Here is a 144,179-nt window from a genome sequence, read left to right as displayed (position 1 = left end):
TGTAGGGAGAGAAACAGTTGTTTCCTTCCTACCCCCGCCAACCAAAGGTATTCCAATACAAGACCCTCCTAGTAACACCCAAGTGTCAGGGGCTATCAGGAAGTTGCTTGGCTTGGCTGCTTGGACATTGTTCCAGGGAGATCAGCTCACCTTGGTCTGACTTCATAGGAGTTTCTTATTTAAGAGAGAGGCAGAGAGAGAGGAGAGAGAGAATCCAAGAATCCCAAGCACACTCTACAGTGAGCACTGAACCCAAAGAGGGGCTTGATTTCAAGACCCTGAGATCATCACCTGAGCTGAAATCAAGAGTTGGATGCTTGAAACAAAAATCTCAGTGGATGAATTCAAAGGCAGAACAGAGCCAACAGAGGCATATGTGAACCAGAAGATAGAAAAATAGAAATTATGCAATCTGAGCAACACTGATAAAAAAATAAACCTTAAGAAATGAAAAAGAACAGAACCTTTGAGATCTATGGAATTATAACAAAAGATCAAACATTTGTGCTATGGAAACCCTGGAGGGAGAAGTGAAAGAAGGTGGGGCTGAAATGGTACTGTAAGAAATATTGCCTGAATCAGGGAAATACAAATCAAAAGCACAATGAGATACCACCTCACACCAGTCAGAATGGCTAAAATTAGCAAGTCAGAAAGCAACAAATGTTGTCAAGGATATGGAAAAAAGGGGAACCCTCTTACGCCGTTGGTGGGAATGAAATCTGGTACAGCCATTCTGGAAAACAGTAAGGTGTTTCCTCAAGAAGTTAAAAATAGAGCTACCCTACAAGCCAGTAATTGCACTACTAGGTATTCACCTCATAGATACAGATGTAGTGATCCGAAGGGGCACCTGCACCCCAATGTTTATAGCAGCAATTTCTACAATAGCCAAACTATGAAAAGAACCCAGATGTCCATCAATACAAAAATAGATAAAGAAATGTCACACACACACACACACACACACACATACACACACAGGGATATTATTCAGCCATCAAAAAGGATGAAATATTATCATTTACATCAGTGTGGATGGAACTGAAGGATATTGTACTGAGTGAAATAAGTCAGTCAGAGAAAGGAAATTATCATTTGGTTTCACTCATATGTGGAATATAAGAAACAGCACAGAGGATCATAGGGGAAGGGAGGGAAAACGGAATGGGAAGAAATCAGAGAGGGAGAGTAGCCATGAAAAGATTCCTAACTATAGGAAGCAAACTGAGGGGTGCTGGAGGGAAGGTGGGTGGTGGGTAACAGGGTGATGGGCATTAAGGAGGACAGGTGATGAGATGAGCACTGGATGTTATATGCAAATTATAAATTACTAAACTCTACATTTGAAACTAATGATGTAATATGTGTTGGCTAATTGAATTTAAAGAAAAAAAGTAAAAAAAAAAAAAAAAAGGAAAGAAATATTGCCTGAAAACTCTCCAACTTTGTTGAGAGACATAAACTTACAAATCTAAGAAGCTGAAAAGAAACCCCAGAATAGGAAAAGCCCAAATTAATCCACACTAAGACACATAATTAGACATTTGAAAGCTGAAAGTAAAGAAATGTCTTGAAAGAAGCCATAGAAAAATAACACATTGTTTATAAGGGGAAGATAATTGAAATGACAGTGGATTTCTCACTAGAAAATATGGAGGCCAAAAAGAAGTGGCACAATATAGGACTGAAAGAAAAGAGTTGTCAGCCCATACATTGGCTGAAATATCCTTTAGGACTGAAGAAAAACCAGAAGAAAAATATTTGTCACCAATTGGTCACCAGCAGACCTACTCTAAAGGAAAGGCTGAATTTATTTGGACAGAATAGAAATGATAAAAGAAGGAAACTTGGAACATCAAGAATGAATAAAGAACACAATAAACAAAAATATAAATACCATAAACTTTCCTTTTTCTCTTGAGTATTCTAAATTAAACTTGATAATTGAAACAAAAATTATACAATGAAATTGTTCTAATTTTTTGTTAAAAAAAAATACCTAAGGTGATTATGTTATAAATTGAGGAGATTAAAAAAAAACATAAAGGGATGTAAGTTTTCTATGCTTCCATGAAACTGATAAAATGACTTTGATAATCCATATGTAAATAATACCTAAAACAACCATTTAAAAACTGTACAAAGAAACACAGTAAAACAAACAAACAAACAAACAAACAAACCGTACAGATACGTTGAAGTTGAATTCTAAAAAAATGTTGGTTCAAGTAAATCACGTCAATTCAGAGTATAGAAAAAAAGCATGAGGGGCACCTGGGTGGCTCACTGAGTTAAGCTGCTGCCTTAGGCTCAGGTCATGATCCCAGGGTCCTAGGATCGAGTCCTGCATCCGGCTCTCTGCTCAGCGGGGAGCCTGCTTCTCCCCACCCCCCCACCACTTGCCTCTCTGCCTACTTGTGATCTCTGTCTGTCAAATAAGAAAGAAAAACAAAACATGAAAAACTGAGAGAACATGCAGAAAACAAAATAAATAAATAAATAAATAAACTGGCTGATGTAATCAGTAATTACATTTACTATAAATGGTGTAAATGTATCAACTAAAAGACAGAGATTGGAGGAATGAATTTGTAACTGGCCTAACTGCATGCTGTTTATAAGAAATTCATTTCAAATATGATGACAGAGGTAGCTTGAAAGTAAAAGGATGACAAAGGATATACCATGCAAACATTAATACAACAACAAGAAGAAATAGTAGAAGAAGAAGATGGAGGGGTCTAGAGGAAGGGAGGGAAGGGGGAGGGGTAAGAGGCAGAGGAGGAGAAGGAAAACTGACTGTATTAATATCAGATAAAGTCAAGCTCAAAGGAAAGAAATTTACCAAAAATAGAGAAATACACTGTAGAATGACAGATGGGTCAGTCTGCTAAGAAGACATAGCAGTCTTAAATGTGTTTATATGTGCACCAGACAACAGAACTGCAAAGTATGTAAGCAAAAGCTGATGGAGGACCCAACACATTATATTCAGGACCCCTCACAACATGTTCCAAGTTTGACCATATCCTGGGCTATAAAACAAACTTACAACAAATTTAAAAGAACTGGAATCATACAAAGTTTGTTCTCTGAGCACAATGGAAACGAAATAGGAAAATGCCAAACAATTAGATACTATTAGAAGAATGTTCTTCTAAATAGCCCATGGGGCAAAGAGAAAGTCTCAAGGGAGATAAAAACAATACTATTGGATAGAAGGAAAATGAAAATACAACAAAACAAAATTTGTAAGATACAAATAAAGCATTGCTAAAAGGAAAATCTATAACAGTGCATAAATGAGAAAAGAGGAAATTTTCAAATCAATAATCTCTCACCTCAAGAATTTAGAAAAAGAAGCAATAAAAAGGGACAAACCTTGATACATAAATGAGTAAATCTCCAAAGAATTATGCTGAGTGATAAAAGTGGATCTCCCAAATTTGCATACTCCGTGATTCCATTTATGTAACATTTTACATAACAAAATTATAGAAATGGAGATCAATGAGTGGAGGAGGAGTTGGGAGCTGGAAAAAAAATGTGTGATTATAAAAGGGCAACAGGAGGGATCCTGGCATAATGGAACTGTTCATGTCTTGACTGTAGTATTAATGTCAATACACTGGTTGTGACACTGGACTATAGTTTTAGTTTTATAAGAGGTGAGCATTGGGGGACTTTATGTAAATAGAATAAGAGATTTCTTTGTATTATTATTTTTTTACAAGTGTTTGTAAATCTACAATTATCTCAAGATTTTTTAAAAAAAAGGTTAATTAAATTTTAAAAAGAATATGAGGCACAATAATCAGTGTTTACAGAACTAGTGAGTTTTGAAGTTGTGTGTGCCTTGACATAAGGATCCCTGAAGGGCCCACTAGAGATGACTTCATCTCTGTAGCCTCACCTGGCACCCATTCTCCCTTTTCCCTGCCTTTATATCCACTAGAGTTGCACTGGGTTCCTTCTGTCCCTGCTATACACCTTACTTTCTTCTGCTAAGGCCCTTTGTACATACTGTTCTGGCTGCCTTCCCTCCCCTCTTCACATTTGTTCCATTCCTACTCATCCTTTAGAACACTTCCTTAGGGATAACCTCTCTGACTCGGTAAAATCACCCTCCCATGGCCCCCTGTGTCTTTCCTACATAGGACCAGTCATGTTGGTCACATTTGATTTCTGGTTTTTCTTAAGATCTTCCTTCCTTGTTGGTCTGTAAACTCAGTGTGGGGTCAGGGTCTGCTTTGATGCTCTAGGGTATCTCCAGCATCTAGAGCTGTGCCAGGCACATAGTAGGCAGTCACCACATACTTGTAGAATGGCTGAAAGGATGCGTGGAGTATTATTCACTAATTTCTCTCTCAAACTAGCAATATCTTCAACACTATTCAAAACTCAGGCTAAATAACCTCCATCCTCGGGGTGACCTGCCATCCCAGAAAAAAGTCAGTGTTGCTTTTCATGGAGGAACATGGAAGTGCCCATCCCAGCATGACCATAGTAGAGCTCCAGAAAGGGGCATGATTTTGGAGAGATGTGCTCAAGGAAGGACCATCTGATATCTGGGCAAGCTAGAGTTCTGTAGAGAGGGGTCCTTGCCACAAGAAGCTGATCATCTCAGCGACTCTATAGAAGTGAGTATGGACGGATTCATTATAGCTGTGCACTTCTGTGATGATTGGCTCTCCCTTTGAGGAAAGGTGCATCTTTTCCTAAATATTGGAATTAAGACTGAATAAAATATATAGTATGTTTACTCCATTCGGTGCCATTCTGCTGCCTCCCAGTGCAGCTAGACCTTCCTGTGTTCCAAGGTGGCTTTACACAATGTGAGTAGAGTCACTCTTGTTGGAAAGCAGGCAGGCTGTTTCAGGGCTATCCTAGAGTGCGGAAAATGAGGCATCTCCCTGTATCACCACAGATACCAGATCGCCCCACTCCGCAGCCTTTATGATACTGTTGTCCCCAGTAGAGTGTAAGTGCTTTGAAGAAAGGGGGAGCTTATCTTACTCCCCACTGTATCCTCTACATCAAAGTCTGTGTCTGTAGTATAGTAGATGCTCAGTAAATGTTATGTGAATGCATAGAACTAAGCTGTATGGTCTCTTCATTGGACTTTCTCTCCAGGTTTTTGTGCTTTGCCTGAATCCCCACTGAGTCAACCTCTCTCCTTCTACTATTCCCATGCCCACCCAATCCCCCAGTCTATATCACTTTCCACATCTAGGCTGATGGCAGCTTAACTATTATTACCTGGAGGCGGGGGTGAAAAATGTCCAGTTAGTTTACACATTGAATCTTGGTCCTCTCAATATGGCAAGGTTTTCCAGTAAGTGTGGAAGGAAGATTTCAGTAAATGAAAATGTACTGTATCCTTGCTGTGTGTTGGACATTAATTTCATGTGTGTTGTCTTGTCCATTCCCATGTTTTCCATTTTCACATGGAAGGAAACTTAGATTCACAGAGATAAGCTCTTTCCCTAAAGCCACACAGCAAAGGAGCAGGCACCAAGTATTCAAGTTCAGATCTGTCTAATACCACGAAGATAATCCTAGAATACCTTTTAGAATTTTTTTCTGGCAATAATTTTAGCTTTAGGAGAAAGACTAGACACTGTTTTGTGACCTTTCCAATTATCTGACAAGCCCAGTGCTAATCAGCCAAGTCAGAATGATGACCTCAGGACTGCTTATGCCCCAAACCATCTTCTGATGAAATGATAAAATGAGACTGCCAGGCTAATTAACAAATCTGAAAACATTATGTGAGTTCCAACGATGCCTTTGCTTCTGGCCCATCCCACCTTCCCCCCAAATAAGAAAGCAACTAATTTGCAAAACTCTTTCTTCTGTGAAGCAGCTGTGAAAGTCACTGACATATATGATTAGCATGGAATTAATTCCTGTTGGTAAAGCATTATAACCATCCCTAATGAGATTTAGGAAGTGACTCATAGTCTATATGAAGGAAGGTGGATACTATTCCTTTAACTCCAGATGAAATGTGGGGGATGCCATTTTCAATACAAAGATTTATGTTTGGGGATAGGGTGTTTATGGCAGCTTGTGCAAGGTAGATTTTTCTCAGTGATTTGAGAGTTGGAACAATTTATGACAGTGTAAATGGGTCTCTTTTGTATATTTCTATGTTTTCCTTTCATGGGAAATTCTGTGTATGGAAGACAGTTAAAATAATTTTAACCCCTTAAATTAAATGTCCTCTAACAGAGCTATAAATTTTATTGTTTGTTTTATTTATAAATTTAAATAACAGAAGAAAAGAAGAATTAAGGCTACTCTAGTCACATATGGAAATCATTTATTTCAATTACAGAAAAATAGCCACCATAACCCTTCTACTCATAGATAAAGAGGGATAATTGAGTTGTGTATTTCCTTATACGCTTTTACTATGCACATAGTGTTGCTACTTAACTAAAATCACACAACCTACTGAAATTTGCATTTTGATTTCCCCACATTTCATAATAAGATAACTCTTCTTTTCTCACAAAAATACTTTATAGGCATAATTTTAATGTTTTCAGAATATTGTATGGATTTGCCATAATTTACTAAACTGTTGCCTTATTGTTGGATTTTACACTTGTTTCCAACTTTTCACATTTATAAATAATGATACAATTTGTATTTTTTACACAATTGCTTTATTTTCACTTTAACTTATTTCTGTTGATTTCCTAAAAGGGCAATTACAGGGTCAAAGCAAGTTTGAGATAAATTTCAGGTCCCAAATAAATGTTGCTGAATAGATTTTCTGAATATAGCTATTAAAATGAATTCAATCCAGAATTCTTTTTAATGAAGGAAAAATAAAAACACCTTTAGAAAAACAAAACTAAACAATTTGTCATCTTTGAGCACACACTAAAAGAAGTACTAAAGCATTTCCTAAGAGAGAAGGAGAGCTATCTCAGATGGAAACATGAAAATGTAGGAAGATATAAAGAGAAATGGAAACTATGCAGGTAAGTCTAAATGAATATTGACTATATAGAATGACAGTGATTTGAAATTAATGAGAACAAATACATAAAACAACACACAAAAATGGGAGCGAGGTAATGGAATTGAAATTGGCAAAGTTATGGCATTCCCTGGGAAGTGATCTAAGTACCTATCTCTATAAGACTCTAATAAGTCAAAGATATTTGTTGTAATCACTGTGTAACTGTTAGAAGAAAATAAAAGATATTAAAACTACCAAAGTTTTAATTTCCAGAAGGAACTGGAGAATAATCTTAAAAGCTTTATTCAAAAAATTGCAAGAAAGTCATATAAAGGATGTAGAACTGGTATGACAAGTAGTAGATAATAAAAGCCCCAAACATACCAGGAATTATATTAAGTGTAAATGGACAAATATATCAATTATAAAACAAAATCTCTCAATCTGAACAAATAAACACCTTCACATGAGAACACAACTGAAAGTCTAAACATTAATAAAAAGTAACATGGCTTAATTATATAATATAAAACAGACTTTAAGGCAAAAGGCATTCTTGGAGATAAAGGGACCTTTCATAATGATTAAGATCAACCAGCAGAAAGATTTAATAATTTTCAATTTGTATGCACCGAATAGTATAGCATCAAAATAGCCAATGCAAAGATTGCAGATTTAAAGGAATAAATTCACAACCATATTGGCTGATTCTAACACATTCTCTGTAACAAACAAACAAAAACAAATCATAAAAGGTAATATAAGATTTGAACGTGATTTACCACCTGTACACCCAATTTCAGAATTCATATTATTTTTAGGAGTACATCAAATATTTATCAAAATTGACCATATGAGCCATAAATCAAATCTTAACAGAATTCCATTTATTAAAATTACATAGTGAAATAAAGGTAGAAATCAATGATTAAGTTTACTAGAAAGCCACCAAATGTTTGGGAATTAAACAGTATATGTCTAAGTAATCCATGGGCAAAATTAAATCATAATGGAAATTTAAAATTATTTTATTAAATGAAATGAAAATATGATACACTACAATGTGCAGGAGGTAGTTAAAACCATGCTTAAAGGAATATGTTCATATGTCAGAAAGAAGATAAACTGAAAATTTATCATCTATTGATTTTTTTGATAGAACCTATAATAGAAAGTTAAAAATATTAAGTTAGAAAGAAAGAGGAAAGCAGGTAATAATTACAATAGTAGCAATTAGTTAAATATGGAACAAATGTACAACACAAAAAATTACAAATCTGCAAGTAAATTCTTTGAAAAACTATACTCTTACTAAGTATGATTAAGAGAAAGAGAGAAGACATATATCGCCAATTGCAGGAATGCAGAAGAGGAATTACCACATATCCTACATACGGTTACAAAAAATAATGAAAGGATATCGTGAACAACTTTATTTCAGTAAATTTTGAAATTTAGGTAAACTGAGGAATTTTCTAGAAAAATACAACTTACCAAAATGGAAACAGGGAGAAATTTTCTAAAATCTAAATAGTTCTCCGTAGAGTAAATAAATTGAATTTGTAATTACAAATATCCCCACAAAGCAATCTCCAGGCATGCTGGTCATTTCTTCCAGACATTTAAAGAATAAATAACACCAAATTTGTACAAACTTCTCCAGAAAATGGCAAAATAAAATAGAGAACATGTGTCATCTTTTTTTATGAGGCCAGTATTAACTTGAAAACAAATCATGACACAAACATTTATAAGAAGGGAAAATTATAGGCCAGTTCCAAGGATAGACATACAAAAATTATAAATACATTTTAGCAAAATGAACCCAACACTTTCTAAAAAGATGTACACCCTTTTGAATTTGGGTCCATCCATCCCAGAAATGTAGCATTTAACCTTAGAAAACTAATCTTTATTTTACCACATTAACAGAATAATAGGAAAAAATGGTATGATGCTTTAATTAGATGCAGAACCAACAGCGATAAAATCCATTACCCATTTCTGATAAGGTTCAGTGAACAAGAAATAGAAACAAAACAAAAACCTCCCTAAGCTGATAATGAACAAAAAAATCCAAGTACAAAAAATTGTACCTGATAGTATAATATACTAGGCATCTCCCCAGATATTAGAAATAGCACAAAACTTGTTATTATCATTCCTATTCATTATTGTACTGGTTGTCCTAGCCACTGCAATAAAGCAAGAAAAATAAATGAAAAGTACAAAGACTAAAAGGGAACAAATAATTTCCAGATTATGTTGATTGTGAAGTAGAAAAATCTAAAGGAATTTGCAAATAACCTATTGCATTGATAAAATCTAACAAGGTCACTGGATAAAGGTTAATGTATAAAATCAATGTGATTTCAATATATGAACAATAAATAAATAAATAATGACATTTTTAAAAAGATACCAATTATAAGTGTCCAAAATGTCAAATATCTCAGAATAAATCTAACAAAAAATGGGCATGACCTCAACATTAACCCCATAAACACTATTGAGATAAAGAAAGCATGAATAGAGGGATATTTCATTGTCACAGGCTGAATTGTGGTACCCTCCAAAATTTATATGTTGAAGTCCTAACCCCCACTCTACCTCAGAATGTGACTCTATTTGGAGATAGAGATTGTAAAGAGAAGTTTAAGTTAAAATGAGGTCCTTAGGGTGGACCCTAATCCAATATGACTAATGTCCTTTTAAGAGAGTAAATTTGAACACAGCAGGGCACAGATGAAAGGTGATGGTAAGACACAGAGAGAACACTACCTTCTACAACCCAGGAAAGTTGTCTGGGAATAAATCAACCCTGCTGAATCCGTGACCTTGAATTTTTAACCTTTGGACAATGAGAAAATCATTTTTCTGTTGTTTATGCCTTCCACCTGTGAAACTTTGTTATGGTAGCCTTAACAAGCCAATACATCCATATTTGTAGATTGGAACACTCAGTATTGCAAAGACGTCATTTATTCCCTATTTAATTTGTAGATTTGATGAATCTGGTATTTCAGTCTAAATATATTTCTCCGCTATTCTACCCAAGCTATCCTTGTCAAAATATCTTTTTATCAAAGTAGCAGGGGATGCCACACACGGACTCAAACATCAAACGCTTATTTCTTGCAGTTCTAGAGGCTCAGAAAGCCATTTGGCTCTTGGTGAGAGCTCTTTTCCTGGCTTGTGGATGACTGCCTACTCACTATGTCCTCACTTAGCAGAGAGACGGAGCTGCTCTGAGGTTTCTTCTTATAAGGGCACTAATTCTACTGGAGTAGGACTCCACCCATATGACCTCATTTAACTTTACTTCTTTACTCCAAATTCGGTCACATTGAGGGTTAGGCTTCAACATATGCATTTTGGACACACACAGTTCAGTCCATAGCAGTACTTTTCTCCAATCCAGCTTATGCCTTTAACCCACATCTTTGTGAAGGGGTCAAGCCCTCTGCCAAGTCCATGCCTGTAGCTCTTCCTATAAAAAGCTGAGAAAGCCAATGCAAGTTCCTTCAAATCATCCAACCTCATGGTTTTGGTTACATTTGTTGTTTCTGAGATATAAGTAACGTGAATATGTTCACCTAGGGATTCGACAGTTCCAGGGGGAATGAGGGGTTGGCCCCTTGAGGGTTCAATTATGTGAAGAGCCAGGGAGCTTCTGGGGAAGAACCCGTAACATGGGAAACAAGAGTGTAGATGCGTAAGGCTGACTGACTCAAGGACACAGTTCAGGGAGGGTGGGCAGGGGGAAGGGGATTCTGGCTGGGCAGCATTCCTCTGTATTTGGAGTTGGGTCTGTACAAAGAGAGAACTAAACCTGAAGGAGGGGATTTAGCCAGTTTTTTTTTTTTTAAGATTTTATTTATTTATTTGACAGAGAGAGATCACAAGTAGGCAGAGAGGCAGGCAGAGAGAGAGAGAGGGAAGCAGGCCGATATGGGACTCGATCCCAGGACCCTGAGATCATGACCTGAGCGGAAGGCAGCGGCTTAACCCACTGAGCCACCCAGGTGCCCCTACCCAGTTTCTAAAACACCAGGAGCAAAGGGGAACTTGGCTTGTGGTACGTGTCTTGAGAGAGAGGAGGACGGACATGGAGTGGCGCCAGTTCCTAGTTTGTACTCAGTGTCTACTGGGGAACACCGTGGGCCACAGAACCAACCAGCTGGATCTGCTCCCTGAGAGATAATTTCACATCTGTCCTGGTACTCTCAGCAGGGGCCAGCACAGGACCTGCCCCAGCAAGGACCCTGAGGAAATCAGGGGCCCAGTTCATGTGAGCTGAGATGCCTCCTGGGCACCCAGGAGCAGCTAGGGCAGAGGCTAGAAACCTCTCCCATCTGCCTGTGACCCCATTTATGTCCCTAGGCTGCTGTGGGGACCCAGGGTAGGGGGAGGGGGAGGGCAAGTGTACCACAGCCATTCTCTTTTCTGCACTATTTTGGCCTAGATAGATAGCCCCTGTGATAACAGTGTTGCCATAGTGATTAAATAAGGAATAGCTCTTTCTGGAACATTTTCCTCTTTTTATTTTCTTTTAGCAGAGTTGGTGAGATTAAGCTGCTCACAGAAGGACATCAATTAGTGCAAAATAAATGTGGGATTCTGGAGCTCCTCTGTGATGGTGGCAGTGACAGAGGACAACACTCCGAGAGGGACTGGTATAATCCAGTTTATGTAAGCAAGCACTTCCTCCCCATTTCCCAGGGACTGCCAGCCAGGCCCCCAGGGAAGCCAGGATGGTGATGGGCTCTTCTTGTTGTCTTAAGGGATTATGTTGAACAGATTCAGAGACACTATTCTCTGGACCATTACTGCACTCCATCCTCTCACCCCTTCCCCTCCAGCAACCCTCACCTTTTTTCCTATAATTAAGAGTCTCTTATGGTTTGTCTCCCTCTCTGGTTTCATCTTGTTTCATTTCTTCCCCTATAATCCTCTGCCTTGTTTCTTAACTCCACATATCAATGGTATCATGTGATAATTGTCTTTCTCTGACTGATTTATTTCACTTAGGATAATACCCTCTAGTTCCATCCATGTCATTGCAAATGGCAAGAGTTCATTCTTTTTGATGGCTGAGTAATATTCCTGTGTGTGTGTGTGTGTGTGTGTGTGTGTGTGTAACACACCATCTTTATCCATTCATCTGTCAATGGACATCTGGGCTCCTTCCATAGTTTGGCTATTGTGGACTATTGTGAACTTGCTATTGGCAAGTTCAAATTTAGAAATTCAGTTTTATTAAAGGCCTCACATGGGCTAACTTTGTCTTAAGAATGGGATGTGGGTATTATGGAGGGCACGTATTTCATGGAGCACTGGGTGTGGTGCATAAACAATGAATCTTGTAACACTGAAAAAATAAAATTAAATTTAAAAACAAGAATGGGGGACTCCTGGGTGGCTCAGTTGGTTAAGCAGCTGCCTTCGGGCTCAGGTCATGATCCCAGCGTCCTGGGATCGAGTCCCACATCAGGCTCCTTGCTCGGCGGGGAGTCTGCTTCTCCCTCTGCCTCTGCTGCCACTCTGCCTGCCTGTGCTCTCTCTCTCTCTCTCTGGCAAATAAATAAATAAAATCTTTAAAAATAAAAAGAATGGGATATAGCTATGAAGGGTGTTGGGGGACATATTTTCAAAGTGTGGCCACAAGAAGGCTATGTATGATTATGGGGACGGGGTGCAGTGATGGTAAGAGAAGGAAGCTGGTATGTGATAACTATAGAGGAGGGGCCCCTTCCAACCCTGGCCTTCCGGAAGACGGTGCAGAAATCCTGAACATACAGGAGTGATAGTGGGAGATAGACACCATAAAACCACTGAGTGTGGACAGCTGGAGAGAAACTCCACATGCATTTTAATTTCTTGTGAAATCCACACACTGGACTCAGTGTTGGCTCCAGAAGTGGTCCATTTGGGTCAACAGGGGTGAGCAGCAAGCCGGCCAACAGACTGGTTATTTGTAGGGAGTCTGCGGAGACGGGGAGTCAAAAACCAAAGACAGTTCTGAGTTTTAGGGCTCTGTGGTCAGCGAACAGTGGGTCGCTTCACAGAGGTGAGGAGGTCCAGAGGATGGACAAATGCGGGTCAGAGGGTGTGTCAGTTGTGAACACACATGTTTGCCGTGGCCACAGGACTGCATGAAAGGGGTATGTGTCAGGCAGGTGAAGGAGCATCAGGCCTGGGTTTGGATTGGAAACCTCCTCAGGGCTGAAGCAGGGCAGGAAATCAAAAGGACAGTTCATTGAAGAAAACGGTGAGAGCAGAAAAGGCATTTTGGAGGAGCTCAGAGTATAAAGACTCAGAACGCACTTGGGATCCAGGCAGGTCTGGGTAGGACTGTGGCTCTGTCATTAGCTCAGTGTCCTGGGACAAGTACTTCAGCACAGAGATCCTCCGTTTCCACACGAAATCAAGCAAGGCAGGAAAATCACTTAGAATTTGGTGCAGAGTAACACAACAGTGTTAGCTATCATTATTAGGGGCCAAAGAGGGAAGAGGAGAAACTATGGAGACCGATAGATCAGGAAAGCATAGTGTCAGTTACATTGACAGAATAACTTCTGTGATTTAAAAAAAGAAAAGGAAAGGAAAAGGCAGTAACCTTCAGAGTTTTCACAGGAATGCGTTGTGACCTACAGCTCCATCCTGGAAAGGGCCGTGAACTTGAACCAGACCTCTCTAAAGGCTTGTTTCCCTCCTTGTAATAACGGAAGTGCTGGGCTGTTACTATGGCACTGGTAATCAGCAGAAGAGGGAATAATCCAGAATTTCCAGCCAACACAGTTTCATCGAGTACCTGGAGACGGACAGTCTCAGTGCCCCTTGGAGCTTCAGAGGGTCCCACCGATTCTTCAGTCCCCTGGTCTGCAGTGGTGGCCGTGGAGAGCTGGATCCCCGCCACCCAGCTCGGCTTCTGGTGCCTGCAGGAGTGTCTGGATGTCATACCAGTGGCTGGGCACAGCCACGAATTTAAGAATCCCGTGGATCTTCATTCCACTTTAAATACGTTATTCAAATTAAGAAGGGAAAAAAAACCCCTCATCTCTTCATAGCAGCCTTATACCCATTGGGTATTAGTTTTACGATTTGTGCAGCTGTTGGGTTCAAATCTCCCAAATGTTTTGGCTCCTATTCCAAGGTCTGTACCAGGGCAGCGGTGTCCTGTCCTATCAAGTTCAAGCCAAAGATTCCACTGGGGAATGGACTGGGCAACTTCTGGGACTCTTTCAATCCGTGTTAGGGACAGTTTTCAGAGCCAGAGGCCGGGAAGATAACCCCGGAAGCACAGAATGAAATCAGATTTTAATTGGATGGCAGCAATGTACTAGTAAGGCTAGTTAAGCATATAATTAATTGTTGTAACTATAGCAACAGGATGAGCTGGAACGATTAAGGCGGCACCAGGGGTTCAATGAGAGACTCTTAAAAAGACAAGTGGTGGAGATTGCAGAAAATAATTCATTCTCCTCCAGTGGTTCTCCAGAGGGCCTCACACTCTTTAGCAACCCAAAATAAATCTGTTTAATAATATTTTCTTAGATTCACGCAGCTTTTCATATCCCAAAGGGCCCCGAGGTGCTTCATAAGCCATGAACATAAATATAGATTTGGAATAATGTATGGAGCCAGATTTTCTTAGCGCTTAAACAACTCTCCGGTGGTTTGTTCTGCCCCTTTGGAAGCCCCATTATCTTCAGGATACGTGGGAGCAGTAAGTTACTAAGTGGCATCCCCATAGGCCCCGGGCCTGAAGCTTCAGCAGAGCGTAAACTCAGGTAGGCGGAAGGGCGGCGGGAAGGGGAGGTTCCAGAAACAATACTCCTATTTATTCATACCCTACCTCATTCCAAAAAGGCTTAGGGGGGGCTTACAAAATACACAGAGCACATCAGGGTAAAATAAACACACAAAGCCATCCGAAGCAGGGGCAGATAATAGAAAGAAACAAGCAGATCTTTGGAAATGTTTGTACAGGAAACGCTTCCAACAGTCTCCTATGGAAGTGGGCAAAATTGCCTCCATTCCTCTTACTGGCCAAAACAAGTAGGAATACAGAATCCAGGGCAGGAAATAGACACTGGGGATAAGGCCTCATGGAGATGTTCACCTCATCCTTTGGACCCTACTCTTTGGAGTAGAGACTCTCTATGCTGGAAGGAAGTGCAAGGGGGGCCTGGAAAGGTGTACTTCTCTCAAAGGAACTTCTTCCCCCACCCCACTGACAACTCTTGACTGGCGATCTAACTTTGTTCCAGGCATCCATCCTTAGAGGGAAGAATAATTCAGCTTTTGATGCTTCCTGGCATTCTGGCTTGATCCGTAGTGAAAATTTAGTTATCAAAGCAGAGGTGGCAAGTTGGTGGCCCATAGAGTAGATATAACCCACGTTGTCTTGCCTGTTCAGGAGCTTGGCTTTCAAATCTGGACTTCGAACTTCTCCTGAGGAATTGGAAGGTCTGCACTGTAGGTTCTCCATTGCACTGCTGCTGACCTTCTTGCAGGGGACAGAATTCCTCAGTGCACAGCAGTCCCCACCATGCACCATGACATACAGCTTATGTCATAAGCTTACGTCATAGAAGCATCTCTATTGTATGTTACCTGCCTGGTTTCTATAGGCAATTAAGTGTTAAATCTCTGATCTAGAGTCTTGTCCCTTAAATGCTCCTACTGTTTATCATTGTGGAATCTAGCAGAAGAATGAGACAGCCAAAGGGTTTAGCCTTGGCTATTTCCTGCCACTGCTCTTGCAGTGTTTTCCATTGGGACATCTCAGTGAGGGCTATCGATTCACCTGTGCCTCTCAGGTAGGTTGGATAACCCCCATGCCTTCTGTGGTTATCTAAACCTCACTCACCCTCTGGGCTTAGCTCAGAACTCTTCCCTGAAGCTTTCTCCATGTCTTCTAGTTCATTGATTCTCCTGTGCAGACTTTTCATGGGGGTGGGAATTGTTTTCTAAAGCATCAAGCTTCCTAGTATACTTTCTTCGAAGTGATCTGCTGCTGAATGTGTCTCTGTCTTGCAGCTTCGCCTCCCTCCCTGTCCGCAGTTGCCTTCTCCCACTTTATAGGAGAAAGGCCACCCTCTACCCATCTTCAATCCTGTAGTGCTGCATGGATTCAGGATGTGCAAGGAGGTGCTCTGAGGCATGGAGCCAGGTGAACTTTGAACCCTGGTAATGGGAAAACAAATGTCTAGGTAACACATTCTTGCTTTCAGACTTACAGAAGATCTCACTCGTCAGAGAGCTGATAGATCATTCAAATAGTTTTTGAGGATGGATTAGGAGGAGATCTTTGGCATCTGTCTCAGACGGCATTCTTAAAAATAAGCTACATTGCTATTATAGTATTCCTTTTGTTCCTGTCCATTTATGTAAATGATGTTTATTCAGTATATACATATAACAAAGTAAAAAACAGAAATATGACTGATGTCATATCCCATCTTATTGTAGGAATATGTAATGATCACCCACGGATACATGAACAAATTGAAAAAACCTCATGTATCTCATTAAATATACATATCCAATAAAATTTTATGAGGAATATTGTTCTATCAATTATATACTTTCAATAACTGTATATATGAACCAACCCAGAAGAAATAAAATGCTGTCAGGTTAGTGGAAAACAAATACATGTCAAGGAGAAAAAATGATATAAAATTTCCATCTGTTAAAGATATTTGTATTTTTTGGGGGGGGGAACTTATTTGTATTTTGAAAATGGCTATTAGAAGTAGTCAGTCAGGGCGCCTGGGTGGCTCAGTGGGTTAAGCTGCTGTCTTCGGCTCAGGTCATGATCTCAGAGTCCTGAGATCGAGTCCCGCATCGGGCTCTCTGCTCAGCAGAGAGCCTGCTTCCCTCTCTCTCTCTCTCTGGCTGCCTCTCCGTCTACTTGTGATTTCTCTCTGTCAAATTAATAAATAAAATCTTTAAAAAAAAAAAAAAGAAGAAGTAGTCAGTCACCATGGTACTTAGATTCCATTGGATACACTTAAAATGAAGATACAGTTTTATTTTGTAAAGTCAATATTTATAATATAGTAAAATAAATATTCTTTGTAACTCTTTAGGCTTTTAATGACACATCCCAGAAGTCAAATTAGCAATGTGCCATTGAATATGTAGTTTTCCAGAGTTCTTTGCAGAGAGTTTCCTAACAAAAATATTAAAAGACCATCATTTTAGTAATTATTGTTTCTTCCAGTAATTGGATTTTTCATCCTAGTGTTATGCACTTTGTGTCTTTGATCTATTAATTTATGGTTTTATCTCTGGCCTCCACAGTTATTAGGAGCCATAGAATTCTGTGAATCATCAGTTAACCATTGTTTATCAAGCATTTGCTCTGTTTTAAAATAGTAGAATATACAAAAATACAGCACATAATTTTTCCCACTGAAGAACATACATTTTACTTATAAGTAAAGATGACAAGAACAAAGTGTCAGTAAAAACAATATTTAAAAGATAGGTTGATATCATGTTGGGAGGCCATTTCTCCAATATTTCAATAAGTCAGAGCATAACCAAAAATGCAAACCAACAAAAGACCCTTAGTAAATTAAAAAGAAAAAAATATTCTGACCAGATCAGGCGGAAAATGTATAGATGAAAACCCATAGGAGTAAACCAACAGCAAAAGTCAAGACTTTACTCAGAGCTTGTTTACTCATACTTTTAGAAACGATACTAATGAGTTGATCCTTGTGGTCAGAATCAAAGACAGTATCAGGAGTGGAGAATCCTAAAGGCAACAAGAAATTAACTCTGACTCTCTGTAGGGAGTGTGAAGTGTCTTCTGAACCATTGTGGAGGAGATGAAGAGAGAAAGAAGTTGAAAGGCATAGCATTTGGGGCTGCATGATGTAAGGTTATCTGCCACATTAGCATTGCTTAGAGCAGAGCAAAATAATTAGAGTTAGCATTCATCAAAATACATTCACAAGATTTTGTGTGCTCTGCTTACTAAGGCAGAAAAGCATGAGATAATTCTAGAAAGACTTCCCTCATAATGTCTTACAAATTGAAATTAGAAATGAGATTAAAGATATAGATTCCAACTAGAAAATTCTAGTAAAGGAACTCTTCATTCTCACAGGATCAGAAGGCTCATTTCCTCTGTAATTTTAAGGTAAACAATGTGGTTTGGGGTAATGGTTTTCCAGAACCACGAACTACATGGCCTAGGTCAACAGAGCATTCAGCTCTCAAGTGAGCAGAAATGAATTGGTTCCATGGTGTCTTGCAAGGTGGCTGGAAAGTCTGCTTTGAAAGCACCTGATTCATAATACACAAGGGCTAAATAAACAAACTGGGCTTGTTCTTGGCTGAACGTGTCGGCTGTGTAGACCGAATCCTCATCGAGTGGCCCACGTGTAAATTTTTAAACTCAAGAGCACATCTGCGGGAAGACTGTGGTTTGATTTTTCTGAGAGATGAGTTCACTGCCCTTCTTGAGCAATCGTCTAGGGGCAGTCAGGTCATTTAGTGGAAGTGTCAAGGCTGAAGGGATTTTCCAGAGAGGCTAGCAAGTAGGGAGATAAGCCTCTCTGCAATTAAAAGGAAAGTGACGTGGGCTTGGAAAAATGCAAGGTACAAATAAAGCCAGGAAAAATCACAGGGGATCGTAAACACTTGGACATCTTGATGTGTAGCCTTTATTAGATCTGTATAGTATCTACATGTTATTTTGTGTGTGCATGTTCCGGGGGCGGGGGAGGGAAAGGGTGTAGAATGGGTATCATAACTTTCTTTTATCTATTTAGCAATGCATTGTGGACATTCTTGCTATTCAATATTCTTCTGTATCAAGGTTGTGAATGGTTATATAGCATCCCAATGTAATTATGTATCAGAACTTGTTTAACCAATCCCCTTTCATTAAACACTTTGTTGTTGGTTTTTTGTTGTTGTTTGTTTAGAGAGAGCGCCTGGGTGGGAGGTGCAGAGGGAGTGAGAGAGAGAATCCCAAGCAGACTCCCCACTGAGCAAAGGGCTGGAGGCTGGCTCCTATCAGGACCCTGAGGTGATGATAATGGTCTGAGCCAGAATCCAGAGTCCACTGTTTAACCGACTGAGCCACTCAGGTGCCCCTTGGTTGGTTTCTTTTTAATTGTTTTCATGTTATTGCTGTGACAAACAACTCAGAGGTAAAGGATTTGTGGTAATGAATGTGGGAGTTTGATTCTCGCTCCTGTTTAGGTTTTTCCAGACACTTGCAGTGGAAAGGCTGCCTTTAATCATCTGTGGCTTGAAGTTTCTTATTCTGGTGATCCCCGAAGGATGGCCGGCCCCACCCCATCTCTTTCGTTAGGGTTAGAGGAAAATAGAACTTGCGGGGATTTAAGAAATGAGACTGGGCTAGGAGAGCACAATGGAGACCAAGCAGATGAATGTTGCTGAAATGTGGTGAGGGCACACAGTTTATGGAATGAAGCCATGAAGGGAGCTCTGAGGAAGGTGCTGTCAAAAGGAGAATTTGCCCAGTGAAAGATGTATTTAAAAGCCATTTTTAAAATTCTAAAAAACCATAAAAATAAAAGCTACCATCATTATAGTTCAAAAATAATGGAAAGAAAGAAAGAAACTAGACTGGCGAGAGCCCCAGTTCTTTCTAAGGAACTGAACTGGTAGCTGCTTTGTGTGATTTCAAAAGTCACATCATCTAGGAGGTCAAGACCTTTAACGGGGTGGTTTGACAATCCTAGACATAAAGGCTGAAATAAGAAAAAAGAATTATGAATTTGGAAACAAGAGATAAAGAAATTGGATGCTAGGCTTCCAGTGGGGTTTCATCACTCTGTGCTGGAAAAGGATGCCCAAGAGGCTCCCCGAATAAATGCCAAAAGAGGACTGCCTTCATGTTTTTGAGTGGGAACATCCCAGGACCAATGGCAAGTGTTAGGGGAGGAGGCTACAGTAGAAGAAGGTGGGGAAGACTTGCGATGCTGTGACATTGGTCACAGGGGGGTTCCTTTGATTTCTAATCACCAGAGACACTTCCCCAGTGTTAAGTATGAATAATTCTCAGAGGCAGGGCAGAAGGGTGACTGGTGAATCTTCAGTGGTACCATCAAATCTTTGCAACAGATACAACACATTATGCTACTATTCTTGGGAAGAGATGGTTGGTTTCCAACTTCGATTTTTTTTTTTTTTGAAGATTTTATTTATTGAATTTTCAGAGAGCACAAATGGGCAGTGGTAGGCAGAGGGGAGAGGTAGAAGCAGGCTCCCTGCTGAGCAGGAACCACCACCACCACCACCCTGCACCCAGGGGAACCCCCGGGCCCAGTGTGGGACTTGATCCTGGGAACCTGGGATCATGACCTGAGCTGAAAGCAGAAGCTTAACCGACTGAGCCACCCAGGTTCCCCTCCAATTCATTTATATACATGCTGCAAGAACACGCCCCACCCTCTGGAAAAGGAACTGTGGCAGATTCGTGAGTGGAAGGCCAGACTTTTTGGGAAAATGTGTGCCCCACGCTAGTCCAAGCAGGAGTAGCATGCTGCTAAGTGTTTAACACTGACCCCCAAACACAAATAGGGATTTGAAGCATTTGTTCCTTTCCATGGTGTGAATACTTTCACTGTGGTCAGTTTCCCGCAACCAACCTGATGTGTTGTTGTGGATATGGAATTGGGGAAATTTGCATGTAATTGACTTTCAGTCTCTGGTGTGAGTTCTTGCTAGTTCACATTAAGGAGTGGGTGAGGAGAAACATGCCTTTGCCACCAGAGCCTGACCACATCTCCCTGCTGCCACTTCAGCACCCCACCAGCCACACCTGACCATTCTTGTTCCAGACCCTTTTCCAGAGATGTCCACTATTACCTCATTTCTCCAGCTCGGCATTAGCAGAAAGCTCTAACTTGAGTTCTGCATTGCTTCCAGAATGCAAGCAATGCATTCTAGGAGGCTTTCCTAGCCTCCAGGGAACCTGGCCAGCACAGAAAGCTGTGTTGTAACACCCTCTGGCTCCTCCTCATCATCTCCCCTTATCTAAAAGGGAAATTGAAACTTTGTGTCCCTTCAAACCGGCATCTCCTTTCTGCAAGACCATTTGCAGCTGAACCCTCCTGCTTCTATTGCCAAGTTATTTTAAGGTCATGCACCCCTAGCTTCTGCTCTTTTGATGCCTTTATTCTGTCTCCATGATTAATTATCTCCCTGATTATTCTCCAAGGGCCAGCTGTCTTTTGGGATATCTCCTCTATCTCTTCCAGGATAAAATTAAAACACCACCTCCCCTGGAGCTCTCCTAGCACTGTGGAGCTACCTTGCCCCTTGAATGTGGAACCTGAGATTTTGATTATTTGCCCATAAGCCACTTGCTATTCCAAAGCTGTGAGTTCCTAGAAGACAGAGCACAATCACCTCTATCTTTAGCCCTTAACCAGAGTCTGGCATGTGGTCAGCCACCCATAGTCGTCAAAGTCTTGAGTAAATCAATGGTTCAAAATGGTTTAAATAATCATAGCACCCATTATTGACAACAAAACAAAACAAAACAACAACAATAACAACAAAAACCCACAAAAAACAGAAGAAGTCAGAAGTGGAGCAGTTCTAGGGATAGGTTCATTCAGCATCTCAACAGTATTCTCAGGGAGACAGGTTTGTTCTGTCTTCCTTCTCTGCCGTCTTCTACCTGTTGATTTTTGTGAAAAGGTAGCAAAAGAGCACCTGTGTGGCTTAGCGGGTTAAAGTCTCTGCCCTGGGCTCAGGTCATGGTTTCAGGGTCCTGATCCAGTCTCAGATCTGGCTCTCTGCCCAGCAGGGAGCCTGCTTCCCCCTCCTCTCTCTCTGCCTGCCTCTCTGCCTACTTGTGATCTCTCTCTCTGTCAAATAAATAAAATCTTAAAAAAAAGAGAGAGAGAGATAAAGAGCTATGTAAGGAAGCACAAAGTTTGCAGCAACTCCACATATCACATCCATACATCTATCAATGTCCAAATGTTAGAAGAGACTCTCTGTCTTGTATTTCAAAGGAAATTTCCCCAGAAACCTTTTCCTCTGCCCCTTGAGCAAATTTCCCTCCATGTGGTAAGGGAATGGAAATATAATGGTTGACTTAGACTAATTAAAAAGTTCTCCTGAACTTCCTGGCCCTCTAGTGGACAATATCAGGGTTCTAGAATTGGGATGGGGACAGCCATCTGATACACAACCAACAGTTGCCACACACACAGTCAACAGAGATAGGTATTAGGCTACTATTGTTCACGTGACCAAGCTGTGTGCGTCTCACTATATGAAGATGGTTCAACAGTAGAAACTCCTTTGTTGGGGCGCCTGGGTGCCTCAGTGGCTTAAAGCCTCTGCCTTCAGCTCAGGTCATGATCCCCAGGTCCTGGGATCAAGCCCCGCATCAGGCTTTCAGCTCAGCAGGGAGCCTGCTTTCCCCTCTCTCTCTGCCTGCCTCTCTGCCTACTTGTGATCTCTGTCAAGTAAATAAATAAAATCTTAAAAAAAAAAAAGAAACCTCCTTGTTGTAATTCATGACACCAATTAATTATAAGAGGAAAAAATAAATAACCATCTTAACAGATTCAGAAAAGGCTGTGATAAAATGTAACACTTATTCATAATTTTTTAAAAGGATTTAGTAGATTTGATAAGAGGAACATGCAAAAACCTAGAGCAAACATGTTTAGGTGCGCCTGGGTGGCTCAGTGGGTAAAGCCTCTGCCTTTGGCTCAGGTCATGACGTCAGAGTCCTGGAATCGAGCCCCACATTGGGTTCTCTGCTCAGCAGGGAGCCGGCTTCTCCTTCATTCTGCTGGCCTCTCTGCCTACTTGGGATCTCTCTTTCTCTCTGTCAAATAAATAAATAAAATCTTAAAAACAAACAAAAAAACCCACGTGTTTAATAATGAAACCTATGGATATCAGTAAATCATTGTTTCTATGCAAAATTGTTCTATAGAGCCTAGCTGAGTATAAGAAAAGAAATAAGTTGTGTGAATTTGAAAGAAAAAACTCCCAAAGATATTATAACTTATTATTATCAAAATAGCACATTATATGAAAATTGACAAGCTGATTCTAAAACATAGAAGAGAAAAAAGGCCAGCAGATAATAGCTATTTTTGAAGGCAGTTTTGAAGAGAACTAGGGCAGAGAGGTCATGTTTGACCAGAAATTAAGATTTATGTTGAAACTACAGTAATTTGGCCTGTGTGATATTGGCACAGGGCCAGATACACAGACCCACTGAAACAATGCAATTACCCCCAAAATAATGAAGGCTCATGCAGAAAGTTACTATATAAGAAGGTTGACATGCAGATCACTATCAGAAGAATGGTGTCCTTAGCAAGTGGTTTTTAATAATTTATTAAGGAAAAGAAATAAAATGCACCTTTAGCTCAAATCCTATACAAAAATGAACCCTAAGGAAAATAAAGACATAAGATAGGAAAATAAAAACTTCTATTCTTTTGTAAAAACATTTACAAAAATGTCTTTGTGGTGTCTGGTAGGGAAAGAATTTTTTTCCCCCAAAGATACAAAGAGAACAGATAGATGATGGGTAAATTCAAGTTTTGACTGAAATTTTTAAGAAGTTTAAAATGTGTGTCTCAAACACAGTAGGGAAAAAAGTGGGGGGGTCGAGAAAACCATAGGGACAAGACATAAAGACATTTGCAATATGCAGATGCACGTTATATAAAGAACATTTAAAATGGATGATAAGGGGCACTTGGGTGGCTCAGTGGGTTAGGCCTCTGCCTTCGGCTCAGGTCATGATCTCAGGGTCCTGGGATGGAGCCCCGAGTCAGGTTCTCTGCTTAGCAGGGAGCCTGCTCACATACCCCACCCACTGCCACCAACTCTGCCTGCCTCTCTGCCTACTTGTAATCTTTGTCAAATAAATAAATACAATCTTAAAAATAAAATAAAATAAAATGGATGTTAAGAAGACAAGTAATTCCAGAGTGCCTGGGTGGCACAGTTTGTTAAGCCTCCAACTCTTGGCTTTAGTTCAGGTCATGATCTCATGGTTGTGAGATTGAGCCCCCATATTGAGATCCATGCTCAGCGTGAGTCTGCTCGAGATTCTCTTTCCATCTCTTGCTGCCCCTCCTGCTTGTGCTCTCTCTCTAAAATAAATAAATAAATAAATCTTTAAAAGAAAGAAAGAAAAGAAAAGACAAATCATTCCATAAGGAAACAGGTGAATGATATAAATGGCGATTTGTAGAAGAAGATACCCGAATAGCCCACAAAGACATAAAAAACACTCAACAACACAAGAGGATGGTAAATTAAACCATAGGATACTTGTGCGGCAGAAGCCTATATCCAACGGTGACAATAAATGAACAGGAGTGCTCTACATCAACATGGGTAATTTTTGTAAGCTGTGGACTGAAAAGAGTTTCAGGAGAATACACTGTGAACAAAGTCATCGATATAGATTTTATGTAATGTGTAGAGGTGCAACAATGATACTTCTATCGCTTAGGTACACAGACCAAAGTTTAAGGACGTGCATAGATGTGGAAAATATGATGGGCATGCCCAAGGGGAATGGGATGGGGAGAATAGACTGCTTCAAGTTCAACTTTTAGAGATGGGAGATGGATACCCTTGCATTTGTTACATTATTTTCTCCATACTTTTATATGTCAGAAATGTTTCCCAGTAGATTTTTCCAAAATCAAAAGAAAGAGGCAGCTCTCTCTTAAGGGGCACTGGCAAGTTGATGGCTACCCTTTCTGTCTTGTGTACCATCTGGAAGCACAGAACGTGTCTTCCCAAGACCTGAGAAGAAAGTACTGTTCTAATGTTCTGTGTTACATGCCGTATCACTGACAGATCTGAAGGAAGGTTGATCTCAACATTTAGAGATTAATTTGATCCACGTGCTTTAGAGCGCATTTTTTAAAAAAATTACAAGTTAATCAAATGCTTCTGGAAAAATCTGAAATCCTTCAGAGAAGGATTCTCTCTGTGTGTCACAAGTCACTGTGTTCTGCCCCAATATATTAGGGAATGCAGACTTGCTCACAGATCATTGCCAATTGTTACCCAGTAAGTGTGGTTCCTCCCTTTATTTCTTAAGTCTTTAGGATCATCTGATGGTACTTGATTGAGGAGCATGGGTTTGCTTGTTTTAATCTACCTGGTCTTTGCAATCCAACTCAAATTAGTGGTCTTGGATGAAGAGCGGTATTTAGCTGGAGAGAACTAGGAGCTGCCCTTGGAAGCCAGACCCCAGCAAGTCGCTCAACCTCTCCATGCTATTTGTGGTTGGTTGTGAAAGGGAGGCTTTGGGATTAGCCTGGGGCTGTGTGCAGTGAGCTCTAGATTTATCCTTTCTGATAAGAGCTGCTCAGCCATCTTGGTGGGGAGACAGCCCCCAGAGGTGTGGGCTTAAAGACGGACTGCCATTTATTATTGGCGAGATTTGGGCTGAGTCATGTAATCTCCCCAAACCTCTGATTCCTCATCTGAAAAATAATGTGTTTTGAAACATAAATTGTATATGACCAGGGCGCCTGGGTGCCTTAGTCAGTTAAGCACCTGCCTTCTGCTCAGGTCATGATCCCAGCTCAGTGGGGAGTCTGCTTCTCTCTCTCCTCCCCGCTTGTGCTAGCTCTCTGTCTCTCAAATAAATAAATAAAATAAATAACGAGATAGATAGATAGTTATCCATTGTTGTGTTCTCACCCGCTTACCCAGGTGTGCCAAATAGCCTCAGGCCCTGCACTGTGTTTGCTTGTATGGGTTACGTTCCTAAGGGTACTGGTTGCCTTCACTTCACCCAGAGTCACAACCTCCTGGTGGATGATTTCATCACTGTGCACGACACACTTGCAGCACAGAAGGCTCCTGCTCTCTTTTTATTTCCTGGACCCTGCGAAAGATGACTCAGGCAGAAAGAAATTTCACTTTGCACATCATTTGGCTGTGCTCCTGGGCTTTACCCAACAGAAGAGAACAATGAGTTCTTGGCTCCTCAACACTGGCATTTACCTGCACCATTCCCTATAAAAGGAGGCTGGGCTGTGTGAAATAATTGGTCTGATGTCATCATACCTGTAGGAGCAGCTTCTCCGCTGTGAGTCTACGTAGTGCCTTGTAGGCAGAGGAAGGGAACTTGATTTCAATAACCAACCCATCAAACTTTCATTCTAATTATTTTTGTCTGGTGGTAGATTTCTGAGATCAAGAAATCCACTGTGTATGTACTTTCTTCTTTGAGAAAGGTAAGAACTTACATTGATGTAAAAAAGTGAATGATGTCTTTCTTCCCCATTTATATTTATATTGCAAAATTTATCATCTGGTACACAAAAATATATTTGGGGAACTAAGGGCAAAATTCTTTATTATATTTTAGCAAGATGATCTAAGATGATGGGACTTTTTTAAGTCCCTTTTAGTGGAGGAGCTCCAATCTTATTCAAAGGAGGTCCTACTTGTCTTAAAATGTCTACAGAGTAAGGAACTAGCTCAACAGGAAATGAGGAAATAAGAAGCAGAAAGGTTGTATTAGTGATTTCTGGGTACTGGGTGGACCTAAGTGCTGTAGTCTGCTGACCCATGGGAGGGTCTGAATCCAAATGTCAATCTTTTTGTCCAACTGTGGCCCAGCTGCATGAGAATGAGGACCAAGGGGCGCCTGGGTGGCTCAGTTGATTGAGCATCTGCCTTCGGCTCAAGTCATGATCCCGGAGTCCTGGGATTAAGCGCCATATGGGGTTCCCTGCTCAGTGCTTCTCCCTCTTCCTCTGCCCCTCCCCCCTGCTCGAGCTCTTTCTCTCTTTCTCTCAAGTAAATAAATAAAAAATCTTTAAAAAGTCTTTAAAATCTTTAAATCTTAAAAAAAAAAGAGTAAGAATGAGGACTAAAATTTGTTATATGACCAATGCTCTTCTCCAAAGACTGTACGATTTTCATTTTGTCTCTCATAGATTTGCTGAAAGAAAATCCCTTAAAAATCTTAACTGAAGCAAAGTTTTGTTATAATGGGAATGCTCCCTGAGTCAGCCAAGTCTGGGGTCTGATTAGAGGCTTCATTAGGCTCCCAGGGACTCCCCAACCCACCTCTTTCTGTTCCTTCACATCTACCTCTGTCTGACTCCAGATGTGGAATGTACCCTTGGACAGGGAGCTCAGCTCAGGAGGTAAGGTCATATGCCAGTCCAGAACCTGCGACCTCAGTAATCCTCTGCTCCCCTGCACCTGCCCCACCCCCCCACCTCTGGGCAGGTTTCTGAGTTTCTATAGAGCTAGAAAGCTACCACTCAAAATGACTCTGGTGATGTCATCCATCTCCCATTCATTCCGTGTTATGAAGCAATGAAGAATGTTGGCGTCAGTTCTTGGCCAAACCCAAGGTAGCAGGAAAAGTCACTGCGTGGCCTCCATCATCAAAAGCTTGAGTATGGTATCCCATGTGCTTGGGAAAGAGGGAAAGAGTCAGTGGAACAGAAGATCCCATTATTTCACCTTTGATGAAGTTTCTGTAGCAAGCACAACATTGAGTGTGTGGGATGACAGGGGGCAGCCTCTGAGCGGGTGTGTATGTGTTTTAAATGTTGATCTGATTTCCTGTGCTTTTACTTTATGAATAATTTCCTGCTAAGCATGTAGGATGAAGAAAACAGTTTCTCAAAAAGTTAAATATGGAATTGCCATGTGATTCAGTACCTCTTCTCTTTGGGTCTCTTTGGTAAGACCCAGAAAAAAATTGAAAGCAAGGTCTCACACCAATATTTATATCCCCATGTTCATAGTAACATTATCCATAATAGCCAATTGTAGAAACAACCCAGATGCCCATCAGTGGATGAATGGATAAACCAAATGTGGTTTATACGTATAATGGAATATTATTTGGCCATAATGTGGAACAAAGTACGGATATGTGCTATTGCATGGATGAAACTGAAAATATGCTAAGGCAAGGATATCAGACATAAAAGGTCATATATTACACGATTCCCTTTTTATGAATTAGCCAGAATAGGACAATTTATAAAGACAGAAATTACTATTAATGGCTGCCTGCGGCTAGGAGGAAGGAGAAATTGGGAATGGCTGCTTAAGGGGTATAGTATTTCCTTCTGAGGTGATGAAAATGTTTTGGAACTAAATAGAGGTGATTGTTGCACAACTCTGCGAGTATCTGAAATGCCACTGAATTTTGTATTTTAAAATAATTTATTTTATAGTATATGAATTTGACCTCAACTAAAAAAAAAAAAAATGTCTGTGGGGTTATTTCAAGAGTCCCAAGAACAGAGCTTTAAGAACAGGTCAGAAGAATGCATTTCTTAAATGCTATAAAATATACATGTTACAAATATACAGATGGAGACACAAAAGTCCCAGTATGGGGAATTTTAACACGTATTGGCTGGGTGTGGTGGTAAATTTTATGTGTCAAATTGACATGAACCATAGGGTGTCCAGATGTTTGGTCAAACGTTACTCTGGCTATTTCTGTGAGAGTATTTTGGATGAGACTAAATTTTAAATCAGTAGATTGAGTAAAGCATATTTCCTTCCTACTGTGGGTGGGCCTCATCCAATTAGTTGAAAGTCTGAATATAACAAAAGGGCTGATTGTCCTCAGAGTTAGAGAAAATACCTTCTGGCTGGAGGGTGGCCTTGGCTTCCCTTCAGACTAGAAGGGATCTACTTTCCTGGATCTCTGTCTTGGGGACTCACTACAGATCTTGGAACTTGTTAGCCTCTGTAACTGCAGAAGTCAAATCCTTATAATAAATTTCTTTATATCTGTCTATCTGTGATCTATCTATCTATCTATCTATCCATCCATCCATCCTGTTGGTTCTCTTTCTCTGGAGAACCTTAATGCCCCAGTTTACTAGGTTTCTGATACCATTATTTCTTCTCATATTTTCTTTCTGAGCTTTCTTTCTGTTTACCTTTTTGTCCTTTTCACATAATGCCCTGTTGTCTACCTGACTTGACTTTGAATAGTCTTACACTTCATGGCAAACAAAATTGCCAATTGTGATTCTGATTGAATCTGATTCTGACTGAAAATGAAAATTTTATCAGAAAAATAAAGGTAATAATTCCGTTGGGTTTTTTTTTTTTTTTGACTGAAAGTTAATTTTACCATGTGTGAAAATTTTACTAAAGTGTGTATTTCATTGTCTTTTTTTCTTCATAAGAAGAAAGGTTTATTTAGTTCTGCCTTTTCTGGCATGCTGGTTTTGTAATGAGATGTCCAAGTTCACCTACAATAATACTGCCCATTGGTGTATTATGGAACAGTTTATGACCCTCATTAACTTTGATAGTTATAATTAAATGAGGCTATGAAATACATCCAGGGCCAGCCCTCTGGAGGGTTCCTGATTTCAGTTTCCATAGACACTCAGGAGATGATGAATGTAGCTAAGCCAAGGTCCAGGATACTGTACCTTAAATATCTATTATCTGAAAATAAATGTCTTTCTCCAAATAAATAAATAAATAAAAGGCCAGAAGCCAATGAAAGTCAATATGAAGAGACAACTGGGGATTAGCCCAGTGACTGCCATGGCCAACGCTTCAGAGAAGAGGTGATGTTTCATCAAGGTGTGGGCCTCATTTAGTGGGGAAGGAAGGGTAAGAGGCATCTATTTATCTCCTACAATGGGCTGTCATTGCTTCTCACAAAAGTCCTATAAAGAATGTAGCATTACCCCATTGTGGAGATGAGTAAGGCGATGCTTTTGTCCTTGTAAACTCTGTGACCTAAAGCAGATGTCTCATCCACGAGGACCAAGGCTGTACGTATGCCTGAGTCCTAGCTATTGGTGCATGATGTGGAGTGTAAGCCCACCAGGGGTGCTGTCTGTTGGACAGTGAGCAAGCGTTGCAGAAGTGTCTCATTGAATCTGTGCCTCGCAGAGTCTTGCATCAGCATCCTATCATCTGATGTCTGATTCTAAGAAAAACAGTTCTGTTAAGTGAGAAACAAAGCCAGAAAGAGCTAAGTCATGATCCCTCCAGAAGTCATCTGGTGAGTCAGGAAACCTTCTCAGAAGGGGCAACTGCGTGGCACCAGGGTGGTGCTGAGGGATGGAGAAGTGGGTGCCTTGTGTTGGCTTCATGGAAGCACCACCAGGCATCCCCCAGGGTTGCTCAAGAAGGAGTGGAAAGCAGCAAGTGTTTTTATTAGCTAAGGAAGTCTCTCTGGAGCATGGGAGAGGTGCTTTCCAGAGATGCTTTCCAGAGATGCTGAGGGTTCTGAGCACAGAGGTCAAGGGAAGAGCAAGTTCAGGGCCTGACTTAGTGGGTGGGGGCTGAGTCAGATACCTGGTGCTACCACCTTCATGACCCTGATTTTACCTGGCACAGCCTGAAAAAGCCACAATAATGGGTAGAGTGTTCTTTGTGAGTTGTTCTCAACTCCATGGAAAGGAAGCACATTTGGGTCTCCATAAGTATGCTCACTAAGAACAGACAAATGGATCAATCATGTAGAACGCAATCCAGAAAGGAACCAGCAAGTACTTGCAACTTTAATATATAGCAGAGGTGGCCTTTCAAACTAGGGTGTAATGAAAGATTACATGGTGAGTAGTATTGAAATAATTTGTTATTCCAACCAAAGTAATCAAATTAATTTGGGAAAAAGTAGTCAGTTTACTGTCTGACACTGTGAAAACAAAATCAAATGTACAAACAATTAAAATATCACAGATGTATTAGAAGAAAAGTAGAATATATTTCTAACCTTGAGAAGTGGGAAAGAGATTATATAAGAAAGAAAATGCAAAAACAAAACAGAAAAATATGGCTACACATAATCTTGTTGAGGGCACATATCAAACCCCCAGAATCATCCCATTAAAGCCTTTTCCTGCACTTGAAATGAGCAAAGATGTCACCTCTCTCTCACGGACAAGATATCACCTCTCTATGCTCATGGACATGGGAGCTGAAAGACAGCTTTCATCCAAAACCACCTCTCACCATCTCAACTCAAAATCCTTTTGTGCCCTGGTTGTGGTTCATGGACAGCCACCACTGATATCCTCCATAGTGATCTTGTAACTCATTTTGGAATAGACTATTATTTTGGGGCCTCAGCCAATAGCTTCACATTTTAATATCTCCGTGTGTGTGCACACCCACACATGTGCATGTCTGATGATACACTTCGAATTGATAGTAGCAGTAACTCCTGGAGAGGGGAAATGAATATAATGGTGAGGTCAAGAGGGACTTCAACTTTATCTGTGCTATTTCAATTTTTATAGTGACAATATATTCATGTATTTCTTGTGTAATTAAAATTAAGTGAAATTAAATGCACCCTAGCCTGTACCTTTTGAGTTTCTGTAACTTAATTTCCATCTGCCAATGAAATAAATCTAAAACCTTTCACTTGGGTTAAGAGCCCAACTTAATGTGTTGCTCTGTTGGAAGAAAACCAAATTGGGAGGCACTTTTCAGGGCTCTATGCTGTGGAAGGCTTAGCATCTGTCTCTTGGTTTTTGCCCTTTCCAGATATGTACTCAGTGTGTTTTGTACATTTGCCCCAGTACTTTGACTTCCTGGTCACTGGCCAACCTGAAGGGATGAATGGCAAAGCTGGCAATTTCCTCTCTTGCAAACATGAGAGAATACATAGATACCTGGTCCATTTCCAGCTGGAATCAAAGCCCAGTAGGTAGGGTATTTATTCCAACAGTGAAATTGAAATGAGTCTCTGTTTGGCTTCCCCAAAATAAGCTGAATAACCATTCTTCTGGTGTTCAGACAGCATCCTGGGGATATTTTAGTAAAGTGGCAGTCATAAAATGAACAAGGTGATCAATCTTAATGTGTAAGGTGACTTTGGCTGGAAGCACACAAGGCAAAGCATGGCAATAAACACAAAGGCCCCAACGTTTCCCAGCTACCTTTCCCCCTGGACAGTTGCTTCACACTGCATTAATAATACCTGAAGAATACATATTTTACATTTTATAAACATTTCATTGCCACTGGCCCTTTTCAGTCTATCTAGTGCCCATTTTGGTTGGTCCTAGGGCCAGGAACAGAAGGAACCATTTCTTCTCCCACAGAAAGCTCAGTCTAGTTCAGGGAGGCAGACACTTAAGCCAACATAACAGCACAGAAGGTGCCTTGAGAGAAAGAAACACAGGAGCTGTGGGAGAGCAGAGAAGAGCATCAGAGAGAGGTGGGTGAGTGCTGGGCTGCTGTAGGAAGAGGAAATGGCACGCGAGGAGGTTCCAAGGCATGGAATTACACATAGGTTTTGAGGAACATAAGTTATTAAGAGCAGGACATGAGCCTAGTAAAAGGTATGGCCACATGGAAGGTCTTGTGTGCTCATCCAAGGAGACCGAACCCAACCTGAGGGGAAGGATATCCTTTGATGGTTTCTTAGCAAAAGTGTGTGTCGGAGGATGCGGGGTGGACTCGAACATAATTGCATTGCAGGGCAAGGGATCAATGGGATGTAAGCAACTTTGGAGGCTGAGAATGAGTAGCCTACAGAACTGAGGCTTTCTTAGACAAAGATCCCAGGAAAAGGGACAGGTGAATGGAATTGTGATAAGCTCAGGAAGCAGCCTCTGTACAGTTTGGTGACTTACAGAACGTTAGAAAGTTGGGTAGAAAGGTATATAAAATGCTGGCTTTGGTGCCTAGCTAAGTGGGGGCCATTCATAAGACGGTGCAGCCAGAAGGGGGATTAGGATCAGGGAGAACTGGTAAGTATACTTTTATAACAGACATTCTCTCCCATGTTCTAACAAAATTCTGGTGACTAGATGTGATGGTATGATGAAGTGGATCTTTTGGCAGGGAATCTTAGACACTCAAGATAACTGGACCCATCCAGGGCCTGTACCTGCTTAGTGCCAACTATGGGCCCAAAAGCAAGTTTTATTTTCTCTGGCTCAGAGCTCCTTTAACTGAACTGTGAAAGTTAGGTCCTGCTAACTCTACATCTACTTGCTGTTCTGCAGAAGGCAGGAAGCATACCAGACACACTTAGGGCAGAAGAGAAACTGTCTTCCAAATTCCTTCCTTCGATTATTTGATATATAATATGAGCACTTCCTCTGTGCCAGGCACTCTTCTAGGTATTAGGAATTCAGCTGTAAACATTTTGCTCTTGTGGAGCTTACTTCTAAGATCTGGAATCAGATAATTACAGACACATGTAATTATGCAGAGGGAAACAGTTGCTCTGGAGAGAAGAGGGGTTGGGAGCATTGGGGACAGGAGGCTCTCCTTCCTAGAGACTAGTCAGTGAGCAGAGATCAGTAGAAGTGAGAGCATGAGACATGCAGATACTAGAGAGAATATTCCAGGACATAAGACTGCACATGCACTTTTTTGAGGGGAGAGACAACAGATTTGCTAGTTGATGGGCTGTGAGATATCAGACAAAGACAAATCAAGGATGGCTTCCAGGCTTTCTCTTGAACAATAGCAACAGTGAAGTTGGCATTTCTTTAGGTGGGGAAGAATGAAAGGAGCAGGTTTGGTAACTGGAGGGAGACATTTATTTTTGGACATGTGAATTTGAGATGTTTGTTAGACAGCAATGCGGGGATGTTGAATAGATGATTAATAGATTATATGTGTGTGTGGCCTTGAGTGTTGAGGTCTGGGATGGGGACAGAACCTTGGAAGGGTTCATTTAAATACTGCTTAAGACCATGAGACTAGCCCAGATCACCAAGGGATTGAGTAGAGACAGAAGAGGAAAGAGGTCTGAGGACTCAGCCTGAGAATGTGGGCACTTCACCTGGGAGTTGAGGAGCAAGTGGGAGAGGAGATGAAGAAGGGACAGCAGGTGAGAGAAGGAGATCTAAGAAGGAAATGCGCCCTGGGATCTGGTAAAGGCCTACTTTTACAAAAGAGGGATTTGTGCTACTGTTTGATAGGTGAAGAAACCTAGAGACCAAGACCTGCCCGTTGGAGACTGTTAGCTGGTGGAGGTGACTGGTGACATGGATGGAGCGGTGAGGGAGGGAGCAGAGAGAAGAGAGGAATTGAAGACAGGGAGTACAGCCACGTCTTTCAAGGAGTCAGGTTGTGCAGATGAAGTACTTGGGTGGGGTGGGGCAGGAGAGAGTTCCTTCAAATTGACTCTTTTTTAAAAAAATAATTGACTTATTTATTTGAGAGAGAGAGAGAGAGAGAGAGAGAGCAGGGGGAGGGACAGGGGAGAAAAACCCAGGTAGAGTCTGTGATGAACGCACAGCCTGAGGGGCTTGATGCCTCGACACTGAGATATGACCTGAGCCAAAATCAAAAGTCAGAGGCTCAACAGACTGAGCCATCCAGGCACCCCTGATGTTGCCTCTTTTTAATGGGCAGTATGACCATGTGTTTAATACCAGTAGGCTCCATCTTAGAGGAAAATACACACTGATGATGTACGAGTGAGACCTAGACCAGGCATGCATTGAGCTAACTAGCAGGCTCCACGTTTAATCAGAATGAGCATATGTGGTGGTCTAAATAGAGAGAACCTAGTCTCCGAGATGAGGTAGGGGCTAGAATAGCTTGGAAGCTAATAAAGTAGTGTATCAAGGCAGCTGAGTATCCCTCTGAGGATGGGTTTGGGGCACCTGGGTGGCTCAGTCATTTAAGCATCTGACTCTTGATTTCAGCTCAGGTCATGAGATTGAGCCCCTTGGGCTCCACACTCAGCAGGGCATCTGCTTGAGATTCTTTCCCTCTGTCTCTCCACCCTCCCCATCTTTAAAATAAGTAAATAAGTAAATTTTTAAAAATGTTGAATTCATGCTTTGTAGCTTACATTAGAAAAAAATTTCCAGATGTATTAAAATGAAATGCTAAAGAGTAAAATTTTAACAGTATTAAAAGAATCAAGGAAGGAAATTTTCAGTGTAAACACAGGGTGGAGAAAGCTTTTGGAGTAGGACACAAAAGTGAGAATCTCAAGATGGAAATGTTGATAATTTCAGCCTCACATAAATATGAAATTCCTCATAGCTAAAAATAGTTAAAACCTTTAAAAATACACGAGGGCATGTATATAATTCAAAGATTGAAAAGCAGCCAATTTCCAAAACATATGGAGATTTATAAACAATAAGACAAAGATGAACAACCAAAGGGGAAAATGAGGGGTCATGGACAGGTATGACTTTTAGGGAAGACAGCCTGGCAATATCTTTCAAAATTAAAAAAATGCATATATCCTTTGTCCTGGAAATTCCATTATAGATTTTTTTTTTTTAATTGAGCTCCATGCGTGTAAAATGATGTTTAACAGGGATATTTGTGGCAGGGTTATTTGTAATAACAAAAGTTTGGAGGATCCCTAAAGATGATCTACCAGTGGGATACAGGTGTTATGAATTTATGCAACAGCTAAGTAAGGGAATACTATATAGGTGTTAAAAAGAACAAGGGGCCTCTCATATACTTTAATCTCTAAGATTCATGATTAGAGAAAAAAAAAATGGGAGTTCCTTGGTGGCTCAGTTGGTTAAGCAGCTGACTCCTGATTTTGGCTCAGGTCTTGATCTCAGGGTCTTGGGATGGAACCCCGCTGTTACTCTGCACTGGGCATGGAGGCTTCTTGAGATTCCCTCTCTCCCACTCCCTCTTCCTCTGCACTTCCCTACTCACTCTTCCTCTGCCCTGCTTTTTACACACACTCTCACTCTCTTCCCCTCTCTAAAAAACAAAACAAAACATGAAACACTTATATCATGTCCCATCCTTTGTTGTGGGAGCAACCTAGGAGTCAAAATAAACATGCAGCCATGCTGGGAAATGTGAGATATGTGCCTGCAGTAGGGCAGTCTGAAGCTACAAAGGTGGGGATTAGCTACTATTCACAGAAAACCTGGGGACACACCAGTCCCAGAAGGTGGGAGAGAAGCCATCCAGCAAAATAGCAGACTAATTCCAATCTCAGAATTCAGGAGGCAGTGAAGATTAAGTCCTACACAGGGAAAATGTCATTGATTGAACAGTAATGGGACAGCTGTTCCCACCTCTCATTTTTAGAGGCCAGTGTAGATGTGTGCTTCAACAGGAAACTGGGGTTAGGACTCTTTTATCTCAGAGTGCTTATAGGAATTGAATGGAACTTTCTTAACTGGATGAAGGTTATTAATCGGCAAGCACTACAAATATCCTATGCACTGATAAGATAACAGAAGCCTTCCCCCTAATGTGAGGAATGTCACAAGTTCCATTATCTCTTCTGCTGTGGAATGTGGTACTGAGCCCTGGCTGATATAATAATAAGTCAAGTTTTAAAGAGGTAAGTATTAGATGTTGGAAATAGAGGAAACAGATTAGTTACCAATTATTAGAAATAGAGAATTACAGTTTAGTTATGCCTTCTTAAAGAACACTTCTGTGTTTAGCTACACTAAGGAACTCTCTTGTTAGAGAAAGTCCAAACATGTTTTCAGTTGAAAATTCTCTGCTGTTTCTAAGAAAAGCATTTACACATGCAGTTGAAACAAATGAGGAAATATAGTTAGACATCTACTATGCATACACATACAGAGACACGAACATATTGATGGGTTAAGAGTCTGATTATGAAAGTCAAGACTATATAATTATTGGAATAGAATTTGGAAGAATACTTCACGCTCATCATTTATCTCATTTTTTTTTTAAACCAGGGAAAAAAGTGGGAGCCTGACCGTAAAAATACTGAAAAGTTCTGTACTCTGAAAAATCTACTGAATAAAGTAAAATGACAGCAGTGGTCTGGGGAAAGTTAGGTCTACTGGTTGTTACAATTGATTAATATCCATACTAGATAAATAGTGATTACAAGTCAATAAAATGGTGAACAATCCAGGATCCCTGGATTCCAAACAAACTCTGGATCCCAGGGTCCCTGAGATCACGACCTGAGCTGAAACTGAGAGCTAGACGCTTAGCTGACTGAGCCACCCAGGCGCCCTCTGAAGTTCATCTCTTAAACATTACATATACTGCCTCTCATTCTATGCTGTTTTTACACATCCCCAATTATGTCTTCTTAATGTACTTAATGAAACAGTACTTAACAAACTGATCAATTAATTAATACATTCTTTCATCATTTCTTGCTTTATTTTTACAATCATTCATCTGGGCCAACTAGGAACCATGTATTCTGCTATGCTATAAGGGACATTTAGATTTAAGGAAATACGGTCCTTGCCATAAAAAGAGCTACAAGTGCAGGCATGTTATAAGAGCTTAACATCACCTCAGTTATCATGTTGTTCCTATTCCAAAATGCTATATAAAGAATTTCCATTGGAAATATCTTTCCTAGACAACTTCTGCAGGGTGGCTGAATTGAATTAAATTTATTTATTTATTTATTTATTTCGCCCTAATTAACAGTGTAACCTTGCACAGTTGGCTAAAACTCACTGAGTCTGGAGTTCTTCACTGTGAAATGGAGTGATAATACCAACTTCTTAGTATTTGGGGAAGGATTAAGTGAGCACTAACATGGCATATAAAAGAAATTAAATAAATGTTTGCTGCTTGAAGTGCTACAATCAAAGAATTTGTATTCTAGACCCCAAGAGGACAGGTAGAGAAGCAACCTCAGAATTCTGTAAAAAATGACAATGGAAGAGATAAGCCCAGGTAGAAGGGACATTAAGCATGCTAGCATGTTGTCGGCTTGGGCAACAACCAACCTATGCATGTCCATCAGTGATCAGCAATGTTGTTATAGGGCTCTGGAAGCCCCGTGATGGTCCAAACATCAAGCTTTTAGTAGCTGGCACCATGGCAGGTGAGAGGGAGGACTTCTAGGAGGAGAGACCAGGGCAGTAATGACTATGGAAGGATTCTAGTAATCTCTTGAGGAGGCTTAGCACAGTGGCTACTTCTAGCAGATAATGAAGTATTTTAATAATTTAATCATAGAGAAAAATCTTGCTAGTTAATATCAGCTCTGTGCAAAAACAGAGGAGATATAGGGACACTCAGTGGAATCAGAGAACACTTTCTGGAGGAGGAAATTAACCATAAAATAAAACTGTGGAAGTCATGAATGAATTGAAAGGACATCACCAAACTTTTCTCCCCCAAGTCTAACAAAAGGAATGAAAAAGTCAAAAGAAAAATCGTGAAGTTTTAACCAACAGTAACTAACTGAATAAAGGACTTGAGCTAGAACCACAAAGTCCAAAGCCTGATGGCTGATGATGGAAATGGAAGGCAGCAGAGACTTCAGGGGTAGGGGTGTTGTTCCTAACAACTTCTCCAAGCTCTTGGAACCTACGGTGCTGAGTTGGCCAAGACTCAAATATTCTCACTGTGTACCTAGGTCTTCAAAGAAGAGGATCCCTAAATTTCCTTTACATAAGAGAAAAGTAGAAATGGCTGCTGGAGAAAAAGGGGAGGAAACAAGAAACATGAACAACAGAGAGTCTCTCTTTGGCCAAAAAGTAGACATGGCAACTACATAAGGAATTAGAGATATTCCCAATGAGAGTGGGGCCACCCCTAATCCCACCCCATCTAGATGACATGGAATACTCTGAGCAAGAGTATTCCACAGACGTTTGGAAGAAGAGCAGAGTGGAGACATTCTTCTAAAATGAAGAAAAGCAAAAGCTCCATCCCAGGAACATTTCCTGCTCTCTAACATTTACTGAGGGTGGAGAAAACTGGTGGGTGGAACAGGAGATACCCATTCATTGGTAAATCACAGCTCAGTGGGAAGACAGCAGCCCACACATCACCAGAGCAAACAAATGTCTGATCAGGACTAGGCAAACATGAGTCAGATGGAAAATACATTATGGCAGGCAAATTAATCTGCTTGAGGTTTTTCAGGTGAACAAGTTCTTTGGGAAGAGGGGTGAAGTGTACAAAAGACAAAAAGAAAAACAAAAAACAAAATACCATGATATGCAAAAATAAGGAGAAGGCCAGCTAGAAGAAAAAATTGAACAGAAGACCACTTTTAGCAATTGTGTTATGCTATCCAGAGCAATTTAGTAAGAATAAAAATTCAGGTTTGTTCCAGATGAAATAATAAACCAATTAACTAAAAAAAAAGAAAAAAAAAGAGAGAGAGAGACAGAGAGAGAGAGAGACAGAGACAACTTCCAGATCTAAGGACACAAGCCAAAAGTGTTATTACTGAACTCAAATATAAACTACATTTTATAAATGAAAAGGGAAGCTCCAGACTAGGAGAAAACACTTGCAAATCACATATCTGAAAAGGACTTGTATCCAGAATATGTAAAGAATACTCAAAACTCAATAGTAAGAAAACAAACAGTTCAATTTTCTTTTGTTATGTTAGTCACCATACAATACTTCATTAGTTTTCGATGTAGTGTTCCATGATCCATTAATAGAATACCCAGTGCTTATTGGAATATGTGCTCTCCTTAATACCCATCACTAGACTGACTGATCCTTCCATCCCCATCCCCCTCCCCTCTGAAACCCTCAATTTGTTTCCTGAGGTCCATAACAACACCCACCATTTGCATCTACGTGGATGGAACTGGAGGGGATTTTGCTAAATGAAATAAGTCAACCAAAAGACAATTATCATATGGTTTCACTCATATGTGGGACATAAGGAATTGCATGGAGGACATTAGGAGAAGAAAGGGAAAAATGAAGGGGTGGGAAAATCAGAAGGGGAGAGGAACCATGAGAGTCTATGGACTCTGGGAAACAAACTGCTCAATTTTAAATGAGCTACAGATTTACCCATAAAATGAAAACCTATGTGCACACAAAATCTACACATGAATGTTTATAGAAGCTTTATTTGTAATTGACCCAGACTGGAAAAACCCAGATGTCCCTCAGCTGGAGAGTAGATGTACCAAGTAGAAGAGCCATAAAATTCAGGAGTACTCATTAATAAAAAGGAACAAGTGACTGATACATGCAAGGTAAATCTCAAACGTATCAGGCCAAATGAAAAAAAGCCGAAGTCTGCATACTGTATGATTCCATTTCTATAACCTTCTGGAAAAAGCACTACAGAAATGGAAAGGAGATGATCGGTTTCCAGGGCCTGTGGAGGAGGGCGAAGCTAACTACCAAGAAGCCGGGGCACATGTGGAGGGTTAGGGACGTTCTATAACTTGATTGTGGTGAGAGTTACCTTACTGTTTGTCAGATGCAGAATTCTACTTTAAAAAGGGTACATTTACTGTATATACATTGCACCTGAATGAGAAAATAGGAACAAATTTTTAAAGTGAATAAATTAAGGGTCCTGGGGTGATGCAGTTAGCTAGGCATCCAACCCTTGATTTGGGCTCAGGTCATGATCTTGCGGCAGTGATGGGATCGAGCCCCATGTCAGGCTCCACACTCAGTGCAGAGTCCGCTTCCCATTCTTTCTCCTTCCATCTCTGCCCCTCCCTGCTCGCAGCTCTCTCTCCCCAAGAAGTCAATAAAATCTACAAAGAAAAAAAAAGTAAATAAATTAGGAACACCAAACAAGTGAGGAGTCTAAAAATCATATTAGTGATGCGGAGAAAAGACCTGATAGAATCACGGACAATGCAGACCACTGAAGCTAAGAGAGTAATAAACTAGGAGAGGCTTTCAGTTTCCGGTTCTGCGGATGAGGAGCTCTCCATTTCCGGTTCTGCTCCTGAGGAGCTTTCCGTTTCCGGTTCTGTACGTGAGGAGCTTTCCGTTTCCGGTCCTGCGTGTGAGGAGCGTGGAAGTGGCCGCGCTCTCCCAACAAGTGGAAAAACAACCAGCTGAAAAATTAACAGCTCCTCTTAACTGTTAGAAGAGAAGTGAGGTCACAGGGCAAACCGCTGCCGCCCAGACTGAAGAGACCATCCGGCAGATGCGGAGAATCCCAACTCCCCAGAGGGGAAACCAGGGCAGGAACCAGGGCTGGGAGGGAAACCGGAGCTGTCCTCGATGAACTGCTGGAGGCTCAGTGTGGGCAAGTCAGTTCAGAATCCCAGGGGGACCCTGGCCCTGGGTGGTCTTCATGTTTCTGTGACTTTTACCTCCAGGAGCTTGACCAGGTTCTCACAGCGAATGTAGACATAGATAGAGATGATATAAAGATATAGATATATTGTATGTATTTGAGAGAAAGAGCGAGCACAAGCAGGGGGAGCAACAGAGGGGGAGGGCAGGGGAGAGAGAGAACCTCTCCAGCACATTCCTGCTGAGCGGGGAGCCAGAACCGGGGCTCAGTCCCAGGACCCTGAGATCATGACCTGAGTCAAAGCCAAAAGTCAGACACCCAGCTGAGCCCCCAGGTGCCCCTCACAGTGAATATTGGTTGGGGGGGTGAGGGGATCCCCCCCACCACCACCATGCTTCTGGCAGGGAGAGAGAAAGGAATCATTTAAAAATATGCCAGAGCATCTGTTCTTATTCAAAAGATCTGCTCTCAGGAGGAGCTTGTTAACCAGAGCTTAACATGCTGGGATTTTTTTCGGAGCTTACTTGAACTAGGGGAGGTGGACCCCCCGCCCCCACTCCAGGCCACTAGAGCCATCTTGTGCCACCTAAGGAGCGGGCTGGAGAAATATTCGTGAGGTCCACGGTCCATAGGTACAGGCTCACTAACAGACTGAGGACTCCGAATACCTTCCCTCCTCCTACTCCTCATCACCACATTACTACAGGCCTCTTGCCAGTGGTTCCTTTTACCTGGTACATCATGTCTGGCTATCAAGACACAGTTGCTAGGCATACCAAAGGGCAAAATGTACAAACACAGTTTAAAGAGAGAGTGCAAGCATCAGAACCACATATGGCTGGGACGTTGGAATTGTTAGACTGGGAATTTAAAACAACTATGATTCATATGCTAAGGGGTTTGATGGATAAAGTAGACAGCATACGGGAACAGAGGGGCATTGTACACAGATGAAAATCTTAAGAAGAAATGCTAGAGATTAAAAAAAAAAACAACAAAAAAACAAAAAAAACACTGTAATGGGTGCCTGGGTGGCTTAGTTGGTTAAGCATCTGCTTTCGTCTCCGGTCATCATCTCAGGGTCCTGGGATTGAGTCCTGTGTTGGGCTCCTTGCTTAGCAAAGAGCCGCCTTCTCCATCTGCCTGCCACTCCGCCTGCTTGTGCTCTCTCTCTTTCTCTCTCTGACATATAAATAAATAAAATCTTAAAAAAAAAAACCCAGCACTGAACAGAGATGAGAAATTCCTTTGATGAGTTTATTAACAGTCTGGATGTGGCTGAAGAAAGTGTCTCTGAGCTTGAGGATCTATCATTAGAAACTTCCAGAGCTGGAAAGAAAAAAAAAAAGGCAAAAACCAAAAACAGAACCAACCAACCACCACCACCACCAACAACAACCCCAAAACAATGGACAACAACAAAAACCCAAAGATAGAAAAAAATATACAGCAGAATATGCAAGATGTGTGGGACAACTGCAAAGGTGTAACATAAATGTGATGAGAAAATCAGAGGATAAGAAAGAAAGGAGTAGGATAAATATTTGATACAATAAAGACTGAGAATTTCTCCCAAATTAATATGACACATCAAACTACAGATCCAAGGAGCTCAAATAACACCAAGAAGAATAAATGCCCCCACAAAACCCCCAAATAAATAACAAGAGAAAAACCCAAACTATACCAAAGCATACCTAATTTAAGCTACAAAAAAATCAAAGATAAAGAAAAAAAAATCCAGAAAAATCAAAGATAAAGAAGCCAAAGGGAAACGACACCTTACCTACAGAGGAACAAAAGTAAGAATTACATCTGATCTCTCAGAAACCATGCAAGCAAGAACAGTATGAAATGCAATATTTAAAGTGGTAAGAGGAAAACCCCTGCCAACTCACAGTTCTGTGTCCCTGCAATATTCTCTTTCAAAAGTCAAGGAGAAAGAAAGACTTCCTCAGACAAAAATTGAGGGAAATTTATTGTCCGTACACCTGCTTTGAAGAAATGTTAAAGGAAGTTCTTTAAAGAAAAGCAGTGCAATTTAGGTCAGGCTTATGGTGGCAGGGTCTGGGGAAGGAGTGCAGATGCCATGTCCAGCCATGGGGTTGGTGAGAAGCTCCTGCAGCAGCCCAAGAAACTGGCCAGGGAGAAGGACAAGGAGCATAAGGCATTCAAGCAGAAGCAGAAGAGAAACAGAAGAAACCTGAGGAGCTAAAAGTGAAGGCCATGGGGAAAGACCCCCTGGCTGCAGGTGGACTTAAGAAATCTGGCAAAAAGTAAAGCATTCCTTGTGCCAAGGCAATGTTGGTCTATAATTCCATGCCTGTTTAAACTTCTGGATTCTGTGCCATACTGTCTGTTGCTGCCTATACCTAGAATGAAGTGTTGTCTTAGATCCTGTTGTACATTTAAGGGTAAACTTTTATTAAAAAAGTCAATCTATTATACTAAAAGAAGTAATAAGGGTCAAAAGCTCAGATCTACATAAAGAAAAACATCAGTGAAGGAAGAAGTAAAGGTGAAATAAAGATTATGCTTATGTATGCTTACATATAAGTGAATTGGATGACAGCTATGATTTGAGGGACAGAATGGGAGAATTTGTAGCATTTTGGTATTATAAGGTCCTCACACTGCCCATGAAGCAGTATAGTGTTATTTGGAGTGGATTTGAATTAGCTGTAAATGTAGATTACAAACTTCAGGGAAATCATTTTAAAAAGAAAAAAAAGTACAGTTAATATGCTGAGAGAGAAAATTGAATCATATAAAATGACCAATTCAAACCCTAAAAGGGCAGAAAAGGAGTGGAAGACAAGAATAGGAACAAAGAAACAAAGAACAAGGACAACAGATAGAAAACAGTGAAAATATGGTAGATATTGATTGAACTCTGTCAGTCATTACTTTAAACCTCAATGGTCAACATACCAATTAAAGAACCAAGATTGTAAGAGTGAATAAAAAAACAAGGCCCAAGCCCATATTCCCTACAAGGAATCTGCTTAAAATATGAAGATGCATATAGATTAGAAGTCAATGGATGGAGATAGGGCACCTGGGTGGCTCAGTGGGTTAAAGCCTCTGCCTTCAGCTCAGGTAAGGATCCCAGGGTCCTGGGATCAAGCCCCGCATTGGGCTTTCTGCTCAGCAGGGAGCCTGCTACCCTTCCCACCCCCCCACCCCCCGCCTGCCTGTCTGCCTACTTGTGATCTCAGTCAAATGAATAAAAACTTTAAAAAAAAAAAAAAAGAAGTCAATGGATGGAGAGAATTATACCATGCTAACCCTAACAGAAGGAAAGCCGCAGTAGCAATATTAATTTCAGACAGAAAAGCCTTCACAGCAAGGAAAGTTATCTCTTTTTTATGCAAAAAAAGACTGCATAATGCTAAAAGGGCTTAATTCTCCAAGAAGATGTAATCTTAACATGTAGGGCACCCATCAAAATATGTTAGAGAAAATAATAGGAATTCAGGGAGAAATAGATGCGTCCAATATTATAGTAGGAGACTACTGAGAGATGTTGCTGTATATCATCTGTCACCAGGAAATTGCAAATCAAGACTATGGTAAGATACTGCTAAACTCCTCTTAGAATGGCCAAAATTCAGGTCATGGACAGCACCAAATTCTGGTAAGGATTTGGAGCCACAGGAGCTTCTGTTCATTGCTGGTGGGAATGCAAGAGGGTACTGTCACTCTGGAAGATAGTTTGGAGGTTCTTACAAAGTTGAACTTACTCTTACATAGCATCCAGAAATCCCCAGTAATTTGCCCAAAGAATTTGAAAAGTTATGTTCACACAAAGACCTTGACAAGGATGTTTACAGTGACTTTATAATCATTGCCAACATTCGGAAGTAACCAAGATGTCCTTACGTAGGCGAATGGAGAAATAAAGTGGTACATCCATGCAATAGAATATATTTTTTAAAGATATTATTTGTTTATTTGACAGACAGAGATCACAAGTAGGCAGAGAGGCAGGCAGAGAGAGAGGAAGGAAAGCAGGCTCCCTGCTGAGCAGAGAGCCCGATGTGGGACTTGATCCCAGGACTCTGGGATCCTTACCTGAGCTGAAGGCAGAGGCTTTAATCCACAGAGCCACCCAGGCGCCCCATGCAATAGAATGTTAATCAACACAACAGTCAGATGACCTGTCAAGCCATGAAAATACATGGAGGAACTTTCAATTCTTGTTACTAAGTGAAAGAGACCAATCCGATGAGGCTACATACTATTTGATTCCAGCTATATTACTTTCTGGAAAAGGCAAAGCCATAGAGACAGTAAAACAAAAAACAAAACAAAACAAAAAAACAAACAAACAAATGACCAGTGGTTGTAAGGAATTAGAAGGGAGGGAAGGATGAATAGAGGGAGCACAGATTGTTAGGTCAGCGAAAGAACTCTGTGGTGGCTACATGCTTTTATGCATTTGATCAAACCTCTAGAATGTAGAACCCCCCCGATTTAAGCTATGGACTCTGGGTGATAATATGGTTTCATTAACTGTAAAAAATACATCACTCTGGAGGGAGTTGATCATGGGGGAGACTATATACGCCTATTTGGGGGAGAGTATATAGAAATTCTCCATACTTTCCTCTCAATTTTGCTGTGATCATAAAACTACTCTAAAGAATAAATTCCTTTAAAAATAAACAAATACATAAATGAATGAATAAACTTTTAAAATAGGAGAGAAACTGATACATTAATATAGAAATGATTCAGCTAGATTGATATAGAAATGATTCATGTCTGACAAATGGAAAAAAAATATATAAACAAGATAGTATGTAATACAAGAAAATTTTCTCAAAATAAACAATAACTATACTTTTCAAAAAGCTCCAGAATTCTTAATACTGAGACCAAACCCAATTGAGTTATTGAGCTTTATAGGTAGATTTATTTCATGAACCTAAGCAAGGAGTGAAAAAGTACAAGTCTTTTTTTCAAGGCAAAAAAAAAAAAATAAGTTAGCTGGCTTCAGATTTTTCTACAATAATATTCTGTGCCAGAACAATAAAAGAATTACCCTAAAATGTTATGTATCACCAAGTTGCTATTATAATGTAAAGGTAATAAGGAGATGCTGTCAAGAATTGAAAGAATATACACTAGCCATTTTGGAAATTAAAAACAAAACAATTGCAGGAAAATCCTGTTTGAGTGGTATCCAGCTAAGAGGTTAAAAAAGGAAAACAGATTAGAATGGAGAAATGTATAAAGTGAATACAGAATCAATGTAAACTCATCAATAATTTTAAGAATTACAGGTACAGATCTAATTGTGATCATTATCCACATGAACATCATGATCTAAAGTAACAAAAATTTGTAAATGACAAGGAGAATCCTCACAGAAGGGCTAATAGACTAAAAATTAAGGCATGAAGATTATTTTTTAAATAACTCCTACTTTTGTTTCTTCCCATTAACCTCCATTTTTTACTTTAGAGCTATCCTTTTGGAATTAACGCTTTTTATGAGAAAGAGCATTTATTTCAACAAAAAGTGTCCCATTAATTAGTCCTTTTTCTTTCAAGTTCAACTTGAGCACAAAAAAAATTAAACATGTTAATTTTAGCAAATCTAGAATCTAGAGAATGGTCCCAAGTTCACATTCATGATGGTATTTCTGACTAGCTAGTGGTCCTTCCTGCTCTGAGTCCAGATAGAAAAATGCCTGTTGTAATAATTATGACAATAACAAGTAATCATAGCTAACATTTTGTGCATGTCAAACAAAATTCTAGGTGTTCTAATGTAAATTAGCCTCTATATTCTCACCCTGGCATTTCAGATGAGGAAACCGAGACATGGGTGTATCCACACACAAACACACAGAGGGGACCAGGAGTCATCAGAAAGCAGCCAGACTGGCTCCTGAGTCCTGCTCTTCAGCACGAAGCTGAGTGGCTTCCCTAGGATTCATGGTAGCCAATTCCAGAAGGAATTTTATTACACTTTCATTTTTGCATATGATTTTTCCTGTATGGTTTGAATTCTTAATAGATGACTTTGAGTTTAAATTTAAAAGGAATATTTTTTCCTGGCCCCTGGGTGGCTCAGTTGGTTTAGTGTGGGACTCGATTTTGACTTAGGTCATGATCTCAGGGTGGTGAGAACGAGCCCTACATCAAGCTCCATGTTGAACATGGAGACAGCCGAAGACTCTCTCTCTCTTGCTCTGTCCAGCCACCCCCTCTCTGGGAAGGAAGGGAAAGGAAGGGAAAGAAGGAAGGAAGGAAGGGAAGGAGGGAGGAAGAATATTTTTACTTTAATTTTTTTATAAAGAGTTGGAAGACAGTTTGATATAGGCAGGACATACACTGGGGGGTGGAAATTTAGATAGTTTTATTTCTCTGAATTTGCCTACATTTACAATTTTTATTTTTTAAAGGATTGTAGAAAATTGAGTAATTTAATTCAAAATGACACTTGCTCCCTCTTAGGCAGACAAGCCAAATATGCTTTTTAACTTTTATATTGTCCATTTTTTTTTCCAAAATTCACTGCTTGGAAGAACATTCATTTCTTATTTTTCTCTAAGTGCTTTGGAATCAACCAGTAAGGGGGGTGCTACTTTTAAAGAGAGTGGAGTACAGATAATTACAGTGAAATAAAATGAGAAGAAAACCATTCCTATGGTGAGGAAAAGGCATTTTTAAGTAGTTGGATTTGGAAGAATTAATGTAGGGTCTTTATAAATTTCACTATGGAATTTTTTTTTTCACTATGGAATTTTTAAGCAGGATTCTGTCACTAGCTCTCTGTTCTGTACTAATTCTACGAAGAAAATTGACAAGGTTTGGAACCGTACCATGAAACAAGACACATAGTAAGCCTTCAGTAAATCTGCAGAATTACAGTTGCCATTTCCACCAGACAGAAGAGCCTGAGGATCAGAGTGGTCAAGCGTCAGACCTCAGGTCAAGTCTACCAGGTCTCATCAAAATAGAGTGGTAGAAAATGGTTATTGAATCTATCCTCCATATGCTTCTTGATTTAGAAACATTAGTAACTTCTGTGAGAAGAGTCTATAATATATGTTTACTCACCTTATCATATGTTTATACAAATAATAAACTTATACAAATGAAATATGTTATGGTCATATGCAAATGGCTGGATGGATTCTCAAGAAACTTGGGGAGTTTGGGGGGCTTGCATTTACTTAAAGGCTATCTAGGGAACAGAAAATTACGTTGGAGTGTCATGGGAGTCATCTTGGAGAAGCTTTAGCTGCTGAAAAGAGTGTATCAAATTTGCAGGTTGAGTTTTAAGCCAGTGTAGTCCCCCCAAAACAGCCTTTGGAATATAAACAAAAACTTGGTTAGGTTTTTCAAAGAGCTGCCCCCCTCCCAAGTCAGCGGATGCTCAGACACCTCCAGCAGCCCCATGTGATGACTGAGCTGGGCCATGTTGGCCATGGGAGAGGAACTAGGCAGTGGTTCACATAAAAGCCTATAGAGGAAGTCACAGGGGCAGACTTCATGGGGACAGGTGTGAGTTAGAGGCCCAGTGGTGTGGCAGCAGAAATTTCGCTACTTAATGATTAAACTGGGCGTACTGGGGAGGCCAGCTAGAAATGGTAGTAGTGGTAGCTGATATATTGGGGGTCAACATTGGGGTCTTAGCGTCCATGCTGTTTCCCTTACATGCATGGACTCCTCCAGTCCTGACAAAAGACCAATGAGGTAAATGTAATTATCCAGTTACCCCCCTGAAAAAACAGAGATAATGGAGCACTTTTCCAAGGTGATACCTGATGAAGGACAGAGGCAGCAGACAAACCAAGGCCTGGTCCAGGGTGTATAGTCTGCAGTCTTAACTGAATGTCTGCTTCATTGCTGCCTAAATATGCGGCCTTAACAAGGGTCTTAACTCTTCTAGCAGTCAGTTTCCTTGTCCATAAAATGGGCAGAATGATAGTGTCATTGTTGTAGGGCTTTCATGAGGGAAAAATGGGTGAATAGCTTTTAACCCTACATGATGGCTGATACACACACAGCCCCTAGAATGTTAGCTATGATTACTGTGACATGAGATCTCATGGTTCTGCTTATGCTCTGCTTCTTTGAACATTCCACACAACTGCGAGAAGATACGAGATGCTTAAGAAAAGAGAAAATTTGAATGAATTTTCGAACTTTTCTTTTTTGAAAGTTTTTATTTAAATTCCAGTTAGTTAATATCTGGTGTGATACTAGTCTTGGGTGTACAATATAGTGATTAGTTTTCGAATTCTGTACTGATTTTTTTCAACCTTGCAAGGCCCTGAGTTTAAGATTCCATCATTGAAAAACATCTGTCACTTCCTTACAAGTCTCTGACACCAACACCCAAATAATGAATGGCAGAGCTCAGAACAGGGTTTTGGTTTGCAAGCAGGAAATGGCCACTTTGCCATGATGACAGGGGGATTTCTTTAGGATTTAAAATAGCAACGTGCTTGGTTACTCACTAGGTCTCTCCCCGCCTCTATCATGAGCAAAATCCCTGGGATGCTGTCCTCTCTATGGTGCTGGTTGAATAGCATAGTCAAAGTTTCTTGTTCTTGTGTTGGAGGTTACTAAAGAGCCATGATGAAGGAAACATTTCCTGCTAAGCACGGGAGTGTGGGCCATGTGTATAGGGCACCTCTTGATTGAGCCAAACTGACAAGTCAGGTCACTTTTTGGTTTGGATAGACAACTGCCACAGTGGTTGTTTTCTTGTTTTCTCAGAACAAAAGAGGATTTCTTCAGATAAAGTGCCTTGGACTCCTTGTTGTATTGATGTCCCCATTTCTCTACCAAATTGACCAAGGGATGGAGTTTTTCCTGCTCCTATGGATTGGTTGATATGACTATAAACACTTAATCCTTGTGACATGTTTGCTTTACAAACACACACACACATACACACACATCAGTTTTGGGGGGGAAAATTTGGCCTTCTTTGATGAAGTGGTAAAAGCAGAGATGAGAAGATAAGGTCAATATTACAGGGGAAAATGTTACAGGTTTGTGAATTAATAGAAAATATATATATTGTTCTCTGCCACCTGGTTCTTGGCATAGAGCTTCTAAATCCCTTGCATTTTCTGGATGATAAAAGTATCTTTTGTTCTAATGAGATGACTCTTGATGGGCTCCTGGATAGCTTCAGGGTAGGGGCTGGTCACCAGAAATACCAAACCATAAACAGAAATTTGGAATTGTCAGCCCCACCTTCTATCCTCTGGGACTTTGGGGGGGCATTGCTAGAGATTGAATTAATAATCCATCATGCTTATATGATGAAGTGTCCATAAAAATACTCTACTCAAAACACAGGACTCCGCAATCTTCTGAGTTCACGGACACATCTATCTCCTGGCTGTGGATGATGCCTCTGTTGGCTAATTAGTAATAGCCTTCTGAACAGGTCGTTCTCTCCTACATACTAGTTGAATCAGCCTTTGTGGGTGAGTAATAGATGTGGTTGAATTCTGTACAGTTTTAGGTTAACGAGTGCCATGCATCATGCTGCCTGGGTAGTTTCTTCCCCACGGCAGTAGACACCCTTACCAACTTGATTCCTTAATCTAGAAACATCCAAACTTATGTATGAATTATGGCAGTCCAAAGCCCCATTGACAATGGCCTGTATCCAGGTGCACCTGAGTAGCTTTATCATCTAGAATATTCCTATAGTACACTGTCTGGCCCTCTTTCTTCTTTGCCTCTTTAATCCTACCTGCTACAGTTCAGTCTCAACAACACCCTATATTGCAAATCTGATCACCCTCTCCCCTGCTCTGACCTGTTTGTCCACCTCATGGGTTCCGTGTTTCTTCATCCCATGTGCGACACTCCCATAAAACCAAGCTACGTATACTTATCTCAAGTTTTCATACCTTTATTTATATCCCCGCCTCTTCCCGGAATGGTCCTTTCAGTGGTCATCCCCCGGCCAGGTCTGACTCATCATTCGGATATGAACTCAGATGTGACTCGCTCTGGGAAGTTTTCCTCCAGCACCGGGTGTTAGTCTACATGACTCCAGGCTTGTTCTGTTAGCACCGATGTCCTGATTATGTGCTTTTGCACATCTGCTGGATCAAGCTGTGAAATGCCTTTGGGTAGGCCCCTTGTCTTATTAGTTCTCAGTACCCAGCACCCAACACAGGGTCTGATACTTAGACATTCAATGAACGTCTGAGGAATTCAACTGGTTTCCAACTCCCATGGCTCTGGTCATACGTTCTGATTAGGTCCTTGACAACAAATCTCTCCCTATAGCTTGCACAGCCTTTGACCTTATGATGAGGTCAGGTAGGACAGGACTTGAGGTCTAGATTTAAATTCCCTCTAGAGTACTGCTCCTGTTTTATGCTTTCTGGCTGTTGGAAATTGAGGAGATGGTGGCACCCCCAGCTGTTACTGGGTGTGCAGATCTCATTAGGAAGAGGACGTTGGATAGTTTCTGGATATGAACAGCAACACCCCCCCACACACACACACACACACTATTATCAGCCCAAAGGACGCCCTGGAAGGTAACATGGAAGCCATGCTGTGGCCTCCTGACTCTCACACATAAATGTACATGCACACATGTACAAACATACACACACACACCCCCCTTCCTATTCTTGGCAGCCTAATCCAACCCATCTCCTTGAGGACAATGATCGTGGCAGCTGAGTCTCTCTCATGACTAGCCTTTTAGACAAATAAGAGAACTGTTTTCATCTTCATTGGCTCCTTTATTTAGGAAAGAGGTGAAGACTGTCACAGGTCAGAGAGAACTGGGCATGAGGTTAATTTCCCAAGTGGCTCTTATCTAAGGAGTGTGTGGCTGTCTCATCTTGAAGTTTCTTTAGTCTTGAGTAAGAGATATTCACTGGAAGAGGAGGGGCAAGCAAGGGAGCAGAAGTGACGGACATTTGCGACAGAAGTGAATCCTCTTTTGGAAACTTTGTGGAGTTCCAGAAACAGAGTTCAGTGTATATTCTTAGGCTGGGTAGTAGGGGAGTTGGTTGGAATAGCCCAATATATTATGGGTTTAGGTCATTTCTTCCAAGACTTTCTTCATGCTCATACTGAGTATTCAGGAAAAAGCCATGGTGGGGGGTGGTGGTGGGGACAGCTGGACCCAGTGTGGATTTTTAAATCCACAGCCTCAGACATGAATGACCCTTTGGAATGGGCCCCAGCCATGCCGACGTGCTCACACACACGGTGCTCTATGTTTACATGATTTGTCTGTGGACTGTGGCCACTAAGTGATTTTTTTTTTTTTTTTTTTTTAACAAGAAGATGAGATGGACTCATCTGGCAAATGCCATCCGTAGCTTTCATCCATTGGAGCCTTCACTGAGAAAGAAACAAAACACTTAGTTCTTATCACAAACATACCATTTAGAGTAGCTGGGGCTTATATTCTTCCTCTCTTGTGATTTTCTTAAAGACGGTTTTTATCAAAAGTCAGGAAGCTTTAAATTACAGAGGCATTTTCTGTGCTAACAAAATACTAAGAAGCCACTTCCTGTTAGAGCAGTCCTTCCTAGGGAGTTTCTCAGATGCTTCCCTCGGGGTTTCATTTAGAGCAATGAGCCTGCATGTCTGCCTTACCCAGTGTGGCCCTAGGCTGGGTGTCTTGGCGCTGTCTTATTTAGTCCACCTGAGACAGAATGATTGCCTTTTCAATTCTGTTCCCACTTCATAGAGTGAATTGCCTGTGCAGAAAGCAAGGGTGGGCTATTTTGGGGATGGCAGAAATTGGCTTTTAAGTCCCAGGCAATGGTGTGTGTCTTGGCACAAAGGTGAACACAAGTCCTCCCAAAGGATTCCAGGTGCACGGACCTGGCCCCTTTCCCAGAAGATTGGCCCGGAAGTTCCCCAGGATCTCAGCTGTGTGGCCAGAGCTCAGAGCATTTTGGGAATTCCCAAAAAGCCCTGCAGCAACATAGCTGAACATGCCAGCAAATTCTTCAACCCGAGCTTTGAGAGTCCTGGCCAGTCATCATGCAGCGCCAAATCGGGTCATCAAAGTGAGTAACGCTACAGTGGTCAGAAAGAAGCTTCTGCTGAAAGTCAACACGTTTGTTCTGCTGTGAAGTTTGTCATCTGACTCTGAGGACACTTTCAAGAAAGGGTTGCACAACTGTGAATGATATCAATGGCCTGCAGAAATTCTTTGACCACTGAAGGTCATGGCACTTGCTGTTTTTTCCATGGTGTTCTTAAAAAAAAAAAAAAATCAACTTTAATTCATTTTCATCTTAGCAAATGAAGAGCAATAAGTGCTTTGAGTGCCTGCTTGGGGCCCAGAACTCTGCCAAGCACTGGGGGAGTAAAGAGGACTTTAGCAGTCATAGCCCCAAACAACAGACACAGTGCAAGTCCTGCTTGGGTTGAGTTGGGGGGAAGGGGAGGTGTCAGGGGGACCTTTGAGACTTGCCTGCTTGCTCTACCTCTGAGAGAAGGGCAGAGGTGGGAAGGAAGGGATATTACTATTGACTAAATCAGTCATCTCCCAAGTTCTGACAGCAGTCTTTCTAGTGATAGATGGCCAAGTTGGCTGGTCCAGATGATGGTCCTGGGCTTGGTCTCAGAGAAGGAAACTCAAAGCCCCAGCATGCTTGGTTGGAGGCCACTCTTGGAAGGTGGCCATCAGGGCCAAGAAGGGCCTGCTGTGTGGTGACGTTGTTGGGGAATGCCTGGTCCTGGGGCCTTTACACACTTGATCTCACACACACGTGTATCTGCTCTGTTCCTTATCTTCACCCCATGCTCATAAGGTGAAGGAAAAGAAGCAAAGGGGGAGTGATAGGAACATCGGAGACCCACTGAATGTCCAAGAGTAGGGTGCTGGCTAAATTAATTCCTGTACATTCTTAGTCTGGACTGTTAGGCTGCCATAAAAATTAAGTTGAGGAGGAACCTGCTAGATTCCAGCATAGTGGTTCACAAAGGCATAATGATTGAAAATAGGACTAAGATCCTACTGGGATCTCAATGATGTCTAGCCTCACAGTTTAAATGAACAAAATATGAAAATATCTAAGTGTAGGATTGTTGACTTTTTTGGTATTTTCTAAATTTAATGTAAACATTAGAAGTTATGCTATTTAAAATATATATTTATTAATAAATAAATAAATAAAATATATTTATGTATTTGAGAGAGAGAGAACACGTGCACAGGCACATGCACAAGCAGGGGGTGGGGGACAGAGAGAAAGAGATATTTTCAAATGAGTAGTTGGGCTCCAGAAGCTGAGAATAACTTTGTGCCAACAAATGCAGCCTCCAGGCAGAAATGGCAGGGATGGGGCAGTGAGATGAGAGATTCTGAACCAGAACACCGTTACTGAAAGCTTGGAAACAAGGTCACCTTTTAAATAGAAACCTCTGCTGTTTTCTTCCACACCTTGTCTTCCATCCCATTTGCGATCTGACTCTGAGAGGCTTCTCTCTGTCACCCCTAGGTCACAGGATCATTTTTTTTACCCCCTGAGTTAACACCATGGTACTGACAGAGTTGTTTTATATTGGAATCCATTTCTAACATAAATACCATTCTGTCTCTTGCCTTTCAGCTGTGTCTTTGTTTTCTTTATTTAAGACTTAACTTCTTGGGATGCCCGGGTGGCTCAGTGGGTTAAAGCCTCTGCCTTCACCTCAGGTCATGATCCCAGGGTCCTGGGATCAAGCCCCACACTGGGCTCTCTGCTCAGCAGATAGCCTGCTTCCCCCCCCATCTCTCTGCCTGCCTCTCTGCCTACTTGTGATCTCTCTCTGTCAAGTAAATAAATAAAATCTTAAAAAACAAAACAAAACATAACTTCTTCCCGAAGTTGCTGCAGGTCTCCTGACTCAACAGCAATCCCTTCTGCTGTGAAAGAGGAGCTGGCCCCCTTCCACGATGAGATAAGAAGGGGGTGGCCCCGTGACAATGTCCATGTGTCCCATGGAGAATACCAAAGCCAAAAGCTGGGAACAGGTGACAGGAAGACCTACAGATAGAAACTGACCTGAATTCTGAGAAATGACCAGAGAAAGGGAAGTCTGGGATCAAGCTGGTGTTCCTCCAAAACCTGCTTATCGTGCGAATTCCTAGAAATAGTGTGATACCCAGAAACAGGAAGGTGCAGGACACCCAAACAACGATGCTCCAGAGATCTGTAAAGACATCAGGAAAATAAAGTGGGTGGTGCGGCAGATAAAGGACAGAGCCCCATCTTGGCCGACCAAGCTCTTCCTGCTTGTTTCTCATTATCGCTGTTACTGCTCTTGTTGACTTACTAAACTCTATCAAGAAATCAGAAGTCTAATGAATGTCCTTTATTCAAAAACTTGCCCCTGAGCACCAATGACAGCAGCAAGTGTTCTTACCAGCCACCATCCAATCGACACCCCTTTAGGCTGTAGAAATGCCGTAGTGAAAAGCCAGACTTCATGGAGACATGACCTTCATACAAGGACAGAGGACCTTCAGGTCCTGAGATCTGTAACTGAGGGTCCTCTCTACAGGACAGCGGTGTTCTAATACACTGCCCTTTGCGAAAGGGGGGCATGACATTTAAAAGTTCTAATGCTTAAGTTCTAGTGCTTATGTCCATCTCCGCGAAGGATCTCTACAGAGGAATTTTATCCCCCCAATAATGTCGTCACATCATGAAGCTCTTTGGTCTAAATATTGGATGAGAATCTCACTAAAAACAAGATCTTTCAATGGAAGAAGATGTGAACATTCTGGAGCTCCAGACCTTACTGAAACTACCTCTCCTTTTTGATTTCTTGTGCTTTGCTTACCAGAAATCTATGCTGAATCTAAGAAAAGAGTTTCCTTCTTGGATTTTAAGAGTAAGAGAATTTTTTAAACGTGAGGACTGAAGAGCCATGTGAATTTTTCCTTTGGCGGTTTCCACAGCTGGCAACAGTATTTTGGGGTTCCAGAGAGATATACATTTAGACACTAAGGAAGGAGTGTGAACCAGGTGCGGAGAAGATGGTATCATAGAGCAAGCACAAGAGATGCTTCGGGAAACCTGAATTCTGATCCTGGTGTCTTACTAGTATGATTCGGGATGATGCCACCTCTCTGGGTCTTCACCTTGTCTAAAGCGAGAGGTGCACTCTGGGGGAGAGGGCTGAGACCACTAGATTCTATGAGCCTGTGAAGGACAAAAGTGTCTCCCATACACTCAGATGTCATCAAAGTGGTAAGCAGCAGATCTCCACCAGATACTCCATTTAATTTAAAAAATAAAAGGGTATTAAGAGCCAAAAGCACCACAATAATAATAATTAACATTTGCCAAAAGCTTATAAGGTGCTGGGCAGAGTCTTTCTGTTAAATTTCATGACTCCCTAATGACAAAAGTAGCATTCTCACCTTTCTGTTTTTATTATTATTATTATTTTAATAATTTTTTATTATGTTATGTTATGTCACCATATAGTACATCATTAGTTTTTGATGTAGTGTTCCATGATTTGTTGTCTGCATATAACACCCAGTGCTCCACGCAATCCATGCCCTCCTTAATGCCCATCACTGGGCCAACCCATCCCCCCACCCCCCTCCCCTCTAAAACCCTCAGTTTGATCCCCAGAGTCCATAGTCTCTCATGACTCATTCCCCCTCTGATTCCATCCCTGCTTTATTATTATTTTTAATTTTTAAAATATTTATTTATTTATTTATTTATTTATTTATGTATTAGAGAGAGAGAGCACAAGCATGAGCTGGGGAGGGCAAGAGAGACAAGTGGACTCCCTGCTGAGTAAAAAACTGACTCAGGGCTGGATCCCAGGACCTCAAGATCATGACCTGAGCTGAAGGCAGACGCTTAAGCAACCGCACCATCCAGGCACCCCTCACTTTTCTATTTATCCATTCCCATGGAGGCTGGGGCTCAGGAAAATGGCAACAATGGCCAGAAGTGATGAAGTTGGAAATTGGTAGAACTAGGGCTCAAGCCCAGGTGTCAGGCTGCAACTGTCAGGTCCTAAAGGAGGGTCACTCTTATGAACAACTTGTTTTCCTCCATGGATGGTCTCCGTAAGCGACTGAGGGAGGGGGGAAGGAAAGGGAACCATGTTTCTCTCTGCCTAGGTTTCACATACAGAAACAGCTTCAGGGACTTACTCCACGAGAAGGAATTTGCTAGAGAAAACCTGAGGTGTAACCCTGTAGTTGACCCTCAGGTGTCCATAACCACCACTTGCCTGGGACCTGGTTATCTGACAAAGTTGCCCAGACATCACAGCATAGTGACTCATCTCACTGTCTGCCTGTCAATGCCATGGTCCTCAGACATTCTGGTGGCCTTACTTAGTTGTCTGTTCATGTCTCAAGAGACATGACTTTGAGATGCAATGTAAGATGTTTTGAAAAATCAGATATTGCTGAACTGGGAATTTGGGAAAATCCAGGGAGAGTTCTCCAGATTCCAGCCCTGATGGCAAATGATTAAATGGGAGTAAAGCCTTAAGTGGAGATTCTGTAGGAGAATCAAAAGCCTTAAAACATAGGAATGGCATTTAGAGATCATCCAATGTTGTAATCATTGAAAGTTCGAACGTGTGCTAAACCATTCATTCATTCGTCACACATTTTCTGAGCTCTGTTAGGCCCTAGGGAGGCAAAGATGAATAAGGGAAGTTGCCTACTTTCATGATCAAGTTGGGAGATACCTCTTATTAGTACACCCTTATTAGTCTTTTGGGAAAATTTACAAGTTGTATTACATGGTGTATCTCTTTCTTTGGAATCAGAATATCAACCTTGAGTTTAGATCAGAGTCTCATTGCTCATTCCAGTCATGTGACTACTCTGAACCTCAATTTTCTCTTCTGTAATTTGGGCGTGATCCTTTCTACTTCATCGTATCATTCTGAGGGGTAACTGAGATTCTTTGTAAGGACATACATTTGACCCTTGAAGAACGTGGGGGTTGGGGCAGTAGAAATTTTGTGTATCATTTTGACTCCCCCAAAACTTAACTACTGATAGTCTATTATTGACCAGAACCCTTACAGATAACATAGTCTATTAACCCATATTTTATATGTTATATGTATCATATGCTGTATTCTTACAATAAAGTAAGATAGATAAATGAAAATGTTATTAAGAAAATCATAAAGAAGTGAAAGTATTTTATTAAGAGCACAGTCCCAACCCATGTTGTTGAAGTGTCTACTGTAATTTGCCAATAATTTAAGGTAAAATATGGTGAATAAATTGGGTGAATAATTTGGGGCTCCCTGAACAGATTTCCCTTCTCCTTCTATATTCCAAGATTATATTTAGCAGCCCTACAGGCAACAAGTACATTTTTTTAAAAAAGTTGATTAGTTGAGATTTTCCCCTGCTTTTGTTCCTAAAATGAAACAAGGTCCATTTTTACTAATTTCTCAGGGCTGTCAAGCTTGGGAATTCTTTTTTTTTTTTTTTTAAAGATTTTATTTATTTATTTGACAGAGATAGATCACAAGTAGGCAGATAGGCAGGCAGAGAGAGAGAGAGAGGAGGAAACAGGCTCCCTGCTGAGCAGAGAGCCCGATGTGGGGCTCGATCCCAGGACCCCGAGACCATGACCCGAGCCGAAGGCAGTGGCTCAACCCACTGAGCCACCCAGGGAATTCTTATACCAGTTACAGCTCTTGGATGATAAGCATCTAGTGTTACTCGACTTAAAAGGGCATTTCAGGGATGAGACAAAGGGGATTTTTTTTTTTTAAGATTTTTTTATTTTAGAGAGAGAACACAAGCAGGGGGAGGGGCAGGGAGAGAGGAAGAGAGACTCCCAAGCAGTTTCCCTGCTGAGCGTGGAGCCCGACGTGAGGCTAGATCCCAAGACTCTGAGATCATGACATGAGCCGAAATCCAGAGAATCAGACACTTAACCAGCTGAGCCACTCGGGCTCCCATAGTGGGATTTTTGATAACCTCATCAGTGCAAGAAGCAAGCAAGGGATCTTAAGGATTATGGACAAAATCCTTCATGAACACCTTCTGACCACTGTTGCCCAAACAGGAACAGATTTGCGGTGAGAAAGCCACAGACGGGCTCAGGTTTCTTAACAAGCGCTAGATGGCCGCCCATGTATTATCAAGGGCTGACCCAGTTCCTAGTGGTGCCAACAGTAGGCATTAAGCAAGTCCTTCTGTTTATGAGCAGCTGGGGTTCAGGTGTGCCTGGTCTAACTGGCTTGTACTGTGCTAACAAACATACATATTTGGAAAAGCCTGGTGATGGGCCAACCTGAACTGTTGGTCTCAGAGCTGATCTCCTGACCTCTTTGCACCCCGAATCCTCCTCTGAGTTCTCTTTTTCTCTTTCTCGCCCCGTTCTCCAGTTCCCTATTCCTTATCTCCCACCTTGTCTTCCTTTGAATAGATGACCTGTCCAGGCCCCTCATCCTCCTGACTTAAACACTTTGACCACCTTTTGGTTTTACTTGCAAGTAGTCCTCAAAACTCCAAAAACCAAATTCAATGTCTAGAATCCTTTCTACCTTGGCAAGAGTGGTGTAAGGCAAAAGTTTCTTAAAACTCCTAGACTCACTGGGGCACCTGGGTGGCTTAGTTGGTTAATTCTCTGTCTCTTCACCTCAGGTCATGATCTCGGGGTCATGAGATCAAGCCCCATGTCTGACTCCACACTTAGTGGAGGACTCTGCTGGAGATTCTCTCTTCCTCTCCCTCTGCTCCTCCCCCAACTCCCTCTCTCCCTCTCTCTCTTTCAAGTAAATAAGTAAATCTTAAAAAAAAAAAAAAAAAAAAAATCCAGGCCTTGCCACAGACCCCTCCCCCCACCTTTGGCAGGCCTGATTCAGAAGATTTATGGGGTATCCAGGAATCTTTCCTTCCAGCACGTACCCTAGGGGATTGTGATAATCAAGTCTGAGAAATAGCTCGAATCCTCGTGGGCATAGTTAAGAGCTAATAATAGCGTTATGTTCTTCTTCAAGTACATTTGAATTTAATGTTAACAAACCCCACGCCGCTACATGATTGGTTTTATGGATGATTTGACCCGCAAGTACGGCCTTATTGGAATGATAAGAAATACTGTGAATATAAGGCGGGGAAAGGGCTCTGGGTACTGATGCACCCCAGTCTTTAACCAGGTCTATGAAACATATTTTGGAGCTCTCAGAGCTAGAAGTATGTGTTTTCCATGGTGGTAATTCAGTCATCTGGGAAGATGGAAAAGGAGAGATTTATGTTCAAGTGTCTCGCACCTTGTTTATATAAAAAAGATGAGAAGCCTAGAACAAATAATCAAGCTTCATGAGGGTGGGAACCGCCACCTACTCCACTCACATATAGAGCCTGGCACACAAGAGATTCTCAATAAAGCAAATGGATTGAATGAATAAATGGCCACTGCATTCAGGGAACTTGAGTACGGCAGTGGTCCTGACCTCTCCCCAAACCTCTCTATGGTTTGTGTATTGGTCTTCCTGTATGTGTGATGTAGAGAAGAACTTAGCTGGAAAAAGTGGAACTTAGCTGGAAAAAGCCACAAAAGTGGGGTGTAAACTTTAGACTGCTGTCTACAGGATAGGCATGCGCCCTCTGTGGGTATCCTGAGCTTCAGGCATAAAGAGAAAGGGTGTTTCAAGGACACCGTGTGGGGGCCAGCTGAGACAATGAACTCAAAAGTCTTTGTCACCTCCTCGTTCTTGAATAGCTCTGAAGGATTATCTTATGTTTCCTCTATGTAAATCAGACGAATTCCCTACCCCACGTGACCCCATCATCACTTCTTGGTTCCATATTCTAATGGGGAACCTTTTAGAAGGAATTTGTGCCTAAGATCTGAGAGACAGTGGTGCCTATTTGCTTCCTTTTCTCAATATATGAATGGTCGGTCTCTTTCAATTCCAGAAAAACTAAAGGTAAAGTCTGTTATTGGCAGTAGAGAACGGCTAGAGAGGGTGGTGTGCTTGGTGACTGTGAGCAAATTCCTGGCTGTCTCTAGGCCTGGGTGTCCTTCCCTATAGGATGGGTCAGTTTGTTTCAGTCATCTGTCCTGTATATCCCATGTCCTCTTGGAAACCCCCTGGCAGGAGATAAAGGGTAGGTCTATTTAATGGGCTGAGGATATATGGGAAGAAGCCCAAGGGTGTAAGAGAAGCAAAACAAAGGTGAGGTCCCTTTGACCCCTTTCCACGTTGCAGACATGGAAAGGTAAACAGGCATGACAAAGAAAGGAGTCCTGAAAGGAACAGTAGTAGACTTCTCTCTTTTTCTTCTCTGCTACAGTGACCCTCCCTTACCCATGTTGCGAATCTATTTTTCTTCTTTTCCACCTTCATGTATACACTCATTCAATGGATATTTATTGAAAAGGTCAGTTCTGCTGGCTTTCTAATCTGCACAATGGTGTTGCTGAGCTTTGCACTTTCCTCTTGCTAAACTTCCATTTTCTCAAGCCAAAGAGCAGTTGTTCCTGTTTTTCTGCTTAGCTCTTTGCAAGGACAGCTATTAAAACCGTCTCAGGCACTACTGCTCCCACAAGTGGCCTGCTTTTGTTTTCAGAAAGCTGAGCTTCCTGTGGGTCATTCTGCTTAGGGTGACTCTAACATCTCACACACTGGCTGGCCTACATCTTTCCAGATGTAGCTTCCCTCCCAGGCCAGGCAGCACTTGGGTTCTGCCAATTGGCCTGTTACTATTGCATGCATTTCTGTCTCGATTGGACACATAAGCCTTTGGGGGTGGGGGTGGGGTGTAGTGATGACCAAAAGAGTAAAGGCTTTGCAGATTGTGAAACCAGGGCTTTATTCAGAACTAGTTTTGAGAACCATACACAATTTCCTAAGTTCTCTGAACCTTGGATTCCTCATGTTTGAAAAGATAATTATGATAATCCCTTTGCAGAATTGTCTTTAGGCTAAAATGAGATCAGTGAAAAAAATGGGTTGATATTTGTTCATGAGATATCTTGTTAAATGTCCTGATCCCTGTTCTTGTGCCTGTAATTTCTACCCAAATTTTTTAAGTTGGGTTTTTGTCACATCAATAAGAAAAAAAGACATAGTTAATAAAAAAGGGCAAAGAGTAGGAATAAGAAATTTCACAGAAGATAAAGCCCAATAAACATATGAAGAGTTGTTGGACCTCACTAGTAGCTATGGAAATGGACACTAAAATAATGGAGAATCACTTTATAAAATGAAAACTGGACAGATAGTAAGTATTGGTGAGGATGTAGGAAATAAGGAGTCTTAGAAGATGTGCATTTCAAATACACCATGAGGTATTCCTACAACGAAGTACAAACACACATTCATCCCTACAATGAAATACAGTGAAATTGATCTATCTACACAGATAAATCCTGAAAACATGATAAAGAATGATAAAGAAGTATAGACTAGTACGACCTCATTAATGTGTAGCATCAACACACACACACACACACACACACACACACACACACACACCCCATATTGTTTCTAAGGGGGAGACAGAGTAAGACCATGAAACATGAATGAGATAGAGTCACACACATTGGTACTCTGGTCTTCTGTAGGAAGGAGTGAGCGGGGAAGCCATCAAAAACTAGAAATAGGATCTTTGATTTTTATCTAATATGTTAGAAGTCTAACATATAAAACAGAAACATATAAAGTAAATACAGCAAAATGTGGGTGGTGAAAAACTGGGTGGTGATTAAAAGTGTTTGTGGGTGGTGAAAAACTGGGTGCTGATTAAAAGTGTTTGTGGGTAGTGAAAAACTGGGTGCTGATTAAAAGTGTTTGTACTTTCTTATTTCCTAAACTAGAAATCCTTTATAGTTTTAAAAATGAAAAATAACAAAATTTTTACAACCAACAGAGTGACTAACCCAATGGAAATTCAGGTTTGCCAAGCACCAACCTACCCAAAGGACTGACCTATGCCCAGATGTTTATTTCCCAAAGTTTCCAGCAATAAACTCGAGAAGAATGGGGTGGTGACTTTCTAATCTACACAAAATCATACTTCCAGTGATCTAAAAAATCTAGGTACATTGTTAAGAATGTATTTAAAAAGCTTCAATCTTTCCTACAGATATACTGCTGCCTGTAAGGTGACCCTTTGTGCTATTTTTTTTCTTATTTTCTACTCAATACTGATAGCATATCATCTGCTGATAATGCCTTGACCTTCAAGGCTGAGTGCTGAAGTCATTTATAGAAACATGAAAAACAGCTCTCCCCAAGGTCCTCCCCCCACCGATCCCACTTTTCTCTTGAGTGGTAGTTCCATGCACGCTCGGTGGGAGTTGGCCACCAGGATCATATGTGGTGGCTACACTAGACCCCCTAGAACTTCTATGGGAGAAGTACAGAGGGTTAGTTGGGGGATTACTGGGTAGTGTATTAGGCGGGTGTTCAGGGAAGAGAAGAAGAAGGAACTGGATATTCCATTTCCCTAAAATCAGATTGAACTCATCTCATTATTGAAACAAATGATTGACATAACTGTTTCACATTCATCAAAGGTTTACAGACCACCCATTATGGCTCCATATTTTACAGAATCTATCTTTGCAGATGTTACCCAAGTATTTCTCTAAACAACCACTGAGACTGTAATGTTATTATTATTGTTCAGATAAGGAGACTGAGGCCCAGAGACGTTGAGTGATTTGCCAAAGGTTGTATATTTGGGAATCCAGGAGTGAAAGCCCTGGTCTCTGATTCTGTTGGCTCTCACTTAGATAATTCTCTCACTGGATCTATTTTCCTCTGTTGAAGACAGACTCCTTATTTCTCCTTTTTTAGGAAATGTTCTTTGGTTAATTGTAAACATGTATTTTGAGAAGAGCCTCACACTTACAAAGTCCTACTAAATAACCTCAGGGCATGCAAATGAAGAGTGAATGCCTTCTGACTGCTTCACAAACCTTTGTAAATGGAGTAGACAACTACCCTCAGTCAGAGTCAAGCTGTATGTTGCCCACAAGGAATGCTTCATGCATGGGCTAGCCAGAGAGAACCATTAGAAGTTTCCTTCTATAAGAGCTAGTATGTTTATGTTTGTTTGAAAACACGTGGCAGCTTATTATAGGCTTAATATTATTAAAATGCAAAGTTTGTAGTGTTTTTCAGAGATAAAATACTTCTTTTTCATGTGTTCTTTCATTAAGGATCTGTCTATCCATAGCTGAGTTACTCAGAGTCTTCTTTGAGTCTTGCCTCTGAGTGTCCAGTCTTGAAGGTATCAGTCAACATTGTTAAGACTGGACATGTCCAGTCATACAGCCTTCTGTTTAGTGCAAACAAATACCTGCTTTGGACCCCTGGGAAACAAGTGGAGAGCCTCCTGTTTTCTTACATTGCTTGAGGAGTTCATGCCCAGATGGCTGGGACAGGGCAGAACGGATGAGCCTGGCAGGAAAGGATGGTATTTGCACTCAACTACAGATATGGAGAATTAGAAAGAGTCATTGGGGTTCGCCAGAAAATCCTCCACTGTCCCCCTTTCCATGCCTTCGGGACTGAGAAGCTCCTGCCTGATCATGCTTTTGAAGGAGACATCCAGAAGGCATTCAGCTTCTCGATGCAGAACTGGTATCTGCCCGTTGCCTTTTGTGCTGTAAAAGCGAAATGAGAGGCTTTTAAATTATTTCCGTTGCCTAGGAAAGGGAAATATTATCCATGGTGATAAAATCATCAAATTTTATTATGCACAAGTCAGTGCTATATATTTCAGAGTTTTGCTTTAAAGGATATCATTTAGAAAAATGGGACAGCTTTTCATTGGCTTGCAAGTTTCTATTGTCAAAACATATTACCAGGAAAGTACAATATGTTGTAAAATGACAAGGAACTGCGATTCAGCCCTATTTTGACTTTATTTATAAAAAACAAATTAATAGCAAATGAATAAAACTTTTAAACCATTATCTGAGTCATAATACTAAACAAAACAACTAATAAAGCAGCCGCATTCAAACAGCTGTTTAAGAAAACCCAATGATATTTCATCCATTGTCAAACTTGGCATTTGGGCAGAATAAAGACCAAAGTAAATATTTATTGATTCATGTGAGAACACTGAAAATTCCTCCTTTATAAGTAGAATAAGCAAATAAACCATGATTTATAAAAACCCTGGCTAACTAAATCAGCTAATGGGTCTATTCAAAAAATTCTTATCATGTAAACTGTGAACTGACAATTATAATTGAAAATTACCAGTTTCTCTATGAATTTAATATACATATAGTTAACCACCTGCTTGACTGTTCCACAGAGCCATTTAAACGTGCAAATGGATGTACAAATGTTTGAAGGCTTTTGAACCAAACACATTAATTGCCAGTCTGTGTTAATGGAAACAGGCAGAATGGATGCTTGCCTCTCTCTGTAATAAATATAAAAATTCCCTGGGCTTCTGAGTCTGTGCTGAACACAAATGAAGGGCTTTTATAGGAGAAACTCATGTGTCAGATGGAGCCCCTCAACCCCAACCAAATATGTGAAAAGGAGGCCGGAAAAAGCGACACTGGCCAGATTTATTAGGAGGGTCACATATTTAACACAATTCTGTCCAAACTGGGGACTGGTTGCTTCTCGACTGAGCCCCAACCACTGCCAAGTAGAACCAAGAGAACCGTGAGAACCGAGATAAGTACGAAGCAAGCCAGTGGGCACATCGGTGCCTTCTTCCTTCGTGATCCTGTGCACTCCTTTGACCCCCCAACCTGCCCTCACAGGTAGTGACCCACGGGCTCATGAAAGATGCATCAGTCCTCTGTTCCCTGTCTACATATGGAGTCTGGGTGTCTCACGTAGGCATGTTCACGGACACCTGGCATAGACCGCTCTGCCCAGTCTCTCATTCAAAGGAGTCATTGGTTGTCTGGGGCAGGTGGCCTGTCTGGGAGCTGCCATGAGGTCCCTCCTGCTGTCACACTCTGGCATGCCCTGCTTTTCTGTGACTCCACCCATCTCCGTCCAAATGGAGGGGCCCCAGCTCACCTCTGACCCAGGGCCCTTTGATGGATGCAGATACATGGGAAACAGTTAGGGAACCCCCTAGAGTGGAAAAGACTCATCCCGAGGTAAGAGACTGCTGGGGAAGGCAGGTCTGGTCCCATCTCAGAGCTTTAGTCCTCAGAAGGGAGTGGGGAGGGGCACCTATGTGGCTCAGTGGGTTAAGCCTCTGCCTTCGGCTCGGGTCATGATCCCAGGGTCCTGGGATCGAGCCCCGCATCGGGCTCTCTGCTCGGCTCAGCCTGCTTCCTCCTCTCTCTGCCTGCTTCTCTGCCTACTTGTGATCTCTGTCTGTCCAATGAATAAATAAAAAAAAAAAAAAAAAAAGAAGGGAGTGGGGATCCTGAACTTTGCCAGCAACACAGTACCAAGGTTGCTCACCTGGGTCTTTGGGAGTGGGAATTCTGCAAATAACAAAAACAGTCGTTTCGCTGAAACTTGGCAATCGGTGGGAGCCCAAGAAGCCATGTCTGGGGGGTTTTGGGAAAAAAAAAAAAAGAATACAAAATAATAAGAATCATTCTCCACTTGGCAAAAATCAACCTCCTGTGGGTCTGTGAAGCCTTTAGGGATTTAGAGATGATGTCAGGGACTAGAGGGGATGGGCTTATTTATGGAACCTTCTAGAAGGTTCTTGGGAGTAGAAGAGGAATTTTGTAAGAAGATTTTTGAGGAACAGGTTGGAGTCAGGGTGAGTGACATAGAACGGGGTTATTATTTTTAATGGGACCCAATTTACAGCCACAGACTGATAGCACCTGGGGACACACAGGTGAGGTGGGGTATGACTAAAGTATTATATGTCAGCCATTTGAAAATTTGGTTCATCCCCATGAGGACATCCTGCTCAATGCTGTCCCTCACCTCAGCTTTGGTCGATTTTCTCATTGCCACCACAGCCTGGCATTCGTTTTTACTCTCCAGCTTGTTTCTCCATGGCTTTTGGATGGTCTCAAAGCAATGATGCCAATCTCAAAGGATAAAGACTTTTCACCAGTGAACAGATGGAGATGACTATACCACAGGCTCTAAGGGCAAGTTCAAGAGAGGAGCTCCAGATGTCCTTTGAGCAAAGTTGTGTTGCTGTGCTCTGTGGTTGTTCCTGGCGTGCTGCCCATACTGTCTTGTCCCAGGACTTAACCCATGTGGTAATCACACAATGAGGGGGGCCAAGATCAAGCTGGACCCAGGTCATTGCTGAGGGAACTGCAAAAGGAAGAAAGGGACCCCACAGCTCTTGGGAAATCAGGTCCTCATTTCTTTGAAAGTGAAAAAGGGGAAGAGAGAGAGACACACACACACACAGAGATGGCAGAGGAAACTAGCAGACAGACAGGGCACCATGTGGCCTCAGACCATGTATATGTGTGTACAGAGCTCAAAGCCTGGGAGGAAATTGTGGGCAGAGATGTGACCTGTGATCCAGAACCCATCCCTGTGCCCAGCAGCACTGCAGGCTGTTGGCAGACTGACTCTCCGTGGCAGAATGAGGAAGGAGAGGCCACTGGGATGGGCGGAGGTGGGGACTGTGGGTTCCAGTCCAAATCCCAGTGGCCAAAGTACCCTGCGCATTCCAGGCCCCATGCATGTATCCTTGTTCACTTTAGGGGAACACTTCTCACAGGAGCTTTTGGGTGATGGAAAAAGAATCTTGGTGCTGGAGCCTCAGACATAAGACACAGTGACTCAGTGAAGGCCCACAGCCAATGTGTTTAGGACGTGAGGAAAGGAGCAGGCCTGTCCTTGATTGGAGGGGAGGTAAAGGTAGGGTGACCAATTCTGCCAGTCTGTCTGGAAAGGGGTCCCAGGGCATGGGGAATGTGGTGGGCACACAGGACAGTTCGGGTCTCCTGGATGAGGTCAGGCAATCACTGAGTTAGACAGAAAGAGAGCCATTAAGACCCTGGCTAGGTAGAAAGTGAGTCTCCAGCTTTGGGATTATCTGGGTCTTTTTTTCTTTTTTTAAAAAATATATTTATTTATTTATTTGACAGAGATCACAAGCAGGCGGAGAGTTAGGCAGAGAGAGAGGAGGAAGCAGGCTCCCTGCTGCGCAGAGAGCCCGATGCAGGACCTGATCCCAGGACCCCGAGACCATGACCCAAGCCGAAGGCAGAGGCTTTAACCCACTGAGCCATCCAGGCGCCCCTATCTGGGTCTTAACATATAAAGTTCTTTGACAAAAATCAGGTAGAAAAAAAAAAAAAATTCTTGCAAAGCACAAAATGAACACCAACAGACAATTTCCTCCTTTTTTTTTTTTTTTAAAGATTTTATTTATTTCCTTGACAGAGATCACCAGCAGGCAGAGAGGCAGGCACAGAGAGGGGGAAGCAAACTCCCTGGCTGAGCAGAGAGCCCGATGAGGGTCTCGATCCCAGAACCCTGAGATCACAACCTGAGCCGAGGGCAGAGGCTTAATCCACTGAGCCACCCAGCGCCCCCTCTTTTTTTTTTTAAGCATTTATTTCTTAAATTATTTTTTAAATATAAATTCAATTAATTAACAGATAGTGTATGATTAGTTGCCAAGGTGGAGTTTAGTGACTCATCAGTTACACAGAACACCCAGTGTCCATTACCTCCGTATTGCCCATCACCCAGTTTCGCCATCCTCCCACCGACCTCCCCTCCAGCAACCCTCAGTTTGTTGCCTAGAGTTAAGAATCTCTATGGTTCAGACAATTTCCTCTCAGTGAATTTATCTGATGTATAGGAACTCTCATCTTCTGCCGAGAGGAGCCCCTTCTGTTTTATTTTTCAGTCTGAAGAATTTCTTGCACCTCTGTCTTCCTGGGGGAAGCTGCTGTTGGAGTTGAGGTTCTAGGTCTCAGCTAAGAAGGCAGCTGTCGGGTGCAGGGTTCTGTCCTAGCATCCGGTGAGTCCTCCGTGTGGGTCACACGGCCAGCGAGACGCCCTAGCTGAGCAAGGCGGGCGCTCAGATGCCTGGCTCGGACTGGGTTTGTACAAAGAGCCCTGGTGTAGCTCACAGCAGCATCTGCTTTGGAACCAGCTGGGGGCCTTTATCTTGGAACCAGTCAGGCTCATTTTAAAGGGTAAAAGACCTAGTGTCTACAGCAGGAGAAAGGCTGGAGAAAGAAGAAGGCTAATAGGCATGCTGTCCCCCGCCCCCAATTCAGCTGTTCCTTGTTGAGACTTCTGTGTTGTGACTGGAAGCAAATGGGAGACCATCAGAGAGTCCCTTGTTCAATGTGGATACTGTTGAAAACATCTCCCATGGGCAGGAGGCATGGTTCTTACTTTGTTGCTCAGAGGATGGTTCTGGGGCTTGTTGTTTTAAGATGGGCTCAAGTACAATGCAGTTCACTTTCTAAGGTCTTATTTATTTATTTGCCCGAGAAAGAGAGAGAGAGAGAGAGCACAAACAAGGGGAGTAGCAGGCAGAGGGAGAAGCAGGCTCCCCACTGAGCAGGGAGCCTGATTTTGGACTTGACTCCAAGACCCTGGGATCATGACCCAAGCCAAAGGCACACCCTTAACTGACTGAGCCACCCAAGCATCCTTGCAATTTTTTTCTTAAAAAAACGCCACTTTCGTGTGATGTGATCCCACCACCCTCTTAGAGGAACAGCTGTTGGTATCTGCAGCAGGCCATTCGTGTGTAAGATAAGTTATCTACTCACAAGGTTACCGAGGCTTTTTGTACTGTCAGATAAGACAGTTGCTACAGTTTTCCCCGGCACCCAGCATTCTGTATTTCCCTAAAAAGAGCCAGGTATTGAATTAAGGATGGAATAATAAATACTGGGATTTGCTTTTAAGTCCACCTCTGTGGAAGTGGGTTCTCTTAAGAGGTTTACGAGGAATTTTTGACATGAGCCTCTTCTGAGGAAGATAAAGAACTAGAGACTTGTTTGATAGTCTATCCCTCCTGTGAATACGCATACACAGCCATCTTAAATTTGTTCTTATTTAGGCAGGACAAAAATGTTATAGTGTGCTTAAGTGATTTAGCTGTTTCTCCATAACCTTAGTTCTCTTGGAACTACGAAAACTGATTTGCAGTGAGGCTGTCCGGTAGCAAATATTCTGCATACTTTCTTGTATTGGACTCATATCGATATCCAGAGTTTTCTCAGTTTTGCCGGTCATTATATCAGCTCCCCAAATGAAGACTCATCCTTTGTGTTCCTCTAGTAGTGGGATGAGTTGGCGATGACAGTGTGCCCTCTCTTGAGTCCCCGAAGGGATCAATAATACAAGTGTTGTTCATGAGCTCTCTGGCCTGTGGGGTAAGGTCCCCGGTCCAGTAACAGAGCATTTGTGTATCTGTGTGTGTGTATGCGCCTATTTGCCTGCTGTATTTTGAAGTAAGCTAATTAACTACGGACCATAAATCTTTATACTTGACTTGAATAAACTGAATAAACGAGTCCAGGCAAGTCTGAGTATTTGCAGTGATAGCAAATACAAATTAAGCTATCCTATAGTGTGTGAGTGCTCATCACACAGGCGCTCAGTAGATTAAAAGACAAAATAAAAAAAAATTAAAAGTACAAAATTAAAAAAAAAAACAAAAAACAAATCCTGGCCTCTTCATGTTAGTTAAAGTGAATTTGTGTATGTGAAGAACACAGTAAATTCTATATGTATGAGTGGCATTACTGTTACTTTGGTTTCGAAGATGTTATGTCCTTCAGTCATTAAATAGACATGGGGCTGCGGCAGAGCGGGGGGACTATGACTGTGGCCACATGCAGTAACTATTTTTAAATAAGAAAGATAAGTTCCCTGCATCTACTACCTTCAGTTTACTCATTTAATAGTTATTTAAAAGTATAATAAATAAAATATAACATAATGTAATAAGTGTATAAAAATATGTTATATAAAGTGGTGCCAGAGTGGCTCAGTCAGGTAAGCATCCAACTCTTGATTTTGGCTCAGGTCATGACCTCAGGGTTCTGCAATCCAGCTCCGCATTGGGCTCTGTGTTCAGTGGGGTTTCTGCTTGAGCTTCTCTCTCCCTTTCCCTCTGCTGTGCACCCCCATCCCCCGCTCATGTATGCACTGTCTCCAAAAAAAAAACCCCCAAAAAACAAAAAAAACAAAAAACTCTCTATATAATAAAGGTAATAACTAATTATTTCCCTGATATTCCCACTAGTGTACTGTTGACTGTTTGGGGGAAGACAGTTGGTAGAAGAAGTTGCCAGAAAATGGCTTCTCTTCCAGCAAATTCCTGTGGATGCAGGAACCCATTGTCTGCTTCTATCTTTTGTAACAGAAAAAAACACTGACATGCTTCCTTGATTAAATAGACTCGGGTCTGAAAGAAAATAGCGTAGACAAAAGGGTGAGAGATAAGGGTGTCTGTGTGCATGCGTGTGTACACACATGTGTGCATGTAACGCATGTTGGAGGGAGGACTATTGCCAAGTATGAGGGAAGTGCCTGCAGGTTTACGTGTTTCCCCTGGCAGTTGCTGCCTTAAGCATGTCTCTTCCTGTCCACGTAAGACATGTTGGTTTTTTGAAAATGTGGGCAGGGATGAAATCTGCTATCCATGAGCACAGCAACGGCTCCATGTGAATTCAGCTCCGGTGACCTTCTGGAAATTGGCACTGGTGACCTTTTATCAGCCTTCACCCCTCTGTGTGTGTGTTTTGCTGCTTCCTTCCCTCACTGACAGATTCATGTCTTCTTCTAGGGAAAAGCTCCTTAGGTTAGTGTGTAATGGCCTCTAGAAGAGTTCTCTTGTCTACAAAAATCTAATTGTCTTAGCAAGCAAGTCTGTGTTTTATATTGTATCATTAAGAAGAAAGTATGCATTTTACAGTTAATTTTTTCTCAGCTTCCAAGGGGGCTTTTCATCTCAGATATTAATCAGCAGGACTAGAAAGAAGGGAATTAAAGCAGAGACAGAAAAGAAGAAAAAAAAACCCTACAAGATTTAATTAAAACAAAACAAAACACAAACATGCAGGGTAAATATAATTTCTTTCCTGTATAATTTATATGAAAATTTATCAGGTACTGATAGGATAAATAGCCCAAGGTAGTTTCTCCTTGGCTTATACTTTCATCACAGGTGTTTCTGCTCAAGTATAATGTAACAGTTTTCTATCTAAAGGAAAAATACTCTGGAGATGTGGGTGGCTCAGTCGGTTAAGAATCTGACTTTGGCTCTGGTTGTGGTCCCAGGGTCCCAGATCAAGTCCCACACTGGGTTCCCTACTCAGCAGGAGCTGCCTTCTCCTTCCCCTTGCTTGTGCTTTCTCTCTCTCTCAGACAAATACATAAAATATATTTTTTTAAAAAGGTAAAATACTTTAATTCCTTGGCAAGCTAAAAATGAACCCCGAAAAAATCTTTGTTACTTGCATTTACGTATTTTTGTCCATAAAAGGTAGTTCTCAAAATCAAAACCAAAATATTTACAAAGGTATCATGCGCCCATTAGACATTTTCTTTGCAAATTGCAAAATGAAGTTTCAAAGTCAGTAATAGCCGATTTGTGCTTCCAAAATGTCTCAGCTGAAACATAAAGGCACGAACTGTTGTTACAACTTGCATGGATCTTAAAGGTACTCCCCTGAGTGAAGAAGCCACTGGAAAAGGTACAGAGCACTTCCCTGTATCTTGCATTCTCAAAAATGACAAAATTACAGAGATAGAGAAGAGATTAGGGGATTAGGAAGGGGAGGGGTTCAGGCACAGGGGCAGCCGGAGGGTTTCTTTGTGGTGATGGGATTTTTTTTTATCTTGATTGTGGTGGAGATGGTATGAACCTAGACATGATAAAATGAATGTCAAGGAATTCTCCACAAAAACTGTATGCAAGAACAATGACTGCATTCAAAAACTAGCCAAATCCAAGTAAGTCCTGAATTCTAGTTAATGGTAGGTCATGTGTCAGTGTCAGGGTCCTGACTCGGGTCATGTACTATAGTTGTGAAAGATGTTCCCTTTAGGGGAGACTAGGTGATGGGGACGCATGATCTCTGTCCTATGATTGCAGCTTGTGGGTCTCTGTTTCAAAATATAAAGTTCAAAACAAATCCCTCTGCTGAAGAAAAGATCCCAGCTACTAATTAAACCTCCTTAGGAAGCAGTTTAGTCAAAGACTGGTATCCTTTCAGGAGGCAGGCCTTTTAGACAGAAACACAGAAGATTCTTGATTTAGCATGTGCTTAGTATCCTGTTCTGCAAGGGTTACATTGTGTAGCTTTAAGTGATTGCTGTTTCTGTGGCTTCTGTTAAACTAGCAGAATCAGGAAATCTTAGAGTGAGCAGAGATCTTACGGAGAATGTAGGTCAGACTTTGAGGTTCCACCTCTGGGTTTTTGGTATCCTCATTTGTAATAGGAGGGCTTTGTCCTAGATTCTTTGCTAATGTCCTGCCTAGTTCTAAATTTTAGAACCCACCACTTTGGCATAGAAACTACAGAAACAATAAGGGCAAATTCTGCCTCATTATTTATTGCGTGAGACAAATGTCTCCATTTATGTCGATTGCCAATGTGGACCTACAATATCTTTATTTAAGACTATCTCTATCTCCCATAGTATGAACACCTAGAGTAAATGATGAGGGCTCTACCACTTAGCTAAATTTGAGAATTTTCCAGAGGAGGGAGGATCCAGGCAGTTTTCTTGAGATGGATGTACCATTACATAGTCCTTATACAAAATGTGTGGCTTTTACCCATTTGAAAGGGGAGGTTGACTTGGTCAGTGCCTTCCTGTATGGGTCCCCGGACAGCTCATCAGATGCACCAAATTTCCCAGGGAAACACGTGGCCCGTAAAACACAAAAGCTCCGGAAGCTTTAAAAAGTAACCATTGTCATTTGGGAATAAATGAAGGTAACACGCTCTCAACAACCAAGACAGCTTAGGCTTACTCATGCTACACTTTTCTTCATGGAATGCTAAACACTGATTTCCTTGGGGAAACTGAGCCCACTGTAAAACCAGGCTCAGAAGCCCCCAGGGCCCTCTGACCTGCTGATAGTCCGCATATGCAACAAAGGATCTTAATTTAACAGCAATTACACTTTGTCTTGTGGTACCCATTTCCCCTAAGTCTATAAGGATTTAAGTCATAGTCTTACCAAAACAAAGCAAACACAGAAGCAGCACCTCACAGCCTTAGTGTCATTTTATTAACAAAAGGAACCCATGGGGTTCAAACCAGAGTACAAAATACAATCTTTATTTTTTTTTTTTTTTCCTGTGGGTTAAAGAGTTACATTTTTAATAATAAAAATAATTTAAAAAAAACTTTCATAGTTAACTTATCAAAAACAAAACCCCTGCCTACTGAGTTTTTTATTGTGCAAAACAAAAACATAAAAATTAAAGTTCCGCCCATCGAAGGATTTTGTGTGCCAAAAGATGCACATTTTCAATTTCAAAAAATTTTGCATCAAAAAGAAAACTCTAAGGCCACAGTTTCTTTGCAAACTAAACAGAATAACAAGCAAATAGCAGCTAAATTTTTATCTTCATTCCCAAGAATTCTGTTGCAATGTAGAATTTTCTACATTCATAGAATAATTTCTTGATTATGAGAAAAGGTATGCAGTTTCAACCTACTGCTTAAGGTCAGATATACTGATACCAATTTGATAAGGCAAATCATACCTTTTACCTACTCTTTTAAGTGCTCCAAAATCAGCTTTGCTTTAATTTTGTGAGCACATTTCATGATGTCTCTGTTACAGGTGATAAAGCAATCCTAGTGAAGGATTCCACTGAGTCGTTGGAAGCCAACGACTTGGCTTTCTACATGGGGCCAAATAACTAAACTTCCTTCCTTCATACCGCTCTGCTTTGCTTCTTTCCCTTTATTTTTGGTACCACGGAGATAGACAATGTCTTGACAAGGCATAGAAGTCAAGAAACAACTGAAGAGGATCTTTTTTTTTTTTAGAGGAAAAACAAAACCGCTTAGATAACACTTAAATACACATATTTGTTTAAAAATACACAAAAACAAAGCAAAATTTAAACAAAAAAAAGGCACTAAAAACCAAACCAGGAAATAAAGTTCTGTGACAATTTCAGTACCACAATTATTGGTGTAACAGTTTTGCACTGTGATTTTAAATAGTGGCTTATGATGAAAAAACTGCCTAAGATGCTTACGTGATTACAAAGAGAGGTATGTCCAGAAGGGGGAGAAGTATACGTTTACCTAATGCATGTAGAAAAATCCCTGATCAGATTGGCCAGCTAACTTCTAAATACAAAACTTAACCCTAGAGGAACTTTGATACTTGGGACTGAATATACCGACTGAAAGAAAAATCACTCGCTCTGGGGAATGAAGTATGGCATTCTGCATGGGAAGCACCAGAGTTTCTGGGTCGAACCCATAAGGACATCGAGAAAACCAAAGTACTTGGCTGGTCCAAAATCATTATCGTGGGGATCCCGCCTCCCCTCCTTTCCACTTAGGGTCCAGGAACACTCTCAGCTCAGGAAACCGACAACAGACGAAAGGAGAAGTAAGAGGCCATGTGGGCACGAACAGAAGGGGAGTGGGCGATGGTAAAAACACTGCTCAGACTTCTAGCAGCAACACAATCTTGTTGGTCGGAATATCCTGAGGTTAAATGATAATAAAATATTGCACCAAAACGAAAAAGAAAGAAAAAAAAATCACAGTTTAACTGGAACTACCGAAGAAATGGAATGGGAGTTAAGAGTGCACAGCACAGGGACTGCCCTATGCGGGCGTCAGGCTCTTGGCAGGAATTCAGTTTGTCCTTTTTAAAAACCATGGTTATTTGTACCCTCTTTTGATTTTGCGTTTATTTTTAAATACCTTTGGCAGACATATATTAACTTCCGTATGGATCTTTCCCTTGGTCCACCTGCAGATTCAGTGATTCAGAAGAGGACTGCCACTGCCAATTAGCGAAAACTCCAAACAAGGCCCGTCAGGCCTAGAGTTTTCAAAAGATTCTGATAACCCCACTAGAGGTAGGTTAAGAAAGGCTTTTGGGGTTTTTTTTGGTTTTTTTTTTTTTTTTTTTTTTTTTACTTTTTTTCCTGTGTAGTTATCAAGGCAGTCTGAGGACATAACCTTTTTTTTTTTCCTTTTTTTTTTCTACTGTGATCCTAGGTGAATAAGACATGGAGAAAATCAAACACATATCCTACCAAAGTACTTAAAGGGGGTAAAAATCTAGCCTTTGACAAAACGTGTTCTCATGCTAAAATTCATCTTTCCCCTCTGAACTGACATGCCTTGCAAGGAACCCTTTTCTTGATTTCATAATACTGTAGAGCTGATTTATAAAGTGTCACCACATTAGGACCTCATCAAAAGGTTCTCCCAGGGACTTTGGTCCTATGGGACACTGTAAGAAACCACGAAGCCCCTGGATGTCAGCGTCACAGTGCATCTTTAGAGCAGGCCTTTCCTATTATGCTGCTACCTCCTTCAAAATCAAGGCTCCCAATGAGTCTATACTTCCTTAAAGCTTGGGGTAACTTCTGTTCCACTTGGAGAAACCTTTTGAAAGTGACGCTTGCGTAGCGTTTCCACTCTCCGCACAGTCTCTTCTCTTGAGCGCAGGCACCCTTCACTTACTCGGTCACTTTCGGCTTCCGGGACGTTCTTGTCACGTTGACTTTTCACATCTGCTTCGCTGAGTTAAAGGGGACACACAACCCTATCATCCGCTCGTGCAAGAATCCTGTTGGCCCACTGGGAAGTTCACATATTCTTTAATTTCTATGACCTTCGATCTGGATGTTCGTTTCTGTCCTCGCACTCCTCTTCTCTCCCTCTTTTCCAGAAAGGCAAGGTCGGGGAAGGAACGGATACTGGAATCTAATGATGAACACAGTGATTTCTGACATTTGCTCAGAGAATGAAGGAAACAGGCTGGGTCTCCTCGACATCAGGAGGATGTGGGTCAACCTGCGGAAGGGGAAGGAGCAAGGACCAGGCTTACTACCCCAGCACCCGGCAAATGATCTCAGTGTCTACTTCTAATTACACAGTGGTTAGAAGCCAAGCTTTGAGCCTATTACTAAGAAGTCCCAGCGGGTCACTTAAGTGCTTTGTACTCCACGGCCACAGAACACAATTTAGAGGCGATCACAGTACTCTATGGGCACACTATCATTTATAAAGAAAATATTACAAAAGGAGGTAATTGGATCAGTGCAGGTCTATCATCACTAGAAGACTTTTTTTAAGTATGCATCCCTTACTAATTAGGAATCAGCAACAGATACTTATAAAGGATTATTTCCCGAGGGCAAACTAAAAGTCTCATTTTCTTTAATTTTGCTTACCTCTGAATAAAGAGGCGGAGGCTGAAACCGGAATTCCTGTATGCAGGCGAACATGGGACAGCAAGCTTCTCCCTCACAGTTAGGGGGCTGGGGGTAAGGAGGCACATGTCGAGAGAATTCCTCCTCGGACACCACATCTGCATAATTTGGTGGCGCTGTGACAAAAAAAGAGTCTCAGAAATCCATGCAAAAATTCATCACATCAATCTCTTCTGAACTCTCATCAAAATAAGAAATTTAGCTAAATTTGCAAACAATGGTTCCCTCTCCCCGCCTCTAACGAGCAAGTTTTTGTGCCCATCAAGACAGAATATTCTGTTGTTGTGAAATCGCTACTAAGTTACTGTATTCTACTCTTTTTTTGTTCAAAACTGTGAACTTTATTGATAAAAATATGATAATAAACTATAATTGTTCATTGATTTACTTTGCAGTTGCCATCCTGCAAATTCATATTAAAACTGGGCAAATAATACTATTTATATGTACACCAAAATCAGGCAATTATAAAAACACCTTCATTAATACGAGGTGGTACAAAATTCTGTGTGAACAATTCTTTGTGCAGAATGGTCTTGTGCATTCCAAGACACACAGCATCTCCGCCTGCTGCTAACTAAAATGCCAGTTGGGCTACAAACAATAAACAACCCCCCCACCACCACCATTTCCAAACCTCTCCTGGGGGGCACTACCATTCCTACTGAAAACTTGTTTTAGGCAAAACCTTCCAATAAAACTATTTTATGATCTTTCCTGGGTCTGCAGGTCACAGGTTCAACAATACCCTGGAGAATGAGCCCTTTGGTCATTTACTTTCAAATCATCCTGACATCTAAGCTACAGTGCTTCTTGGTATAAGTGTCCCCTAGTACGGATGTATCCGGGGACCTCTAGGTTGTCCTAGGTTGTATTCTACTCTTCTAAGAGGTGCAGGTTATAGTGCACGTGAGAAAAAGAAAATCACTGAAATGAGGCTACAGAAAATACATAGCACTGTCTGCTGATTCTATTTCGTGTTGTCTTACTGTTAATAAATGAGAATTGAGAGACGAAGACTATATTGTAGGCTCTGCCATCAGCACCTCTGTGTCCGGGATAAGCTAGGCTCTCCAGGTCCCTGCCAGGAAAGCAGTTTTGTAATGTCCAGTACTCAGAAGAGTCTGGAAAGCTGTGGTGGCGGGAGTCACCGTCGTCTGAGCACCGGTGGTCTTACACGGTCCTCAGGGGCCCTACGCATAACATGCCATGCGCAAAGAACCTCCAAGCCTCGTACCTTCAGGTTGCTCCGGCAGAGTCAACGTCAGCCAGCTCATGTCCACGCTGAACTGGCTGGCGATGCTAGAGTTTCTGCTGCCAAAACCGTGGTATGGAATTGTGCCAATCACTAACGGCAGCTCGAGCATCAATTTTTTAGCACCAGGAATGTGAATATACACCTAATAGGTCAAAAAAAAAAAGAAGAAGAAAAAGAAAGAAAGGCAAAATTCTAAGTTAGACCTCCAATTTATTTTTTCCACAGAAGCAAGATCTTTGTTGCCTGCCACCACTTTCCCAAGAAAACTGTAAATGATCATGACCAAATAAAATGAAGAACAAACCAGACGAAGAGCCCAGGAAATCCAGTGACTGCTCTGCGATGGGGAACGGTAGCCTTAACATACTTTACTGTAAGCGAGCATGGCTTACATAGTAATTATAAAAAATGAAGTCTATGTTTTCAATATAACAAATACCCCTTAATGCATGTTAGTTAATTCAGTTCCTTAGGGGGACAGTTTTCAATTAAAAAGAAAGGCCAGCCTTCACCATTCCCGGGTCTGCTGTAATGTTGACCTACAAGGACACTTCCCCAGGTACGACATGTGCATATTTGTGCAGATACGGCAGCGAGCACCGCATATTTTCCATTGTAAGGAGCTCTCCACTTACAGCTAAGGAATAGTCTACTCGGATAATGCAGCAATCCAGGATGGACGGAGTAACAGGTGGGATCTTCAGAGTCTTCCCATTCCACGTGTCGGTGCCCCCAGAAGCGATGTGGTTTCCTCGCACGTTGGCAACCATGTGCCGGACGGACTTTGTTCTCCCACTTGCCAAATACGTCTGGGTTTGGAAAATAGCAGCTTTGGGAACAATCAGCCGAGAGGAACAATTCTCTATCTCTGCGTAGATTGGAATGGCTTCTCCTAAAAAGAGAACAAAAACACCTTTAGAGACTTTCAGAAAGTTCTTACCATGGTGGAAGAGAGCCACTAACCAATTAAAGCAAAAGTCGCCACGCAAACTTTGATGGAAAACTTGTATTGTGAATTTGCATCAGAGATCTGAGAATTCACTGCAGGTCTTGGTAGATACTGGCTTCTACTTATTGCATTATTTGCTTCTCTAATGTAGCAATAGTACGTTGCCTGTTTGAAAGATATGTAAATGACTAGCATCTATAAAAATCAAGAAAAGACCTAAAAATAAATGACCCAGTACTATCTTAAGTACAAAAGATCACTAACAAAGTCATTAATGCCCATCAAGTTAAAATCTGCCTAACAGAGGAACACAGACGTTGCATTTAAGGAACCCATGTGAAGGCATAAATGAAACAATGGGCGGAGCAGGTGACTTTCCCACCCCCATTATGTGTCCACCATTCCACCGTCTGGACCACATCCATCCCCAGTGAGCTAGAACCCTGGAGTGGAGGCCAGGCCCGGCGGAGGGAATCAGATCCTTCACAAATGGTGGTTCCATTATCCATCTGACTGTTCGGGAAGTTCCTGTTCTACACGCTCACGCCCCGTGTTTGTGCACACATCCCCGGCACGGGGTCAGAACGCCCCACAGGAGTTTCATGCCGTGACGGCGCTCTTCTGAGCAACACTGCTCCTGACGTTCTTTTGCAACATCAAGTAAAATGCTGGCATTTTCCCATTCTCCCAGTTTTAGTCTTTGTCACTCAAGTGAAAGGACCAAAGTCAGAAATACCAGGAGTTTTACTGGATTCCACTCATCCAAACAAAAATACGTACATATCCATTATTTATATGAAAAACAGAAAGCCATATTATCCATGTTTTAAAACGTCTGTACCTCATGAATTACAAAATACAATATTTAAAAATCACTTAAAAGTAGCTCATAACATGCATGACTCTTCCATTTGGACTTTCAAAAATTTTGCTTACCATTACAGTATCCTTTTCTTTCAATTTTGGCACTCAGTGAGACAGGACCAGACGTGAAAAACCAACAGCCAACCATTTTCTCTTGAGTTTTCAATACAGGGGTCTTGAAAATTACAAATAATAACATGACTTTAATTAAACCAGTAGAAAACTCACAGAACTTAAAATTACATCATTCTTTATTAAACAGTTGAGTAGAAAGGTCTTCTAGGAAACAACTCAACTTTTTCATCCTCATGGGACATATTAGGCAAAATACTTGCTAAAACATAAAGCATTAAAAAAAAATCATTCTCTTTTTAGGAAAACTAAGATGAATTGTCAGACTCAAATAAGCTGATGCCACCCTATTTTATCCTACAATCATTATAATTCTGGAAAATGATATACCTTCCCTTAAGGTAATGATAAAAAATAACAGTAGAAACTATTAACATGACAGAGATGTTTTTTTCTTTTAAAGACTTTATGTGTAGGTTAGGTAAAAGAAGAAATGGCATAAAAATCAATAATCAAAATCTTCTGTTTCTTTTGGCATCTAAAATAAAGAAGAAGCAAATGGTCTTTTCCTGAATTCAGAAATGCATGATTAGGCAGAAATTTCAAGTGCCCATTATTGAGACTGGTTTGGGGTCTTGTCTGAGGACAGCACAACACGGCCACCATAAAGGACCCACAAAGTTACTGAACAGACCTCCCCACCTTTAGCATTTAAAATGCTCCATTTAAAAGACGCGCAAACCAAAAAAGCTCATCGTAAAACCTAAAGCAGCAATTCTTTTACTTAAAAAAAAAAACCAAAACATTAAAGGATTAGTAGTTTCTCTTTTTGGCAAAAAAAATAAAATCTCCCTAAATCATTTGCCACAATGGTCCCATAGTTTAGAAATAGTCACCTTCCCAATTCTAAGTAGTTCTAAAAGCACAAGACAGTATTGTCAATTTGCAAAAAAAAAAAAAAAAACAAGACAAAAACAAAACAACAAAAAAACCCAAGGTGTTACGTGGATGGTAACTTCCAGCTGTAACTGGAGCCTCAGCCTGGACTATTGGGTGCTGTCCCCAAGGGACCATGCAGCTAGAGTGTAACCAATACACCGCCACCCTCTCGAAGTGAACATTACAGTGAAGTCCATTCCATTTTTGAATGAAAATTGGGTGAAACACCTTTGAACTTGTTTTTTACCCTTCTCTTTAAAAACACTGGCTAGCGAAAGAAACCCCCAGCACTAATGATACATCTTTGGAGCATCCGTATCATGATGGAAAGTTCAAATTATCCCAGTATTTTCTATGAAGTTAAAAAAAAAAAAAATCATTCATTCATATTTAAATGAAGAACCATTAGGTCCTCATAGCTATCATGAAAGTACAAGGTATAATTTTATATTATTTTGATAATATGGGTTTAGATAAAAGAATCTAGCTCATTAGCTCCCATCTTGCCTATTCTGTTGTTACTTACAGCGTAATCTTTCTTATCAGCCTACAGTATTTCTGGTGATGATTAGAAGTTCAATGCTTTAATGTGGCCAAATCTGTCATAAGGAAATGATAAGAGAAAGGCTCTCCACAGCAGCTGCGCGCACTTACTTAATGTTGGAAAATGACATGCAAAATGGAAGGATACATAGCATAATGGCCTGATCCTCAATAACAGGCTGAGCTTGATTAATACTCTTCCATAATTACTGTTCCTCAACCTGCTATTATTGAAGAGTTTAGAATACCACCGCCCCGTGAATGTGGCCGCTCTGGGGAAAGTAAGCCCTCTCTGTGTGCGCATTAGTGTTATTAAGCCTTATTAATGCATTTCAAGCCTGTGTAACTTTTTGGCAAAAGCAGCCCCGAACAACGGAGACATAATCAATAGTATTAACACACACAATTTGTAATTTGCCCAACCTAGAATCACACATTTGTCGCGAAGGCCCAAGGGTTACAAGATTGTATGAGAAAGTGACAGGACGGGCTAGCACCGCACGGGCTTGGTGTACACAGCAGTACTGATGGAAGCGAGGAAGGGAGGGGAGGAGGAAGAGGAGGAGGAAGACTCACTAGTAACGCTGGTGCGTTGACATCGATGTGACTAACAACCTGGAGCTCCCGCTTCACACTCTGGTCAGGTACCTTGGGTCGTTCCAAAACTGCCCTCACACAGTACTGAATACTTCCGTATTTCCCCGTGAATGAGGTTACTAAAGGTCTGAAACGAACCAAAGAGGTTAATTGAGAAGTTCATCTTTCAGTGAAACACTACTGGAAAAACACCCTTAAAGTGTTGGTTTGGGTTAAAAAAAAAAATAAGAAGAATGTGAACAGGGGAAGTCTGTGAGGGGCTATTCAAGATCAACGGGCATCGCTGAGTTTCAGAGATACTCGGCACCCTCTTCTCGGGACTGGCGTATTGCAGAGAAAGAAAATCATAAAAGTAGTATCGTTTCACTTACTCAGATGGAAGTTGAAAGCTAAATGGAAATTCATGTTTTCCAGGCTGTAGTAAGAGGATGCCTTCACCTAAAAAAGAAAATACATTTTTAACTGAGGTTCCTATTAGATCAAGAATTTTCACAAGTTAAGTCCTATTTTTTTAAAGGGAGGTTTCCCCTGGAGTATCCAGGATATTCCAAAAAGTACATTAATCTCTAAGATTTAGAGAATTAGAATGTCAATCAGTTTCTACCAAGTTTCATTAATTTCAAACCATATATATACACATACAGCTTCCACCTTTAAAGGGACCAATCACACAAGTATCAGAACCCAGAGGTCACATGTACATCCACATTATGTATATACATGCACATATCTGTATACATGCACACACAAGTATACCTGTAACACGTGTGTGCGTGTACACATACACATTTGTTTGCCCACTCATAAACTAGCACAAGTGTCCCATTATATGATAAACACACACCAATGTTATTACACTAATAGCATATGTTATAGTATACTATTATACTAATATGAAATACCAATATTAAAATGGATTGAAAGCTGATTTAGCAAAAAATGCATCTATTTATTTTGGGTGTACAATAAAAATCTGATTCTGTATTCCTTAGGCAAAAATGCAAAAAGAAGGTGAAAAATTTCCTTAGGATATTGTGAAGATTGAGTATAATTCCAAACAGCCAAACCAACAGGACAACTTACGAGGTAAGGGTCATGCATTTACATTTAAGCTCTACCAATTAAGAGGTGGTTAGTTAATTGGTGGTTAAGTCAACATACAGAGCAGGGTCTGCCAAGCACAGCCATGACTCCTCCCTCCTAGTCCGGGCCTGGGTGAGCCAGCTGGGTTTTCTCTCACGCAGAGGCTTAGCCCTGCTTGTCAAGGCCGAGCTGCAGGGGGCAGATAGACCCTGGGATGCCCGGGCACTGCTGGAGTTCCCGTGAACACACAAACAACCGGCATCATTCAGATCCAAAGTCAACTCCAGGCTGTCACGTGGTTCAGACAGCTCTGCCGAGACACTTAGAAACTTCCCCTTCACTTTATGCTCATCGATTCAAGTTCTGAACTAAACCCCCTCATGAAGGGTTGCACGATTCAGAGGAAGAAAGTGCAACAGAAATGAGAACTTTCTTCAAGATTTGCCTGGTCAGTTGATACTAAAAACAGAGCTTCCTACTATATGCGTTCATTCAAAAAAGAGAAAGACATTTAAAGGGCTGGTAAAATGGAATATTTTTTCACTTACTAGAAACAATTAACATTTTAACCTTGTACTTTCAGAAAACAGGAATGCATTATTGGCCCATTTAGTCTTCTGAATCTGTCCCCAATTTTCAGCATGTAATATATTAGGGGGAATAAAAGTAAGGTATTTACCACTGAAAGGTCATTCAAATAAGAAGCACAGCACAAGTAGGGGACTTGGAGGCAATGTGAACAAGGGACAGGGACATGAGGCCCTATTCAACCACAGTGATGAAGGCGGTCCCCGGGGCTCAGCTGTGCCCAGAGCTGCCCTCCCAGTGAGACTCAGCACTGTTACTGCTGTGCTAGAGCGTAAAAGGTTCCAGGCAATCCCGATGAGAGCTGGACAAAAGTTCTAAGTTATAACCCTTGGACTATGGAATATGACAAGCCGTGTCCTTTACAATGCTTAGAAACGTGGGTTTCATTGTGAGTTCAAACCTCACAGCGCTTAGGCAGCAGGCATGGTGGATACAAAGATGTGTAAGGTCAATCCTCAGACAGACTGCAGGAAGAGAGGAGGCTACAGACACACACAGAGTCAAGAGCACAGAGTGCAGGAGCCCCGGGAGGGGACAGTACCTACTCTGCACCTGAGAGCCGGCACGGAGAAGCGCAGGAGGGGGTTTCAGAGGAAGGGAACAGCATGAGGCTGGGCACAGTGGGCATGTGTGGAGAAGGGCATTACTTGGGCTACCGAGAGAGAGAAAATTCTCTTATCATAGAGAATACAAATGAACACAGGAACTAGAACATTTAAAACAAGACTTTCAATCACCTCCATACATAAATAGGAACACAAATGGAGAAAGTTGATAAACCTAGCTTATAGGATTTGGAAACAAATCTTAGTTTTCTTCCTTTCTCTTATGACTATTATTTTTTTGTTAAAAGTTTCACAAGCTGAATCACATGCCCATTTCCGCCTCTGTTCTCATGATTCAGTGCTTCTGCCTTATACACTGAAGACTACAGTGTCACAGAGAGGCATTCCAGTCACCAATGGTCTTATGGCCTGAGCTCCTCACTCAAGGCACTAAGTGGGAGCTTAGAGCATCATTACAGAGTCAGAGACTTGGGCTCAGGAAGGTTCAGGGACTCCCACAAGGTCATACTGCTGGTGGGTGACCAAGTAAAACCAATTCTCTGTTCTGTTTTGTCTTTTTACCATAATTCCTCAATAATTAAAAAAAATGAAGAAAATCAATCACAATGATAGCAAGTAGATTAGATTAACAGTGCCAAACAGTTACTCAGGGAGGTTTCCTGAAAATCTCATAGACACATTTTCCAAAAATCTAGATTTCTAAAAATCTCTTCGGATGACTGAAATTCAGCTAGTGTTTGGAAAACAAATGACCCTGAGAATCTACAGTTATGTAAACTTGCTAACTTCTTCCAAGCTACAGATATTATGAGTGTTCTTTTTTTTTTCCTCTCATGAGATCCCCTAAAGCAAACTATGATTTTTTTAAATAAAACAATTTTTGCCAATATTTGGTATGATATCTTTTGAGAAAAGCTAAAATTTTTCAGCTTGCCTAGGCTAGGACATTCTAGTCCATCAGAAAAAGGAAGATCTAGCCTGTGATTCTAAACAGTATTTGTCAGACCAGATTCTACCAAAGCAATTTCTTTATTGCTAATCCCAGGTCCAACTGCTATTAATCTCACTTCTATTTACTCAGTAGTTATGGGCACAGAGATCTAGAGAGTCCAAAGTCCTGGACAAAACCACTTTAACGTCTCTCTTCGATGATCCTTGACTCCAGTCAGCCATCTTGAAAATCTGTGTTGTTCCAACCACTGGGGGAGGCATGTGTGGGCTGATCCTGGAAACCACACTGAGGAGAGGGTGACCCAACACACTGCACTGGTGAATTCAAAAGAAGGCTTTGGTTCCAAATGTGCTCTTTCCCCACTACAATACTTGGGATTCTCACATACCTTGAGGATTTAACTGCGAACAGTCTACTTCTCCAAAGTAGGAAAAGTCAAAATTGCACATACTATTTCCTGTGTATAGGACACAGAGAAGGTTAAAACATTAAGACTGTTTATACCATTTTTTCCTTCTATAGATAAAAGCTGAAGCTGATTAGGCAGGAAGGTAAAGTAGTTAAAGCAGCTGCCACCAGCTTCTTGAAGAGCAAGACTCACTGTTCCTAGTATTTTCATGATTAAGATGATCAATTTTTGCATAGTTCTTATATACAGTTGTATAAAATTTTATATTTATACACAGAGTATACAAACAGATGAAACAGCTATGTCATGGTTGACACAGAAGCCCTTGGAAAGACCTGCACTATTAACTGGACTTCACCAGAGTGGACTAGAAGTGGGTAATCGTTCCTCCGGAAACTTGGCAACACCCGGATCCCACTGTCTCAAAAGGCCTACACTGCGGCTGGGAGGGGAGGGGGATGTTGCAAGTTAACAAAAAGAAGCAAAGAATAAAAGACAAAATATAGGGCAGAAGCAGAACTCTTAAGTTACTCCGCTCCCAGAAGAGAGAAACCAAGTATGATGGTCAAAAAACACTTCCGCTGAACTCCCTGAACTACTTCCCTCTTCCCAAGACTGAGGTTTTGCTAAATCATCTTGAACCGAGAACGAGAGTCTACCTCCAGGATGGGAAGAAGGGGAGGCCCATAAAACACTGAGCACCAAGCATGGGACCTCATCGTCTGATTCCGCTCTCCATCCCTCAGGCCAGAAGGGACTGGACCTAGATCCCCCGGTCTTAGATTTCTGACTGCTCATCACAGGTTCCCATGGCAACGGTTCATTCCAGCCGCGATCCTGGAAGGTCCTGGGACGCCTGGCGCTGGGCAGGCCCAAGCGAACCGGCCGTGAGGCGCCAGGAAGACGTGCGCACTCCCCTCGCGGGATCGTCCCCACTGCTTTGCAACGGGGGGCACAGGCATTGTTACCCTCCCGTCACCAGCCACCAAACCGAGGCTCCGGCCACCAAGTGGGCGGACCCCAGCCCCGGATCCCGCCCCCTCCCCTCCCCCCCAGCCGGTGGGCATCCGCCGGCGCGCGCCCTCCCGGTTCCTGCCAGCCCCTCTGCGGAGCCTCCGTGACCCATCGGGGACCCCCGGGGCCGTGGCCCTCGCTCACCGGCCGGGGGCTCGCGCAGGCTCAGGCGCACGTTCAAGTACTCCACCTCCGAGGCGGCGGCCGGGGATGCGGCGCCAGGGCTCGGGCCCCAGGCGGCAGTCGCTCGGCCGTGGGCCTCCAGGCGCAGCGCGCGCAGGGCCACCGGCTCGGCCGCCTCCAGCAGCACGTGTCCCGCCACCGTCTCGCCGCTCGAGTAGCAGCCCTTGCGCTCATCCTCGAACACCAGACCCAAGCTCTTCACGCGGCCCTCGGAGCCCACGGCCGCCGCGGACCCCGCCTCGCCGCCCATCCCGCCGGGCGATGGGGCCGCGCCAGGGAGGTCGGCAGCTGCCCGGAGCCGGCCTGGCGAGCGGAGGGGCGCCGCTGTCACGGGCGCCCGCCGCACGCTGAGGGCCGCTGCGGCCGCTGTGCGGTACCGGGTGAAGCCCTGGCGCGCCGCGGGGCCTATCGCTTTAACAAACCCCGGTGGGCCTGGACAGGGGCCAGGACAGCCCACCCCCGGCGCGCGCCCATAGGCCGGCTGTGAGTCCTGCCTCGTGCCGATTGGTTGTAAATGGCCACTGAGTCATTTCATAGGCGCTCCCACGCACCGGATGGCGCAGGTAGGCAGTGCGTGATCAGGCGGCAGTGACCAATCGGGGTACGCAGGCGTACACGTGCACAGGCCGCTTATTGGCTGGAACAAGGCACAGTCCTGGGGCACTGACCAATAGTGAGGCGGTGCGCCCATGTGGACAGATAGTGGGAAACAATATTTGTTAGGGAGGGGGCGGAACAGGGAATCTCCGGCTCGCGGAGTGTCTGCCGTTCCCATGGTTACGAACGGGGGCGGGGTTTCTGGCGGCGTGGGGCCAGTTTGCAGAAGTGTCTGGGTTCGCGCTGGTTTATGCGATTGTGACTGCAACTGGCTCGTATGTATGATTTAATCTGCAGTACTTCTGGGGAAATACATACCCTGGAAAATGGAACTCAGCAATAATTCTCCTGTGAGTTTTGGGTGGGTGGCCAGCTGTCTGGAAGCTTTCATGGATAACTTGGCAACTACCAACCTCCAGGTTCCCAAGCCCCGCCTCTCTAAGGTCTTGCAATTCCCAGCCTGAGAAAGAACCGCAGCCTGGAAGGATGAACGCTCTGATTCTCAATCTGGTACAACACCCAAAGAGTTCTGCTGGGCTCACGGGTTTTCTAAGCTGGTATTCGAATAGCCCAGAACACTGATTCTTCCTGTTGTAAACAAGATCATGAATCAGGTCGTTTCAAAACAGTGGGTGCTCCCCAAGTTTCTGCTCCACCCTAAAGGATTTCCTGACCTCCTTGTCATAGTTCAGGACGACTTGGAGTTGCCTTCAGGACTTGTTCTCCACGCCCATGCTCCTTTTGCCTACCCTCATTTTCATTTTGTTCTTTAATATTTCATTCCTTCTCAACTCTTTTTCCAACCCTACCATCTAGCATAGCTGACATTATCTGGGCATTTTCTAACCCTTTTAAGTTCTTCCCTTACTAAATTTCCAAGTTAGTGAGGAGTTAATCACAGATGGATTGATCTCATATTGAAATTTTAAAACTTTGCCGAAGTAGGTATTTCCTTTTTTTTTTAAAGATCCCAAATAAAAGGTTGCTTTGTTGCCGCCTTTGAGTTTAAATTATTAACGTGAAACTTTACTGAAGATTTACAACTTCGAAGTGTCTTTATCGCTTCTGAAAGAAAGTGGAAAGGTCTACAAATCTCTGCCTAGTTCTGAAATAGCTGTTAGTTTCTCACGACTTCAGAAGAGTTCCCTCGTCCACTTTTCTTTATAACACAACCTCACCTTCTATTCTTATTTGTGTAGTGTTCATCACTGCCATTTGAAGCACAGAACATGTTCTCATTGTTGTATCTGCAGTACCTAACGGAGTTTGGGACAAAATCAGCACTCGATAATGTTGAGTTGCTTGAGGGAAAGAATCCCAACCCATATAATATTATTTGGCTTTGTAATAAATGAATAGTACTTGGCCTCTTGCTCTGCTATATCTTGATCTTCTTTAGGCAGATGTTCTCTGTCTTCTCCCCCCATCCCTTCCAAATTAGGTGGTTGAGAAAGGGGGAAGGGTAGTGGCTCTAACCATGCCCAAAAGGCAGAAATGCACATATGGTAGACATTCTGTGCTGAGAAAGATTGGGCTGTCTTTGCTACTACAGGTAGCAGAATGCATGGCCAAACGTTGGCTTGAGCAATAAGTATACTTCTTGTTTACTTAACCAGAAGTCCAACAGCAGGTGCTGTCAGGGTTGGTTCAATGGACTCCTCTCCTCTTCCTCCACTGTCATACTCTGCTCCCTTCCTAGTGGCAGTGGTTACCACAGCTCTAAAGATCCCAAAGCAGAATTTACAAAATAAAGCAAGAGAGTCCATGCTCACAAAGAAAAAAAAAAAAAAAAAGAAGAAGAAAAGAAAGAAAGAAAAAAAAAGAAAAAAGTGGCTTTTCTTTTCTTTTTTTCTTCTCTCCTTTTGAAAAGAAAATACATTTGCCTGGATGCCCCTGGTAGGCTTCTTACCTGGTGTTGGCCAAAACGGACTCATCTGTGCACCATAGGTCATTAACTGGCAAAAAGAAATGAGATTCTTACAATTCGCTCAGACCAGTGATTTTTCTCTGGGGGCTAAACAAAATCAGAGCTCTGGTAGCAAATGGCTGTTGTGTGGTCATCTAGAGCCGTTTAACTGACTTCAGTGGGCCTGGCCATGTGTGCTGTAGAGAAGAGCTGTCTCAGTCAAACCTTAAAAAAGGAGGATTTAAAAAAAAAAAAAAACTATTCTATGACTAGGTGGATTTTATTTATCTGGTGATTTAATTTATCTTGTGCCCCCCCCCATTCACAGATAAAATTCTGTTTTTATGGTGCATACATTATTATGGCTATTGGAGTTCTGCTAGCTTTAAGATAGCAGCATGCAGCATATTAAAAAATAAAAAATCCAATCTGACAGTCTCCATCATTAATTGATGTGTTTAGACCACTTACATACAATGCAATCTTCGATACGGCTGATTTTGGGTGTATCATTTTATTATTTGCTTGATTTGTGCCTCTGTGGTATGTGTGTGTGTGTGTGTGTGTGTGTGTGTGTGTGTGTTTTTCTGCTCCACCTTTCTTACTTTCTTCTTAATTATTTGAACATCTTTGAGTAACCCATTTAAATCTATCAATTTTCAGACTCTATCTCTTTGTAGTATATTTTAAGCAGTTTCTCTAGGAATTGGTGTTCCCCCTTTATGTCATAGTGAGTATGTATATAACATCCACGGATACTGATAACTCCATGAGACACTGTTTACATTTTTGCTTCTGATAGTTATACATATTGTAAAAAACACAAGAGAAAAGGGCTCTATTATAATTACCCATGTATTTTTCATTTTTGTTTATCTCTTTGTTTATTCTGAAGTTCTGAGTTCCCTCGGGAACATTCTAGATTGAAGAATTTTCTTTGACATTTGTTTTAGAAGAGGCCTGCTGACAATGGATTCACTTAGTTCTTCTTCTTCTGAGAATGTTTTCATTTTGATGTCATTACTCAAGGATATGTGTGCTGCATACAGAATCCCCAGTTGGAAGTTCTTTTCTCTTCAGACTTGACAGATGTTGTTCCATTGTTTTCTGATAACTTTGGTTTCTGGTAAGAAACCAAGTGGTCCTTCAAATTGTTGTTCCCATATATGTTATTTTTTTTTCTCTTTGCTTTCAATATTTTTTTCTTTATCTTTAGTTTCCATAAATTTGAATATAATGGGTTTTTTTTAGTTTATATTTTGTGGAGTTCTTACAGCTGTATATTTTTGTCTTGCACCAAATTTATGTTTTGTTGTTTTGTTGCCATTATGTCTTTAGATTTTTTTTCCTGCACCAATCTCTTTCTCTGCTTCTTTGGGGACTTAAATATGAATATTAGATCTTTTTGATACTGTCTCATGGGAACTTGAGAGTCTCAGCTTTTCACTCTTTTTCTTTTCTCTCTCTGTTGGAGAAATTGGTTAAATTTTATTGGTCTCTTTGCAAGTTCATGGACTCTTTTCTCTTTCTGCTTCACTGTGTTATTCAGATCCTCCAGTGAATTTTTTTCATTCAGATATTTTCTTTTTCAGTTCTAAATTACTCATTTAAAAAATAGTTTATTTCCCTCATAAGAACACCTATCTTTCCATTCATAAAGAGTGTCTATCTTTATCTCTTTGATCATGGCTTTAATAATTGTTTAAAGATCTTCGAAAAAAACTAATTTCTGGGTAACCTTAAGCTTGACATCTGACTATCTCATACTTGGAACATCAGTCACACTTTCCAGTTTTTATTATGTTTAGGAATTCTAGATTATATCCTAGACATTTTGAATATTATGATATATTAAAATCCTCTGGAGAATGTCAACTATTTTCATTTACAGGCAATAAACCTGGGTATCTTTAGACTGTTCCAGACACACCTTATGTGGGCTGTGATTCCAATGTCAACTCAGTTCTCAAATCCTTTGCTCTTTGGCTCTGGGTCTTTTCTCCATGTGAGCAACTCAGAATGAGCCCAGGACTTCCGTCACTTCATACACAGAATTAAGGGATACTCTTGTCCATTTCTTTCCTCTCCATTATTTGCCCCATTTTCTGTGGCTTCCAGGGCCCCTTTCTCCAATCCCCTGAATAGAAATTTGCTGATTCTCTAAAAGTTTAAGCCACATACACTACGAAGTAGTTTTGTACAATCGGGATTACTCTCAAGGCAAAGTAGCAAGGGAAAAGAGAGAAAGAGATGGGGATTTCCCAGAAAGACAAGTTTTCTCCTTAGGTTTTAGGTAATGCCAATATGACACCTCACTGTAGCTCCAGGAGGAGAGCCATTTTTAGGGCAAAGCAGAATTCCCAGTAAGTGATGTAGATTCTCTTTCTTCTCCATTGATTTTGCACCAGATTTAGTGATTTGTTTCCAATCCAGAAAACCCTATTTTAGCCAGACTGACATAATCAGTGATACATTATGTTGATAGCATCTTCCTCTGATAGGACATCATGAAAACAGCATGTCACTCCCTTTGGTATTCTTTACCCAAACCCGTAACTCCAATCTAAGCAGAAACAAAAGATTAGGCGATTTGAGGATCACCTGATCCCCAAAACTCTCAAGACCATAAAAACCAGAAAAGACCAAGAAACTCCTAGATACAAGACTAAATGCAGTAGGGTATCCAAGATTGTATCCTGGCACAGAAAATGACATTTATGCAAAAACGAGTGAATCCAAATAGTCTGGAGTTTGGTGAAAATAATTTACACATCATGATAAGTGATAATTGTACCAATGAACACTTTCTTCATTTTAAAAAGTGGACCATGGTAGTATAAGATGATAACAATAGGGTAAAGTGGGTGAGGGGTGCATGGGAACATTAGACGATCTTTGCAGACTTTCTGCAAGTTTAAAATTATTCCAAAATAGCAACTGGGAATTTTTTTTCCCATAGTCTCCTGCTTGTAGGAATACTTGATCTTGGTTCAGTGACTAAAAGGGGAGCCCTATGATATTTTTGCTGCCTGTGGTTGTGTGTATTTCTACAGTGGGATCATCGTTGGTTCCAAGCCAAGAGATGAAAGAAAACCCTCCAAAAAACTCACTCGTGGTAGTTTGCTTCGTAAGTTTTGACTTCCCTTCCCAAGCCACTTGCTGTCACGAGAGCTTAGCTATTTCCTATGCCTTCTCCTTTTCTTCCTCCTTCCCCCTCCTCCTCTTCTTTATTATCAAAGTTTTAGTTATAATCCCTGGGAAAGAGGTGTTTTATTGTGTGACTCTATGTTTTCCAGCGCTAGAATTTATTTTTCCCGATCCTTCCCATGTTAAAAAGATAATTAAAATGCTGCATACGTACCAACACACATCCATTATCTTTTTGGAGGGGACACACATTCCTCTTTCTCACAGTTTTTAGGCGGTAACTTTAATCTGTGCTCACTTATACCTTGATTTTTATTTGGAGGCTGACTGAGGTTTGACACTCATTTGCTACCTGAATCGGAAGTCAGGTTTACCAAGCAAAGATCTCTAGGAAGAAGGAGGATCTGACCTTACTGACCATTCCCTGAACACCAGCCTAGGGGCTCAACACATGTAATCCCGTTCAACCTCCCAAAAATTCCTGTGAGGGGCCATTTTGGGATGGAGATCCAGGTTTACGGACAAGGAACCGAGGTTCAGAAAGTTGGAGTGCCTTGCTTCACGTTCCATTTTCAGTAAGTGACAAGACCAAGGTCAGACCCAAGTCATTCTGTGTCCATAACGTTGCCCTTCAGTATCATGGTTAAATGGAAAAGAGAAGGGAAGGAAGGGAAGAAGAATGGAAGAGAAAAGAAGGAAAAATGCCTCACTTACTCTAAGGAGAGGAAAGAGATGTTTAGCTCTCCCAGTTGGGGTTCCCTCCTAGCACAGTACGCACTGCCCTTGACGCTGAAGTGCTCCTTTCTGTATTACAATACCCTCCCAGAAATGGTTAGCATTGTGTTGGAGCACCTGTCTCTCCACAGGCCTAAAATGATCTCCACCTTCTTCCAAAAATGATTGGTGGCAGCTGCAGAGGAAATAACTGAAATGAGCTATTTTCTTTTCTTTTTTTTTTTTTTTAACTTGAAGGAAAGTTGGAAGGGAGAAGGCATATGGAGGAATAGACAACTGACTGAGCAGGGAAATCAAATAGAACAAAAATACACCCAAAAAGGGAACGACGACCAATTTGATCTCCCTGCCCCCCTTCCCCCACGTGTGATAGAGAGACAGGAGTTCATGTAAGAACACAGGACTCTTTGGCTACAGCTATCTTATTCTGAAGAACAGAAAGGCCCTGCCTTCTTCCTGCAGGATTCTCGCATACATAATGTGGTTGAATTGTGACAGCACCAGAAAAAGTACAGCAAGGAAGTGTTTCCTGTGAATGAATTGATAGTAGATTACAGTTCCATTACTGAAACTGAACAGGCAAACATGAAACCAAGACTCAGGAGATAAGTGACAATTAAGGATCTTAAATAAACATAATTAGACCCATATTGAATGCAGAATTCATGGGAAGAGCTCATCTGTGACGGAAGATCATCTGTCTGACGTAATTGTCCTTGACGACTATCCTTTTGGCCCACGAGGGTCTGCTCTGATGGAAATGGCCACGTATGGATTTCACAAAACACCTTCCTGCAATTATTTGGGGGCTGATGAGGAATTATAATTGATTTAAATCATAAAATTATCAATATTAAATGATAAAGCTTTATTATACTGTGAATGGTAAAACCTGTAGAAAATCACTTTAGGAATCAAGTCTCTTTTTCCCAGTGAACTCAGACAGAGAGCATGTGAGAGCCGGAGAGTCCCATGCTCCTATTTTGGTCCCATTTAGACCATCCGTCCCTGGTCTGAAGCCATAGCCACTATTTCTAAATAAATACTAGCCACTAAGTATTTACACTTGCAAGTGTGTGTGCATGTTTATAGTTTTATATGTTTGTTTTACACACATACCCACAAACACATAAAATCATACTCTAGTTATGGGCTCTGCACTTGGGTTTTCTTCACGTCAAAGTATGCCGGAGCCTGGTTAATCACAACTTAAAGGTCTGCCTCATGGTTTTTATGAATATCATAGGATTTCATGGTGTGACTGCACCGTTGTTTATAGAATCACAACCAACTAATCACATCCATATTTATGTTCCTTTAGCTTTGGAGCTATTAGTAATGATTTTGCACAGAGCCTTCTATAGAGTGTCTGCATATTTATCTCCCCTAAGGTAGAAATCCTACAGTGCGATTGCTGGGTCAAAGGACATGTCATTTTTAATTTAAATACATCCTGCCAGATTGCCCTCCAAAAAGATTACAGTCTCATCATCAGTGCGTGGAATCACTTTTTTATCTTGCTAACCATGGGTAAAAACAGCCTAAAATTTTTGCCAACCAGTTGGGTGGAAAAGGGTATTTTATTGGGGTTTAAATGTACTTTTGTAGGAATGTGAATGAGATTGAGTATATTGCCATGGGCATGTTATTATATAAAATGGCACTTCATTTCTCTTGCTTTTTTACAAGTCCTCCCTTTACCATGATTATGAAAACTTTACCTATGTTTTCTCCTTTTGTTAATTTTTTTAACTTTAAGCTCTCTAAATTTGAGTTGTCTTGTGAACACAAGTATTTAGTCATTTCTCCCCAAACCTATAGCTAATTCCTCCAACATAATTTATTGTAATTTATTTATTTCTCTTTCCCATTGTATGGAATTTTCATCTTTATTGCATAACAAATTGACAAATCAGCCAGTCTTTTTTTTTTTTTTTTAATTATTCTCCCTTATACTGTCTTGTTGTCTGTTCCTGCATCAAAACATTTTTGTTCGTTTTGGGTTTTTCCATAGTAAGTTCTGATAACTAGTGGAGCAAATATCACCTCATTTCTATCCTTAACATGTTTTATTTTGGCTATTTTTCTACACTTTATCTTCCTGAAGATATTTAGGACTAACTTGTCAGGTTTTCATAGAAAAACCTGGATATTTTATTGGAATAACGTTGGGGAATGTTTGGATTTATCAGTTAAGTTGTAGAGAATTAGCATTTACACATATTAAGTTTTCACATCCAAAAGCTTATGTGTTCTTCAATAAAAGTTTATGTTTTTCCTCATATGGGTGTCACACATTTCTGGTGAGGTTCATTTTATGCATTTTCCCTGTTTTCTTGACATTCATTGGATTTTTTTTTTTCTTCCTCCTGGAGATTCTCAAGTTGTTTCCTGCTAGTGTATAGGAAGGCTGTTGTTTGTATTTGCTGTAGAACCTCAGCATTCAGTGGACTTTCTCCATCTGTTAGATTATTGGGCTCATGGAGCCTTCTCAGTTTTTCTCAAGGGTCAAGTAGATCCTGGGCAAATAGGTTAATAAGGCATAATGGTATAAAAATAATAAATCCTTTCACAGATTCCAAGGGTCAACTTCCCTGTGTCCTTTGGACCTCCTGAGTTACAAGAAAGCACAGCATTAGGCAAACAGGAAGCCTTCCAGCTCCCCAAGTCATACATTAAGATGGTGGACCCCTTGGTCTTTGACATCTGCTCCATGGCCACAAGCTGCTCAGTGGGGCTTATTATGTGATTGACGTTCAGAAGTGGCTCATGTGAAGCCAATGGAGCACAGAAAAGGGTAGGGGTTTTGTTTTTTGGTTCAAACTCTACTACTATCACTTACGCTATAAAATTAAGGAAGGGACTAAGTTCTCTGGGCTTCAGATGTTAATGTCTTCTTTGCTATCTGTGCATCCCCTGTGTTAAATTGAACATTTCATGAGGTGCCTGGTATATAATAAGTCCCCAGTGAATGGTGGCTCTTGTTCTTCTTAAGATGAAGATCTTAAAAATCTCAGTGGAGATGGGCTTTGAGTCTGACAAGCCTGCTTCTGAGTCCTGGCTCTGCCACTTCCTGATGGCATGACCATGAACTTCAAAGTTGGTCTAGTGACAATTTAGGGATTCAGTGAGAATATGTAGGTGTTAGTTCTCTGTGAACTGCTGTGTTTCATGTAATGATAGTTGGTGATGTCATTTCTGTCATTCTTCCTTCTAGGGGCAAGACAAAAAGTTCCCATTGAGATGCTGAGAAATATATTTTATTAGCTCACATTAACATCAGATTTCTAATTATAATCTTTAGAGGAAGCTTCAATTATCACTTGTGTCCTGTGAAGAATGTTAGAATTTTGAATGACTGGATTTTTGTGTGTTTTAAACATGTTCTCAAATAGGCTGTTTCCCATAAATATATAGAATAAGGATCTTAGGTAATAATCTAAGCCGTCTGCTCAAATCCTAGCGTCTAACTGTTCTCATGAACCTGAGCATCACAGGACACTGCTTTCAAAGGTGTAACCAACTTACAACCTTGATTTTGTCCTCAAGCGACACCATCATGGATTACTTGGGGAAACAATGAGGACGTCTCAGTTGTTTGGGCCCAATACACTGAGTCTCATTAGCAGAGTTGAAATAATACATTTCATTTGTTCATTTATTCATTGCACTTAGGCTAGCATAGAGGGGAGGAGTTCAACTATTGTTAATAAAGAAAATTAATTGTCATCAATTTTGAGTTAGAGTCAGAAAGTTTTTATTTTTTTGGGTTTTTTTTTTTTTTTTTCCCAAGGTGGAGAAGAGCAAAGGGAGAGGGAGAGAGAGAATCTTAAGCACGCTCCATGCCCAGCCCAGAGCCCCATGTGGCGGTTGATCTCATGACCCTGAGATCATGACAGGAGCTAAAATCAAGAGTCAGACGCTTAACTGTCTGGAGTCAGAAGTTCCTTGAAATTGGACAAGGTGGGTCAGGGTGGGAGAACTTACATTTCATTGAAGGAAACCTTATTTGCAAAGCCACTGTTTCTATAGAATCTGCAACCAAACAACGACTGATGTGCACATTGTAGAGGACAAGCCAGATACTAACCAGCCACCAAGATGTAAGGACGATGTATCCATCTATCCTTGGGGAAAAAAAAAAAAGAGTGCTTTGTAAAGTAGCCATTAGAAGTAGTGAAGGTTTCCAAGTGGAGCTTTAAGACTGACAGATAATTCATCACATTTGTTGCCAATACCCACAGGCTTCAAATCGGCTGCCCAATGATTTTCAAAGAAGTAACTTTTACCTTACTTCTTTTTACTTACTTCTTAAAAGGGTGGACTGGAATAATCCACCTTTTCAAATGCATATGGAAATGATATGCACATATGGACCAGAGCTTGACGCACAGGCAAGTAGCTTGGAGATACTGACTCTTACTTACTAAACACAGAGTGGTTGACCTGATTTTTCACACCCCCAGGTGAAAGGCTCTGTAAGTGAGGCCAGAGGCATGTCCCCACCCTGCTTGTGCAAGACCTTTGTCAGTGATGGAGAGGTGAAGCTGGACTGTTCATTGGCAGGTGTTTGTTAAACTTGAGTTTTCATAGTGTGTGTGTGTGTGTGTGTGTGTGTGTGTGTGTGTGTGTGTGTGTGTTACAAGCAACTGCCCTGGTCACCAGATCCTGGTGCCTGCGACAACTCCCACCTAACAATTCTGACCCCGAGAAAATCACCTTTCCTTGCTGAGCTCAATCATCTCAAAACTACAAATGAAGAACAAATAATTAAGATGCTCAAACAATGAAGAAAATAGTAGCATGTCAGAGGGACAATCTCTCCCGCTCCCTCTTTTCTGAAAATTTCAGGTGGAGAGTCTTCTAATTCTTACTAGGCTCCTGCTCCAAATTTCCGTTCCATTTCCCATATATCTTAACTGGCTTCCCCCATAGACCTCCATCTCCACTTGGCCTGGAACCCTCTTACTTCTGGCTACATAGGAACATTCTCTTAAGCCAAAGTCTCTGGCAGATCCATAAGAGACTGTTAGAGTTCCTGAAATGTGGGACATGCTTCATGCCTTCAGCACCTTTCCACTTCAGTCTGTTTTCAAAGCAAAAATGGCAAAGAGGTTTGAACTCACACACTAAATCCTACCGTTCGATAAGGGAATCTTTGCAGAACTTCCTAAACTGAAATGAGCACTTGAAGCCCAAGGCTATCTTGCTAAAGATTCTCATTCCCTCTGAGAATCACTGTACGTGGCCAGATCCTAAAGGGGTCTGTTGCGGGTGACTCGGAGGTTGGGACCCTTTAGCTCTGTCTGCCCCTGGGCTGGGGATTTGACAGAGCAGGTGACACCCCTGGTTTCAAGCTACCAGCCCTGTTCCTCCCTAAAACACTCTGTCGTTGCTGCAGCTGTGTCATTCCAGCAGGCTCTGTGCTTTCCTCTCCACTGCTGATCTCATGCCTTCCTTTAGCTCAGGAAGATGGTCTTGTCCCTGCCATCAGGACACAGCTCGCATTACAGCACTGCCTTTACTTGGCTGGAGAGCCGATCTTGGCAGCTGCTTGCAAACTCTCTCCCTTCTGCTGTCTGGATGGGTTTGGAGAGTTATTGCTGCCCCAGCCCAAGCAGTATGACCAGATCCCTGGTGTCCCACAAGCATCAATCTGCCCCCATCCAGGCACCCGCTCTTGTTCTCTGCCGGGTCTGGAGCCCAGGCCTGAAACCTAGATGTGATCTCGCCTCCCTTCTCCTGAGGTCTGCTGCTAATGCTGCTGGTCCAGCCCAGATGTAAGGTGAAGGTGAGATGCTGGCCGCATGGGATGATGGGATTGAGATGCTGGGACACAACGCTTTGTGCTGTTTCCCCAGACAGCTGCCCCTGGGGTGGATGCCAACCCTGCCGGCACCAGGATTAACTCTGCTGTTTCAACTTGGTGAGTCAGATGTCCCTGGGTCTTGCTGTTCCAGCCCTGGAAGCTGCTGGCATGTTCCCTTATTGCTATTATTAGTAGCACTAGTAGTAATAAAAAAGCAGTCACAATTGGCATTTATTCAGTGCCCCCCTATGGTGTAAGCTCTGGACTCAGCCTATCACATTTGTTGTTACATTTAACCCTCTGAAGAACCCTAGGAGATGGTTTCTTTTTTTGGCACAGTTTTCTCAATGGGGAAACCGAGGTCCAGGAAAGGTCAACTTGTCCAAGGTCACTCAGATAGTAAGGGGCGGGATGAGATGGGAACTCAGTTTTCAGACTACAAGGTCCTGCTTCTAACCACAATGACGCACTGTCTCTGCTGACAAGTGCCAAGTTCGTCCTGGATTGACAACTGCTAGAACTTCAGCCTAAAAACAAACAAACCAAAAACCAAAAACCAAAAACCAAAAACCAAAAAAAAAAAAAAAAAGAAAGAAAGGAAAAACCCAAAACAACAACAACAAAAACAACCAAGACCCAAAACGCTAATGAATTTCTTCTAGAAGCCGCCGGCATCATCTGATCCCGCAGCATTTGCTTCTGCAGCTGATCCTGCAGCATTTGTGCTCTGGGCTCTGCGTAAGCAAAGTTCTCCGAAGTTTGTGGGCACACTTTCTGCATATAGATGACTGCTCACAGTTTAAATGCCCGAGAAGGGAGTTGATACCTTCTGTCGTCCCCGATTGGTGCAGGGAATTAGTAAGGAAACATGACCAGCAGTCGGTGGAAATCACGAAGTGTTTCATGCCCAGAGTGATTGTAAAACTCCAGTACAATAGACGAGCTAATAGAACCGCGGCCCGGAGCTGCCATATGTCAGTAGAAGGCAGGAGCCCAGAGACAGTCGCCTTTTAGCCTGCATATGCATATTTGGCCCAGTTGCTAAGAACTTTGGCCTCTCCTGGCACGTGAGCGCCCCGGCGTACGGCAGCCCCGCTGCATGGAAATGCTGCTAGACAATTGAGGCTTTGCAGGAAAAATAACACGCCTGAGTGGTTTCTCTAGCATTGGTTGTTCCTGCTTTGCAGTTGCATTGCCTTTGTCCTTAAGGATGTTGAAGGAGTTTTTAGAAGTACTTGCTGGATGCCAGTCTTCATCTGAGGGATCTCCCGGGGCTCCGTGTGTGGCCCCTTCTGGCTTCCCCCTTTTGCAAGGGACCCTCTTGCGTGTGAGGAGCTCTTCCTAAGGAGACCGTGTGGTCCCGTGCTGAGGGCCGGTGGCAGTTCCCTGGCTCGCTTCTTTGGGGGTGATCAATACAAACCAGCTCTGGCTGTTCCTAGTAGGGAAGAAGGGGTGCTTACTGGAAGACACGTGGTAGTTTACAAAAGGAAAAACCAAGGAACCAGGCACAGGACAGGAAAGGACACAGAAAAGCTCAAGAAATCTAGACATCAGGGTCCCTGGGTGGCTTAGTGGGTTGAGCCTCTGCTTTTGGCTCAGGTCATGATCTCAAGGTCCTGGGATCAAGCCCCACATCTGGCTCTCCTGCTTCCCCCCTCTCTCTATGCCTGCCTCTCTGCCTGCTTGTGATCTCCCTCTCTCTCTGTCAAATAAATAAAATAAAATCTTAAAAAAAAAAAAAAATCTAGACATCAGGACCTAAAGCTCAGCCTTTCCAAACCGCTCATTGTTACAATGAAGCCGTTCATTCTTCCTCTTGATAGCCAGGCGAGACACCTGGGGTGGGGAGCATTTGACTCTTCCTTCCTTAAGTCAAGAGCCCACTTTTGGGACTAAGGAGGGGAAACATCTTGACTGATCATTCTGTTGTGGTGGCTGATTGCCAAAGGGGTCTCCATTCTCCCCATCCCATTAATTATCTCCCTTCCAGTATCCATGTTCCCTCCTTTAAAGTAAGCTCTGTGCCCAACATGGGGCTTGAACTCATGACCCTGAGATCAAGAGTCAATGGCTTTGCAGACTGAGCCAGCCAAGTGTATCCCTGCCCCTTTAACCAACGTGACTTTGCCGCTTATTCCCTCAGGGAAGGTGTTTGTGTCCCCACCCTTAAACCTGCACTGGCCCAGTGACTTGTTTCAGGCCAGAGCAGGTAGCATGCCATTTCTGAAGTGAGGCTCAGGGGGCTCAGAAGCTTCTGCTTACTTTCTTGGAAGCTTGTCGGTGTGAGAGCAAGTCCTGGCTAGCAGGACGGACGATGGAAGATGAGAGGCATGGAGTGGAAGTGAGTTGTCCCCACTAAGGCCATCTTAGCCCACGTAGCCACCATCTGTTACCTTCTCTCAGATTACTCCCCAAACTAGTGGCTTACAGCAACAATGGACGTTGATTACCTCACACAGCTTCTGAAGTCAGGAATCCGGCTGCAGCTTAGAGGGGAGGTTCTGGCCTGAGCTTTCAGGTAAGATGCAGGCTGGGCCTTTAATCTTCTGGGGCTGGAGGATTCACTTCCAAGGTGACTCCCTCGCTGGCTGGTGAGTTGGTGTTGCTTGTTGGCTAGAGACCTCCATTACTCCCCAGGACAGCCTCTATCCACAGGCAACAAGATGGCTGCCCCCTTGCCCCTCCCCACCTCAGAGCAAGCACTCCCAAGAGGGTAAGCTGGAACCGGCAGTACCTCCGATGACCTAGCCAAAAGTCTCCTGCCTTCCCTGCTCTGCCACCTTCTGCTTATCAGAAGTGAGTCATACGTTTGGGCAATATTCAAGGGAAAGGGAATTAAGTTTCATTTTTTGAAAGGAAGAATGTGAAAGAATTTTTAGACCCATCCTAAAACCACCCCAAAGAGTGAGCCCAGATGCATAGCTAAGTCCCCAGCGTCAGGCAGCCCAGCCCACATCTGTAGAACTTCCCAGCTAACCTGCAGACCCATGGGCCACATCAATGCATGTTTTAAATCACTAGTTTTTGGTGTGATTGGTTTTACAGCAGTACTCAATATACCTACTGAGACTGTGTGCAGTGAGGGAAGGCTAATATTCTTTTCTCTTTTCTTTTTCTTAAGATTTTATTTATTTGTTTGAGAGAGAGAGAGAGAGAGAGACTACAATCAGGGGCAGGGAGAGGAAGATGTAGACTCCACCCTGAGCTGGGAGCCTGCTTGATCACAGGACGTGGAGATCATGACCTGAGCTGAGGGCAGATCTTAACCATCTGAGCCACCCAGGTGCCCCCAGGGAGGGCTAATTTTCTAAAGGATGGTCAGGTTGCTACTGGGCACAGAGATCTGCTAAAAGACTTATCTTTGCAGAACTCTGACAGTTCTTTTGTTTTGTTTTGTTTTTAAGATTTTATTTATTTATTTGACACAGAGAGAGAGATCACAAGAAGGCAGAGAGGCAGGGAGATAGAGAGGGGGAAGCAGCCTCCCTGCCGAGTGGACAGCTCAATACTGGGCTTGATCTCAGGACCCTTAGACAATGACCTGAGCCAAAGGCAGAGGCTTAGCCCACTGAGCCACCCAGGCATGCCCCCCCACCTTTTTTAAGATTTAATTTTTTTATTTTAGAGAAAGTGAGAGAGTGCATGCATACACAATAGGGGTGGAGAGGGGGAATGGGAAAGGGAGAGAATCCCAAGCCGACTCTACGCTGAGCGCCAATCCCGACAGAGGGCTCAATCTCCTGACAGTGAGATCACGACCAGAGCCAAAACCAAGAGTCAGAGGCTTAACTGACTGAGCCACCCCAAACCTTGACAGTTCTAAAAAGGCATGGCACAGGTAGATGTCAGAGTGTGAGACAATCACAGGAGTAGTAGCATTTTGGGATCCAGAGATATCACAGATAAGAAGCTCCCAGAACATAAAGGTCATATCTACCTTGAGTAGCCCCTCAAAGTAGATCACAGTGTAGGTGCTCAGTGACTGATTCTTGATACAGGAAGAGGATGGTTGACACTGGAGGTCCTTCCCAAGAGTTAACCACCTGAGCGTGGTTTTTAAAGCACAATAGGAATTTATGAATTACACAGTAGTAATTACTGTATTATTCAGAAGGCTTTGAATATGCAACGCCTTGAAGATATGGAGCAATGTGGCATAATATAGAAAATAGTGGCGTGGAATTCCTAGAACATGAGGTCCAAAGACACGCTGGTTGAAAATGAGTATAAGGAGGTGGGAAAGGGTACAGAAGGTCAAAAGATTTCCATGTAGTTGGTCATTCATCCTTGTGCTACCAGGAAAGTGTGAGTTGAATTCTTAATAGGGCTCCCTTTCACTGTTAAATAAGCCCTGGTTTGGGCAATAAATTCTATGGTCAGTGTGATCCTGTGTGCTGTGATGAGAAGAACCAGTGTCCACAGGTTAATCAATGACTGGGCTTTTCACTCTATAATGAAGCGATGAAAAGACATAATGTTTTTTGAGTTGAGAATACATTTGCGAGAAAAATAAGAATCAAGGAAATTCTTTCTTTTTTTCTAATATTTTATTTACTTATTTGAGAGAGAGAGAGATCAGAGCAGGGGTGGGGAGAATAACAGAGGGAGAAGCAGACTCCTCACTGAGCAGGGAGCCTGACACAGGACTCAATCCCAGGACACTGGGAACCTGACCTGTGCTGAAGGCAGACGCTTAACCAACTGAGCCACTCAGGCGTCCTCAAGGACGTTATTTCTCATAAGTGATTGCCAAGGCAAGACTTTTGAAAAAGCCTTCTTAACCCTATTTTCTACAAGATTATATTTTAATGTTTTATATGGTTTCCTGTTAGGAACATGAATTTAATTTTTAATATGAATTCACAATTCTCTTTTACTCTATGTGCCAATTAAGGACTTTCATGATAGCACTGTTGTTTGGAAAAACTGTAAATATGTAGGTTTTTTTTTTTTTTTCCAGCATAACAGTATTCATTATTTTTGCACCACACCCCGTGCTCCATGCAATCCGTGCCCTCTATAATACCCACCACCTGGTACCCCAACCACCCACCCCCCGTCCCTTCAAAACCCTCAGATTGTTTTTCAGAGTCCATAGTCTCTCATGGTTCACCTCCGCTTCCAATTTCCCCCAACTCCCTTCTCCACTCTAAGTCCCCATGTCCTCCATGCTATTTGTTATGCTCCACAAATAAGTGAAACCATATGATAATTGACTCTCTCTGCTTGACTTATTTCACTCAGCATAATCTCTTCCAGTCCCGTCCATGTTGCTACAAAAGTTGGGTATTCATCCTTTCTGATGGAGGCATAATACTCTATCCCCAGGGGTACAGGTCTGTGAATCACCAGGTTTACACACTTCACAGCACTCACCAAAGCACATACCCTCCCCAATGTCCATAATCCCACCCCCTTCTCCCAAAACCCCTCCCCCCAGCAACCCTCAGTTTGTTTTGTGAGATTAAAAGTCACTTATGGTTTGTCTCCCTCCCAATCCCATCTTGTTTCATTTATTCTTCTCCTACCCACTTAAGCCCCCATGTTGCATCACCACTTCCTCATATCAGGGAGATCATATGATAGTTGTCTTTCTCTGCTTAACTTATTTCGCTAAGCATGATACGCTCTAGTTCCATCCATGTTGTCGCAAATGGCAAGATTTCATTTCTTTTGATGGCTGCATAGTATTCCATTGTGTATATATACCACATCTTCTTGATCCATTCATCTGTTGATGGACATCTAGGTTCTTTCCATAGTTTGGCTATTGTGGACATTGCTGCTATAAACATTCGGGTGCATGTGACCCTTTGGATCACTACGTTTGTATCCTTAGGGTAAATACCCAATAGTGCAATTGCTGGGTCATAGGGCAGTTCTATTTTCAACATTTTGAGGAACCTCCATGCTGTTTTCCAGAGTGGCTGCACCAGCTTGCATTCCCACCAACAGTGTAGGAGGGTTCCCCTTTCTCCGCATCCTCGCCAGCATCTGTCATTTCCTGACTTGTTTATTTTAGCCATTCTGACTGGTGTGAGGTGATATCTCATTGTGGTTTTGATTTGTATTTCCCTGATGCCGAGTGATATGGAGCACTTTTTCATGTGTCTGCTGGCCATCTGGATGTCTTCTTTGCAGAAATGTCTGTTCATGTCCTCTGCCCATTTCTTGATTGGATTATTTGTTCTTTGGGTGTTGAGTTTGCTAAGTTCTTTATAGATTCTGGACACTAGTCCTTTATCTGATATGTCATTTGCAAATATCTTCTCCCATTCTGTCAGTTGTCTTTTGATTTTGTTAACTGTTTCCTTTGCTGTGCAAAAGCTTTTGATCTTGATGAAATCCCAATAGTTCATTTTTGCCCTTGCTTCCCTTGCCTTTTGCGTTGCTCCTAGGAAGATGTTGCTGCGGTTGAGGTCAAAGAGGTTGCTGCCTGTGTTCTCCTCAAGGATTTTGATGGATTCCTTTCGCACATTGAGGTCCTTCATCCATTTTGAGTCTATTTTTGTGTGTGGTGTAAGGAAATGGTCCAATTTCATTTTTCTGCATGTGGCTGTCCAATTTTCCCAGCACCATTTATTGAAGAGGCTGTCTTTTTGCCATTGGACATTCTTTCCTGCTTTGTCGAAGATTAGTTGACCATAGAGTTGAGGGTCTATTTCTGGGCTCTCTATTCTGTTCCATTGATCTATGTGTCTGTTTTTGTGCCAGTACCATGCTGTCTTGATGACGACAGCTTTGTAATAGAGCTTGAAGTCCGGAATTGTGATGCCACCAACGTTGGCTTTCTTTTTCAATATCCCTTTGGCTATTCGAGGTCTTTTCTGGTTCCATATAAATTTTAGCATTATTTGTTCCATTTCTTTGAAAAAGATGGATGGTACTTTGATAGGAATTGCATTAAATGTGTAGATTGCTTTAGGTAGCATAGACATTTTCACAATATTTATTCTTCCAATCCAGGAGCATGGAACATTTTTCCATTTCTTTGTGTCTTCCTCAATTTCTTTCATGAGTACTTTATAGTTTTCTGAGTATAGATTCTGTGTCTCTTTGGTTAGGTTTATTCCTAGGTATCTTATGGTTTTGGGTGCAATTGTAAATGGGATTGACTCCTTAATTTCTCTTTCTTCTGTCTTGCTGTTGGTGTAGAGAAATGCAACTGATTTCTGTGCATTGATTTTATATCCTGACACTTTACTGAATTCCTGTATAAGTTCTAGCAGTTTTGGAGTGGAGTCTTTTGGGTTTTCCACATATAGTATCATATCATCTGCGAAGAGTGATAATTTGACTTCTTCTTTGCCGATTTGGATGCCTTTAATTTCCTTTTGTTGTCTGATTGCTGAGGCTAGGACCTCTAGTACTATGTTGAATAGCAGTGGTGATAATGGACATCCCTGCCGTGTTCCTGACCTTAGCGGAAAAGCTTTCAGTTTTTCTCCATTGAGAATGATATTTGCGGTGGGTTTTTCATAGACGGCTTTGATGATATTGAGGTATGTGCCCTCTATCCCTACACTTTGAAGAGTTTTGATCAGGAAGGGATGCTGTACTTTGTCAAATGCTTTTTCAGCATCTATTGAGAGTATCATATGGTTCTTGTTCTTTCTTTTATTGATGTGTTGTATCTCATTGACTGATTTGCGGATGTTGAACCAACCTTGCAGCCCTGGAATAAATCCCACTTGGTCGTGGTGAATAATCTTTTTAATGTACTGTTGAATCCTATTGGCTAGTATTTTGTTGAGTATTTTCGCATCTGTGTTCATCAAGGATATCGGTCTATAGCTCTCTTTTTTGGTGGGATCCTTGTCTGGTTTTAGGATCAAGGTGATGCTGGCCTCATAAAATGAGTTTGGAAGTTTTCCTTCCATTTCTATTTTTTGGAACAGTTTCAGGAGAATAGGAATTAGTTCTTCTTTAAATGTTTGGTAGAATTCCCCCGGGAAGCCGTCTGGCCCTGGGCTTTTGTTTGTTTGGAGATTTTTAATGACTGTTTCAATCTCCTTACTGGTTATGGGTCTGTTCAGGCTTTCTATTTCTTCCTGGTTCAGTTGTGGTAGTTTATATGTTTCTAGGAATGCATCCATTTCTTCCAGATTGTCAAATCTATTGGCGTAGAGTTGCTCATAGTATGTTCTTATAATAGTTTGTATTTCTTTGGTGTTAGTTGTGATCTCTCCTCTTTCATTCATGATTTTATTTATTTGGGTCCTTTCTCTTTTCTTTTTGATAAGTCGGGCCAGGGGTTTATCAATTTTATTAATTCTTTCAAAGAACCAGCTCCTAGTTTCGTTGATTTGTTCTATTGTTTTTTTGGTTTCTATTTCATTGATTTCTGCTCTGATCTTTATGATTTCTCTTCTCCTGCTGGGCTTAGGGTTTCTTTCTTGTTCTTTCTCCAGCTCCTTTAGGTGTAGGGTTAGGTTGTGTACCTGAGACCTTTCTTGTTTCTTGAGAAAGGCTTGAACCGCTATATATTTTCCTCTCAGGACTGCCTTTGTTGTGTCCCACAGATTTTGAACCGTTGTATTTTCATTATCATTTGTTTCCATGATTTTTTTCAATTCTTCTTTAATTTCCCGGTTGACCCATTCATTCTTTAGAAGGATGCTGTTTAGTCTCCATGTATTTGGGTTCTTTCCAAACTTCCTTTTGTGGTTGAGTTCTAGCTTTAGAGCATTGTGGTCTGAAAATATGCAGGGAATGATCCCAATCTTTTGATACCGGTTGAGTCCTGATTTAGGACCGAGGATGTGATCTATTCTGGAGAATGTTCCATGTGCACTAGAGAAGAATGTGTATTCTGTTGCTTTGGGATGAAATATTCTGAAAATATCTGTGATGTCCATCTGGTCCAGTGTGTCGTTTAAGGCCTTTATTTCCTTGCTGATCTTTTGTTTGGATGATCTGTCCATTTCAGTGAGGGGAGTGTTAAAGTCCCCTACTATTATTGTATTATTGTTGATGTGTTTCTTTGATTTTGTTATTAATTGGTTTATATAGTTGGCTGCTCCCACGTTGGGGGCATAGATATTTAAAATTGTTAAATCTTCTTGTTGGACAGACCCTTTGAGTATGATATAGTGTCCTTCCTCATCTCTTATTATAGTCTTTGGCTTAAAATCTAATTGATCTGATATAAGGATTGCCACTCCTGCTTTCTTCTGATGTCCATTAGCATGGTAAATTCTTTTCCACCCCCTCACTTTAAATCTGGAGGTGTCTTCGGGCTTAAAATGAGTTTCTTGGAGGCAACATATAGATGGGTTTTGTTTTTTTATCCATTCTGATACCCTGTGTCTTTTGACAGGGGCATTTAGCCCATTAACATTCAGGGTAACTATTGAGAGATATGAATTTAGTGCCATTGTATTGCCTGTAAGTTGACTGTTACTGTATATGGTCTCTGTTCCTTTCTGATCTACCACTTGTAGGCTCTCTCTTTGCTTAGAGGACCCCTTTCAATATTTCCTGTAGAGCTGGTTTGGTATTTGCAAATTCTTTCAGTTTTTGTTTGTCCTGGAAGCTTTTAATCTCTCCTTCTATTTTCAATGATAGCCTAGCTGGATATAGTATTCTTGGCTGCATGTTTTTCTCGTTTAGTGCTCTGAAAATATCATGCCAGCTCTTTCTGGCCTGCCAGGTCTCTGTGGATAAGTCAGCTGCCAATCTAATATTTTTACCATTGTATGTTACAGACTTCTTTTCCCGGGCTGCTTTCAGGATTTTCTCTTTGTCACTGAGACTTGTAAATTTTACTATTAGGTGACGGGGTGTGGGCCTATTCTTATTGATTTTGAGGGGCGTTCTCTGAACCTCCTGAATTTTGATGCTCGTTCCCTTTGCCATATTGGGGAAATTCTCCCCAATAATTCTCTCCAGTATACCTTCTGCTCCCCTCTCTCTTTCTTCTTCTTCTGGAATCCCAATTATTCTAATGTTGTTTCGTCTTATGGTGTCACTTATCTCTCGAATTCTCCCCTCGTGGTCCAGTAGCTGTTTGTCCCTCTTTTGCTCAGCTTCTTTATTCTCTGTCATTTGGTCTTCTATATCACTAATTCTTTCTTCTGCCTCACTTATCCTAGGAGTGAGAGCCTCCATTTTTTATTGCGCCTCATTAATAGCTTTTTTGATTTCAACTTGGTTAGATTTTAGTTCTTTTATTTCTCCAGAAAGGGCTTTTATATCTCTCGAGAGGGTTTCTCTAATATCTTCCATGCCTTTTTCGAGCCCGGCTAGAACCTTGAGAATTGTCATTCTGAACTCTAGATCTGACATATTACCAATGTCTGTATTGATTAGGTCCCTAGCCTTCGGTACTGCCTCTTGTTCTTTTTTTTGTGTTGAATTTTTCCGTCTTGTCATTTTGTCCAGATAAGAGTATATGAAGGGGCAAGTAAAATACTAAAAGGGTGGCAACAACCCCAGGAAAAAATGCTTTAACCAAATTAGAAGAGATCCAAAATCGTGAGGGGGGAGAAAGGGGATAAAAAGAAGTTCAAAAAGGAAGAAAGAAAAAAAAAGAAAAAAGAAAAAAAAAAAAGAAAAGAAAAGAATAAAAAAAAAAAGGAAAACACCTAAGAAAAATGTAAAAAAGAAAAAAAATATATATTAGATAAACTAGTAAAAAATCGTTAAAAAAGAAAAAGGTAACAGTTAAAAAAAAAAAAAATTTTACCCGAAGGCGAGAAAAAAAAAAAAAATGAAAAAGAAAAAAATTAAATTAACTGCAAGACTAAAAAAAAATCACAGGGAAAAAGCCATGAGTTCCGTGCTTGGCTTTCTCCTCCTCTGGAATTCTGCTGCTCTCCTTGGTATTGAAACCGCACTCCTTGGTAGGTGAACTTGGTCTCGGCTGGATTTCTTGTTGATCTTCTGGGGGAGGGGCCTGTTGTAGTGATTCTCAAGTGTCTTTGCCCCAGGCGGAATTACACCGCCCTTACCTGGGGCCGGGGTGAGTAATCCGCTCGGGTTTGCTTTCAGGAGCTTTTGTTCCCTGAGCGCTTTCCGTAGAGTTCCGGAGGACGGGAATACAAATGGCGGCCTCCTGGTCTCCGGCCCGGAGGAGCCGAGAGCCTGGGGCCCCACTCCTCAGTGCGCCCTTAGAGAACAGCGCCCGGTTACTCCCGTCTGCCTGACCTCCGGCCGCGCTCCGAGCTCACCGAGCCTGTGGCCGGTTCAAGGTAACCCCGAGCTGCGAGCTTACTGTCGGCTCTGTCTCTGTAGCCGGCTTTCCCGTTCCAATACCCGCAAGCTCTGCGACACTCAGACACCCCCGATCCTTCTGTGACCCTGCGGGACCTGAGGCCACGCTGAACCCGCGTGGGCTTTGCCCCGGTTTAGCCTCTGGAGCGATGTCCCTCAGCGGAACAGACTTTTAAAAGTCCTGATTTTGTGTGCAGTTGCTCCGCCGCTTGCCGGGAGCCGGCCCCTCCCCCCGGGGTCTATCTTCCCGTCGCTTTGGATTCACTTCTCCGCCGGTCCTACCTTTCAGAAAGTGGTTGTTTTTCTGTTTCCAGAATTGCTGTTCTTCTTCTCTTCGATCTGCCGATGGATTTTCAGGTGTTTGCAATCTTTAGATAAGCTATCTAGCTGATCTCCAGCTAGCTGAAGCAGTCTCAGCCTGCTACTTCTCCGCCATCTTGACTCCTCCCCCTTTTTTTTTTTTTCTGATCAGAGAAAATAGTCATAGAAGAAACTTCAGGGTTTTTTCTTTTTTCCTACATACTATTTAATTACAAAAGTAATGCTCCTGATAAAGACTCAAGTGATACAGGGATTTACTCTAAAAATTATTAGTCAATTCCCTTCTAATTTTAAGGAATTTAACAATCTAATTTTAGGGAATCTAACAGTCCCTCTGAGTTAGCTAATGGACTTTCTTATTCACAAAGTTATCAAGGCAATTTCATATATTTTATTGAAATACTCTCTATTTTTATTAATTATATTGTTATATTTGGGCATTTAAATATGGGTAAAATTTTTGGATACTATGTGAGATAAGAATCCAATTTTGTTTTTTATTTGACATTTTTTAATCACTAACTTGAAATGCCTTTCTATAGTCCCATAAATATATGCTCAGTTTTGGGATTTATCTTGTGTCCCCTTAATCTACATACATATTTTTGCATTTTTATACCATAATTTCAATTTCTATGGGTTTGTATTATGTTTTACTATTTGATAAAACAAAGTCTCTTATTGTTATTGTTTGTCAAAAAATCTTTATTGGCTTTCATGCATTTTTTTTCTTTTAAATGATTTTAGAATCAGGTCATTGAGTTTCTGTCTTAAAAATTCCTTTGTGGGGCACCTGGGTGGCTCAGTGGGTTAAAGCCTCTGCCTTCAACTCAGGTCATGATCCCAGAGTCCTGGGATCGAGCCCCGCATCAGGCTCTCTGCTCAGCGGGGAGCCTGCTTCCCTTCCTCTCTCTCTGCCTGCCTCTCTGCCTACTTGTGATCTCTGTCTGTCAAATAAATAAATAAAATATTTAAAAAAAAATTCCTTTGGGGTTGTGCAGGACCTTTAGGGTGGTGAAACTGTTCTGTATGATAATGTACTGGTGGACATTATATATTATGATATCATGAGTTCATGAAAACCAAAACAAAAATAAACTGTACAATACAAAAAGCAAATCTCAATGTAAACTGTGGATTTCAGTTACTATTCATGTATCCAGATTGGCTTATTACTTGCCATAAGTATACCACACCCATGCAAGATGGTAACAATAGGGAAACTGAGAGCAGGGGAAAAGCGATACATGGGAACTCCCTACCTTCTGCTCAATTTTTCTGTAATCCTAAAATTCCTCTAAAAAATGAAGTCTGTTAATTCAAAAAAATTTCTGTTGGAATTTTTGTTGGGAGCCGCATTGATTAATTTGTGGGGGATTGGCATCTTTAAAATAGAAAGTCTTGGCATCCTAGAACATTAGTTTAGGTCTTCTTGGATGTTCTTCCTTAACATCTTATTGTTTTCTTCAAGGTCCTCTTCCACTTTATCATTTTGTTTATTCCTAGGCATTTTACAACTTTGTTGCAATAGCAAAAAATATCTCTTATTTCTACTATGTATTATTTGCTGTCTCTGTGATTTAAGAAAGATGATAATTTTCTTAGTGTAATTTAAAATAGTTTATTACTATATATTATGCTGTCAATTCATTTCATTACTCACTAAGTCTACATTGTTCCAAAATGGACTCTTTTAAAATAGTTATCATGAATTTTCTTTTTAAGTCTGATCTCTAGTATTGCATTAAACAGGTTGTAGGCATATGTACCAAAGATCAAAATGTTTTCTACATTGATTGCAAAGAACTTTTAAGCCTGTCTTTCCAGGGACTTTAAGTAAAGATTTTTAACTCTGAAAACAGCTGTTTTAAGATGAGCTACAAGAGGATTTCCATTATTTGTCAACAATGGTATTGCTTATGCACTTCCTTTCAGTCCACAGTTACTAAATAGGGTACAATTACAGTTCTGGCATTCATGATTCAACTCCAAATCACACTGCTACATAAACAACTAAGTGATTATATAACAATACCTTTGAATATGTCAGAGGAATTTCAACACACTTCCGGAATGGTAAATAAATCCTCTCACATATGCAGGTAGGTTAGTCATATACTTAGATTATGTTTTCCATTGTTAAATAAAAGATTTCAATTTTTCTCTTCATTGTGGTCAGAGGTTTTTATGTTTATTATTTACCTGTAAGTTTCTTATATAATTTTTATACTTATAGTTATTTAAAGTGTATCTTAAAGTTTAAATTGATACATTACCCCTAAGTTTCAGAGTAAAATTAAAGCAGAGAATAAGGATAGAAGAGCAGCTACAATCCAATCCAATATGATTCCATTTTTACTCCTTTTGCTAACTTATTGGTTTTATAAAATATATTTTTACTTATGTAGTCTCTTTTCAAGTGATAATGTTACCAATTAATTTATAGTTAAAGACATTTAAGCTAATATGCTTCCATTTATCTCCCTATAGCCTTTGTGTTATTGTTGTAATATATTTTACTTTTGTTAATATTATAAAAACTACACTACACTGTTTCCACTTTTGTTTTAAATAATTGACTATATGGACACTAGGTTGACTCATTCACTAGAGGATGCAACTCTTGATCTCAGGGTCATGAGTTCAACCCTATTTTGGGCATGGAAACTACCTTAAAAAAAAAGAAATAAACAAATAACTGATTATTTTTTAAAGAAAGAAAAACACCTGCTTACCCATGTAGTCATAGTTTATGGTATTTTCATTCCTTTGTATAGATTTACATTTCCAAATGGTATCATTTCCTCCCTGTTAGAAGGATATCCTTTGGTATATTTTGTAGTAAGGGTCTGTTGGTGATAAACTCTTTTGATATCATAAGTCTGAGAAAGTTTTTATTTTGACTTTGGTTTTTGAAAGGTGGTTTTACTGGATTAGAACCCTTAAATTGCCAGTGTTTTCTTTTGCTACTTTACAGATGCTGTTCCACTGTCTTCCTGCTTATATTGTTTCCAAGGAGAAATATGCTGTCATCCTTACCTTCGTGCCTCTGTACATCACATGTTATTTTCCTCTGTTTTAAGATTTTTCTCTTTATCATTGCTTTTGAGGAGTTGACTATAATGTAGATTTCACTGAGCTTCCTAAATCAGTGAGTTTAAATTTTAGTCACATTTGTAAAATTTTCAACCATTATTCTTTTCAAAATTTTTGAATGTCTGTATTTATTTATTTATTTATTTATTTATTTATTTTTGTGAGAGAGAGACAGAGAGAGAGAACAGGTGAAGAAGAGGGGTAGGGAGAGAGTCTCAAGCAGACTCTGAGCTGAGCACAGAGCCCAACGTGAGGCTCAATCTCATGATCCCGAGGTCATGACCTGAGCTGAAACCAAGTAGTGGTTGCTTAACTAACTGCCACCCAGGCATGCCTCAAATTTGTTTTTCTACCTGTCTCCACTGCACTTCTGAAACTGTAACAATCTGAAAATGTAAAATGAATGAATTATGGTATATTCATTCATTTGGTAGCAAACTGAAAATGTAAAAATGAATGAATTGTGGTATATTCACACTGCAGAATCCTGGGTAACAATCCTGGGTAACACTCCTGGGTAGTTTTTTTTTTTTTTTAATGTCTTCATGTTCACTAATCTTTTCCTCTGAAATGTCTAATCTGTAATTAATGCCATCTAGTGTATCTTTTAACTTATACATTGTGGTTCTCGTGTCTTGATCTTTGATTTGGATCTTCATATTTTCTGTATCTCTGTTACTTTTTGAGCTATGGAATACAGGTATAATAAATGTTTTAATGTCTTTGTCTACTAATTTAAATATTCATTTTAGTTCTGGGTGAGTTTCAGTTGAATTTTTTCCATATTATAAGTTGTACTTTGTCCCTCTCTGCATGCATGGCAATTTTATTAGATATTAGATATATAGATCCTCTTGAATGTTAGTATGGGATGCAAGTATTAGGAAGGAAGTTGATTGTCACATCTTTATGATTTGTTAAGACAGACTGAAGCAGTGCTCAGTTTATGGCTAATTATTCCCTACCACAGAGATGAAGCCCTCTGAATATTCTGCCTAATGCCTTGTGAATCAGAAGGTTTTCCAATTGGCTGGTGGGAACAGGAAGTATTTCCAGTCTTCTGTGAATCAGAGCCCTGTTACCACTAATATTTCCTGGTGATTCTTTCCTCAGTCTTAACTAGTTTCTTTGCACACATGCACTGATTAGTATTAGTACTTAGCTGAATCCCCGAGGTAGAGCCTCAGCAGATTCTCATAATTATATCTCTGTCCTGCTCTCTTCTCTCTGTTAGGCCATTCTATAGACACTAGCCACCTTGGTCTCCTCAGCTTAACATTGTCTCCCCAGTTCAGTAAGTCTGCCTGTTTCCCCACTCTATGAATTAGAAACTTTCTTCAGTCAGTAAACTGCAAAAATCACATGGCTTTCATTTTTGGTGAAAGTGTAAATTTATGCAAGTGTTTTGTGAAACAATTTGTCATTTATTTGAAAAAAATTGAAGGTATATAATCTACAGCTTGGGGATATACTTGAAGCACTTGTGTTTAAGAGCATTCATAGCAGCAAAGTTTATAATAGTAAAGTTTTTAAAAACAAGCAAAGGCCTATTGATAGGAAAATGAATGAATTGTGGTATATTCACACTGCAGAATCCTGGGTAACAATGAAGATGAGTTCAGGTACCTTTATTTTTCTCAATATGGACAAGTCTCATCACAGTGTTAAAGGAAAAAAGCAAGGTGAGGTAAAGACACAGCATCCTACCATTTGTAGGAAGCTCAGAGGCATATAAAATATGGAATATATTGTCCAAGGATTCATTCACTTTAATGGCAAACAAAAAAATTATGCATACAAATTTTGGAAGAGTGGTCACCCCTGAGAGACAATGGACAAGAGGGAGGGGAGCTGACATAGAGAGGAAGAAGTTACCACATATCAGTTGGAGGGCTTTGAAAGTATTGCTAATGTTCTGTTAACTTTTGTGGAAGGTTTATGAGTATTTTACCACTATTTTTATACCTTATATCTTTATATTTATTTACTTTTATATTATTTACTAGTATGTATGAAGTATTTCATAATAATAATAAATTAAATAAATTTTGCATTCATGCTAGCTACATAGGTAACAGAATTTTAATTGTTTAAGTTAATCTTATTTAGCCTTCTAAAAGAGCTGTCCTCAAAACCATAATTTATTCAAACATGTTTTAAACTAATTGGATTTTAAGATGGTGTTTGGAGGTCTCCAGTTCTTGAAAATGTTTGTGTCTTTTGAAAAGGTAACTTAGGAACAACCAATTAAAATATTTAATTGAAAATATTAAACCTACAATGGCAGAAAGTATAAACAAAATCAACTTCTTTTAAAATCTCTGTTTGGAATAATTAACATGTCTTTTGAAAATGAAAATTATAATCTTTATTAGTTTAAAGATAAATTCCTAGTGGTGATATTAAAATACAGTTATAATTCAAACTGTGTTGTAATAATTAGTTTTGTTTTTAACTGTAGCATTATATTAAAAGAGAAAAATAATGGAATAACTTCTATGTTGCTAGAACTGACAAAATGCCAAAAAGTATACTGATGTATTAATAACGTGTAAAATCAAACAGATTTGGTGAGTGTGCATTTGTGTGTATTTTAAATGTAAAATCCTCCCAAAGCTAACCCCTTAAGGGGATAAAACAGTATCATTGTGAATCCAAGAAGTCATGGATTTGAGTTGAAAAGAAAAATTTAACTTTCTCTCATGGTAGGCATGCTCCATCCCAGGACCTTTGCACATATCATTGCCTTTGTCTGGAATGTTCTCTTTCCCCAGGTATCCTTATGGTTACTGTCGTCACTTTATAGCTTGTCAGTGAGATCTTCTCTTGTCATGCGTCTAAAATGTTACCTATTCCACCCCTAATAGTTCATATCCTCTTATCTGCCTTTATTTTCTTCCCATAGCACTTACTTTTATCTAACATACTGTGTATTTCATGTAATTTTTTTCACTGCTTGTCTCAAAACAGAATTCAACTTTCTCATGAGCAGGAATTTTAGTCATATCTGTCTGTCTATCTATCTCTATCTATCTATATATATCTCACCAATAACTCAATAAATATTTTTCAAATAAAGAAATATGAGTGAATACCATTTTCAAAGTCAGAACTATCCATCATTAGAAGACCAACAGTTTTGGTTAAAGCAAATTTTTTTAAAAAAGACTTTATCTATCTATTTTAGAGAGAGAGCAAGCTTGTGGAGAGGGGAGAGAAGCAGAGGGGGATGGAGAGAGAAAGGGAAACAACCCTCAAATGGACTCTGCACTGAGCATGGAGCCTGACACAGGGCTCGATCCCATGACTCTGGGATCATGATTCAAACTGCAACCAAGAGCCAGAAACCCTACCTACTGAGCCACCCACGTGCCCCTAGTTGAAGTAAATTTAAGACAGATATTTTCTATAAGCTCAATGGAATCATAATTATTAAAAATAATGCAAAATAAGCTAATTATATTGTCAAGCATTAAGGAGATACATTCAAAAATTGTCACAAGAGACTCCAGTGTTAAGCCTTATATATCATAGTGTCACATTAGCAAGATTTATACATATTCTATTGTTAAATAAATAAATAAAATATGCTTTTAAAGGTTTAGAGGTGATATGTACAATTTTCAGAAACCATATGAAAGGTGACTTCCACTGGAAAAAAATTATATAATCTGACCAATTCCAAAGAGAGTAAATTATAAATAAGGTAGCTTACATCTTTAAAAGGAAGACCTCTATAATGATACTAGAAATAAAGTCAGTATCTTTACTCTATAAATAACTAGTAATCTAGTTAGTGTGACTGTGTTCAAGTGGGAAAACTCTTCAATTTTAAGTGCCTGTATCCACCTGTTGATGTCCTTGCTTTGTAATATAAAACTAGGATTCTGCAAATCACGTTGCTTTCCTGCCGGATACCTTCATGATAGACAAATGGGTCCATGAGAGAGCCTGCAGAGCTGATGGGGGGACACCTGACTGGACTCCTTTATTTTTGTTCCCGTGCTTTTGTATCTGGTACCTTTTCTTGCACTGATAGTTCAAGTTGACTGAAGTTTACATTTTTTTTCCTCATATGTGCAGAATCAACTTCATGGTATTTGCAGGTCACCAGCTGGCCAGCATCTCCTCCTGAGATGTCTGGGTCCAGGCATACAAGTCTCCTCCTCTGGGCTGTGGCTTCCAATTGCTCCTTTGTGATATGTTGGACTTCCCTTTTTGCCACATTGAGTTACTTAGCTAATAACCTTCTACTTAATTAATATCTTTTTTTGGTATATTAAATTCTTTAAATTAACTGTCATGGTTCTGTCTTCCTAATGGTTCTTCACTGATACATCTCATCTGTTTCTATTCCTAATACAAGGTAACATAAGTATATGCCCTTGGCAGATTGTTCCTTTTACCTATATGTAAAGCATTCCTTTCAACATTCTTTGTTTTTCCTAGGACTTAGGAAAAGTCCCAGGTCTCCATCCCATTCTTTGCCCCACCTCCATTCCTCACTGTCTTACAATGGGGTTGATGTGTGTGGGCTGTGCTTCTCAGGCTCCTTTGTCGGCTGGCTTTCAGATGGGTTTGGCCAGCAAGAGGCTTTGGAGGGGGATAAAACTGTGGAGGAACAGAAAAGCCAGGGTATTTATCCCACTTCCTTTCTGCCTCCTGTCTTGGCAGCGTTTCCTTGTGACTACCTTCTGCCAGGCAGTGAGGCTGGCATCTGCAGGCTTTGGAGACATTGCCTCCTCTACCACACCCTCTCCCCTTACTGATACCTTGGCAACTCCACACCTATAAATAGTTCTCTGCCCTACCTTCTGTTATTGACAAATCCTTGCAGTGGTTTCTGTTTTCCTGGTTAGACCCAAGTAAAAAAACATTTCATGCCCTCTAACTTGTCTGGAATGGTTGTCGCCATTTTTTTCCTTTTTTGTTCCTGTTTACCTGGCATGTCTTACCAGCCACAGCATATATTCCTGTGTTATGGCTTTTCTTGTTTTAGTGCTCTTCTTTGTTTTTGAACTGCATAGAGCCGGATTTTACTTTGTTTTAGTTAATTGGAAAGAGCTGTTTACTTTTAAAAGGTGAAGTTAACCCCTTTGCATTTATTGTGATTACTATCTTTTGGTTATCTTATTTTATAATCCTACAATTCCTGTATTTATACTGTTGCTTTAGTCCTTTTCTTGACTTTCACCTGGTCAATCAAATTTTCTTTGTTTTCTTTTACCCATAATAATTTGGAATTTTTAATCTTGTTTCTAGGCTTTGAGATAATTTTTTTTAGATTTTAGTTTTTAGAGTAGTTTTAGGTTCACAACTTCTTACCTTCACCAGAAAGGTACAGAGATTTTCCATATATTCCTGCCTCCACACATGCATAGCTACCCCATTATCAATATTCCACACTGGGTATGTGCCTTTATCACAAAGGATGAACTTACATTGGGACATCATAATCACCAGAAGTCTATAGTTCACACTGGGATTCACACATGGTGTCAAATATTCTAAGATTTTGGGCAATTGTGAATGACATGTATCTACCATCACAGTATCATAAAGAGTAGTTTCACTTCCCTAAAAATCCTTTGTGTTTCACTTAATCTTCCTTTCCCCTATGACCACTGATCTTTTTACTGTCTTCACAGTTTTGCCTTTTTCAGGATGATACAGAGTTGAAATCATACAGTATGTAATCTTTTCAGATTGGCTTCTTTCACTCAGTGCTATGCATTTACATTTCCTCCATCTCTTTTTGTGGCTTGATAGCTCGTTTCACTTTAGTGCTAGAAAATACTAAATTGTCTGGATGTGCCACAGATTATTTACTCATTCACTTACTGGAGGACATCTTGGTTGCTTCCAAGTTCGGGCAATTAGGAATAAAGGTGCTATAAGCATCCATGTGCAGATATTTTTGTGGGCAGTTTTCACTCCTTTGGCCAAATACTAAGGAGTGTGATTGCTGGATGGTATATAAGAGCATGTTTAGTTTGTGAGAAACCATCAAACTGTCTTCCAAAGTAGCTGTACCATTTTAGATTCCCACCAGAAATGAATGAAAGTTCCTGTCACTCCACATCCTCATCAGCATTTGGTGTTGTCAGTGCCCTGGATTTTGGCCATTCTAATAGGTTTGTAGAGATAACTTATTTTCATTTTCATTTCATTTCATTTCATAGTTTTCATTTCCCTAATGACATATGGTCATTTACCATCTCTACTTGTTCTTTGGTTCATTGTTTAAGGTGTTTGGCCCAGTTTTTAATCAGGTTGTTTGTGTTCCTGTTGTTGAGCTTTAAGAGTTCTTTGTGTATTTTGAAAAATCCTTTATCAGAAATATAAATATTTCCCCCAGTGTGTGACTTGTCTTCTCATTCTCTGCTCTGTTTTTCACAGAACATTTTTTTAAAAGATTTTATTTATTTATTTGAGAGAGAGAGAGAGATCCCAAGTAGGCAGGCAGAGAGAGATGACCACTGAGCAGAGAGCCTGATGCGGGGCTCGATCCCAGGACCCTGAGATCATGACCTGAGCTGAAGACAGAGGCTTATTAATCCACTGAGCCATCCAGGCTCCCCACAGAGCAGTTTTTAATTTTAAAGGAATCCAACTTATTTCTTCTATGGATTGTGCCTTTGGTACTATATCTAAAAAGTCATAGCCAAACCCAAGGTCATCTAGATTTTCTCCCATGTTTTTTTCTAGCAGTTTTATAGTTTTGTGTTTTACATTTAAATCTATGATCTATTTTAAGTTAATTTTGGTGAATGGTGTAAAGTCAGTGTCTTTAATCTTTTTTTTTTTTTTAAGGTGACTGTCCAGCTGTTCCATCACCATTTGTTGGAAAGACTATCTTTTTTCTGTTGCATTGTCTCTGCTTCTTTGACAAAGATCAGTTCAGTATATTTATGTGAGTATATTTCTGGGCTATCTATTCTGTTACATTGATTTATTTGTCTTTTTTTTTTTTAATTTGCCATTACCACATCATACTGATTACATGAAGTTTATAGTCAGTCTTGAAGATGGATAATGTTAGGTCTTCAGCTTTGTTCTTCAATATTAAACTGGCCATTCTGGGTCTTCTAAACTTTAGAATCAGTTTTTTAACATTCACAAAATAATTTGCTGAGATTTTGATTGGCCTTGTGTTGAATCTATAATTAGAGTTAGGGATAATTAATGTCTTGATAATATTGAATCTTCCTATCCATAAACCTGGATTATCTTTTCATTTTTTTAGGTATTCCTTGATTTTGTTCCTCAGAGTTTTGTAATTTTCCTAAGGCAGCTCTCATATGTATTTTGTTAGATTTATACCTAAGCATTTCATTTTAGGGAGGTGCTATTAAAATGGTATTTTGTTTTTTCCTTTTAAATTCCATTTGTTCAATCCTGGTATATAGGAAAGTGATGGAGTTCTGTGTATTAACCTTATAACCTACAACTTTGCTATACTTGCTTATTAGCTCCTAGAGTTTAAGATCAATTTAAAAACATAAAGTATAACATGCATATACAAATTTTCTCAGGTCAAAAGTATACAACATGATGAGTTTTTAAAAAGGTAGCACACAATGTATCAGCTTCTTAGAATGTTCCTTGTTCTTCTTTAGTCAGTTTTCCTTCCCAAAATGTACCCCTAAATTTTGGTATTTTTGAGCCTATGGTTCTCTGTTACATTAGTATGTATTATCTCTGATGAAAATTAAAATTTGCATTTCTAAAAAATTCTATTTGTCCTCCTCTGCTTCCCAAGACCCAGGTTTGATAATATTTCTAATTTTAAAATCACTATTTTAGCTCCAGATTGTTAAAAAATGTTTTTAAAATTTTTATTTTTGAAATTTAATTTTCTATTTTTGAAATTTAAAATGTGTACCTGGGTGGCTCAGTGGGTTAAAGCCTCTGCCTTCAGCTCAGGTCATGATCCCAGGACCCTGGGATCAAGCCCCGCATTGGGCTCTCTGCTCAACAGGGAGCCTGCTTTCCCCCCTCTCTCTCTGCCTACTTGTGATCTCTGTCAAATAAATGAATAAAATCTTAAAAAAAAAATGCGTCCTTAATTTTCTTGTTTACAAAAGTATCTGTTCTGAGTAGTTGCATTAAACTCTAGCAATGCATTGTCACCCCCCCCTTTTTTTTTTTGGTATAGTTCTAGGGTTTGTTAACTGCTTTCATCTCTAGTGTTTTTTTATATCATGATTTTTCTCTTTTTTGGATATAGACATATAACTTTTAGTTGGCTGGAATATATAATTGAGTAATATTCTTTTTCAGAAAAGACAAATTTTGAGGTATATTTTCTGAATCCTGTACAACTAAAGAAATGTTTAGTTGGTCTTCATGTGCAAATGATAATATGGCTTGTTAAGGCCTTCAAGGTTCATAATATTTTAAATCTTCAGAACAACACAGATATTTCTTCATTGTAGCATATATTTCTCTTTCCTTTTTAATAAAATTGTTTTATCTTCCTTAAAGCTCTAAGTAGTATGTTTTTAGAATTAACCTCTGAATTTAGAAATAATAGCAGGATAAATCTGGTCATGTGTGACTACTTTCAGTATTCCTTTTCAGTGTTTATGTGGCACTTTAGTTCACAAAACTCAAGTTGTTCTCAAATAATTTACATTTCATTTGTCTTTTGCTTATATTGTCAAATGGGGCTTTTATTTTTTAATTTAATTTTATTTTTAGATAGATAGATACATTGATTGATTGACCGATTGATTTAGAATGTGCTCAAATGAGCAGGGGAAGGGCAGAGGGAAAGGGAAAGAGAGAATCCTAAGAAGACTCCACGTTGAGTGCAAAGCCTGATGTGGGGTTTGATCCCACGACCCTGAGATAGTGACCTGCGTTGAAATCAGGAGTCAGATGCTTAATTGATCAAGCCACTCAGCTCCCCTCTAATTGGGCTTTTAAATTACTATTTGGAGGTTGACTATATGAACATTTTGTTCTGTGCCCCACTGTGTTTTATATTGTGCTAATCATATTTTTATTTGTCTAAGAATTATTATTTTTTTAACTTTCTAATTATACCTCTTTACCACCCTGCTCTTGTTTATATGGATACCAGATTCCGTTCAGTGTCGTAAGGAATACTCAGATATTTGGCCACATTTTCTTTTCCCTTTTCCAATGCCGTTTCCTTTGGGGGGACTATTTGTTTTTGTTTTGCTCTTATGGAGTGACTTCTCACTTTTATGCCATCATTTTTTTTTTTTTAATCTCTGGTAATTACCAGGTGTCTGGTGATTCTTGGCTATCTATCTATGTGTGTGTATATGTGTATGTATATGTAGATATGTATAGGTGTATGTGTGTATATATCCACATATGAGTGTCTGGAATAGTTGACATTAGTAGCTACTATAGAGTTTTTTCTAATCATAAGTGGGAATGTTACTTGCAGAGTCCCATTGGGATGAGGAGATAGGGGCCAGCTTCTTTTAGGGTATATATCTTCACATCTACTATGGAGGCCTGGATTTGCCTAGGAACAGCCTCATTTCTCTTTTGGCTTTGACCCCCATGCTGGGACCCCACCAAGAACCCACAGCCTCCTCCTGCTCCCTGAGCTGGCTGACTCGGTACTTGAAATTTTGGGGGGCTTTCTTGTAAAAATAATTATTCACTGCTTCAGCACACCCTTGTTGATCTGGTGTAGGTTGCAACTCAGTTTGGTCTCCACCTCAGCCTGTCCCACTTCTTTTGGGTCCTGTAGATAATTTCCAATGCTTCTGGCCTACTGGTAGAAAAGTTCTTAGCTTTTTTTTTTTTTTTTACTGTTTCTATCAAATAATTCTTACTTTTATTTTTACTTTTTCTACCTCAGTGAGATTTTTGGAGGATGACAAGATCTTTACTTTATTTGTGGTTTAGTATCATTCAGCTGTGGGTACAAAAGATGTTCAACCAGCAGCCTTGGTTTTACCCAGTCACTGAGCCCAGAAAACCAGGGCTGACTAGACCAGACACCTGAAGCAGACCAGTCATCTGGTATATCCAAGAATTGTTCTCCTGCCTCAAATTTTGAGTGTATCTCTGAATTTCAGGTTCCTGCTTGAATGGGGCCCTCAAGCCACGACTGATCCTTTGATAGGTGACTTTCGAGAGGGACTTTGAAGCTATCCCAGTAATTCCAGCTGCTGCTTGGGATCATGTCCTAATCCAGAGAAGTGCTGGAACAGAAAGTCCCTTCTCTCTGGCATTGATAAATGTCCAGAAGCTTCAGACACTCTGACCTGGCTGTTCGGGCTGGCTTATCAGACATCGAATAGAACTTTTACACATGGTCGTTCGCTTGCTAACTACTTTATTTGGCGGTCCAATTCTACTTGGACACCACAGACTCAACCTTTGCCCCACAAAATCCCATATGCTTTGATGGCCCATTGCTGGGGGAGAAGAGAGTCTCTTGATTAAGGCAATTTTATGGTAGTATTCAGGGGGTAGTTTTAATTTTAACAATATACCTGATGTTATGTTATGGTTATCTTTGGGGGTTAGTATTGTCAGAGATTATCTCTCTTCCCCTAAATCTACAATAAGAATGGATTGTCTTTTAAGGAAAATAAAAGGCTCAGGTTATTTTAATTTTTTTTTTTAAGATTTTATTTATTTATTTGACAGACAGACATCACAAGTAGGCAGAGAGGCAGGCAGAGAGAGGGGAAGGGAAGCAGGCTCCCTGCTGAGCAGAGAGCCCGATGTCGGGCTCCTTCCCACGACCCTGAGATCATGACCTGACCTGAAGGCAGAGGCTGTAACCCACTGAGCCACCCAGGTGCCTCTATTTTGAATTATTATTCTCAAGAATTAAATCTCTACCTAGAATGGAATGCAAGGACACTAAAAGACGATGTCACAGGTAAAGGAAGCAGTTTTGAGATGGGCAGTCAGTAAGTCTGGACGCTTCCCTGCCTGTCACTTCTCCCCAGAGACTCCCAGGCCTGTCTTCCTAAAGAAAATGGTTAGGACCGGATAAATGGAAGCCCTGCATCATTAACAGAGGGTAGAAATTTAATGTGCTATACGCAGTTCTAGTGACTGTGGGGTTTGCTATCTATGTTTCAGTGGCAGAAATGTTTAAATATTTAAATTCTTGACTTTGATAAGTTGATTAATAATGTATAGTCTATTGACATTTCTGAAGGTCTATCCCACCCCAAATCACAATATCCACTGAATAATTAATAGTTAAAGCTTTTTATTCTTCCCCCGCTCCCATGCTGGTGTCACTCGAGTTCTGGACCAGTGTTGGTACGGTATGGGTTTTGGCAACTCTCACACTTGAATGTCAAGGCTAAGCTGATGAATTTGGTCAAGTCGCTTAATAGTTCCAAGCTTCTGGAACCAAGAGTGAGGATAATACCTCTGACCGTAATAATGAAGGGAGTAATGCCTACTCCACAGGGTAGGATTAAGAGAATAGGGTCTGGAATTATATTGCTTGAGTTTGGATCCCCCCTGCATGCCTCCCTGTGTGACTTGTTAATGGCACTGATCTCTCCCCGGGCTCAGTTTTCTCATACATAAATTGAGAACAATAATGGTATCTTCTTCACAGGGCTGTGATGGAACATATAGGTATATTGGTTTTATTTCAGAGTTTAGCACATTATAAATATCCTGTAAATTTAAATATTTTAGGATTTATAATACACAAAAACACGGAGTTACTGGCTTTTCCTTTCTTTCTTACTCTCTTAACTTCATTTCATCCTTTATTTGCTCTGTACATATGGGACGCAATCACAGCCGACTTATCTATTGTTTGTCTACCCCACATGTTGTTGGGAAATACAGAAATAACCAAAACAGCTGCCGAGAAGGCAGGCAAAGGGATTTCGAGAATCTAGGGTAGGCCAGTTACTGACTGTTACCATGATTGCAAAGTTTGCCAAAGAAATAAGCATTTATTCCATTTTCATTTGGTTTTTATTTCATGTCCTTCAGAAATAGTTTATCCCTTTGGTCAAGGTGTGGTGCACTTTTTTTATACGCCATAGAGTTTGCTTATTTATTTATTTTCTTATTATTGTGAGTAGTTGCTCTCTTTGGAATACAGCTTATCCTGATTATCCTGATACGGAGAGATGCTACTGATTTTTTGTACATTGATCTGGAGTCTAGAAATTGTAGTTTTTTTTTCCCCCCCATTATACTAGTTTGTTTGTGGATTCTGTTTGATTGATTCCATTTGACCTACTACATATTTATTATTGTGTAGACCAGGGGTGTGCAAACTTTTCCTGTGCAAATATTCTTGTCTTTGAGGGTCGTGCAGTCACTACTAACTCTGCTCTTGTAGGTCAAAAGCAGTCATAGGCTACATGGAAACACATGGGCGTGTCTGGATTAGGACTACAGACGGGCTTGATTTAGCCCATGGGCTGATACAGATAATCATCTTATTTATAAATTAGGACATTGTGTTCCTGTAGACTTACCTTAAGCCTTTTGCTTCCTTTTCATATATTTTATGGGTTGGGATTTCTAGTATGATATTATTCAATAATATGAATAAGTGAGAATTCTTGGCTCTTTCCTGGCTTTATGGGGATTCATTAGAAAGTTTGATACTAAGAGTGACATCATCTTTGAATGAAGAAGGTTTCTCTCTGTTGCCACTTTGCCAAAAGCATTTATATAAATACATGTTTATATTTACAACTTTACTGCATCTGTTGAGATGATCATATCATTTTGTTCTTTAGGTTGATTGAATTTATAACTTTGAAATATCTTTACCTTAGTAATATAAATCTGACTAATGACACGTTATGATTTTTTTTAAAGATTTTATTTATTTATTTGACAGACAGAGATCACAATTAGGCAGAGAGGCAGGCAGAGAGAGAGGAGGAAGCAGGCCCCCTGCTGAGCAGAAAGCCTGATGCGGGCTTGATCCCAGGACCCTGAGATCTTGACCTGAGCCTAAGGCAGAGGCTTTAACCCATTGAGCCACCCAGGCGCCCCACCCGTTAGTTTTATACACTGTTGTGTATAAAAGTCAACTTTTATTTTATTTGACTTATTTTTTATTTGACTTGACTTGTCAAGTCAAATGTTGTGTACATTTGACTTGACACTATTTTGTTACTGTTACTTGTAGGCTTATAAGTGATTTGGGCCTTTAATTGTCTTTCTGCACTGCCCTTGACTGGTTTCAGAATAAGACTATAATAAGATAAAAAATGAGTTGGAGAGCTTTCTCTATTTCTTTATTCTGAAAAATGTTGGTTAAAAAAACAGAGAGTTATGGGCAACTGATCTATAGCCATGGGGGCACCCAGCTGGCTCAGTCGGTGAAGTAAGCAACACTTGATCTTGGGATCATGAGCTCAAGCCTCACATCAGTGGTAGGGATTACATTAAAAAAAAAAAAAAGTTAAAAAAAAGTAAAACAAAATTATTTATCCATAGCTATATTTCTTTTCCATTTCTGATTATGCTAACTTGTGTCTTTGTTTCCTCTTGATCAGTCTTACTAGAGATTTGCAAATAATACTTTTTAAAGGAAGGAGATCTTGATTTTGTTGTTTTTCTTCATTTTTGTAAAAAAAAAAAGCAACTTTACTCTTATACTTAGTTCCTTTCCATTTGGATTTGTTTTCTTTCTCTTTTAATGTCTGCTTTGGTTAGATATTTCATTCACTTATTTTCAATCTTTTAAGCTGCTTATTAAGGGGGCACTGGGGTGGCTCAGACAGTTTAGCCTTTGACTCTTGATTTCAGCTCAGGTCATGATCCCAGGGTCCTGAGATGAAGCCCTGTGTCCCCCGCTTCTGCTCTGGGCATGGAGCCTGCTTAAGATACTCTCTCTCCCCCTCCTCCACTAAAAAAATAAAAATAAAATAAAATAAAATAAAATAAAGTGCTTCCTAAGGCTACAAAATATCCTTAAAGAACTCATTTAGTTGTATCCTTCAAGTTTGATATTTACTATCCTTTAGTTATACATATTTAATAATATTTTACAATTTAGAAATGTGTTTTTTAGTCCCCACTGTATGGTGGTATTTTAGGGATTTTTCAGTACAGTTTGAATATTATTGCATCCTGATTAAACAATATCTTCATCATATCAAATTTGGAACTGTGTTGAGACTTCCTATGCAGTTCTGTGTGAGTTAAAAGCATCGGTCCTGTGTTTCATGTGTTCTTTGGGGTGCCGGGGTGGCATGGGGTGAAGGGCTGGGGAATTCAGGCATTGGCAGGTTGAAAGATGCTGCGGGTGTTGGCGCACGGAGGAAGCAATGTTCCTGTGTTTGTCAGTTGTCTTTACCTTTCTCATTTGTCAGCCTATCAAACTTTATGATGCGGGTTTCTGTATTGTACCGTATTGCATTTTTATACTCTATACCTTGGCATCAGGTATGTATTTTACTTAAGGACAATTTACAAATCAAAACAGAAACTTGCAATAAACTCCCTTTACAGTTGTGGTTATAAGAAACCTCCAATTCCCTAAGGCTTGATTGATAAAACATGGCGTTTCTCCTATTCCTACGATAATGTTCAGCAAACTTTATGACAGAGGGAAACAGCTGGTAAAGTGGGTTCATGGAAAGGTGAAGGTAATATAGCCATAAAAAACAAGAGGATAATGATTTTAAAAGGGATAATAGTTGTAACAACACCATTAACCTTTTGCTTCAAATTATTGAGTGTGTGGTCTTCTTTAGGGATCTAATCAAAGGTTTTCAGTAACTGCACTGTGGGAAAAAGAGGAAACAATATAGAATTTGCTGTAATTTTTTCCCCTTCAAATTATCCTTTTCCTTAATCCATTAAGAAATCAAGACCATTGCTGGGCTTGGATTTACTTTGAAAATGTCTATAATTTGCTTCAAAGTGGAGAGAATGTTAAAGGATATATAGATCGAGAGAGAGAGAATAACTATCTAGGATATTATATGTGTGTCCATGTATATAATATCTGTATAGTACACCAGGATTCAAATACCTGGTGGTAAGAACAGACACCATTGCTGAGAGGGGAAACCATTTTTTTTTATGAAGCTTAAGCATAGAACAGTATTTCCTATTCTCGGTTTATAAGTCCATTTGGGATTTCATGTGCCATGTGGACGATAGTTTCATTTAGTGGAAATGAGAATCAGTGCCCCTTTAGACTCTGTGGTTTTACAGCTGACAAAGGTTGCGTGCATGCAACAAAGGTGAAATTAATTGCAGAGCGAATGGATCAATGAAAGCCAGATAAGCCAGACACTGTAAACATTAGTGAGACTAATTTAGATGAAAAACTATGATAACCGAATATTTGTTGAGGAAAACGAGAATTTTCGAGACAGGGGGCTCTTAAGCTGGTGTTAACGGTCACATGGAGGTTCTTGGACAAGAGATGTTTTGAGAACTTCTCAAAATAGCGTGCCCAATTTCGTGAGAAGATGCCTGTGTGAATTGTGTTGGGAGAAAGTCTGTAAGGTTCCGCAGCTTCTCAAAATTGGTTATGGCTCTCTAACCTCCATAAAAGTTAAAAACAAATGATCTAGATTTTTCTTTCTTTCTTTACCTTGTTGCCTGGTAACGGTTAGATTTTCTAGTTCTAGAAGTTTCTGTAGCTAGGGTTTTGAAATTTGGTGCTTCTCAGCTCTCTCCTCTTCCAGAAGAGGCTACTAATGTCTTCTTTGGCCAACTTCTCAGAGTCTTGAACTTACAGGGTATTTCCTTTCCAAACCAACCTTTGGGATACATAGTCCAACAAGTAAGAGAGCACTCTGAAGTTAGAGAAGATACAGGAAGATGGGATAGTGAGGCGATCTGGTCCATCCTGGAAAATCTATGGCAAGGTTCTGATATATGCATGAGTTTCTCAACTTTACGTGTATCAAATATGACCCAAATATTGTTCGCCTATTGTTAAGGCCTTTGCTCATTTGTTTTTTAAAAAATTAGATGCAAATACTGCATCTCAAACTCTTTTTGTTTTATATGTGACTCTTATTTAACTCTTATGTTTATCTCTCTAGTTTTTATTCCACTTTTGTGACCTGAGTGTAGGCCAGACAGTTTTCAACTTAAGGATGTTATTGTCCATCTTGTTCTGGGTTTCTGGGTTTTTTTGTTTGTTTGTTTTTGTTTTTTTTTGAGAACCTGGGGAAAGGTACAGAGCTTTTCCTCAGAGACACACTCATTCTGACATTAGGAGCAAGCAGTTGGAGAGCTTCCATAAATCCTTCAAAGAGTGTGGGTCTGATAGGAAGAACTCTCGAGTTAGGCTCTGCTCATTTCTTGCCTGGTTGTACTGCCTGTGACTTGGGTAACTCCAGCCCAGTTTCCACAGTGGTCTTTTTCAAAGGCCAATGTGATTGTTTTGCACCCCTGCTGAAGACCTTCTGGTGGTTTCCCAGTGCATACAGGCTAAACTGCGTGAGGCCCAGTCTGCTCCAAGTACCTGAATGCTTCTCACAACCATCTTCTTGTCTACCTCCCCTGCTGTCCCCTACCTCACACTATATACTCCAGTGTACACCCTGCTTCTTGTTTGCCTCTATTATGCACATACCCTGCCCTGTTTTCCTTTGAGCTTGCCATGCTGTTCTGGTGCCTAGTCCTGACATTTGCTCCTCCCAGTTTGGCTGGCTACCCCTTGAGTATGCTTGGTGATCTCCCACCTACCCTTCAGGTCCCATCCATCTCTTCCTGAGTGAGGCCGCTCGGACACCCTCCTTGCCCACTCACACCTGGTATGGTGGCCATTGCCTCCTATGTCCCACCATGGGTCCTTGTGATTGTAATTCTCAGCATACTGTAGTTCATTTATTTATCAACATGTTTGTAAGTTGACTATAGACAGAAACTAATTTTTTATTCATATCTGTAGCCCATTTCCTAGTAGGTTTCCTTTTAGTCAACTTCCTGTTTGAATTTCAGTTGTGTTGCATGAATGTTTCATTTGGGTTTATTAGGCACCACAAGGAATTTATTAGCAGGAAATATTCCAAAATTTGAAAAGCAAGTCACCAGGAGATAATGTACAATCACTCTGATCCAAGACAGTCTATCAGGAGAACAATTTTCCTTCCAACCCTCTCTTTCTTTCTTTCTCTATCATTTTTTTGGGAATAGTATTGTGAGGGAAAAAAACATGTTGTTGTTTCTAAAAGAACTAAATTCAAATTCTAGATCTTCCATTTATTATTAGGTAACCTTAGTGGAAGCCCACTGTTCTACTTAGCACTTACTCTATTCATCTCCAAATTAAGGGTCATAAATATACTTTTTTTTTTAATCTCATAAGAAAACTATATGGGAATCATGCCTGTATGCATAGATTGCTTTGGGTGATATAACATAGAAGTGTTAGGAGCATTAGTTGTGGACTGCTGGACATCTAGAACCATTATATCAATCTGAAAGTGAGTGCCAAGTGAGAGGGTTCAGACAGGAATAGAAAAGGAGCATCTTTGTCCTCACTCTCTCTTCCTGTATCATTGCAGGCACCACCGATGGATAGCAGAACTCTTTGTTTCAGACTCTTTCTCAAGATGTCATTAACCAGGGTTGATGATTAATCAAGCAGTCCTTAACTAGGTTAAGCTATTAATCAGAGTGGGCTCAAGAGAGAAAATATATGTGCTATTTTTAATGCTAGAGTCTGTGACCCATGAAGAAAACAATGAGTGGGGAAGAATCTTGTTAATATTACAAGTCCACAGACAAATGGTACATGAAATGTACCATTTCACTGCCAACAACAACTATGATGCTCCATTGTCTTCCTTCCTAATGGCAGGATTTTGCCCAGGCCCAGGGTTCCTCAAAATCAAAATGGGATATTGTGTTCTTTTCTTTGCAGCAGGATGTGGCCATGGAGCATGAGTTTTGGCCAATTGGATGGAAGCTGCAATGTTGAGTGGCAGTTTCTGGGAACTGCTCTCGGGAGGCGGCTGGTGCCAGCTCTTTGCTTCGCCGTCCCTTCGTGTCTTCCTGCATCCTGCTGCTGGCATGAGGACGTGCCCCGAGGAGTGATGACAAAGCAGTCAACAGGAGAGCTTGTGTCCTTGAGGACATTACTGAGTAGGTGCTCTGGACCAGCCCCAGACTAAACTTCTCTTTTGTTTAAGACACTCTTAAATAGTCACTGAAATCTGCTGGGAGTCTGCTCTTGCCCATAACACTCTGTTTATTTAACCTCCCTCCTTGGGAGTTCTTAGCACATTCATGTTGTAAGGCAAAACACACTTACTGTAGGGTTAGTAAGGCCAACAGAAAGACTGTGTGTACTTTTCCAAGTTGGAAAAACATGTCCGGTCGATGTCTGCTGGGACTGTTGCCGTAAGTGGCAGCAGATATGTGATGAGGTAACGGAACTACGGATTGGGAAATTGGGATGTTGGATTTTGATTGGGGCCCTACATAAGTTGTCTGAGATTGTCCTATGCCCCTAGAGCCTTGGTTTTCTATTTAAAATGATGTGTCCTGGGGTGCGCCCCGCTGGCTAAATGGGTGAAGCATCTGACTCTTGGTTCCAGCTCAGGCCATGATCTCAGGGTCATGGGATCAAGCTCCCCATCAGGCTCCATGCTCAGTGCAACATCTGCTTGAGGTTTATCCTTCTCTCTCTCCCTCTAACCCTACCTCCTCCTCTCTCCACCTCTTGCACTCTCTCTTCCTAAAATAAAGTTTAAAAAAAATTGGAAAAAAATAAAAATGACATGTACCTCTGAAGGAAAGTGGGGAGAGGTTCATGCCGATGTAGAGGTGAAGGGTGTGAGGCTGTGAGATGGGGACAAAGCCAGGAGGAGCCTTTCCAAATCCGAGAGATCTCGCCACCAAGTTGGGGGCTGACCTGTTAGCTGGCAGGGGCCCCGTCAGGGAATTTGTGAAATGGGGACATTAGATCCCTGACACCTTTGTATTGTGACATTCCCGTATCCATACATATAGCCAACATGCCTCATCAATTTTCAACGGTGACTAGTTCTCTGCATTTGATACGTGCTACATGCTTTAAATTTCTGTCGCAGAACTCCACTTTCCCCCTTGTCTTTTATATTCTGTTTAGGTTTGAATATCTATATTTATACCAACTACAGTAAAAAAAAAAGTATATAATAAAGTCATTCGACATCAAGAACAGCTTTTTATCTGCTTTGTCAGAACATCGTTTAAACAGCTACATTCTCTTAATGCACAGTAGTTAAATAAACTCCAAGATTCTTATCCTGCAATAACCCATTAAATCATCTTAAATACTGTGCCATAATGACAACTTGATGCAACCAGATGTGATATTTGGGGATTTAAAAGAAATACTTTTCTAAAGACACAGCCTCCTGATTTTACGTTCTTGAGGCCGTTTGCACAGCTGTTAAATCTCACCGTTCCCACTTTCTGTGACTGTATATCACTTCTGCTCTGCCTCACGCATGGCATTACCGAAGTGCAGACGAAATGTTCCCCAGGACATTGTGATGTGCGCAAACGAAAGGTTCCCCAGGATGTTGTGATGTGCACTTTTGAGAAATCCACGTCCACCATGATTTAGTTCTCAACATGTGATTTCCTCACTCTGGAAATGCACAAACAGGTGCCATCCCACTGCAACACGACAGCACTAATATCAGGCCTTGGAAGATGCCCCGTGATCTGGACACCTTAGTAAGTCCGCTGAGCCCCCAAAGGCAGTATTCATCATACCCAGGCTAATAGAAGGCACAACCTTGCACGGTACACAGCTGAAAAGTACAAACCCACATTGGGATTAGGAATCCCCTCCCGACAGTGTGTTTTCAACGCCATCAAAATACTAACCTGAGACCTTCCATTTCACCCCTGCAAAGAATTATTTATAGAAGGTGTAAGCTTCATCGTACTTGAAGTTTCCATGTCGCAAGGGATCAGAAGTGAACTTTTGAACTTCTGATTTTATCAGCCGGTATAAAAGTTGGCACAATTCAAAGTTGGGTATGTGATGAACCATCAAAGAGAGAGAACGCATTTGACAATGTTATACATTGTGTGCAGGGAAAGATAATGCCACCATCAAGCAGGAATCCTAGAAATTAGGTCATAACAGGCAGTACAAGTGGGCCCTAATGAACCCGGATTCATATCTGTGGTGAAATTATATGCTGGATAATGTCCTCGGAAAAGCTGCCATCTTTCAGTCTGGAAAGAAGCCCATTGCTGATACAACAAATCAATTGATAAGAAGTGTCTTTATTGCACTCAATAAAAAAACAGCAAAACCCCAAATAAACATACACGGCTCATAAAACAAATTGCTCACCTAAAATGAATTACATTCTAAGTTTTTTTTTTTTAAAGTAAATTACACAGAATATTCAGTGATGTTTCCATCCACTAAAGAGTAAGATTATAAACAGCACTAAAAGTAAATGTTTCCACGTTTCTTTTTAGTTCTGTATTTTTTTTTTTTTTTTGGGTTGTTGTTGTTCAATCTACAGGATTACCAAGAGCAAAATGTAAAAGGAAAAAAAAAGTGGTAGAAATTGCCTGTTTTGTGAAATATAGGAAAAAATATACCATCTGTGATTTAGCACAGTTCTCCATATCCCATCTGTGATCTAAGCACGGTTCTTAACAAAGGCTGAATCCATTGTAGTTCAATATGATTTTAAAGAAAGTTTTCCTAAGAAGACTACTTTTGTTAAGATGCTAGTATTTTTGGCATGGAGTTCCTTCTGAATGAAATAGTAAATAGTAAATATGATCTTCATGACTATTTAAAAAAATTTGTCATTTTTGTTGCATGCAAGGGCTTCACAGTTCTGAAAAGCTAATAAACCAGACCCACCTTCTATCACCTTATCCCCCAAAACTTGATAAATTGTTTATTTCAAATTTTTTAAAAAAATTGTTAATTTCAAATAAATTTTGAACCCTGTGTGGTGGGTTTCCATTTCTTTGTGGTTGCTTAAACCACAAAGAAAAGTCTTACCAAAACTTTATTTATTTATTTATTTTTACTGAGAGTGAAAGAGAGCACATGTGAGTGTAGGGGAGGAGGAAGGTGCAGAAGGAGAGGGAGAGAGAGTGGAATCTTAAGGCTGAGATTCCTCTGAGAATCTGAAGCTCCACACTCAGTTCGGAGCCCAATGTGGGGCTCAAACTCACAACTCTGAGATCATGGCTTGAGCTGAAATCAAGAGTCAGACACTCAACAAGTTGAGCCATCCAGGTTCCCCTATTACCAAGAACCTTGTTAGGTGGGTTTTCATGTACAAGAGCATCTAAAAGCATTGAATAATGTCATTATGCTGTTTTAATAAATGTAGTTTGGTTCAGTATTAATTAGAAAACACAATTTGCTCATCCCAATCTTTTCTTAGGATGCTACTGCTGCCTACCCACTTCCCTCCAATGAACTCATTTGGTGATATGAAGCTGCTCGTGGGCACCCCTGCCTGTCACCATCAAATAACATAAAAATAGCCTTAAAATTATTGGGACTTTTGAATGGATAATTCTATGTTGGGGGACTGTCCTGGGCATGGTAGGATGGTAAGCAGCATCCCTGACTTCTACCCACTACAACCCAGGAGGACCCCACTCCCCCAGTGTGACAACCACAGATGTCTCCAGAAATTTCCAAATGTCTTCCAGGGTGGGAGGGAATCACCTTTGGGTGAGAACCACTCATATAAAAGGAGTTGTTAAATTCTCATATTAGTAATTGTCAGAAACAATTAAGTTTTTTTTTCTCTTTTTCTTTGCAGAGTAATAGTCAATGATTTATACCTAACTTCGAATAGTGAATAAAGATGGGATGGAGACTACTGCTGATTAGAGAAAGGAAAAAAAAAGTGAGAAGTGGTTGAGGAGAAGCTAGGGCCACAAAAACAGTTTTGTAATATGTGAAAAACAGAGAGCAGACAACACCATTGTCATCCAACACAGTCCAGTTCTCCAACTACCTAGAACTGTTCTTAAATTAACCAGGCTCTCTCAAACCACCATTCCTTTCTTCATGCTGTGTCCTTGGGGTATGTGTGTCTTTGGCAGGGGGGGTGAGGTTGTCCAGCCTTCCTTGGCCTGAAAAAGTCCTCCTCATTTGGCAAAGTCCAACTCTCATGTCTTATCCATTTTTTCTTTGAGGGTCTCCCAGGTCCCACTGGTAACCTAACTTTTCTCTTTCAGTTTCCACGTGTGGACTTCTGTTAATTTCAATTTAGTGCTTTTCATATTCTGCTCCATATTTCAGTTCAGTGGGTTGATACCTGCCTCTCAAGATATTATAAACTCTCGGAAGCTAGGGTCTCATCATTGCTGTCTACAACACCTAGTCTAGGGATTATGTTTGATTGTGATTGACAGAAATCTGGCTTAAAGAAACTGAAATAGGGAACTTGTTTCCTTTCTATCATAAGAAGCCTAGAAGTAGGCAGCTGAAGCCACTGGTTCGGCAACTCGACAACAAGTCTACATCTCCAGACTTCTCTGGGTGTTTTCTTCTTGGTTGCAAGATGGCGGCATCTCAGCCAGCCTTCTGCAGAGACCAGCACACTTCCTTATCTCTTAGGTCAGAACTGACTCTCATGGTAATTCCTAAGTATAGCGGGGGTGGGGGTGGGGGAGTGGTGTTGAGTTTTATAGCCTATTGTAGAAACTGACAAAAGGAAGCAGGTTGGAATAGGTTTCAAGTTAGCTGCCCTCCCGATGGCTGACAATTCTCTCAGTGCTTGTGCAAGGCGTGCAAGGTTAGACGGTGGTCCAGCAAGAACTCTTCCTCACAAGGCCTTTGGAACAGTAAGAACAATCACCAGCATTTTAAGAAATGTAAAAAAATTTAAGAAATTTAAATTTCCTCAAGTGTGCCTTGAAGCTATAAATTAAGCCTTAATTCAACAGGTGCTTTCAAAAGAGTTAAATACATATTCATGCATCCTTATTTTTTGCTTTTTGATTCTTTATGGCACAGGGGATGGATTTGATAAAAATAATATGTAGGGGGAGGCACAGAAGTCAGAATGAGGGGACGTCCAGATGGCTCAGTCAGTGAAGGGTAGCCTTCAGCTCAGGTCATGATCTCAGGGTCCTGGGATGGAGCCCTACGTTGGGCTCCATGATCAGCGGGGAGTCTGCTGCTCCCTTTCCTTCTGCTGCTGCTCCTGCTTGGTCTCTCTCTCTCTCTCAAATAAATAAATAAAGCCTTAGGAAAAAAAAGTTGGATTGCAAGGATGTGGGGCAGAAGGAAAGCACAAGTGTGATTTTACTGTGTTGTACTGTCAGGTTCCAGGGCCAGGGGGACTTGAAAGGCAGAAAGAAATGTGGATGGCTGACATGAACTGTGTCGTCACACTGGGACTGGAATAGAGGTGTCACATGTTAAAACTTGATTTTAAGATTTATCTGTCAGATGATTTATTTTTCAGGCCCATCTGAAAACTTACATAAAGACATCTCATAACCATTTGAGATGTTGTTTGCCTTTTTTCCACCCCAGTCTTACCGTTTCCCCAAGGAGCCTATGTAAAGCCCAGAAGTAGGTGTGTTAGGCTGTCTGCTTGTATTTTTTTTTTCTCCCAAATATGGATATTGGCATATTTAACCTGTAACCACAGTGTTAGGTAGAAAACATTCATTTCATTTTCTTCAGTAACTGTGACAATTTTAACCAAGAAAGGCCACATTGTTTTCTTTTCTTTCCTTAAGTCAAACCTTTGTCTCTTCAATAGAGGCTCAGTTTGGGGTTGTGTTAAACAAAGGAGTACATTCTGTTCGGAAATTTACTAGGGCAAACCTCAGTCTCTCCCTGTCTTGGGGCTTTCCTCACAGAAGAGCTCACTAGAGGAGCATTTTCCCCCAGCAAGAGATCTGCAGATCCACATTCCCCCACCACATCTTTTCCCTAGGAATTTCTTTCACTTCGTCTGGTCTTGGGTATGATAAATGACACAGGGGTCATGGTGGCCTGAATGCAAACTCAGAGAAAGAAAAATTGGGGGGGGGGGGTTGTAGAAAGATAGTATTTCTCTTTTCTTATCTTAAATAATAAAATTATAAAAAAATAAATAAAATAAAATAATAAACTTACATCTAATTGATTCATGGGTCTTTTCTCATGAAACAGTAAACCCTATTAGGAGACAAGATGATAAATTATGGGGGAAGGATCTTTGCAAACATTTGCCATTGGCTGGTAATAATGGCAGGGAGTGCATAAGATTGATCACACCTGGCTGGCTCTCGAGTCATTGGGTCCTATCGCCTGTCATGGCAGCTATACCAAGAAACGCAAGTGTTCATGATGTTTTTATTACCTGCACTTTGTCCCTAATCATCCCAATGGACAATTAATGAGGGGACATCTATGCATTTGGCTAAACTACAGATTTATGTTTGTACTTTCTACAAGCTCCTGAGGAAAATAATTATTGTTTTGTTTGTGTAGCCTTTTTTTCTTTACTATTCACTTTTGGGTGTCCTGATACTCACTTAGATACTGTTGCTTTAAAGGAAGAATTACACTGTAGAATTTTTGGGTTTCCATTGGGAAGCAAGCTAATGTTCCTCTTATCCTTAATCTTGTTGGTTTAAAAATTATTTCAGATTGTGAAAGTGACGCAACAACATCCTAAAAAGTATGCAGAATAGGGAAAAATAAATTATTCATGGGCCTGGACAGCGGTGCAGAAGGCTGTGTGTTGTAGTGTTGATGGCAAGAGTGAAAATCAGAGAACAAACTATATGTCCATCACTAAGGAAAGAGTTACATAATAGCCATGAACATGTTAGGGAAATCAATGCTGCTATTAACAAGTAAGGTAGATATTTGTGTACTGATACAGAAAGTCTTTTTTTTTTCCAGACCAATATTTAATTGAAAAAAGAAAAATTGCAGAATAACATGAAAATGTGACAACTTATTAAATATATTATTATATTATTAAGGACACCCAATACTTATATACTTCTGTAATTATATATCTATGTTAATGCATAGAAAAAAATGTCTAGAAAGATGGTCACTACCCTGGAGAGGCTGGGAAATGGGGAAGGGTTATCACAAAAATATATTCATTTTTGTCTAAGACAAAAGAACTGTTTAAAATGAAGGAGAAAAAAAAAATTCCCGAGTCTCCTTACTCTAACAAAAGTGCTATCAGTCTTCTGTGATTTTTTCCTTCTAATCGTTTTTCATTTGTGTATATCATACACAGTTGTGCTTTGAGTGAACATAACATTTAAAACTATAATATTGTTTAAAATCAGAGAAGGATGAGAAAGAAAACCAATGTTGGGTAAATCCACCAACCACATTTAGTCCTGCTAAATTACATTTAGTAATTTAGGAATTACATGTTTAGGAAATGCTAAACATCCTTTGAGTGAAAGGCTTCTTCCCTTTCTCCATGAGCACCCTTCACCCATCCCTGTTTTTCCCTCCTAATTTTCAAAACACTACCAAAATTTCCAGAGGATTTCTAAGACTTCTTTTTAGGAAAAGAAATAAAAGCATATATACCAAGGTGTGTAAATAATGACCATAACTAACATTTGGTGAACATTTATCATAAAACTGTAAGACACTGTTCTAAAGCACTTTGTGACTCAACCCATTTAACCTCCACAGATCTGTGAGTTACAAGGTATGGTGGTTACCATTTTACTGAGAGGAAACTGAAGGACAGAGAAGCTAGGGAAACTGTTGACAGTTACACAGCTAGAGAGTGATGGACCCGGGATACCAATCCAGGGAATATGGCTCCCAAGTCTCCACAGGCATTTTTTACCAACCTGCCCCAATGATAATAGATCCTTAATAGTAGAAACTCATGATACTATGTTTCCATCTGAGTCTTTAAATTTTACAGGAAGGAGGTCCCACCACACCTGCTACTTTGTACCTTGCTTTTTTACCTTTGGATTTAAAAGAGGTGTTTTTGTTTGTTTGTTTGTTTTGTTTTGTTTTGTTTTTTTCATAGCTTATTCAAAAGAATCTTATTTTAATACATTGCAGAGTTGTCTATTGTAGGGATGCAACTCTATTCCTAAATGCTATAGTTCTTTGTTTTCTGTTTCTTTTTGGTGTTTTCACCTCTATTGCTTTATTTATGTTTCTCCCTCTTCTGGGGTCCATTTTGTACCTTGTGTTTTTCTAGAAAATGCTTCATGTCCCTCTCTGTTATTTCTTTCCTTTTCTGCTCTTACCTTTATTATCCTCCTTCATCTATTATGTCCGTGTATTTTATTGTTTTTCTTAAGTTCTGGAATTGGATACTTAAGTAATTCCTTTTCACTTATTTCATTATATAAGTTTTTAATGCCATGAATCGAGACACACACATTTCCCCCCCTCTGATATTCTGCTTAAAACTAAATCCATGAGTAATTTCTTGTTTAAAACTATCTAGTTGGTGGACTTTTCCCCTTCTAATTCACACTTCCATATTCCGGCCTTGCATTACTCTTGTTCTTGCCTTGCGTGTCCTGGTTGATGATGCTTGCATCTTCATATTTTACATTATTAAGGTTGATAGTCTTTACCTTGTCCTCTCCTATTTCCCATAGTAAGTTAATTGCTTATTTAAATTGCTTTATTTAGCAATTAAAATAAGCAAATAATTCCTTATTTTCATTGCTTATTTAAATAAATTCGATGCCCATACACAGTATTTTGTGTCCCAAATTTGAAACTAAACATGATCATTTTGGTTTTTATCCTTTTCGACAGAAGCAAGGGTAGTATTTTATGTATATGGTGAGGTACTTGGCAGTTGCTTCAACATTGGATGTTTAGATTTCTTCCCATTTTCCTTTCTTGCACGTTATACTGTAACGGTGCTTTTAAGGACTTATCTCCAACCCTAGATTCTGTGTTAGTTCCACAGTGAGAGAGCTCAGTAGGTGGGATTGTGAGTGAGTGGGGGTTTTGAAGCCTCTGGTAATTTGTATCTCTGGCCTCCGGCGTCCCACACTCCTGCAGGAATCGTGCTAGACTGCCCTCTTCTGGCACACACTTTAACTGCAGACAGATTTCCATCCCCACACCCCTCCTTACTTACACAGTTGGTAGCCAGACCCAAACCTGGAATTCAGTGGAAAGACCGCTCTCTTGGCAGTGAGGCCATTTCTTCTTACTTCCAGAACCTTTTTTCTTGACGTTCAGCATATTTCCTGGACTGAATCTCGAACCTTTCCCCAAACTGTCCCCGAGAGTTGAGACTGGCTGCATTTCTTTAAGAGAAACAGAGAATCCTTCCCCCCTCCCCTTGAGATAATTTTCATGTCCTTATCTGCACAAATATCTACCTGCTCTGTTTTACTTTCACGAAAAACCCTGCAAATATTTCCGTCAAGTTAGTACCCAGCAGGGGCTAACTTCAGATGTAGCATGTTACCTTTGTGCTTTAAAAAGGGCTTTCTTAACCAAAAACCAACCCATAAAGGCTTTCTTACGTAGTTTGAGTAATAAGGGCCAGCTGGGTTGGGGCTGCCTTGTTGACATGCCCATAAGTGAGGTGTGAGCACAATCTATTGCTATCAAATAACCTTTCCCTGCAATGGTATTGGACACAAGATGACCCAGACTGAGCTGATTCTCTTGTTCCCAAATCACTTCAAGCCAGTATAATGAGCCCCTCTCTGGGCCCGTCTTACTACCTTACATTCTCCACCCTGCCAATTCTATCTGCCACATATCACTTAAAATGCATCCCCCCCCCCACCCCGCCCGCACCCTGCCTCCTCCAGGCTGCCTCAGGATCTCACCTGGACTCCTGCACTGGCCTCCAACTGCTCTGCTTTCAAAGCTCCCCTTCTGGTCCCTTACTTGGCACAGCAGTCTGGGGAATTTTTCTAACATGAAAATTTTTACTTAAAAGCCTTCTGCAGCCACTACAACTCTTGTGATTAAGTTCAAATTCATTAATAGGACAGGGTTTGCTCTCTGTCCTGCCTGTAGGTTTTTGTGCATGCTCCTTCCTCTTCTGGAGCGCTCTTCTCTCCCTTCTCTGTGAGTAAACCCCCCCCATCCTTAGACCTAACCTTAGATTTTACTTCTCCAGACAAATCTTCCTGCATCTTTCAGGTTCTCTAGATTTATGGCTCCCATGGTTCCCTGTCCCACACTTGTCACATTGTATTAGTTCCAGCTGATGAGCCCCTAAGTTCTGTAAAGTCAGGGTATCTTGGTTTGGGGCATTCTATCAATTAGAAATTTCACCTGACAGTGACAAAGGGTAAGCAGAATAAGATAAAAGGATATTTTCTCCACATATCACAGTCCTGAGAAAACTACCTCAGACTTGGTGTGGGGGTTCCAGTTGCCCACTGGAGAGAGTCTCCCTCTAGTGCTGCTGTGCAACCTTAGTCTTTAGCTCTCATCCTTAAGGGTACCTCATGGTCCAATATGGCTGCCAGAGCTCTAGCCATGACAGCCATGATCCAGACAGGAAAAAAGAGGAAGGAGAGAAGGACAAAGAAGTCTGCACAGCCAGTTGTGTCCCCTTTAAAGAGCTTTCTCATAATCCTTCCTTACAATGTCTGCTTCTGTTTCATTAGTCAGACCTTATTTACATGATGATACCTAGCTACGAGGACAGTTGGGAATTAGTATTCCCCTAGGTATAATGCCACCCCAACTAAAGTTGGGGTTCTGGTACTGGGAAAGAAGATGGGACTGGGTATGTTCAAACAACCAGTAACTTCTGCTGTGGTCATCATAGTATCTCAAGGTCTAACCTTTTTGAGTTCTCAATAGATGTTCATGAAAGAATGAGTGTGCCTCACTCCAACCAAAGGAGCAGACAGCCCTGGACACAGAGGGTAAAGGAAATTAAATAGTTAGGATAGGAAATGTTATACTTAGGTCAATGAAAACCACCTCCCTTATAATGATGAGCTTGACCCATCAATAAGCAGCATGGAAACACCTGCTTCCCTGATCTGCTCTTCGCTCTGGGTCCAGCACATAGAAGCAGGTAAGTGTGGCAGAGATTCCTGGACTTGGGGCTCGAATCTAGGGTTCTAGACTTTGCTCTGTAACTAACAAGCTAGCTGGCTTTGTTCTCCTCACTTACCCTTCTAAATAATTTTCTTCAGTTGTAAATGAGGGCCTGTGCCATCTCTTCTACTCACCTGCTGTAGGGTGGAGGCAGCCCAAGAAGAGGATAAGATGATGTCTAATGGGCTAATGTGCGGACATGCTGGTCTGATCAACAGTGGGCCGGCACGCACCTGGGGTCAGCTGATTACAGCCCTGATTTCCAAGCCATGATGTACCCGCACATCACCGGGGGCTCTTGTGAAATGCACACCTGCTTCAGTAGGTCTGGAGTGATGCCTGATGTTGGTGCTCTGCCCATTGGAACTCTAGGACCAGCTCTACCTTATGGTTCTCTGGGGGTCTGGGGGAGGCTGTGGGGTGAGCAAGGAGGAACTCAACGCTTGTGATCTCTATCTGAGTGCTCCAAGGATTCTGCCTTTCCCTGGAGAGCTGCTTGTCTTTGTCCTTTCTTGTCCAGCACATTCCCTACCCCAATGGAGCCTGTGTTCCCTAGTGAACCAGCCTGTGTCCTCTGGGGAATCTTTGGGAGTGTGGCCTTGACCTTCTTCGTGCCTTTGCTTTGTGTCTTTGCTTTGCTGGGTCAAGTGGTGTCCAGACCACCAATGAAGGCCAGATTGCGTTTTAACCCTTGTGTGGCAAAAATATCCACTTCGAACCTTAAACAAACAAACAAACAAAACACCATTCAGATAAACATAAAGTGCACAAAGCAAACAGGATGTATAAACTTGGATTTGCTGATAATCAATAAACACTCTGAGGGACTTGCTGTGAATGGCTTTGCTTTTCCTCACTGCCCTTCAACCTTTGCAAGCAGCTTACATGCAACAGAGCCCCAGGCCCAGGCAGGAAGGGCAGAAGGAGGGACTTTTGTTTGGCTAGCATCACAAAACTGGCTCAGTTTTAAAAATGATGTTAAATTTTTCAACTTTTGAAAACAATAGGTATTTACTTGAAAATAAAGGTGGGGGAGATGTGGAGGAAGGCAAGTCCCTTCTCTCTGGGTATGCACTGGTTCTCTCTCTCTCTCCCTCTGTTCCTAATGAGCACGAAAGGAAGTCATGCCCTCAATTTCTGAGCAACATCGAATACCACAGAGGCATTAG

At 40.9% G+C, this 144,179-nt stretch overlaps 1 protein-coding gene and 2 long non-coding RNA genes across 5 annotated transcripts; 2 read left to right on the top strand and 1 right to left on the bottom strand.

The window, feature by feature from the left end:
• Positions 1 to 75,680: 75,680 nt before the first annotated feature.
• ARRDC4 (arrestin domain containing 4) lies at positions 75,681 to 87,500 on the bottom strand. Of its 3 annotated transcripts, XM_032342156.1 has the most exons (9): positions 87,193 to 87,500; positions 86,014 to 86,082; positions 82,808 to 82,874; positions 82,416 to 82,563; positions 80,358 to 80,460; positions 79,108 to 79,364; positions 78,452 to 78,614; positions 77,176 to 77,330; positions 75,681 to 76,795 (listed from the first exon to the last, which is right to left on the bottom strand). In XM_032342156.1, exons 1-9 carry the CDS (start codon positions 87,479 to 87,481, stop codon positions 76,739 to 76,741), a joined length of 1,308 nt encoding a protein of 435 aa, XP_032198047.1. In that variant the 5' UTR covers positions 87,482 to 87,500; the 3' UTR covers positions 75,681 to 76,738. The 3 variants fall into 3 exon arrangements, with proteins under 3 accessions (XP_032198047.1, XP_032198048.1, XP_032198049.1); XM_032342157.1 differs by lacking the exon at positions 86,014 to 86,082; XM_032342158.1 differs by lacking the exons at positions 86,014 to 86,082; positions 87,193 to 87,500 and adding an exon at positions 86,694 to 86,851.
• Positions 83,433 to 97,442, top strand: LOC116590425. The gene is made up of 3 exons (XR_004285606.1): positions 83,433 to 83,522; positions 86,312 to 87,794; positions 97,410 to 97,442. It is a non-coding gene; the product is annotated as an uncharacterized LOC116590425 (long non-coding RNA).
• Positions 97,443 to 97,479: 37 nt separating this feature from the next.
• Positions 97,480 to 135,859, top strand: LOC116590424. Its single transcript, XR_004285605.1, has 5 exons — positions 97,480 to 97,579; positions 98,083 to 98,182; positions 99,364 to 99,542; positions 131,896 to 132,116; positions 135,782 to 135,859. It is a non-coding gene; the product is annotated as an uncharacterized LOC116590424 (long non-coding RNA).
• The last annotated feature ends 8,320 nt before the right edge of the window (positions 135,860 to 144,179 follow it).

The sequence above is a fragment of the Mustela erminea genome, chromosome 5 (assembly GCF_009829155.1).
Source record: "Mustela erminea isolate mMusErm1 chromosome 5, mMusErm1.Pri, whole genome shotgun sequence".
In the NCBI taxonomy this organism is placed as follows: Eukaryota; Metazoa; Chordata; class Mammalia; order Carnivora; family Mustelidae; genus Mustela; species Mustela erminea.
Note: the sequence above shows the minus strand (reverse complement) of the source record. Positions and strands in the feature narration are given on the sequence as shown.

Coding starts and splice junctions, on each gene's coding strand:
- ARRDC4 (XM_032342156.1), bottom strand. CDS start 87,481: ATGGGCGGCGAGGCGGGGTCCGCGGCGGCCGTGGGCTCCGAGGGCCGC. Junction 82,564..82,807: donor AGCTTTCAACTTCCATCTGA/GTAAGTGAAACG, acceptor GGTTCGTTTCAG/ACCTTTAGTAACCTCATTCA. Junction 76,796..77,175: donor CTCCGCCTCTTTATTCAGAG/GTAAGCAAAATT, acceptor CCCCTTCCGCAG/GTTGACCCACATCCTCCTGA.